The sequence below is a fragment of the Pararge aegeria genome, assembly GCF_905163445.1.
Source record: "Pararge aegeria chromosome W unlocalized genomic scaffold, ilParAegt1.1 SUPER_W_unloc_2, whole genome shotgun sequence".
Lineage (NCBI taxonomy): Eukaryota > Metazoa > Arthropoda > Insecta > Lepidoptera > Nymphalidae > Pararge > Pararge aegeria.
This window is the reverse complement of record NW_024396988.1, coordinates 331,532-475,710: the sequence shown is the minus strand read 5'-3', so window position 1 is coordinate 475,710 and position 144,179 is coordinate 331,532. Positions and strand designations below refer to the sequence as shown.

The following is a 144,179-nucleotide window of genomic DNA, read 5'->3' as shown; positions in this document are numbered from 1 at the left end:
AGGTAAATGTTTAGCATTTACGGTTAAAAATTAAAATACGCTTTTAGAGATATACGCTAAAGATTTTATTTTGTACGCTATGCGCCTCGCGCGCGCTGGTTGCGCTGTCGCCTGTCTAGCGACAATTGACCTAGAAGTTTGGCCGCTCATTACTAGATGGCGCTTTCATATATTTTTTACTTTATCTGAAGGCTCTTTAAGACCCTGAGGGTAGGGTATGCACTGCTTATTTGCATATATGCAATGCACGCCACTGTATATACTAATTATTAACTACTTTTAACTTATTCTTCCTAAGTGGCTTCCGCATTACTGGGTAGGGTAGGTTATTTCTTCTTTCATAGTTCTAACCGACTTCAAATAAAGGAAGAGGTTATCAATGCAGTTTTTTTTTTTTTTTTACTTAGATTTAAGAATACACTATAATATCAACCAATGGATTTCAGAAGCTTTCTACTTCTCCTTAAAAACATTTAACATGAGATTGTACTTTCGCTCTATCTACATTTTCTTTAATACCTATACTTATAATTGAAATGTTCTGACCAAAATTAATTTTAATGAATATGTTGGATTTGATTGATTATTAATGTTGGCGTTGGTGCGTAATAGTTACGCGGATTTGCCTGAAACTTATTCTATGACTCGTAATCTGTCTAGATTTAAGAATTAAGGGGTCAAAGTCAAAGTCAAAGTCAAAAATATCTTTATTCAAGTAGGCCCACAGGTGGCACTTTTGATGCGTACATAAGAATTACACGGTAGTGAGATGATGGCGATAACCACATTCGTAAACTTAAAACTAAAGCTACGAGGGTTCCAAACGCGTCCCGGTCTAAGAAGAAGCCCACAACAAACTTAGCCGGGTGTTTTTTTTTTTTTTTTTGTTATCGCCATCTCACAATGTAATTTTAAATTATTAGAAGAGCAACCTGGTTAGAGCAATAATTTACACCCAAGCTTTTTTATCGTTTACGTAGTCCTTTATACTATAATAGGACTTTTCTATAAGCTTACGTTTAATACAAACTTTGAACTTTTTAAGAGACATCTCCAAGATGTCAATTGGTAGTTTATTGTAGAATTGTATGCAATTTCCTTTAAACGAATTATGAATTTTATGTAACCTAGTATATTGCACTGTAAGTTTATTCTTACTTCTAATGTTTAAATTATTGCAGTCACATTTTTTCTTAAATTTAGAAATGTTTTTATGGACGTACATTAAATTTTCAAATATGTACTGACTATACACTGTCATTATTTTAAAATCTTTAAATTTATCTCTCAATGACTCTCTCGGACCCATTTTGTAGATAGAACGAACAGCCCTCTTCTGCAGCACGAAAATAGTGCTAATATCAGCAGCATTACCCAAAAGTAAAATTATTAACTACTTTTAACTTATTCTTCCTAAGTGGCTTCCGCATTACTGGGTAGGGTAGGTTATTTCTTCTTTCATAGTTCTAACCGACTTCAAATAAAGGAAGAGGTTATCAATGCAGTTTTTTTTTTTTTTTTTTACTTAGATTTAAGAATACACTATAATATCAACCAATGGATTTCAGAAGCTTTCTACTTCTCCTTAAAAACATTTAACATGAGATTGTACTTTCGCTCTATCTACATTTTCTTTAATACCTATACTTATAATTGAAATGTTCTGACCGAAATTAATTTTAATGAATATGTTGGATTTGATTGATTATTAATGTTGGCGTTGGTGCGTAATAGTTACGCGGATTTGCCTTTAACTGAAGAAAAATAAGTGTTTACAAACTCGACGTAGATATTCTAAGACTCGTAATCTGTCTAGATTTAAGAATTAAGGGGGATGGGAGAGATGGGGGTAATAGGTCAGGGTCTAAAGGGGTTACCATCCGTTTGACACGGGAGGACGGGGAGACCAGGCAATTTCAATGTGAACATGCTCGGATGTGGTTTATTACAGTTTAAAAGACTTTTACTTTTAACCAGTTTACTGGGGAGTCTTGAGTACATTATTATGATATTTTTATTTATTTATTTGATGGGGAAAGACTTTTTACCCTTAGCACATTTGCACGCTCGCAGTCGTAGTCGATTTCGCGTATCGAAACAAAACTTTCGGTCTTAGTAAAACTTCTTACTGCAATCGTTTTAGTGTCGCAAATCCTGTATTGATTTTTATCCACTTACAAACGTTCCTTTTAGATCTACTGTCTAGGCTGTTGAAGTGTTTATAGGCTTTAAAACAGGGTTTGGATATACATTCAATTTAACTGAAGTATACTGCTACAATACTCGAAAGCAACTGTACCAGCGACGCTGTACTGTATTGCCAGTGAACAAACTTTTACTAAGGGTAGAAACTGTTACTTCCTAAAGTTGTATAATTTTAAACACTAACTCTTTTGATCACATTGTCCGTGCAGTCCTGGCTAGGAATAAGACTGCTCCAGATCTTTCCGTGGTGATGGATGGAAAAGGATGATCACTTGTGATGATGGAGCGACTAAACTGGAGAGCTCTACAGATATTCATGTAAACAGCATAAATAACTTTGATAAAACCTTAAACAATGTTTTTTACGTTCCGTAGTTGTCTGCAAAATTTGTTTTCTGTTATTAAATTATGTGAAAGAGGCATGGTTGTGATCATGAATGTAGATGGGTGTTTTGTCCATGACAGTTGTAGTATACAACACCAGCCTGTTATATCTGCTAATCTATGTGGGTGTATATAGAATGCAGTAGCGTGCATTGAGGCTATGTACAGGGTATGCAGATGATATAAAATGAAGAATTAATGAAAATGAAAATTAAATAAACATTTGCATATACTTTACATACCCTCTATGCACGTCACTGATAGAATGAATGTTTTGTTTTGCAAAAGAGCAATCGATGACTGTCCTACATCAAGCGCAGGAAGTCAATATTGCAAAGTTAGTTAAGTCTAATAATACTTAACATGAACACTGATTTATGGTATAGACGGTTAGGGTATCATTGTCTTAAAGGTATGTTCATTTCAGGATGACAAAGAAGATTTCAACAAGTTTGCGCCTGCCTGGAAGGAAAGCCTGTGGCCCGGGCTCCGAAAAGATCTACGAAACGTGTTGGCCGACCCTTGGAACTCATCCATAGTGACGTGTGGAGCCCTATGAGAGACTCCAGCTGTGGAAATGCAAGGTACTTACTCGCCCTTACTACTAATAATTTTTCTCTTCAAAACTTTAGATATTTATTCAAGAAAATGTGTGAAGTGTAAGATTGCTTTATCAAATAATTATTACGTAAGTGCGTAACATATAAAATGCCTGCGTTTTGATAACATTGGTTTTGATTTTGAATTACCATAGGGGCAGTGTTAAGTGTTTCCTAGAGAAGAAGGGAACAGCTCACCAGCTTACCTTACCGCATTGTACTCAGCAGATGTATTTGAATACCAGAAGCAACACTGAGGAAGTGTGGTCCCGACACACTATTTGTAAAGGAAACCTTTGTTTTTGGATGCATTGCCTATTCATTAATCCCGCAGTCTAGTCTACATAATAAATTGAACGCTAAGAGAAAGTTGTGCATTTTTGTCGGTTATTCAGCGTTACCGATTTATAGAACAAAATTCAAAATTCAAAATTCAAAATTCATTTATTTCAAGTAGGGCTAATATAAGCACTTTTGAAACGTCAAGTCTGTCTGTTTGTAGTGATTCTACCACCGGTTCGGAAGGCAGATTCTACCGAGAAGAAGCCGGCAAGAAACTCAGCAGTTGCTCTTTTCCAACATCAACAATTTACATTTTGTATTTTAACATTCATTTTTCTATCTTGTGAGAGCTGAAAGCGGAGCCGGATGCTTCCAAGCAACCTTGTCATTAAAAAATTCATCAATTGTATAGTAACCTCGCTCTAATAAATGTGTTTTAACAAATTCTTTAAACTTGTGCATTGGCAGGTCCAAAATCACCTTAGGAATCATATTATAAAAGCGTATACTCAATCCCACAAATGATCCCTGTACCTTACGCAGACGATATGCAGATGACACTAATTTATGACCATTTCTTGTAAGTCGACTGTTTATGTCCACTTTTTGTTTATAAAGACTAATATGTTGTCTTACAAATACTATATTGTTATAAATATATTGTGAAGCTACAGTAAGTATGCCTATTTCTTTAAACTTCTCACGGAGGGATTCGCGTGATTTAAGTTTATATATTGACCGTACAGCTCTTTTCTGCAATATAAATATAGTTTCGATATCAGCTGCTTTACCCCATAACAAGATTCCATAGGACATAACACTATGAAAGTACGCAAAATAAACTAGCCTAGCTATTTCAACGTCAGTAATCTGTCTAATTTTTCTGACTGCGTAGGCAGCCGAGCTTAGTTTACCCGCTAGTGAATCTATATGGGCACCCCACTGTAGCTTATTATCCAAGGTCACGCCCAGAAAAACTGTGGAAGTCTCTATTTTTAGTGATTCACCATTTATCATTATATTTTTATCAATTTTCTTTACATTTGGTAAGATAAATTCGACACACTTTGTTTTTTTTGCATTTAAAAGTAAGTTGTTAACTGTAAACCAGTGCGACACATGCGACATAACACGGTTTACTTCGTCAGAGTTATCTTTACTCCTATCAGTCTTAAAAATTAGAGATGTATCATCTGTAAACAATACAATGTCGCATGTTCCACTGACACGGTACGGTAGATCATTTATATACACTAAAAATAGAAAAGGACCCAAAATCGAGCCTTGTGGGACACCCATTTAAGGTATTTGAACCCTGAGACTTTGCATCATTTATGCAAACTCTTTGGGTTCTATTGCTGAGATAAGAGGCAACCAAATTTAGTGCAACGTTTTGGATACCATAGTGGCTTAGCTTAAGAAGCAAGGTTTTATGATCAACACAATCGAAAGCTTTAGATAGATCACAAAAAACACCCATGGCGTTCTGTGAACATTCCCAGGCATCATAAACATGTTTTATAAGTTTAGCGCCTGCGTCCGTTGTGCTACGACCTTTAGTGAAGCCATACTGCTCAGGGTGTAGTAAGTTATTTACATTAAAATGATATAAGAGTTGATTTAATATAATTTTTTCAAATATCTTACTAAGAGCTGGTAAGATTGAGATAGGTCTGTAATTGTTTATATCATTTTTATTACCAGATTTAAATAGAGGAATGAGTTTACTATGTTTCATTAGGTTCGGGAAAGTACCTAAATCAACACATTCATTGAAAATTATGGCTAAAAGAGGAGCAATGACGTCTATAATTTGAGATATTACCTTTACCGACATTCCCCATATATCACCTGTTTTCTTTAATTTTAACAACTTGAAGTTTTTACTGATATCCGATGCATCTATATGTTTGAAATGAAATAAAACTTTGCACTCATTAATGTTGCCTCTTAATAAATTCTGAGCTGCAGTAGGTGAGGAATTTAGTGAATCTGTTAACAAAATAGGAACATTCTGAAAAAAGTTTTCAAAAGTACTAGCAACTTCTGTATCAGTAGTTACCATATTATTATTAATAATTAATTCAAAATTTCCGTCTCGAGATTTAGTTTTCCCAGATTCATTATTAACAATTTTCCAGGTTGTTTGTATTTTGTTTTCAGATTTTACTATCCGATCTTTAATGTATAGCGACTTAGCTTGTCTACAAACATTTTTAAATGTTTTGGAGTAACTTTTTACATATTCAAGGAAGGTTGGAGTCTGATTGTATTGTTTTTCATCATATAGCTCATACAACTTATCCCTGCTTTTGTAAATGCCTATTGTCGCCCAATCACTAAACCTCATTTTTTTATTAGAATCTATGTATTTAAAAGTAAATACTTTATTAAATGCACTTTCTATTTCATTGAAAAGCGTACGATAAAGATTGTCGGGATGACAGTTTTCAAAAAAGAGAGCAGGAATTTTGGCTGATATTTCACCTTCAAATCGCGTCAGTTTACTCTGAGTTATCGGCCTGTACTTAACAATATGTTTATTTCTATTTGTACCAACAACAGTAATTTGTTGGCCACAATGATCTGACCTTAAATTGTTTAATATCGATTTACCTAAGATATCACAGTTAAAAAAAATATTATCTAAACAAGATGCTGAAGTTGCTGTGATTCTAGTAGGTTCATCGAAAGCATTATTCAAATTAAAGCATTTAAATAAGTTTAACAACCTAGTCGTAGTAGTATTATGTAATAAGATATCAACATTGAAATCCCCGCATACTATTACATTTTTAGTAGACATACACAATCGCTTAAGGACATCTTCCATTACATCCTCGAATTGGTTGAAATCACCTGAGGGGGGATGGTACACACACACTATTATAAAACGCTCCAGCTCCACACAAGACAGTTCAATTATGCGCTCCACAGAAAGACTAACTATATCTTTTCGCTCCTTACATGTTATATTATTGCGTACAAAAATTAAGGATCCACCATGAATAGCAGTCTTTCTAAAGAACACACTTGACATTTTGAAGTTATTGATGTTAACTGCTATTTGTGCTCCAGTGAGCCAATGCTCAGTTATACACAATATGTGTATATTGAATTTTTCAACAAACAGTTCTATTTCTAATTCTTTGCCGGTGAAGCTCTGTATGTTTTGATGTACAATGTTCATATTACAGAGCTTCCCCGTTGTCTCACTGTCTAGTTTAAATAACTATTTATTATAGTACTAGAACAAGTACTAGGGTCAATATTAGAAATATTGGTGGTACTTGAAGTACAATATGTAGAGGTGTCAATAGACTTAGTTACAATACTTGTAACAGTATCATTTAAGTTGTAAGCTAGTAAAGATGCCAAGTGATGCTTACTTTTCTTAGATAAAATTAAACTATCTCTAGACAATAGGGATGACATGGATTTATTGATGTCAAAATAAAAAACTGCGTCACTATGACGGCATGTCAGGTTATAAATTAATAAATTTAAATTATAAATATGTTCATTCTGCTTTGAACTAAATGTGCCACAGTAAGGAAAGGCACACATAACGAATTTACATTGAGTTTTACTATGTAAAGCTAGTAATTTATCAATGCATCTTATAATTTGATGCTTTTTGACATTCAAACTGTCTCCTATCAAGAGAACAACATTTTTATTTACATCTAAATAGTCACTATTCAAACTATTAATAAGATAATCGAAACTAGCCCCCGGTGAACATCTATTAGTCACTGAGTGATCAAGGTAATGGTTCATAATAGGTCCAAAACCTTTACCTAACATGTCGGAAAATATAATTGTCTGTTTTTCAGGCATACTTTTTAATAAAGGTGAAGGGTCTGGTATGACAGTTGTGCACTGCTCCAGGCATGTTTCTAATTGGTTGGAAGATACTGTATCACATAATTTTAGGTTAGTCATAGGTATCTCATGAGTACAGTTACATTTATTTGCTAAAGACTCAAAGCGAGCCATGTTGAAGGTACCTAGGGCTAACAACTCATCAGCTGCCAGAATTTGTTCATCAATCTGCCTTTGTGATAGCTCATATTTAATGGTTACAGTTTTAAGTGAGTCCTCCAATTGTTTAATTACATCATTGAGGCTTTGAATTTCACTTTCATAGTTTTCTCTACTTCTCTGAGAGGATAATGAAAGGGTGTTTAATTTATTTACTACTATGCATTGTTCAAATGAGCTGACTGCCTTCTGGAGTTGGTCGCGCTCCTCTATGACCAGATTGTGTGCACTGTTTAACTCTGCTAGTTCACCTTTCAGTTGGGAGTTCTTGGCTATAATTGCTCTCAGTTCAACTTCACTGTCATCTTGTTCCCTCACCAAGTCAGCATTTACTTGTTTGAGTGACTTGAGTTCACGGAGGGCATTCTTTAGTTTCAATTGCTCTTCCAATGCAGCCGCTCTTCTGGTTAACATTGGAGGAGCCATTTTATAGAACTTGTCTCTGAAATACACCAAACAGTGTATGTAAGTGAAGGAAAATAGATGACCTACAGAAGAGAGAGACCAAAGGAATAAAAGTAGGATTCAAATTAGTATTAAACAGAGTAATATTAAAGATCTGATTAGAAATATAAAAACATACTAGTTTGGCATATCCAACAGTTACAAATACTATTTTTTGCGCTGACTATTGAAGTTATTTCTAAAATGTATTAATTACTAAAGTAGATTACTAGAACAGTGACCTATATCATAAGGTGTGCATGAGTAGATGCTGTAAATGTTGTCTGAGACAGTTTCAATAATTCTTTTTCTTCACTTCCACAAATCCGTCAAGTAAAGCAAGAATGATTTTGTCAGAGTGTATATAGGGACGTGTCTCGTGATCAACGAGAATGTACTGTGTAGGGAGTAATGTATTTAATAGCTAGCGGGATAATATAACGTGATAACAGAGAACGATAAAGAAAATAAAAGCAATACTCCCCAGTAAAATCCTTTGAACGTAAATCATACGTCGTTACAGACGTTGGATTTTGAATTCTCGCCGAACGAACCTCCTGTCACATGGATAGTTCGCTTTTTGTGCTCGCTGAGTTGATTACACTTTTTATGACTATTTATCTAATGAACAAACACTTATTTACAAATAATTTACACAGTTTTACGAATATTAAGACTAAAATTAAAACTAAAATTATAAATAAAATACGAGCAGCTTTCTAGATTATACGACATGTCAGCTTGACAGCGACCACAGATTTTTTTTGGAAGAACCAGAAGAACTAGAACCATTAAATAAATCCAAGGAAGGTTATTCTGTATAGTAAAAAGCACATTCCTAATGTACTTTTTATTGAAAATAAATGTGCTGACATTGATGAATATCGTAATTCTCGTCTTATATAATATAAATAAATCACATGATTTTTATATGAATTAACAGATGGTGAGTCTGGCGATGACTGCTGCAACAACAGTGAGGTAGAGCAGGCCTCTACTGATGCCGAGTCTTCTGCTGAGGAAAGGCGGAAGAGAGAAAAAACGACGCGAGACGTCGGCGGCGCTATAGTTGGAGGGGAAGTGGCGACTAGTACAGAGGAGTCTGTCAGCTGCCGATCCATGCGCAGTACACGTGGTACACCGCCGACGAAATATGGCGATTATAAAATAGGTATGTAGACCAGAATTTTTGAGAAGCCACAAACATATGTGTAGGCAATAAAGTTATCAAACTCCTCTGGTGGCAAAAAGCTATGAATGTAGAGTATCTGTCACTTTTGGAGAAAAAAGTTTGGAATTCAGTTGATCCACCTGCTGATAGTAATGTTATAAAGTTAGTTTAAGTGGACATACAAATTGAAATGTGATATAGGGAGAAATTTGCGGAAAAGTAGGTTGCGGGAATAATAGTCTTTTCGCAAACTAGTATCTATGTAGAACGTTGTAATAAAATCTAAATACTACCTCTTTTTCTAGAAGTACTATCAGCATTAAAAAGTTTTTGGAATTTATTTTCTTCCTTTGCATAAATTAGGCATAGGTAGGTAGGGACATAATCCCATTGCTATAGAAATTTTGGGGTTTCTGAAATCAAAAAACCGCGACAAGTAGTTTTGGCAGTCCTCTCGTGATGTTAACCTGACACTGCCTAAAGAATTCTGAAGAGACCGAAACAGGTGGAAATCTGAAGGTGTAAGGTCAGGACTATACAGCGGATGCATTACCACCTCCCAGCCAAACTATCTTAATTTTAGCTGAGTGGCTAAAGATGTGTTAGGTCTAGCGTTATCATGATGAAAAACCACACCTCTTCTGTTGATTAATTCCGGCCGCTTTCTCTAAACTTCTTGCTTTAATCTCATCAGTTGTTCGCAGTAGAATTCAGAATTGATGATCCTGCCTGGTGGTAACAGCTTATAATGAATAATGCCCTTCCAATCCTACTACTACACACACAGCGTCACCTTGTTGCGAGTTAACCCGGGTTTCGCCACAGTCTGTGAAGCCTGATCGGCCTTTGACCGTGACCTTTTTCGCACTTTCTTGTCGTACATGATCCACTTCTCATCACCAGTTCAAAAATGGTTCGGTCATGATCCACTTCTTATCAGCTCCGTCAAAAATGGTTTTGTGGTCAATTCCCAGTTCTTCAGCTACATTGTACCTACTGATTTGCCCATCTTGGTCCACTTTTTCAAAAATGGCATCCATTATATCCGTCATAGGGCTCCTCCTAACCAGAGCGAGGTGCATCTTTGACATCAAAATTTCCGGATTGAAAACGCTAAACCCAAATTTTTTTCGCGGCTTGCGTTGCATTTTTACCTTTTTTGTAGTAAAATTTTAAAAGGTAAAAAGGAATTTCTTCATTAGATTCACTCATCTTCACACATTTTCCTAATTTGATACCAAAACCAGCCAGATACAAATAGTATAGCCAAAGAGATTTTATTACATGTTCATACATACTATAATGCGAAAAGACTTTTTCCCCAACCTATTAGATTTATTAGCTATAAATTTCATAAATAGTTCATAAATAATCGCTTAAATAAGCTTAAGTTATAAAATAAACACTGAAACAAGTATGTACATTGAACAATTTTTAATATTATTTTCTCTTCGTTACAGATTTGACTCTGTGTTTGTGAACGCGTGTGCTGAGTGGACTAATGAAGAGTTCGGTGGTTTAAACATACCCGCCGGTCGGGTCGCGTACGTGCACGGTTCGGTCGATCCGTGGCATGCGCTATGTATGACTACTACGCAGGACAACTACACGCCCGCTATCTTCTTTGAAGGTATATACTCAGTGGCGTGCATAGCCCTTGGACCCAGGGTATGCACAAGGTGTTCAACACAAACATAAAGTAAAATTAAAATTTAGATTTTAGATAGGTATGTCGGTTTATAATCAAATTACTTTACGAAAGTTATATTTTTGATTGATTTAATACTATCGTCTATCTACTGCTAATTGAATAAAAGTACATACCCTGATTTACGTCACAAAATTATGACACACCATTCGGCAGCATTTTCTAAGCACACTGATGATGATAATATTTTTCCAACATATCATGTTTTTAGCGTTTTTATGATAATTATTAAGATCACAATATCCTTTATCATTCCACATTTTACGTATATTGGACAATAAAACAAAAGGAAAGCAAATTAATCGATTGGTGTGTACAAAGCCGCTTAGCCAAGAATAGTTTTCGTAATATTTATTATTAAATATACGCGTTACTTTATCACCTTTTTTTGGGATATTTGTAACATTGGTACACTCCTTCCTTTGCGAATGATTTCTAATTTTACGATATAAGTAGGGATAGAAATTAAAGTTTTCTCTAAGTACTTTTTCCAGGCACACTGAACCCAAACAAAGACCGCACGAATATGCTTTCATTATAAAATGAATGAATAAACTATAAATTAACCTTAACACATTAAACTATCACTGCTCAAACTTTTATAAGTTACTGAATTTATGCACTTGAACCGTTTATTTATCACCAACGCCATACAGCATTGTTCGAAGGTAAACAATAATGGCGATCGAATATGCTAATGATAATATTGCAATCGAAATTAGTCAAAATATGTCTTTAATTTTTTGTAAGTATGGGTACGAACTCTATTTTATTTTGATATGTAAACAATTAATAGAAACCATATTTATTGTTAACTCTCTCACTCTCCAATGATTCCTGGAAAACCTAAATTATTCATTTTTCAAAATTGAGACAGCGTTTGGTTTCATAGATTATTTTCAAAACGAAAGACTAATTCGATAATATTAGATCCTTAATTTTCTTAAAAGACACTAAAAGGTATTTACATTTGTGAATAATGTTTTTAATTCTAAAAAAAGAAAAGAAATAATGACCTTTAACAACAATAACAAACCAAGCAAATCATTTTATTCATAGAAAAAATGAAACACGTAATTGATTATCCACTTCCGTAAGCAGTGCTTATAGACAGCCACACTTAGAGAATTTATGAATGAAACTGTTCACACAAAACCGATGCTAATCTTGTAAGTACAAGCGCACGATTATAACATTACACGACACACACTACTAACTTGCACGCACACATCTAGCAGAACGATTCTTTCTTTGGGCGTGCTTATTTTATTGATATTTCTATGCAACAGTAGAGGGCGTCATATGTCGAGTGATTCATAATAATTGATTTACCCTGCAATAGATAACATGAGATTTTTACGTGTTTTAAAAGGTAAATGTTTAGCATGTACGGTTAAAAATTAAAATACGAAGTAGTAAAGTTACGAATCAGATAGACAGATGAACGTGAAAAGGCTTCAACCCAACACGTATTTTCAATCTTGAAGATAGATTAACGTTTACATTTTAATCAATATTTGTATTATTACAAATATTGATTAAAATGTCTGTATATCAATAGCATCTACAAACGCAAGAACAGACAGCAGCGTCTGATGTGACGTTCAAATTCGCGTCCTGCGTGCGACCAATGATAAGTCGTGCCCTCATCAGCAAGATTTTTGTTATTGGTCGTCAACTTAACTCGATCATCATCGGTAAGAAAGAAAGAAAGATGGCTTGCGGTGGCCTTCTTTTTGGTACCAAATTTCACGCAAAAATTTGTTCGTTGTATAATAATATTAGGTCCTTAATTATGAAATTCGCGTTATGTCGTACTGGCCTCGTTGATCTTCTCTTTGGATATGAATTCCAATTTCAAATTTATATAACTATTTACTCATGCTTTTGTATTTTGAAAACCCTAATTTATTTGTTTTATCCTCTTTTGGTGTTTTATGTCTGTCTGTCTGTCTGTAGCATCATATTTCCCGAATCGATTTTGATATTGTGTTTTTGTTTGATATATATATTAGTCGAGAGTGTTCGGGTCGCCGTCAGATGGCGGATGACATGTTTTTACACATCTCCCTGTGTTTTTTTTTTGTTTTCACAACTCTCTTAATATGGCTATCAATTGATAGTCGGGGTATTTTCACTGGTCAGTTATTTTTTTTTTTATTTATAATTTACTGTCAAGATCTACAAAGTTCATATTCATCATCATCATCATATCAACCCATTACCGACCCAGTACAGGGCAAGGGCCTCCTCTCACAGTGTTTTTATTTGCTTAAAATGCACTTAGCATTCTAAGCAAATATATAATATATACTCACACACTATGCCGGTACTTTTGGCAATTAAGTCCAAAATGTCCTTGCATAAACCAAAATCACCTATACCTAGTGTGTTAGCTATCTTCATGAAACTGATAAAATATTGCAACAATCACTTCTCGTAGGCGTGTTTTCTGTCTTTCAAACGGAAAAACATTCTTGAGGCCATTTATGTCTGACCAAGTTCCAATCTGAAAGAAAGAAGAAACTTTGACTATAAAGATACATTTTAAGGATTAATTCCTTTTCCCTACGTGATTAAATCAGAAGTGGGATCAGAGGAAGGATCAGACCGAAATATGAAGCTGAGCGAGTTGCAAAGCGTAAATGGCAATCGTAGGGTTATATAGTTCAGGGCAGCTCTATAATATATAGCTCTATATACAGGGCAATATACTATTCGTAGACTCCCCTTTTACATGTTTATTTTAATTATTTATTGCATACTGTTGAATAAGGTACATTTTCTTCCAGTTTACTTGGTGTTTGTGGAAAATGTATTGTGTGTGCGTAGTATGGCTTTAGGTGGACATAGAACAAAAAAAACAAGTGGTGCAGTTCTGTTTTGCACGCTTTATTAAGCGAAGCGTTGAGGTGATGCTCCCGCTATATGAAAGTCAAGGTCTTTTCAAAACTAAAAATGACTGTATTTTTCTGACATTGCACTTATAGGATAATATAATCATATCGAGGGGTGAAAGGCTATTTGGTTTAAGCGACATTTTTGCAACTTTACAGGAGAGCCATTTAAAGTTTAAAATTTCCGAAAAAAAATCATAACAAAAAAACTTCTTCAGCTATTGGAATGGAGTAAACTTAATTTAAATTAATTTGAAAACGTCAAGGTGTTGATGCTTATACCATATAAAACGGACCTTTAATTAAGAAGATAAATGTCGCTTAATACGAATTGCCTTAAGCCACTATTTTTCAGGGAACGGAAAAAAGATTTAAGTGACTTCATAACTACAATTGGCTACAGGAAAAAAATACTAAGCGACTCTGCAGTATATTTTCAGAATAAGCCAAACAGCATGAAGTGACGCAGCCCAAGAAATTAACTGTAGCAAGCTATTTATCTCACCTGCCAATTGAGATTAAATTGACTGACTGGCTAATTCACATAAGTAACATATAAAAGTAGTAAAGTATTGAAAATGTGACGTTGGATGTAACATTTTAAGCGTCTAAATCAGTCAATGGCTGTTGAAACAACCTGAATATACCGCTATCACCAAAAATTTCGGGTGCTGATATTGAATAAATAAAGAAATACACAGAATCAGTTCAAGTATTTATTAAGTCACGTAATAATAATAAAGTAGAACTCTTGTACGAAACGTCTCAATGTAGGAACATCAATATTTTTATTTATTATCTTTCAGTCTTAATCAACCACATCAGTTAAAATAAGTATTACTCGCTTATTCATATTTAACAATATTAGGCGTAAATCTGCATATTTTAACACCATCCTATCCATCACATTTGTCACCCTTATGACGATGAGATAACAATCACAAGTTTGTTTGTAGCTATATTTTACTTAGTCACTTTCACACATTTCAATGACAAAGTGACAAAGAAGAAAATAGCTATAGAATAAATATTTTTATGAATTACACCACACACATTACACACTGTGGTGTATAATGTGTGTGGTGTAATTTACCTTAGTATAATAATCATGTAAAATCAGTCTCAATGTAGGAACATCAACTATAATTATAATTAACTTTTAGTACAAACAACAAAACTTCTAGAAATTATATAAAATACAATCAATGCTTGATAATAAAATGCAATAAAAAATAACGAAAAAGTATTTAGTTATCATTTTATTTGACTGTATCCTCTACATCAGTATCGAGTAGAACGTCTTTGGAATTGCAGTATTGCAAATTTAAATATTCTTTATGAAATATCTTGGGTACAACCCCTGTGTCACATAATTTCTTTAGATCCATGTATTTGGCTTTGGTAATCGGCAAACTTGAATTATATCTACGATTGATAGCTCTAGGTTTCGCAATAATTTGTATAGTATCTTCCGGTGCACTATCTTTCATTGAAAATTTTACTTTCATCTGATTTGTATGAGATTTCTTAAATGTTGCTGTACGGATTTTACTTATCTTACCTACAAGGTTTCCCTTAAAATATTTATCAGACATATCATCAAAATTTAAGAAATCCTCATGTGTCAGATTTTCAACATTATAAGGTGCCGGTTCTTTTCTTGCTAGCTGGCATATTGTTGCCCATTGCGATGGAGCCCATACAGTAATATTTCGAATGGATTGTTCTATTGTAGAATGTATGCTATCTACTGACATTTCCGTGTGACCAGGTAAAAGGTAATTTATTTGAATTGCTTCTAAATTGGTCGATTGCAATAAAGCATTGTGTATTGCTGCAAGAACTATTTTATTTTTGTTTTGTCCAGGACAAGAATCTGAATACGAGATCAAAAATTTAATGTTGCCCCGAGAATCAACATTCTGTATGTACTTCTCTATAATAGTGGCAATTTCATTTGCACCCCTCTTTGCTTCAGATTCTCCCCAGATAAAACAAAAACCGTTCCTTGTGATGCTTTCGTAGAAACATAAATTAAAAACAGCATACTTTCTAGAATAAAACAGTAACATATTATTGCCATGAGGCGTATTGAGAACCTTTTGGAAGTCAAAAGAAGTGCACAGAATGGAAGGGTTTTCTTAACCTAATTGTCGATGACAATCCAACCGCTTCTTCGATGCCTCCTTTTCGTCAAAATGAGCTTGCAATTCGGCACAATCCTCTGGCTTCTGGCCTTCAAAACGCAGGCACTTTATGCATTTGTCCTTTTTAGGTACGTGAAACCCAATATTAAAATCAGTAGTGAATATTAGACGGAATACTTTTTCACTTACAACATCCACTCCTTTACTAATTAGGTCTTCTTTATAACATCGGTATAAATTTTTAATATTTTTGACTTCAACAGGCAGATATAGTTTTGTGCTATCCTTTCGGCAGTAGTGCGATGGTATAGCAGGTAACCTTTTGATAAAGGATTTTACTGATTCTTTGATTGCGTTAGATGTTTTGTTGGTGGGAATGCATTTTCCTCTTCCTTCTTCTTTCGCCATACCAAGTTCCTGTGCCGTCAATGTATAATAAATGTATCTTTGACTGATATCAAGAGTGTTCATGAGGAACTTTAAACAAACTTGTCGCCGACCTTCTCCATCATTTATGAAATAAAAGAATGTATTATTATTAATTAATTATTCCTGTAATTAGAGTCTTTGGATCTCTTCCTTTTTATGGTTTGTTTAGAAGACATAGATATGATCCACTGTTTTTTTCTTTCTGTAGATAATTCCCAAAAATGTTTAAATATGGCCATTTCTTTTCTGAGGGTATTTCTTTACAGTTATAGGGACAGTTTTTTTCCAAGCAAGGATTCGGTTTCATATTTATTTCTTTCACAATTGAACCATCTCCCTTAACATATTGAACGCCCTTTGATCTAGCATCTTTTCGTACCTTTTTCTTATTTGTTCTTTTCTTTTTTAATCCTGCATCTCCTACTTTTCCATCTTTTATGCTTATTTTCTTTTTCTTCGCTATTCTTTGATCATCTTGATCACTTGAAGACTCATCTGTTTCTTTCCACGACGTTGAGTCCCAAGCAAAATCTTCATCATCACTTAAAAAATCAACATAGCTTTTTTTTAGAACTCGTTTGTTTTTCTTCGGTATTGGATGATCACCTTCTGTTTGTATTTCTACATTGTCATCAGTATTTACTTCTAAAGATTTCCTTAATATATCCATGTCGGTTTCAGGTATAATTTCAGTAATAGTTGGTTGAAGACTGTCGTTACTAATTGTTCTTTCTATTTCTGTTACTTCAGGTTTGTCCTTTTCTTCTTGATTCTAAAAGGCAATTGAAATATTATTCACCATCAAATTTGCAAAAAAACTCCGCACTAGATTTTACAGTAAACGCGAAAGTTTATGAGGGAAGATGGATAATACGATGTTTGTTGCTCATTTATGTTGAAAATATTAATTAGGTTTTTATAAAACTTAACAGTAACATAGATCATAAATCAAAATAACACGTAGACTACTTTTCACAAAGTTACGAAACTAGTGACTATATAAAAAAATCACCGCTCTTTCCACTTCAATCGTTACTTCGTTAATAATTAAATCCTCGTCTTTCAAATCATCAGGTATATATTGTGTCGTTTTTGTCTGAAATAAGTAAAATTTAACGTGTGAATAACAAATGGCTACTATTACAAGTATTACAAATATGAAACATATACCTACTTCTATATCCACAGAATGTGCATAAAAGTTCGATTCATCATTTAAATCAATTGGATCATCAATCAAGGATTCCGGTTGTTGACCTATGCTGTTCGAATTAAAAATACTTAAATCGTTGACTTGTTCATGATAGGAGGCACTTCCTAAGATTGTTACTGTAGATTTGGTGGTGTCGCTTTTATCAGTTACGGAAGACGTATTGTCCTCTTTTGACACACTGATTCGTTTGATTTTGTGTTTGTAGAATTTCTGTCTTTCTCTCTCCATATTTATCTGAAATAGTAATTATAAGGGAAGTACATAAGATGATCCTTTTACAACCACAAGTATGTACCTATATCATATTCATAGTTGGCGCTAAATGTTAGTACTTAACATAGTTTACAAATAAACGACAAATCAATTACATAATAGATCACTGAAAAAGTAATTTGCATGTCGCTTATCGGTAATTTTATTGTAATAAACAAACTAGGTGTACCTAAAATGTATCTAAAGATACGAGTATTAAATAATTATAAGTACAACTATATTAAACAGTGTGTATATCAATAATAACAATCATGTATTGTTATACAATTATACCGAACTTAAATGAAGACAGTTAGCCTAAGATTGCAATAATTCTCTTAAAATAATGAATTAACTACATACTTAATAGTATTAGTAACATAATTAAACTAATAAATAATAATAACAAATAAGTAAACGTATTACATTTCATCTCAATTTGAAATCTTACATAAACAACACTTACGATTTGTTTTGGAGAGCGCTGTTTTATAAACACTGGCGGCAACTGTGAGTCACGTCACACCTTGATACACTCTGGAGTTCGACTGAAGCGCCTGAGCACTACAGTGTCGTTGAATGATCACGATTTTTAACTCCCGGGTGATAGAATAAATAATGGTATTATATGACATGAATGAAATGTATCATATTAGAATTGAATGATTTAAAGGTCGACTATTCTTTTTATTAAAATTGAACAATGATTCAAAATCCATCAGTTCATTTTACCGTCTGTTTTAAGAGTCATTCATTTAAAAAAAAAATAGGACCAAAATGTTTTAACGAACATGCAAAATAGCTAAAACAAAACGGCTATTTAGTTTAAGAAACACCCTAGGTAGAAAATAAATGCAGCTGAAAGAGCTTAAGCGACACTCCATGTCGTATTTTGTTGACGGACAAATGATTTAAGCGACATCACGACATGTAAATCGTGGATATCAAAATGATTTAAGTCACATGTTAATAAAAAATAGAAACAAGAAAAACGCTTTAACCGATATTGAATCTTTTTTCTGAGAAAGGCCTACTGATTTATGTCTCGGTTCTTTAAATCATTGTATAGTTCAAGTACACTAGTAATAAATTAATGCAAAAACGACGTCAGATAATACACTGCCATTATGGAAACAACCCAAAATAGAGTTGTTTGAAGCGCCAAAAAAATTTAAATGAATCCGGCATCATCCGACGGAGAAAAAATTGCTGATTCCGAATATGTATATAACTCAATATCGCCCAAGATGTCGCTTAAACCAAATAGCCTTTCACCCCTCGATATGTATATCAATAAAAAACATTCGTTTAAACAACAATTATTTTGTTTAAAGTAAAAAAAATAATTAAATTATAAAAATATTTGAGGACGTCCGGATACGAACAGACCCGTATGGATCTGGCATTCTCAACATATCCTTTGCCATTTAAAATCTCTGGGTAGTTCGTTAATAAAAGTTGGATAATAATCGTTTAATTACAATTAATAAAAACTAAAACATATTGGATTAGTCTTTAGTGTGTCTCTTATGATAATTGGGTTCGATGCTTGCGAGCTATTGTGTTGCTTTACGTCGAGAATGACGCAAAATGTTAAAAGTATTTTTTTGAAGTTACACTGCTGTAGGCGCGTTATGAAAAAATTATGAGAGTGAAATTTTAAGATGCGCGCGCATCTGTGACACAAAATTAACAGTATGAAGCTGTCTGCTTAAACGCTCATTAAGTCTCGAAAAAAAAGCTACCAACAAAATAGAAATTGAACCTCGATATTAGTCGCGCATGTTGGTACGCTCGTCACCTCTGATCACTGTTTTCATATTTATAATATTTATCAACATGTTTCTAGTTTATACATTCACAACACGTGTTTTAGTGTCATACAAGTGCGAATTATATATGTGCTAATAAATTATATTCAGTAGTGATTTAAATTGAATATTTTCATTGATATTACTTACTATTTGTGAATATTAGTGAAAAAAATTGTGCTTATATACTTTTTCAAGTGCTCCAATATAATTAAGGTTAACTATCCGTATGTATTATTTATTTATATTTATGTATAAATAAGATGAAATAAATAAATAATTTATAAATTATATCAATAATTTAAACCGCTTTTTCTTAGAAAATGCCATACGACTAAATAAATAATGACTTAACAAATATACATTGTAAAGTCAACATCTCCTGAGGATGCTCCGGTGTCAGAACGAATGGGTCGCTATATTGTGGTGGCGGCCATCTTGCATTCGAAATTTGTCATAGCGGATAATGTTTGTCGTAGGTTGCGATAAAGCCGCCAAATTGTACCTTCTTACTATGTTATGTCTGTGACTTCTTTTTTCTTGGTGTACAATAAAAGTGTACCTATACATTCTTACATTCAGTATAATATTCTCTTTGTCCAGTGCTTTATTTGATATAGAGACAGTTGTGAAAACAATGTAAGTCGCAGTTTCGTATTGGCGGCCATCTTGGATTAAAAATTTGTCATCGTGTATCGTGGTCTAATAGTTAAGTCGTTTTATTCGATACCCATATTGTGGGAGTAGTGAAAATATATGTGATACGCCACTTTGTGTCTTCGGCCATCTTGGAACTGAATATATTGACCAAATTACTATTTATACTTAGCCCAACGGCTAAGTCTAGCATTCAAAGGGGCAGTAGCGCCAACATTTTGGGTGCCATGCCCGTAAGTGAACAGTTAGACGGCTTATATTTTTTGTAAATATTAATTTTAGTGTGTGATTATTATTATTGAAGTTATAATTCTTTTGGCGCGTTAGGGAAAATGATGAGAGTAAATTTTACGATGCGCGCACACTGTCACAAAAAACCGACAACCTGAAGTTAGCTGTAAGGTTTGACAGTGTACACTTTGAATTGTCAAAGTCTGCGGGCTCATTCCGGTGATTTAATTGTACAAAAATCTTAAATTTTAATGTTGAGTGAAACTTGGTTGTCCGATAACTACGAGTCCATTAGTGCCCAAATTAAATTTTGTTCATTATGTCCATTCCTTTAAATATGCATAAATATTTTTTTTGTGATACTTAAATAAACTTTATTTAACTAGATAGTGAGTTATTATAAACTTTCAAGGAATGAAATGTATTTTTTTCTATTGTTAGAGAAGTTTTTTCTACAAACGTAGAATAAGGCGAAATGTAAAATTTTTGAAAAGATTACGATCTTGTTACGCCATAGTGTAACTTCTTACGCGTGTACATAAGTACACACACGTTTTTTTTTTATTCCACCTACGTCATTGACTGATAGTAAATGATAATAATCATTTAAAAATAATATAACAGATGACTCACTCGGGCTGACGCGTCCGCATGCGGTGAAAAGTTTAAGGTACTTTTTTTAGTGAATTCCTCTACAAGTTGGCTGACTTGACCTTGACTGCAATCTCACCTAGCGGTAAGTGGTGATGCAGTATAATGTGGTAGCGGGTTAACCTGTTAGGAAGTACGGCAGTTATATTAAACCCATTCCCCTAATCAGTACCTACGCGACAAAGTCCATCAATATAGCGAATATTTCAGTTAAACTCTAGCGACTCGGTTGCTATCTAATCTCACACGAAATTTCATGACTTCTTCATTTTTAATCATACATGCTTACCACGAGTACAACGTAATTTAATGTAATTGTTGGACTTACCTTCTTTAGAGTTCCGGATACGTTGAGCTGATGTACGTGCATGGTAAAGTTCTTTCGGATACAGGTATCATGAAAGTGGATCGGTCCTGTTATGCCTTCGATCACCGTCTGCGGCAAATAAAATAATCTTCCTACTTTAAACGTCATCTGGAATCTCATATGACCTCAAACAGTTTATTTAGTACGTAAGCATATGAAACTATGATATTTAAATGCCGGTGGAAAAGACGTTAATTGCAAGGTCGGTTGATAATGTTTTATTACTAATAACTATTGTGCTTAACGGCGATGATACCAGCAGGATATTCGATTTCTCAATTGCTTGAAGCAGTTTCCAACTGAGATTATTTATGAATGTTTCTCGACGAAAACAGCTAATGGTTTGACAGTCATTTGATGATAAAATTCCAGTGTTTTCTTCAGTAATTTCATATTCAAAAAGATATAGAATAGGTCTGCGCAAATGTTTTGGCGACATATTTACTAGTATTCAAACGTTGCTTTAATCGACGAATAAACACAAAATAAAGTCCTACGAATCTGTTGAAAGTCCGTGTATCTTTTGCGGGGCACTGGACAATTAACGTGTTAAATCGACTCAGTCTTAATAAAAGTTGACTATTTAATATTTGGATAGTAATTTTTAAACCGAGTAAAACATATATATTTTAAATATATATTTCTTGTGTGCGTGTGTATGTCACTGAACTCCTCCTAGATGACTGGACCGATTTAAATGAATTTTTTGGTATACGTTTGGGTGGCACCCTGCATGGTTTAGATAGACAAATTAGCCGGACTGATGGTGCTGAGGTCCGCTAGTATTTTATATAAATCAAGTTTGAATACCCAACTATTACTGGGTGGAGCGGGACATAAGCGTTAAACATAATTTACGTCTTGTTCCTGTTCATACGGAAGCCCACCTATTAAGAAACTCCGCTGAGGTCAATAAGCATCGCATTAAGGTCTCCCAGAATATTTGCCATTATGACTCGGATCGGCCTCGTATGTAAGGACTGGCATTGTGGCGTTTTCGTACAAAAACTTCAAGACTTGGATGTACCTATAGTGAATTCGGCATCTCTGAAGGGACCTTAACACAGCCCAGGTTTCCACCGAATGAAAGGCTTTTTCATAGTCCACAAACGCTAAGCTAAGTGGCCGGCTTCGGTCTTCTATACAACCTTCTGCAGCGTATGTATATGGTCTATTACTAAAGCCCTTTCGTACCATTCAACGCATGCGTTATGATGTTCCATGAAGATGCAAAATAAAAGCTCATAAGTATGGAGACACCATTTGATATCGAACAATAATATAACTACTAAAGTTATAGACTTTCATCAGAAAACGTAAAACGTGTGGCATTTAGAAAATTTGAGTATAGCGCTGAGCATTTTAAATTTTATAATGTACGAACAAGCGTACAGCTGCGAGACGCATATCTGTGCTGTGATTTGTTTCCTTGGCAACACTGATTTCAGCATTGCGCGTGATAATGGAACGCAAATATCTGTGTACTATATGGTATCATAGTATACGCTCGTTGACATAGACAATCCTAGAGTAGCACTGGTGTAACTTTTTTGATTTATTTTTAAGTCTGTAATATCAGAAGCTCAGACACTGCGGAAAAAACATCACTCGTTGCTGTCATTTTTTTGCGTGGCGTCTTAAGTCTTTCTTCTTTTATATGGCCTTATGGCCACATCGACCGAAAACTAGCGACCGGAAAAATTTCAGTTTGCTGCCGAAAACCGACTCGGCTGAAATTTAAGCATTAGATTGTAAGGTCATCGGTCATCGGTCACGTTATCGGATATAAGGCAAACTTTCATATATTTTATAAGCCTATAAATTCATTTTATGATTTTTTGATAGGTTTTCACCTGTTTTCCACGCCACTTCAAGTAACACTTTAATGTCAAAGAATATAAAGCTTACATTTTAATGCAAATTTCAGTCGAGTTGGTGTTGCGACGATGACGATGTGCGCGAAGACAACAAAGTTATTTTTTCAAATATGTTAATTTAGCAAATTTTGGGGTCAACAAGTTTCACACACATTTTAATGTGCCTTTAAATGTTCTTGTGCAGATTCATCACGCTGAGCGTAACGGGAATTAAGATTATTTCGAAAAAAAATCTAAGTTCATCAAATTGTAGCGCGTGCTAGCTCTTATGGTCAACTGCCGTGTCTCGCCACTTCTGTTCGTGTTACCAGACCCTTTGATCAATGGTAGTTCTTTGAGTATATTCGGTAGTAGAATTGAAAATTCTAAGACGAAAACACGATGCTACCACACGAATCAATCAATCGTCACTTGATTTCATCGATCGATGGATCGATTATTGTAGTTTTGTATTATGGAATCTTCCGCTCTAAGAACGGCGTTTCTTAATCCAGATAATTCTGTTTTTTTAACAAGTTTCATACTGACCAATATTGATCGATGTTACATCGACGATTTATCGTCCAGTATCGTAGTTTATATCTGTCCATTAGCCAAACTTATCGTACCAATTCAGGTTAAAGACCAAAATTCGATCGATTTGTGTGGAAGTACCCAACTAAGATGTTCTGCTATGCCTTAGGTAAAGGTTTGACTTGCTAAAATAATATGAGCAGAAACTATGTCTGGGTTACGCGTAGCTTTTAGTTCGCTCTGAGCCTAGAGTTGATGCTTTTTAATTTGTCAGCCCAATTTCAATACTTAACGTTACACAGAATATAAGCGTTTACATATGAGAACGCATACTTACTCACCCACACAAAGGGTGAATGTATACAGTTTAGATAGAATATATTATGGGTGTAAATATATTCTAAATCTGACACCAGTCGGCACTGAGTTCAGAGCGAACTACGCTTGGCAGGGTAAGTGACTTTTACCGCACCAACTAGAAAAACTTAGATCTAATAATAGGAGTTTAATCCATTATACATGTATTTTTGCTGTATGGCACAATAAATAGAGTTGTATAAAAGCGGTTATCATATTTCATGCTAATTGGACGGTTCATATTACTAATTTTTAAAACTATAAATACAAACCCCTTTAATTAAATTTGATATTGCCTCGCCGTATTCTGATTTGTATGCCTTTTGATTGGATAGGCAAATGATGGGGTCGTTGTAATCCACTGTTTCATTTTGGTAAGTGCGTAGGAACTCGGAATATGGATTCGTGATGGCGCCGATCGCATTCTGTGAAAAAAATAATGTTAAATTCATTACATAATATTATTAGCTGTTGATATCAGTTATTACATAATGTTAGTGCCAGTTGATATTAGTCCATCTGCCAAAGTCATCACTGAAAGTATCCTATTAAGCGGTTCTGCTATTCCTTAGGTTAAGGTTTTACTTGCTAATATAATATGAGCACGAATAAAAAAAAAAGAAAATGTAACAGAAACTGTTTCTATATGAATACTTGCAGTAAATAAAGCACTATGAACCACGAAGATTAAAGTTAGGAAAATAACAAAACTCTTTTAAATTATTAACTTTTTTATTCATATTAAAAATAAGCATTAGACACAATAAATGAAGTTAAGTTTTATAGGAAAATTGAAAAAAAAGTAACACAAAATTATTATTTCACACTTAAAATGAATAAACAAAATTAAATTAACAGAAAGTCATATGTGCCTAGTGTGTTTCCCTATAAAAGGAACTAAGTCCAACTGATAATGAAATTTGAAAGGCACTTATGTCGCGGAGCGACGTTTTATATAAAAATCAGTAGTGATGGGACACATCGATTAAATTTTAAACAATATTGATTTTTTTATTTCATTCATTAAGAAATAAAAAAATGTTTTTATACAAATTATTATTTATGTGAGCAGATTTGTATAAAAATTTTTGTCCTCTTCTTTTTTTAGGTACGGCACCATAGCCAATAAATCTTTTTTTTTTGCTTCATTGATTTTTGACGTACATTTTAACTGTGGAAGGATTATAGAATTTAAATCGTTTATTGTTTTATTCCTTTTTAAAATATTGACTACCCGCCAAGATTCCATCTCATTCAAGGTTGTACGGACTCTTATTTTATTTATTTGCTTATTCGATATTTTTATCCAGTTGGCTTTAGAAAAACACATTTTATCCGTAGTAATAATGGAATCTGCAGCTTTTTGGAAATCGAAAAAATTCTCTTTATCCATTGGAATTACCTTAAATGGCTTATATCTCGCTTCTTCGATCATCTTTATCAAATCATTGGGTACCATTGGGCTACATAGCTTTTTGCGCTTTTCAATAAGCGCAAAGTCTCTGTCGCAATTAAGATATGAATGTCCAGTTATTAGAAATTTGTGCTCAATTTCATCAAAAATTCCCAATTTTATCAAATAGATCCACAATAGTATAATCATTCGGTTTTTGTTCTGTCCTGCGCAATTATCGCTCCACATTATTAATTTTTTTTTATTTGTAGCACCACTACTGAAGACTTTTAAAACACAGGATGCGATTTCGTTTCCACCTCGTCCAGTAATACCTTCGTGCCATAAGCACATGTATGCATCATTGGTGTCACCAATATGGATTCCCAAGTTAAAGTTTGAAAGTTGGCGACTGTAATACATCTGACTGTGAGTAAGGGCAGGGGTAGATTATACTTGTTGAAGATCCATAGTTGCAGTGCATATAAGGCTTCCAGGCATCTGAGACCTCACCACATCTCTCTTCAAAGTATCCATAGCTCTATTTGCCTTGCATTGATGAAGACGTAGCTTGGTAGCGTTTGTTTCTCTATCCGGACCATTAGTTTTAGCTAGAGCATTTAACAGATCACAAGTTGCGCAAGTATCTGTTCGCTTCCGACCAAATTTTAAATTTTTGAAATTAGCTTTGAAGGTGTCACTGTAAAATTTATATGTAATTGTGATGTCAGGATGCAATACTTTAAATGCATTGTAAAGTCTATTTATGTTTAAATCGGGGCTTAAATATTCTTTTTGGGATCGTGCTCTTCCATAGTGGGATTCTTCTCGAGGAAATGTTGCTACATGCTCCTTAATTAGTTTTACGATGTCCTCAGAGTATTTTCGATGTTTTATCTTATTTCCTCTTTTCTCTTCATATGTAAGCTCTCCATTTTTTATTCTATTAACAAGAACGTGTATTTTTTTCTGCTTGAGGCCAAAAACAGATGAAAATGTTTTCCTACAAACTTGGATTATGTTACCTTTACCATCAGGCAAAGTATAGGAAACCGTACATTGGCGTTTACTATCTTTTGGATCAAGGTATTTTCCATTTCGTCGCCTCTTTATTGGTAAGATATTAATTAAGCCCATTAAGTAACTGCCTTGCTTTTCATGGGAATCTAAATCATAGTATTCCTTAAATATCTTTAATTTTTGTTCATGTGAAACATCTTTGCAGCTCTTAGAACATTTGCATAGTATCTGCAATAAAAATAAAAATAAAGTGAAACCCGACTGTTAAAAAATTCAAAAAAAAATAATGACGCCATATTTTCTAACTGACCTACGAGTATATCACGATCGTTTAAAATCGGTTAGGTAGTTCAAGCGCTATGAGGGAACACACGACATGCACAAATTATACGTTCGCATATTATACGCTGCTAAAGTCATAACCTTCCTTTTATTTTGTCGGGTGTAGAAAAAAAATCATTTCTTCGTTTTCTAAGCTTCTTCGAATTCAGCCTTGAATATTTCAGCTTAATCTATTTATAAATTTTAGATCGAATCGATAACGCGGATAAAACGATAGGATCGTTTTTGTTATAAAATAAAAATCTTAATTTTTTTCTAGGTAGGTACATCTACCTAAATCAATATAATATTTTACGTAGTCTTAAAAATGATAATTACAAAAAAGTTGAAAGATACACTATTAAAATTCAAAATACGATGAGTCGTCGGAACACATTCAGCACGTCACTATCAATAATCCTTTGAATTCGACTAAACAAGCATAACAAAACAGTTGTTTGTTTTACCTCGGCACCGGGAGCAGAAACCGCAGGAATGACTTTTTCTGATGTCGAAACATACTCTTTGCCATGAGTTTTAAGTAGTTTTCTTCGAAAACTAGCACTGGAACACTGTTTTTTTCTTTTATTTGCATCACTTGAACACCCAGGCGCGGCGTCACAGTCCGCCATTTTGATACAAAATGAATCAGACGACAATGGTCCTTAGTGCCTTCTGAGAACAGCGAACCCGTGGCTCTTAGTACCCGCGCGAACTTCATACCATTATTTTGTTAGAAAAATATTAAGCTGGGTCCTTAGTGCTTTATTTGTGTTGTTGGGCATGGCATTTAGAACCGAACTGCATACTTAGTTTGAATTTTAACTTTTTGGTACTTAGTGCCTTATTTACTGTAAGTATTCATATACTTTAAATCTAATTTAAAGCAACGAGTTGTGCGTTGCGGTGTGGTTACGGCAGAGAATATAGGATGACATAACCCGTTCTCTCCCCGATGGAGTGAAATTACTACTAACTTCTGCGATCACAAACCCGGCATTGTGATTATGGCCTTACCGCCGGGGTGGTGGGCCTTTAGTCCAGCAGTGGACTGTTACAGACTATTGATGGAAGCAGCGTGGGGGTCTAGACTCATAATCTCTCTGTCCTATCCGTTGTGTAAGAAGTCAGTTCACTCCATCATTTCAAACTAGGTGAGATTGCCGTCAAGAGTTAACTTGTAGTGAAAAAAATAAGTCTCATAAGTAAAATACCATGAAGATTTGTGGATAATTATGTTGATTGTAGACAATGCTGGAAGACAAGGAGCTGATGGATTACCACACTATTCAAAGTTTTTGGAGAATTAACTGTACAGTGATGTCATGAAAAATAAGCAGTGACATCTAAAATATTAGCCGTGCTCACATTTAAGTTCAAATGGGGTCACGGAATAGTGCAAAATGTTATTATCATCCTAGATAATACGAAAACAATAACACACACGTTTATACGCAGACACGTACGTGCATATGCGTTTTATAGTTATAACGATAAGGGTTGTCAAATTTTATTTAAGATAGTTTTTCTATAAACTAAATAATTATAATTATAATAAAATCATTTATTCACACGATTATTAAATAGTGACATAAATCATAGTTTAATATTAAGTTTGGTTGAATCACTGATACCTAAACTGAGTAAAAACTCGTACTACAGATGTTAGTGAAATGTAAACAATTTGAAATCATAATAATATAATTTCTTTGAATGGAGTGTTAGTGATGTTTTTTATGGATGCTGTACTTCTGACGCAGGGTAGTCATGGAGTAAAAAATATTGTTTCTCATTCATTTAACAATCAATTTTGGCGCGAAAACGTAAACAAAATAAGTTTCAATGATAAACATCCGGCGATTAAACAACGCCAAATTTAAGTAACATAGTCCATTCAGTCACGTACTTTATTTTTTAATTAATATTTTGTCTGTGTGATTGGTTGATTGATATTTTTTACACGGTTGAATTAATGTGGGGGGCCTACCAACAGAGCGTATTTTGGTGCGGCGTTGGCAGTTTAGCAGCCCGTGATCTCAATTTGTCTAAGTTGTATAGTTAACTAGTTATTCCTATGATACTATAACATATTGTAATTTGTAATATTGCTAAACCGGAATGCTTAGCATGACATCATTAAACGGAATCTATTTACAAAGATCGCCAGCTGAATGTACAATTATTTCATAATGTTTCGGGTACGTGCCTCTAAGGAATTGTTCCCATTTTGTATTGCCATCACGTAAATATGTAATTGTAACCTACACCCCTGTTTTAGTGACCCTTGCCTTCGAGTGAATCTTAATGAAGCCTTCTACGCGAATCATTAATGGTATCTCCCATTTTGTATATAAATTATATTACCAATCAATATCTGGCCCCGATCTTTATTTATATTGGTAACAGGTAACCGCGACTTCTTGCGCGTACTTTTTCTAAGAAAAATATAACCATACAAACTGTCATCCAATATTGAACACACCTGAAGGTTGTTCTTTATTAAGAAATAATTTTATAAAAAAAACTGTAACAGTAAATATTGAAATTCTTAGTCTTATAACATCAAAAAAAATATTAGACCAAAGAAGATTATTTTATTTTCGTAACGCACGCAACAGAAATCAGTATACTTTAAATTGCAAATTAATTATTGTGGCACTGCGAAGAATCTATTTTATGAATTTTAATGTACCTAAATTTGAAAATACGAGAAGTTAAATCTTTCATTCTATTAGAGGTAGATTTCCAAAAAAAGAAATTCTGTATCCTACCCGCTGTATCTGTGCACTTGCTGTGAAATTCACTGTACTCTTTACACAAAAGACAGAGCGGTAAAGAAATTATGAGTCTACACTCTCAAGCTGCTTAGCCGGTGGATCGTGTAAGACATTTGAGGACTAATAGGGTCACGGAATACTATGGCAACACCGCGAAGGGTTTGGTCCTAGATAATGCAAAATCAATATTTCACGCACGTTCATTTGCTCATACATACGCGCATTTTTTTTTACAAATGCCTTATATGTTCATTACATTAGCAACGGGGTGTCAACGTAAATAATTTCTTAAAATTTCACTAGCAGAAAAGTTTATGGTCAATTTATAAAATAGCAGAAGGCTTACGCTTATGTACTTGTGGGGCCAAGCCTTCATGAAGTTTCTTACAAAATCTCGTGTGTGGTCTACAATTGTGAAACCGTAAACATGTAGGGTCATTTCGCCTGTTTGCGTCCACTTAGTGGAGTTGTTAGGTTTGAACGTGAAAAAAAAAATGTCCGTGCGGTAGTTTTTAATCAAATATGGTTGTAATGTAGTCCCTATATAGTCTTGTCAAGTTTAATGCACTGTTTTGGACAACGCATCTGATGTTTTATTCTACACAGGTACAAATAGCTGAAACAGGCGATTTTCCCATTTTGCGTCCACAAAATCCAGATTGCGTCCGCCTGTGGACCAATTGGCGTCCACCTGTTTAGAAATAATTAGGAAGGGAAATAGGAAATCAAAAGGGAAGCTTGTGATTTTAATCAAAACATTTATTTAATAATTGCTGATATCATAAAAGTAAACATAAATTGCACTTCAGGATATTTTTTTTTCTCCTCCAACTAACTCCATTAATAGATTCACTATTATTTCGAATATCATGTCGATGGCTTTATACGATTCTATTTTACCATTTCGGTACAAAGCCTTTAAAATTGGCCAAGTGCGAATCGGACTCGCGCGTTCCGTGTTTTATTCTATTTTTTAATATTTATTGTTATAGCGGCAATAGAAATACATCATCCATGAAAATTTCAACTGTCTTACTATCACGATTAATGAGCTACAGCCTGGTGACAGACGAACAGCGAAGTCTTAGTACTAGGTTCCTGTTTTTACCCTTTGGGTAAGGAACCCTAAAAATGGAACAAAATTCAAATATTGGCAAATACATAAAATAATTTTCGTATAATAATTGTATATTTTTAGGTTAGGTAGGTTATAAAGAGTATATTTAAATAAAATTATATAAATTTTACTCTATTATTTTCGTGTGATAAAAAGATGGACGCAAAATGTTATAGGGTTTCTAATGTAGGAAAACTGTGCGTCCAAGTCTGATTTTTGACATTAATTATCTTTTTTTATATTTCTAATAATATGGACGCAAATCGGCCATCATATTATGCATGTTAATGTTGTTAAAATTGATAGGAAGTTTATATTGTTTTTCCCATGTTATCGTATTTAATTAAACATCTGACTGAGAAATAGTTAGAGTAATCTGCGTCCACAGCGGACGCAAAGTGGTTTTTTTATAAATTGTATGTACCAGTTCGCATCCACCTTATATAAAAGTGTCAGTAGAAAAATATAAGCACAAACATCGTTATTCCTATAGTGTGGTTCACAATTAAGGTCTAGGGATAACAAAGTATTCTAAATTTCACATAAAAACCTTAAATACTTATCGTGAAAAGTACAGCTGCTCACTATTTTTTTTACAACTCATTCGTGCGTCAGCACTTGTTGGTTGCACACGCAAGATTAGTTTATTTTTCATTAAATTTGGGTTGCACGCACAGATCTTTTGTTTGTGTGTGAGTACCTGTCATAGGTCCGAACATCAATAGAAGCGCTCTTGTTTAGATTGGTGTGTCGGTATTGTTATTTTTCACTGTTGCAAAACAGTGTACCGTCGTTTGGACGCGAAAAGACCCTATGAGGCCGATCTCGTCCTCCTTTTTATTTATTTTATTTTATTGTACAGGAAAACTTACAGCTAATAACAGAAAATAAAAAAAATGGAAGTAAAGTAATCAAGTATAGCCAATTACAAGTTTTCACAGATAGAATTTACATACTAAGAAAGGAAATTGCTCACACGGGAAGTATAGTTAAAAGATTTATGAATAGTGTAGTCAAAAAATAGGAGTGACCAACACTGAAAAGTTATAGCTACTTAAAATATTGTGAGAGTACTTAAAATTATTGATTAGTTCTGAACAGCAGATTTACTAATTTAAGTTAAAAGATCTAAAAAATCCATTAGCCATAATTTTACGCGCAGAGGTTGCATTTGTACAAAAAAGATCCATTTTATTACTTAGTTTTTTGAATGATACGCAAGATCTAAGCATATAAGAATTACTCCGGAATTTCGTGTGCGAAAAAGGTGTCCACAAAATTGAATGGGATCGAGCGGATCGAGGATGGTTATTCACGGGGACTTTGAAGAACAGCTTATCAAGGAGCGGTGTACAGTCTACTTTATTATTAGCAATATTGATTAAAAAGGTAATATAATTTATATTTCTTCTTAGGGCAAGTGGTAATAAGTGCAATTGAGCACATATAGCTTCATAGGTCAAACTAGGATTGAGTTAAAATCTAAACTTAAGAAACCGTATAAACTTTTTCTGGATTCTTTCAATACGTTGAATGTACACCTCATACTAGGGATTCCATATTTGAGATGTGTATTCAAGATTACTCCTTACAAAGGCACAATATAGTATTTTGATTGTTTTTAATTTGGTAAAATCTTTAGATGATCGAGACAGGTATCTGAGCATTCTAGAAGCTTTACTGACAAATTGGTCACGTGTTTATCGTAGAGTAGTTTAGTTTCAAGCACGACTTCTAGATCTCGTATTTCAGACACCCGGTTAAGATTTTGATTTTTTATTTTGTAGGTGGATTTGAATATATTGCGTTTACGTGTCAATGAAATTGCAAAGTATTTAGAAACATTTAGATCTAATCTGTTGATGGTACAGTAATTATCTAGTCTATCTAGGTCGTCCTGAAGAAGCATCTCATCATTGGGATTGTTAACTACTCTAAAGATTTTCATATCGTCTGCAAATAGTAAAAATTTCGTATTTAGAAAACAATGGTCAATATCATGTATGAAAATGTTAAATAGTAAAGGCCCAAGTAGTGAGCCTTGCGGAACACCTAAAGGTATATTACGCCAAGGTGAAGTGAAACTGTTTAGTACTACTGCCTGTGATCTTTTTTTAACATAAGATGAGAACCAACGATACAAATATCTCCCCTTATTCCAGCTTTTGATAATTTGAGTAATAATATGCTGTGATCAATCCGATCGAAAGTTGTGCTGTAATCAGTGTATACAGCATCCACCTAGTCTTGATTATCCATTTTATCAGATATGAAGTCCGAAGATAGGACCAGGTTAGATACTGCAGAACTTCCCTTAACAAAACCGTGTTGAAATTGATCGAAACGAGACTTAACAACTGTGTATAATTGAGTGCAACGTTTTTGATGCCATAGTGGCTTAGTTTAAATAACAACGTTTTGTGTTCAACGCAATCGAATGCTTTGGACAGATCACAGAAAACACCAATGGCATTCTGCGAACGTTCCCAGGCATCGTAAATATGCTTTATAAGTCTTGCGCCTGCATCCGTTGTACTACGACCTTTAGTGAAGCCGTACTGCTCCGGATGAAGTATGTTATTTACATTAAAATGATTTAAAAGTTGATAAAGTATAATTTTTTCAAAGACCTTACTAAGAGTTGGCAAGATTGAAATAGGCCTGTAATTTTTAAGGTCATTTTTATGACCGGATTTAAAAGGGGTATTAATTTACTACATTTCATTATGTTCGGAAAAATACCCATATCAACACATTCATTAAAAATTACGGCTAGATAAGGGACAATAACGTCAATAATGTTAGAAATGACCATCACCGATATACCCCACAGATCACCGGTTTTTTTCAACTTTAATAACCTAAAATTCTTTACAATATCTATTGCAGATATATGTTTAAAATTAAATAAAACATTGCACTCTTTAACATTATCTCTCAATATACGCTGAGCTGCTATTGGTGAAGAGCTTAGAGAATCTGAAAAACATTCTGAAAAAAGTTTTCGAAAGTATTAGCAACCTCATACGTCACTTTATTGTTATCAACAATAAGTTCAAAATCCACATCACGAGATTTAGTTTTACCTGATTCGTAAGTTACATATGCCCTCGCCTGAGTCGCTAGCTTGGTTGGAGTAGGTCATAGACGCTGGAATGCAGTTATTTTTGGTTTTGTTGTTCATAATTGACCAAAACAATTTAAAATTGAAAATAATAGAATTTTCAGTTTTTCAGATAGTTTCTGTAACATAGGTTCTCGATTTCGATAGCCTTGACACGCAAACGCTCGAATTGAATTTTATCATCAAGATTACCATATACTTTAAATTTGGAATGATACTTGTATTTTTCATTAAGAATTTTTATAAGTTCCCCAGAGAACCAAACAGGATACGTCTTTTTATTATCGAGCCTGCGTTTAGGAATAAACGAGTCACGAAAGCCGTAAACTATATCATAGAAACGCTGAACCGCAATGTCAACACTGGTTGATGAAAACAAGTCCTGCCAGATAATATTATCGAGCTCATCACTAATTTTTCCATAGTCACCACGTCTGTAGTAATAGACTACTCTTTTGCAGGGAGTAAGATGTTTTTCAACTGGAAAATTCAATTCAAAATTCAAAATTCATTTATTTCAAGTAGGCCTAATAATATAAGCACTTTTGAAACGTCAAGTCTGTCTGTTTGTAGTGATTCTACCACCGGTTCGGAAGGCAGATTCTACCGAGAAGAAGCTGGCAAGAAACTCAGCAGTTGCTCTTTTCCAACATCAACAATTTACATTTTGTATTTTAACATTCATTTTTCTATCTTGTGAGAGCTGAAAGCGGAGCCGGATGCTTCCAAGCAACCTTGTCATTAAAAAATTCATCAATTGTATAGTAACCTCGCTCTAATAAATGTGTTTTAACAAATTCTTTAAACTTGTGCATTGGCAGGTCCAAAATCACCTTAGGAATCATATTATAAAAGCGTATACTCAATCCCACAAATGATCCCTGTACCTTACGCAGACGATATGCAGATGACACTAATTTATGACCATTTCTTGTAAGTCTACTGTTTATGTCCACTTTTTGTTTATAAAGACTAATATGTTGTCTTACAAATACTATATTGTTATAAATATATTGTGAAGCTACAGTAAGTATGCCTATTTCTTTAAACTTCTCACGGAGGGATTCGCGTGATTTAAGTTTATATATTGACCGTACAGCTCTTTTCTGCAATATAAATATAGTTTCGATATCAGCTGCTTTACCCCATAACAAGATTCCATAGGACATAACACTATGAAAGTACGCAAAATAAACTAGCCTAGCTATTTCAACGTCAGTAATCTGTCTAATTTTTCTGACTGCGTAGGCAGCCGAGCTTAGTTTACCCGCTAGTGAATCTATATGGGCACCCCACTGTAGCTTATTATCCAAGGTCACGCCCAGAAAAACTGTGGAAGTCTCTATTTTTAGTGATTCACCATTTATCATTATATTTTTATCAATTTTCTTTACATTTGGTAAGATAAATTCGACACACTTTGTTTTTTTTGCATTTAAAAGTAAGTTGTTAACTGTAAACCAGTGCCAAGGTTTTATGATCAACACAATCGAAAGCTTTAGATAGATCACAAAAAACACCCATGGCGTTCTGTGAACATTCCCAGGCATCATAAACATGTTTTATAAGTTTAGCGCCTGCGTCCGTTGTGCTACGACCTTTAGTGAAGCCATACTGCTCAGGGTGTAGTAAGTTATTTACATTAAAATGATATAAGAGTTGATTTAATATAATTTTTTCAAATATCTTACTAAGAGCTGGTAAGATTGAGATAGGTCTGTAATTGTTTATATCATTTTTATTACCAGATTTAAATAGAGGAATGAGTTTACTATGTTTCATTAGGTTCGGGAAAGTACCTAAATCAACACATTCATTGAAAATTATGGCTAAAAGAGGAGCAATGACGTCAATAATTTGAGATATTACCTTTACCGACATTCCCCATATATCACCTGTTTTCTTTAATTTTAACAACTTGAAGTTTTTACTGATATCCGATGCATCTATATGTTTGAAATGAAATAAAACTTTGCCCTCATTAATGTTGCCTCTTAATAAATTCTGAGCTGCAGTAGGTGAGGAATTTAGTGAATCTGTTAACAAAATAGGAACATTCTGAAAAAAGTTTTCAAAAGTACTAGCAACTTCTGTATCAGTAGTTACCATATTATTATTAATAATTAATTCAAAATTTCCGTCTCGAGATTTAGTTTTCCCAGATTCATTATTAACAATTTTCCAGGTTGTTTGTATTTTGTTTTCAGATTTTACTATCCGATCTTTAATGTATAGCGACTTAGCTTGTCTACAAACATTTTTAAATGTTTTGGAGTAACTTTTTACATATTCAAGGAAGGTTGGAGTCTGATTGTATTGTTTTTCATCATATAGCTCATACAACTTATCCCTGCTTTTGTAAATGCCTATTGTCGCCCAATCACTAAACCTCATTTTTTTATTAGAATCTATGTATTTAAAAGTAAATACTTTATTAAATGCACTTTCTATTTCATTGAAAAGCGTACGATAAAGATTGTCGGGATGACAGTTTTCAAAAAAGAGAGCTGGAATTTTGGCTGATATTTCACCTTCAAATCGCGTCAGTTTACTCTTGAGTTATCGACCTGTACTTAACAATATGTTTATTTCTATTTGTACCAACAACAGTAATTTGTTGGCCACAATGATCTGACCTTAAATTGTTTAATATCGATTTACCTAAGATATCACAGTTAAAAAAAATATTATCTAAACAAGATGCTGAAGTTGCTGTGATTCTAGTAGGTTCATCGAAAGCATTATTCAAATTAAAGCATTTAAATAAGTTTAACAACCTAGTCGTAGTAGTATTATGTAATAAGATATCAACATTGAAATCCCCGCATACTATTACATTTTTAGTAGACATACACAATCGCTTAAGGACATCTTCCATTACATCCTCGAATTGGTTGAAATCACCTGAGGGGGGATGGTACACACACACTATTATAAAACGCTCCAGCTCCACACAAGACAGTTCAATTATGCGCTCCACAGAAAGACTAACTATATCTTTTCGCTCCTTACATGTTATATTATTGCGTACAAAAATTAAGGATCCACCATGAATAGCAGTCTTTCTAAAGAACACACTTGACATTTTGAAGTTATTGATGTTAACTGCTATTTGTGCTCCAGTGAGCCAATGCTCAGTTATACACAATATGTGTATATTGAATTTTTCAACAAACAGTTCTATTTCTAATTCTTTGCCGGTGAAGCTCTGTATGTTTTGATGTACAATGTTCATATTACAGAGCTTCCCCGTTGTCTCACTGTCTAGTTTAAATAACTATTTATTATAGTACTAGAACAAGTACTAGGGTCAATATTAGAAATATTGGTGGTACTTGAAGTACAATATGTAGAGGTGTCAATAGACTTAGTTACAATACTTGTAACAGTATCATTTAAGTTGTAAGCTAGTAAAGATGCCAAGTGATGCTTACTTTTCTTAGATAAAATTAAACTATCTCTAGACAATAGGGATGACATGGATTTATTGATGTCAAAATAAAAAACTGCGTCACTATGACGGCATGTCAGGTTATAAATTAATAAATTTAAATTATAAATATGTTCATTCTGCTTTGAACTAAATGTGCCACAGTAAGGAAAGGCACACATAACGAATTTACATTGAGTTTTACTATGTAAAGCTAGTAATTTATCAATGCATCTTATAATTTGATGCTTTTTGACATTCAAACTGTCTCCTATCAAGAGAACAACATTTTTATTTACATCTAAATAGTCACTATTCAAACTATTAATAAGATAATCGAAACTAGCCCCCGGTGAACATCTATTAGTCACTGAGTGATCAAGGTAATGGTTCATAATAGGTCCAAAACCTTTACCTAACATGTCGGAAAATATAATTGTCTGTTTTTCAGGCATACTTTTTAATAAAGGTGAAGGGTCTGGTATGACAGTTGTGCACTGCTCCAGGCATGTTTCTAATTGGTTGGAAGATACTGTATCACATAATTTTAGGTTAGTCATAGGTATCTCATGAGTACAGTTACATTTATTTGCTAAAGACTCAAAGCGAGCCATGTTGAAGGTACCTAGGGCTAACAACTCATCAGCTGCCAGAATTTGTTCATCAATCTGCCTTTGTGATAGCTCATATTTAATGGTTACAGTTTTAAGTGAGTCCTCCAATTGTTTAATTACATCATTGAGGCTTTGAATTTCACTTTCATAGTTTTCTCTACTTCTCTGAGAGGATAATGAAAGGGTGTTTAATTTATTTACCACTATGCATTGTTCAAATGAGCTGACTGCCTTCTGGAGTTGGTCGCGCTCCTCTATGACCAGATTGTGTGCACTGTTTAACTCTGCTAGTTCACCTTTCAGTTGGGAGTTCTTGGCTATAATTGCTCTCAGTTCAACTTCACTGTCATCTTGTTCCCTCACCAAGTCAGCATTTACTTGTTTGAGTGACTTGAGTTCACGGAGGGCATTCTTTAGTTTCAATTGCTCTTCCAATGCAGCCGCTCTTCTGGTTAACATTGGAGGAGCCATTTTATAGAACTTGTCTCTGAAACACACCAAACAGTGTATGTAAGTGAAGGAAAATAGATGACCTACAGAAGAGAGAGACCAAAGGAATAAAAGTAGGATTCAAATTAGTATTAAACAGAGTAATATTAAAGATCTGATTAGAAATATAAAAACATACTAGTTTGGCATATCCAACAGTTACAAATACTATTTTTTGCGCTGACTATTGAAGTTATTTCTAAAATGTATTAATTACTAAAGTAGATTACTAGAACAGTGACCTATATCATAAGGTGTGCATGAGTAGATGCTGTAAATGTTGTCTGAGACAGTTTCAATAATTCTTTTTCTTCACTTCCACAAATCCGTCAAGTAAAGCAAGAATGATTTTGTCAGAGTGTATATAGGGACGTGTCTCGTGATCAACGAGAATGTACTGTGTAGGGAGTAATGTATTTAATAGCTAGCGGGATAATATAACGTGATAACAGAGAACGATAAAGAAAATAAAAGCAATACTCCCCAGTAAAATCCTTTGAACGTAAATCATACGTCGTTACAGACGTTGGATTTTGAATTCTCGCCGAACGAACCTCCTGTCACATGGATAGTTCGCTTTTTGTGCTCGCTGAGTTGATTACACTTTTTATGACTATTTATCTAATGAACAAACACTTATTTACAAATAATTTACACAGTTTTACGAATATTAAGACTAAAATTAAAACTTAAATTATAAATAAAATACGAGCAGCTGATTATACGACATGTCAGCTTGACAGCGACCACAATGCTATATGTAGTGATGGATGATACGAGTCTTCAGGTATCAAAGGATCTAGACAGCCAGAGACAAATATATTGCTGTCGTTAGACCGCACTAGATCCAATATGCGACCATAGCGATTTTTTATTAAATTAAACTGACGTAAGTTACAAACACTGAGCATGTCAACAAAATTAATTAAATAATTGTTCGCCAAATTGTGTGCTCGTAGGTAATAATCCAAACCTAAAACCCATTCGATGGTACTCATATTAAAGACACCTAGCACCAAAAATTTATCGTGTAGGAAATTGGCCATAATCATTTCAAGATTGTCCGAAAAATTAATAATTTGAGAAATAAATGAATTACCTGATGCATCTTCACATAGATATATCGTGCATAGGTGAAGGTTGACGCTCGGTGTTCGTTTCAGACGCACAGTCACCCATACATCCTCAGCAGAAGAGTGTTGGCTGGTCACAGGCTCCGCGAGGAGGTCCCTGTGGACAGCGACAGCTACGCCTCCGCCACGCGATTGACCCGTTTGAGCATAATTACGATCACGGCGCCAAACGCAGTAACGTTCATCAAACAGCTCATAACTACCGATTTGATCGTTCAACCAAGTTTCGGATAAGCAAATTAAATCATAATTAGACAAGGCCAGGGACTTTTTAAATTCATTGGTTTTAGTACGGAGTCCTTTGACATTTTGGTAGTAGATCAATAACGAAAATAACGAATATAAAGTCACTATTAATATAAAATAATGTCAGTATTGTATTTTGGTATAAAAATATAAATGGTTAATTTGAAGTAATACGTTTTGAAGTAATGGCTAAATTGACAGTAATACGTAATACGTGATACCCACAGGTTCGCCACATCAAACTCCGGAGATGGATATACCCGAATGTAAAAGTTATAAGGATCAGACGCGTATATAATACCAATAAACAGATCAGTTATCGTACCAAAGCCATCCCTCTTGCGTTCGAACTTATAGAAAAAAAATCTTGAATCTAAGGATTTACTATGCTTACAAGTCATTCTGATTGAATGCGGATAATAAACTATAACTATAACTAAGGCAATATAAAAGAGACATACAAAGACAGTGTAATCTTAATACACTGCAATAAGAAGTTGTAGTGAAAAAACAGTTTATTGCCTGCCTAAAGTTTGTACAGGTTAAATATTTGAAATAAAGTATAAATGTACATAATATTGAAAATCTAAAGTAATTAAAGTTAACAAGCACCAATAGCCAAAGTATACAATATTTGTAAGGTTGTTTAATGTAAGATCGCTTCACTTTAGTAATATATGGACACATTATTTGCGGGCTTAAAAATAATAGTCAACGAACAGATAACTGCGAGGCAATATAAGTAATACCGCTTGAGGATATGATATAGAAATATGTGCTGTAATGGTTGAGCAGTAAGGTTCATAATACTACGAAGTTTTAACATACTTACGGTTGAGTTACGCGCACTAATGACTAGTCAATGCAAGCTAATAATTAGACTACAGGGGACATAAACCGATGGCCCGCTATGTTTGAAAATATAATGCAACACCATACAGAGACAGAAGATAATGTAATTTAGGACTAATGTAGCACTAAAGGGAATACACCAACTTAACAGATTTTTGCAGGTCTGAGACCGAGTTTATAGTGAAAACTTTTGATGTCAGTGATTTCCTCGCCCATATTTTGGAGTGCTTTACCCATATGTACTAAAAATTTCCAGCACTCTTCTGCATAGACTTCGCCTTCGTTAACAACTGATTATATACGGCGTTAGGTGGTCGTTGACATATATATTTCCCGCACCAGTCAAACCCAATGTGCTAGGTGTGAGCTGTTTACGTTTTCTCATAGCAGCTACGAAGTCCTCTTTTGCGTAGCGGTTGATGAATGACATAATTGGGAGCGTCTTTTTGGTAAGTAGGTACACTGGTTATCATGTTGATGTCTTCTTTTCGGAGAGGACAATGTAAGACACTCCCAATCCGGATAGCAATGTCAAAAAGGTTTTCATCCTTTTTACTTGGAACACCCTTTATTTCGACATTGTTCATTCTCATCTACTGCTCTCTTTCGTGACTTTCCGAACTCAGCTTCGATAAACTGGCTTCTAACCTTGGCACATCATCCGCCAGCTTCTGAAGCCGAGTAACGCTGGACTCCAGGGTATCTATCCGACCTCCCGGAGAATCCCATAATAGTGTCCTGTGCGAATTGAAGTGATTCCTTCATATCCTTTATTTCACTTCTAATTATTCCCAGGTCATCTTTTAGACTCTGAAGAGGTGCCCGTTTGTAAGGTTATGTTATGCAACTGCTCATGAAGTCTGTCCAGTGTTACGGCGGTCGGTGAGATGCTTTCCACTTCCTGACACGTTGAAACGGATATTCCAACTTTGCAACGTAGACACTTCCAAGATGATTTGTTTTTGCCCAGCTTACGATATCCAGCTTTTGTATTTACGCGCCACCATTAAATTCAGAATTACAACGCCCACACGAAAACATATATATTTTTTGTGGTTTTGTTTAGAGCCTTAACCCTCTCACTTAAATTGGTGTTATTTTTAGACTCTCCGCCCCAGTCCTTCTTTTTTTTCTGCTCCTCAACCAAAGATGATGGCCCATTTTTCTTATCACTCCAGTGAGAACTCTTGCGCGTACGACTTATTAGCGTAAAGGCCAGTAGGGCTGATAACAATTAGTCTGTAAATCAATACTTTCAATCGCCGGACGGTATACGGACGCGGATAAAAAGGCAAAAACGATGGATTTATACTTGCCGCATGTTTGAAGCACCGTAATTTCCTCAATTAAATACTTCCTTCCTAATCCATGACTGCCTACGATATTGCACATCCGATTACATAGTATTTGCATTGCTTCTAAACTGAAGCTTTCAGTATTTTTTACTATGCGAGGGAACGTGTAGGAGACACGTTCCCTCGCATAGTAAAAAATATAGTTTTAAAAGAAATTAATACCTTGCGTTCAGTTTTGGTAGTAAAATAGCGTTTAGAATATATAGCATAGAATTTTAAATACATCAGAAAAAAAATTGTCATATTAGGTACGACTGACGGGAGAAGGAGAGCGGTTCATGTTGTTCGCAGAAGAGAAAGTACCTACACGCTCAACGTCGATTACTATTATATAGAATAAGAGACTTATATGCGAGTATAACTTTAGAACATTAAGCAAAAATACCTGTTCGCCGTGTTGTATCAGGGGAAGCTTGTTCTACAAACTACTCACCACCATTTTAGTATTATAACAAGTAGCCAGCCACAAAATCAATCTTGAAGGACTAATAATTCTGTTTTTCCCTTACCATACGAAGAAACACATTCTTCATAAATAAATATTTCCACGCCACTATATAGAACAGGGATCACCAATTAGTTTCGCTAGGGGTCCGTTTTAAGAAATGAAATGACCATCGCGGTCCGCACAACATTTTATAGAAAAAATAATTATTAAACAAATGTAATTACAGAAATAACAAAGGTAGTTTATTACACATCAATGAGAAAAATGTAGTTTTTTGTTGCGGACTCCTGAAAACTCCTGAAAACAATTGCAGCTTCGTTGCTCGATTCACCATCAGGATGCAGAGAAAAATGCTGCTGAGGATTTCTACAACATTCTCAATTTTCTTAAAATCTGCGAATCTGTTTTTAAATTCCGATTTAAGATCCGTTATGAACGTTTTGTATTGGTCGGCGTCAATCTCGTTGTCACTGCTGATTATTTTATTTAAATTGGGAAAGTGGAAGCATTCATTACCAAGACCAAGATCATTAATAAAGAGATCGAGTTTTCGCGAAAAACTTTTTACTTCTGACATGAGCTCCCATACAAGTTTTCCCTTGCCTTGAAGTTTAAGGTTCAGGTCATTGATATGTTTAAAAATATCCGTCAAGAAAGCAATGGCAGCTACATTTTCTTTTTCGTTTAAGAAACTTAAGTAGGCGTTTGCTGAAATCTAATTCTGATCACTGTTAAAAAGAAATGTCTTCAAGTGTTCTAAAACGCAGCCTTTGCTTAACCATCTTATATTGTTATGCAACAGTAGATCGTCATATTGTGCATCAACTTCTTCAAGAAATGATTTCAATTCACGATGTTTCAGTGATGATTTCGCACGAAGAAAATTTACTATTTTTATCACTTCTTCCATAATACGCTCAAAATGATGATTAAGTTTGCAGCAAAGCACAGTTTGGTGAATAATACAGTGATATGAAATCAGATTTTCATTACATCTGGCATTGCTACTCAACAGCTGAACTAGTCCTTTTTTACTCCCAACCATTGCTGGCGCACCGTCAGTAGTTACCGATAAAAGCTTTTTCAAGTCTTAACTCATCTTTATCAAAATAATCCATCACTGCTTTGATCATGTCTTCTCCTCGGGTTCTTCCTAATAGCGGCAAAAGAGCCAATATCTCCTCAACAAAAGTTTCTCTCGTTTGGTCCAGGTAGCGTACAAAAATATTTAACTGTGCCGTAACAAAGACATCGCATAATTCATCCATAGCCAAGTCGTAATAGTTTGCATTATTTAACTGCTGCTTCACATCACAGTGATTTTCTTCTGCCAAAACGTGTGTATTTCTGGTGCTAGTAGAAGCAGATAACGGAATACGTCGTATCGTCTCAACAACATCCTTTTTGTTCTCAAATAAAGCATTACCCGCTTCGAGAAAGCATTCTTTAACTACTTCAGCATCAGTAAATGGTTTCATATGCTTAGCAAGAGTCCAAGAAATACGTAAAGAAGCCTCACCACATTTTTCCTGCTCAGTCATTGAGCGACTTATGATCTGCGTCGAAGATGAGTAACTTGATAGTAAACTTGCAATTTTAGACTTACGCAGATCACTAGCAAGTGGAAAGTTTTCGGCAAATGATTTGTGTTTGGTATCATAATGTCGTTTTATATTCGAGATTTTTATTAACGCCACTGTTTGGTTACAAATCAAGCACATTGGTACTGCTCCAGCACGATTTGGCAGCGTAAAATAATATAAATCGGTCCATTCTGGCAAAAACTGTATATTTTCATCTTCAACTTTTCTTTTTTTCGGTTCCATAGTAATAAAACTCGCTAATGTAAACAAGTAGGTACTTAAACTCGTAAAGTAAGCAAGCAAACGTAATATTTCAAGCACGTGGGTCGTCGCAGCGTCCGTCGCTCAAACTTAAAACAAAACCCTGACTCCCCGGGGCGCCGGCAGCCAGAGCGATCGCGTGATTACCCCCCGCGTCCTCGCGACGCCCGCTCGCTTCCCCACCGCGACGATCAACGCTTTTGCAATCCGCGAACTCTTTCTCCCTTGCTCGTGACTTCGCCCGGCAGTTTTTGATTTGACGTCAACAAAGATAATGCGGGGGATACATTTTTATAAATTACGTACCTACTCTGTAGTGCAAAAGTTGCAGTGTTCTCGCGGTCCGCACAAAATGGGTCGGCGGTCCGGACGCGGACCGCGGTCCGCCATTTGGCAACCCCTGATATAGAACATTAAAAAGGAGCACGCGGCTCTGAAAACCTTCGGGCCAAACGTAGAGATATGCAATTGTTACTCTCACTGTATGAATAGTTGCGCTCGATGTTAGAGCACGCGGCTTTCAGTGGTGGTGTAGGGTTGTATTCGTCTACGCGTAACCCCGATGCACGGCCGACCGCACAACAGCGCCGCTTGGCAAAGCGCAAGAGTAAGTGCCATGCCACCGACCGTGCGACAGGAGGGCCGAAGCCCATAAGAACCCATCTTCCACGAAAATACACTCATAGCGCCTTTCCGGATAGCACACAACACTGACGCGGGCCCTCAAGCCAATAAATGTGATTATATATCGATAAATATTACGAATATTAAATGGATTATATCTATACGTGCTTTTATCCTTCTCTCATATTCCAATCCCTACACGAATGTCGCAAATAATAGAACATCATTTCCGATATTCTATTATTACTTATTGGAGGAACTAAAGGCAATAAACACAAAATATGTACTTCAAATGAACCTAAATCAACAATATTAAAATTTGATAAAATAACAAGGTTCTTAGTAATAAACACAAAGTTACATAAAGTTAATCAAAATTAAAGGAAATATTAAATGGATGGAACCGCCTACTCAAGAAGTAGGAAAATAGGTTGTTGGATCAGCTTATAAAATGATAATCAAATCGCAATTTTTGTTTATTTCGCTCTAAAATTATTATAATCGATTTTATGATCTCCCAGCTATTTGGTTTATTGTAATTTAATTTTCTTATTCCAGTTTATCATTCACTTCTCAAAAGATAGTGACCATAATTAGTTAGAAAACTTTGTTGATCCACCGATATTTTGTAATTACTCAATCATAATACAGTGCAACCTCGATATAACAAATCTGAGGGGAACAAGAAAATATTCGTAATATCAAGTAATTCGTTGAACTGAGGTTTGTTATGTTGAGGTTAGATTGGTCTAAAATTCGTTATAAAGTGGTAAAAGAATAGTTTTATTCACACATATAAATTTTTTTTCTTACATTAATAATCAAAAACAATTAACAATGTGGTTATATAGTAGCTTAATCTCAATTTTGTTCATTGATTAGAAAAAAAGTCATTGATAGTTGTCTGTTTACCACCGGTATGAGTTATGACATCCAAAGCGCAATCTAATTTCGTGATGGATTTCACTACATCGTCACTCAAACCTCCCTTTTTGAGAAACACAGATTTTATTGTATTCAAAGCATTATAAGCATCTTTTATTGTGAAGTTATGCTCATCAATTTCACCCTCTTCTTCCTCGTCTTCATCCGCTTCTGCATTAGTAACTGGCCACACAGATGTGACGATATCAGCATCAGATAATTCATATTTGCCAGTGCAAAAAAATATATATTCCCTAATTTTGTTCTCACTGCTTAATCGGTAGAAAATATTGGTGGTAAAAATAGCCCCTCTGCCCTATAAAGGGTTAACACAACGCGGTGGCATATTACAGTTTTTCGAAGAATGTCCAAAGCCCTAACAACTTAAGCACTGTCTACCTGAAGAGAGGTTAGGTTTAAATTTTTCAATCGTTATAACACAGTTAAATAAGTATTTTATTTGTCGAAATTTGACAACATCAGAGCCTTCGGCGAGTTGAACTTAATATGGAGGACAAGGTGCCTCATTGTTTAATTTTAATTTAGTCACAGTAGCTCCCACAAAGCCAAGCTTTTTGAGCTCATCAGGAAGATCCTTTTCAGTATAGGCAGGTAGACCTTTGATAACTACCTTGGGTGTTTTTTCATCCTTGCGGGTGTATGTGTAATACACCATCAGCAGATCACCTTTTAACAGCTTGATGAGCTTCAGGTGAATAACAGATGACAGTTACTTTATTCCCGTTTCTGTATTGGAGATGAAACTGCTTTTTATATTTACTTACAGTGTCTTTGATGTTTTCATAGGTCATATTTTTGATATACCACGAGTGGTCTCCAGCGATGGCAAAAGGTCGTTTCTTATTGCAAACCCGACACCATGCTCACGTTTGGCAGATTCCTCTTTCCCTCTCCAAAAAAAAGTGTAGTGAGATTCTCTAATGGAGCCTTCGTCGGGAATTCGTGTTTCTTGTAAAGCTGTTACTGCTATGTTGAGCCTCTTTAACTCAAGATCAATTACAGCGGTTTTACGTAGGTCTTGTACGTTACCTAAGCCTCCACAGGTGTTTGGGAGACCTGTCCTCAATGTACGGACGTTCCGCGTCGCAAGACGCATAGATAGTCGGGTAATAGTAGGTTTTATTTTCGTGAATGCAGGTGTAACAGATAACGGCGCTAGTTATCTGGCTATAAGCCAGTGTTCTCCACACCTCAAAAGAACAGACTCGCACCGAGACGGATCAGTACCCAATTGGCCGGGGGCTGCCTAGCTTGAGCTGGTAACTGATCGATGAGTCTACAATGGACTCTCTCACTGTCGAGAATGACCCCTAGCGTCCACACTTACGCCTATTCATGCGGACTTATAACTGGTAACTGCCACTCTCCGTGTTGTTTCCGCGAAAGCTAGCTCTCACGTGTGAAGTGTCCTCTTCACAGACAGTGCATCGCCTGGGACGATATTGAGGAGATGTAGGGTTGCCCAAGACCTACACCACCCTCTCGGCCTAGCTGGTCTGACCCACAGGAACGATAAGTCGATATATGTGGAACCAGGTCGGCTGCAGGTGACTGCCGCTTAGACAGGTTGGACCCATGCGCGCCTAACAGAGTAACCATTCCGGGTTTGATTTTTGAGTTTTCCTTCTCCTAGACGGGTTGCAGACCAATGCTGACGAAGCCCATCCCTCCGAAACTTCTATATATGCAAGTGGAATAAACCCCTTAATTTCTGTTGATGTGTATAAGTAGAAAGAAATATCATAACAATTCATATTTTTCTAGCTTTTAAATCAAGATTCTATTTGAATTATGTTTTCCATATACCAACCAATCGGTCTGAAGTAGCCGCAGCTATAAATGCACCACTCTTAGAATAAGTAACAGCATTCTTTGCAGCATTAGATCTAAAGAATATAAAGCTTTTCCCATGGTTAAATCCACGACCTTCAAAGTGCCATCTTTACTTGCAGTCACTAAACATTTATTTTTAGGATGAAAAGCTAATTGTTTTATAAGCTGTATGTAAACTGAAATATTGCGCTGTTTTATGAGTTCTTGTATCAAATAGTTTTAATTTTCCCAATGATGTACCCACACCTAGAAATTTAGTTCCTGGTAACCAAGCTAAATTATTTCCATGACCGCTCAGATACTCGTATCTACGAGGGGGCGTTTTTAAGTTCGCGGCATCGGGGGTAAGACGTGGAAATAAAAATACAAGTTTATTTTTCCTTTTCAATATATTCTCCTGCAACCCTAATACATTTTTCAGATCTTTCAATTAGCTTATGTATACCCTCGAAAAAAAAATGTTTTTTCTTTGTCTGAAAAATAAGCTGAAACTGCTTCCTTCACTTCTTCATCGCTTGAGAACTTCTTCCACCGAAGTTCTTTTTTCATTTTTGGAAAGAGTTAATAATCACTGGGAGCCAGGTCAGGACTGTAGGGTGGATGAACCAAATGAAGATATCTTTTTGTTGATCTGGAACCTCCAAAGCCTCCAATCGTGTCTATAGAGATTATTTGAAAGGGTTTCGTGGCTGGGCCAAGCTGAGACATAAATCCAAATTTATCTTGTCCTCTTGATTTATTTTTAATACAAATTTCACAACTACTACAAACTTTTTTGATGTTCTTCATCAAATTTTTAGCTGCATAGTGTGGACTAATTGTCTTCTGCATTTGTCAAATTCCAATATGGCAAAATTTATCATGCACGTTTTTCAACAATTAGCTAAATTGTTCAGAAAGAATTATTTTTTTTCGTTTTTTACCCATTTTGAAGAAGACGTTGCATCGTTCAATTAATTTGCTTTTTTTGTTTTGTATTTCTTCGTAATTTTTTTGATCTTTTATGATATCTTCAAGTTTAATTAAGTTCACAACTTTTAATTGTTCATCTGTATTTTCATTGGACTCCAATACCGGATTTCTGCTCAGGCAATCCGCTTCCAAATTCTGTTTTCCTGGTGCATATTTTATTTTAAAATTATATTGTGAAAGATAATATGTTAAATCACCAAGCTCTTCATCAGCCCTACATTTCAGATTCATGTTTCCAAGTGGTTTGTGGTCTGAATAAACTGTAAAAGTTTTACCTATCAACCAGTGTTGCCAGTATCTCACCGCTTCCTTGATAGCTAAGCATTCTAAGTATATTGCTTTCTTTTTCTTTTGTGCTTCATTTAATTTTTTTGAAAAATATGCAACCGGATTTTCTTTACCATCCGGTTGTGTTTGTTTTAAAATAGCCCCAATACCTTCTAAAGAAGCATCAGTATAGATGTTTATTGGTAAGTCCTGATCATATATTTCTAGAACTGGTTGTGAGCATAGCAAGTTTTTTATCATTTCAAATGCTGTTTGGCATTTATCTGACCAAACACATTTTTGATTCTTCCTTAGTAAATTATGCAATGGTTCTAGTATTATTGCTCTTTTTTCTATATACTCGTGGTAAAAGTTTATTTCTCCAAGAAATTGTCTCAAATTTTTTTGTGTTTTTGGAACTGGGAAATCTTTTATTGAAATCAGGTTATCTTTAAGTGGTTTTACAGAATTATTCTGAATTATGTGACCCAGGTATTTGACAGAGTCTGATGCAAAGGTGCATTTGGTAAAATTTTAGCCTGAAGCCTTCTGTTTTGATTGCATCTAATAACTGTGTTAGATGACCAATGTGTTCATCGAAAGTTTCGGAATAAATGAGTATATCATCAATGAAATTAACTGTGAAATCTATTAGTTTATACTTTCTCAATATATTACTTAATATTCTCTGAAAAATTGCTGGTGAGGTCTTTAACCCAAATGGAAGGCATGTCCATTGAAAATGTCCATCCTGTGTAACGAATCCCGTCTTTTTTCGATCTTCGATTCGTAAAGGGATAGACCAAAATGCTGAATTTATGTCTAATGTTGAAAAAAATTTGCATTCTCGTTTTCATCATTAAATCTTCAATTAAGGGAAATGGTTGAGCTTGAGGCACTACTATTTTATTTAAATCCCTGAAGTCTATGCATAGCCTGGACTTTCTGTTCTCCTCTTTTTTAAATGCCAATGTTACAGGCGCAGCAAATGGACTATAGGACTCTTCTATAAGTTTAGTATCCAGTAATTTTGCTATTTGTTTTTCTATTTCTTTTTTATCTTCTATAGTGCATCTATAAGGCCTCTTACTACAATATTTATCGACTAATAAGTCTATCCTCGCTTCATATCCATCAACCGAACCAACATCATATTTGTCCTTTGCAAAAACGGATTTATATTTGCTTATTAGTCTATCTATTTTATTTTTTTGATACTGATTTAAGTGCTCTATCATTAATTTGAAATCTTGTTTGTTAACATGCTCATTCAAATTTAATTTTGTAATTCGACCAAATGCTATTATTTTTTTGTATTTCTTGTAATACTGTATTTGTTCTAATATTGGTAAAAAAAAATTCAGTTTTTTCATTTTCCGTATTAACACAGTGTTTTTGTGTTATTGATAAGTCTTCATTTTGAATAAGCTTAAAACTTTTAATTATGTATAATCCAATCAAAAATTCATATTTAAAGTTTATTTCATCAATTATGTATACATCAACATCTTTTTCCAATTCAAAGATTTTTATTTTTAAAGTTGTCAAACCACTTGTCTTTTTAATACCATTAATTGTTACTAAATTAGCTTAATTTGAACTGTTTCTTTTTCCTTTTAGTTTAAGTAACTTTGAGTTAATCAGAGAAACATTTGAGCCGGAATCATAACTTCCATTTATTTGTACTTTATCATTTAATAATAATTTTACATTAATTAGTGGTGTTGCTATTCGTTTTTTTGGTCGGTTTCATTTAACTCAGCTTCAATCACCGAATTGTTAACATGTTTGATAGCATTTTTTTCCATTTGTCCTCTTTTGTTCGAAACCAACATGAACTCCCAGAGTGGTACCGATTTCCTTTATTTAATTTTTCACAAATTTTGCAAGGAATTTTATCTTCATTTTTAGTCTGTGCTCTAGGGTTTCCATATTTTCCCTTAGCCACAAAATTTCTCTTATTTACCATGTGTTCAAATTTACTCACTTCATTGAATAAATCCACTGTATCAAGTAATGCTTCTCTATCAATTCTATTAAGAATAAACTCTGGTAAACCAGCTGCGATAAGATCCAACAATGTGCCTATGTCAATTGTTCTTCTCATTTCCAACAAAAGTTTTTCCTTTCTCATGGCATAATCTAACAATGAACCTTCTTTGTATTTAAATAATAGTGCATATGTGACTGGGTTCCATCCCTTGTTCGCAAATGATTCACAGAATTTGTTTCTCTACATTGACCATTCAGAGTTGACGGTTAATTTTATGATCATTGAGCTATACCAATCAGCACAACTTTTATCCATAAACAATCTGAGTATTTCAATTTTTTGTTCATCTGTTTTCACATCAAAGCGTATGCATTCTTTTTCAAAAATGTCAATCCAATGGTTTGCATTGGAATTTTTACTTGTAAATTTTTCTATCACAAACTTCTTAGCAACATGTTTCAAGCTCTGAGTTTTACTCACCTGCGTATTTTCTACTAATTTTTCAAATAACTTCTCCAATGTACCAGTGTCTGATGTAAGAGCGGCAACTTTTTCCTGGCAAATTTCTTCTAGAAATTGGTCCCCAAATTGTAAATTACCGTCCTCATCCACATAAACTTTTTCAAGCTCTTTTGTCAAAGTTATCCAGACTCTTCTTACCTGGTGCCTTTTTTTATGCTATTTTTTACTTTCACATACGCAGATGTTTTCAATATTTCTTTATGAAGATTAACTGGTTGTAACTCTCCGGGTATTGCGTACACTTTGTTATCACTTGTGGCTATTGAGGTTATAGCAAAAACGTTCGATTTTCCATCATTCCCAGGCGTCAGTGTAAATTCAAAACGAAGTTTCTCCATTTCCAATTGACGTTAATAAACAAAAATGTCGTTTTATAATAGGTTTTTAGTTTACTTCGTATGATTTCGTCAACTGAAACAACTTAAATGTGTTGCTCTGTAAAAACAAAGATTTATTTCGTTATTTTTATTACATTACGCTACAATTCAATTTTGAGACAAATATGTAAATCACTCCTACCTGTAAAAACAAAGAAACGACATTTAAAGTTTATTTCTTAAGTAAGTTCACAAATGGTTTTTTGATTTATTCCGTTATCCGTTATAAGTCACGCACAATGACACATCAAAATTGTCTTTTTCTGACTGCCATATTTGTTACTGTTTTATCATAACTTTTGAACTGCTTTGCCGACGGCTTGGAGCGCGGGAGAATTTAAATTATACAATATTGAAACTCTAAAGAAATATACTTTCTTTACATATATATACTACAGCAATACACACATCTCTTAAATGGAGTATTGTAAGCTATTTTGAGTGCTTTGTTTTGGATAATTTGTAATAATTTATAATTAGTTGAACAAGTATTACTCCAAATGGGGCAAGCATAAGTTATTGTTGGCCTGACAAGTAAAATATAAATTTTTAGCTTGGTAGACGCGCTAAGTTTCCTTTTTTCGTTTTAAGATTAGGCTGAGGGCACCAAGTGTTTGTGCACCTCTTACTCGTAAATCTGCAATGTGCTTCGACCAATTTAGTTTTACGTCCATGTTTAACCCAAGATAGCGGACGGACCGTCTCCATTTGACGCTATATAACCAGCAAGTTCTAATGTTCTTAAGGGAGGTTCACGATGCCGAGTAAATAGAATGGCTTCAGTCTTGCTTTCGTTAAGCCTAAGCTTCCATTTAGTAAAAAAGGTGTGAAGCCGATCGATGGATAATTGTAAGCGACAAATTATCAATATCATCAGAAGATGTATAAGATGCCGTGTCATCCGCAAAACAGGCTAAATTTGTTCTAGGTTGTCTTGGGATGTCATTTAAATATAACAGAAACAAATATGGACCTAAAATAGATCCCTGAGGGACGCCAGCTGGCATTGTCCGACACAATGATTCGCTCTCACCAATATAAACCCTAAACTTACGATCCCGTAGATAGGACTTGACAAGTTTTATCAATGGTGAGGGTACGAGTATGTTAAGAACCACCAGTTTGTGAAGAAAGCCCTCGTGCCAGACGCTGTCAAAAGCTTTTTCAATGTCAAGTAAGACCATACCAGTAGATTGGTGAAGATTGAGGTTATGAGTTATATGTTCACAAACCCGAGCCAGCTGATGAGCAGTTGAATGCGATTGGCGAAAACCAAATTGCTCATTAATTAGTAAGTGCTCAGAAACTGCGCGTAGGCGATTGTACACAATTTTTTCAAATAATTTGCCTAAAGACGGAAGTAAGCTAATGGGTCTGTAGTTAGTTGGTACTGAGTCATCTTTGCCCGGTTTTTTTTAGTGCGATTATTTTAGCAGTTTTCCAGGCGCTCTGAAAGTAACCTATATACAGGCAACCATTGAAAATTTTTGTAACGAGAACAACATCCTTCTGTGAAAAATTCTTTAAAAGAGTGTTCACGATATCATCGTGCCCAGGTGATTTACGGGTTTTAAGCGTTTTTAAAATAGTACGCACTTCCGCTGGTCGAACAGGATGTGACAGATTAGAAATACTGTAACTTTAAATATAATGAAGGGAATTGCATTGGATGTCAAGGTTCCATCCGGATACTTAAGGGGGGGTATTGTAATTCGCTTGGGTTTCAGAGATCTAGATACGCGCCACTCCTCGACTCTTGGGTTTTCAATCTTTGAAAATGTTTTATTCCATTTGTTATCAGAAATGTTCTTAGTTACCACTTCATTCAAGCTACAAAAACGATTTATTAGACGGCGAACAAATTTTTTTAGAGCTCCTTTAGTAAGACAATTATCAACGCGACGCGAATTTTTGTAACTTATCAGTTGTCTAACATGTCGGGGCAACTTAGTAACGTTATTGGTCTTATATGTACCCATAGGGACTGTGCAGTCTCTCGCACGAATAATGGTTCTTTGCAAATGGTCTATGGCAAGATCAATTTCATTTACAGAGGAAAAGGTTCTTGAATGACATGTTAGGTATGTAGTTTTAAAAAAAACCTGCACAAAAATAACCTTAATCTATAGTTATATAATTTTAAATAAAATATGACTCATTCAAACCAGTTGAATACTAACATATTTTAAAAATATAACATTTATATAAAATATGAAAATTATCTTTAAAAAAATGACTCTTTCAAACCAGTTGAATACTAGCATATTTTTAAAATATTATAAAATATGAAAATTATCTTAAAATTAAAAGACGTCGAACTAACATCTGGATTACCGAGAATATGTGTATTATTTATTTTCTAACATTTGATGGACGACTGCGACTAGGAGTTCATTTCGTGGTTTTCTCTTTCATCAGTAAGTTGATCCAAATTATGCGATTCATCCGACGCGGCTTGGGGGGATGCATATTCCATATTGGCGTACATCGTATGACGGGTCGTTGAGTATGTCCAGGGTTCGAAATTTCTATGCGTGGCGATATTCCGAAACGGAGGGCAGTCCCTTGCAGCAAGCATTGGCGATTCCGGAGCGGATCGAACATCGCCTCGATCTCTCTGGATCTTCAATTCTTTCACCTCTTTTATTAAGCGTTTCAACTGTATTTTTAGCATTCGATTTTCTCTCAACAACCTTCCTTCACGGCAAATAAATGTAACTGGCTGCAACCGTTCGAATTTGATCCTTTTTCTCGGTCGCATTCTTTCATCATCAATAGAGCCGGATCTTCGCCGTTTGCCGGGCAGCGCGTAGTTTGACATAGCGTGGTTGATGAAAGCCGCGAATAACCACGAGAAACCAAAGAAAGAACGTTTAGAATTATTGAATGAAATTAAAATGTATAGTTCACAGTTAGAAAGTAATAGATTAAGTTATGAATCTGACACACAAATCCTAGAAGCACAAATAGCCAGATTACAGACTTCTTTACGTACACTGGCAGTAAAGTTTGACATGTATCAAAGGTAAATGATATCTGAGTACACACAGACTTCAGATGAATGGCATAAGACAGAACAACCCAGTGGTAAATTAACTTCACTATCTACCCATAGTTTTGATAGTATAGGCAGTCATCCCCAGTTTGTGTCATCAGTGTCATCACCCTCTAATGTGAGAAAGGTGTGTGTCAGGTTAAGTAACTCAAAATCACAAAACATAAATATTAATAATAATTCCTTTATTGAAGCAAATGCTCATAGTAGCGGTTCAATAAAAACAATTATGTACAGCGATGAAATTGGATGTAACATGGGCTTATATCTTAACTCTCAGTTGAATGGACACACAGTTTTGAACTACTGTTTACCCAACTCAAATTTAAAAGCTATTGTAGCTGCAATTTGTAGAAATAGGAATATGTTTGACTGTAAAACTAATTTAATTATCATAATGGGAAATAGAGGGAATGTTAACAAACCTGAGCTGATTAAACTTATTGATTCTTTAAATACATTAAATGTAAATAGTATTGTATTATACACATTTCCTTATTTTCATAACTTGCCACACCAAGAAAATACTATTAGGTATAATTTAAATATGACTTTGTACAATTTATGTACATATAATAAGAAATTTCATGTTATAGACTTTAGCAAATGTGCTAATCCTACTTATAATTTGTACCGAGATAGATATTACCTATTACACTATTTTAAACAACAGATAGCTGTTTCGCTATCATATTTTTTTACCATAACAGCCAAGAACTTGGCTAAACCAGCTGCTTTTATTGAGCAGTGTAATAGTTTTGACATGAAAACCTTGGAAATTATTCCAAGTCATTTTAGTTTAAACTAGTTAAGGAGACAACAGAGGTTTTCTCTTGCTTAGAAAAGCAGACAACTGAGTCTCCCTCAGGCATATATGAAATAAATTATAGTAAGGGGTCGCACAATGTACTATTAAACCAAAAATATAATAAAAAATCTAATTCTAATTATATCAACTTGGTTCACCAAAATATTCAATGTATTAGAGGAAAAGACTTAGAGATTGAATTATTTTTAAATGATTTTAACATTAGCATTTTATGTATAACTGAGCACTGGTTGAAAACCCATGAATATTTGTTTAATTTTGGTAACCACCAGGTTGGTAGTTCGTTCACCAGGGTTACAGCGATTCATGGAGGCTCTTTAATTTTATTAAATAAAAATTTAAAATTTAAAAACAGAAACGATATTGTTAGCCTTTCTGTTGAACGGACAATAGAGCTAGCCTCGGTTGAACTAGAGCAATTTATAATTGTTACTGTTTATAGGCCACCCTTGTCAAACTTTGAACTTTTTGAAAAGGTAATGGATGAAGTGTTATTTAAAATATCAAAGTGTAATAAAAAGTTAATAATATGCGGAGATTTTAATGTAAACATTTTAGAAAATAACTCTTTAAGTATCAAGTTATTGAATTTATTTAAAACTTACAATCTATCAAATATGTTCATGGAGCCCACAAGAATAACTGCTACTAGCGCCACCTGTTTGGATAACATCTTTACAAATATAATTCCTATAAGCAAAAATATTATTAGTAAATTAGACTCTGATCATTGTGGTCAAATTATTCAATTTGAAAATGTGAAGAAAAATGTTTCTAAACGTAAAATAACATTTGTTCCTGTAACATTCAACCGCATAGAGAAAATGAGAATTAGCCTAGTAAATGCTCCCATTCCTACCCTCAGGGGCGACTCCAAATGCAATGTACAGCTCCTTTTTCAATACCTTTAATAGACTATTTCATTCTATATTTACTAGTAAGTCGGTTGTGATTACTGATACATTAAATTTTAGTGAGTGGGCGACAGTTGAACTTCATAAAAATAGGCAAAAGCTGTACGAATTGTATGCTGAACGTCAATTTAACACTGGTGATAAGTTTGGGGATTATGTTAAATTGTTTTCCAAGAATTTTAAACGCGCTTGCCACTTAGAAAAGACGCGATACATCAAAAATAAAATTAAAAATAGCAGCAATGCAATCAAAACTACTTGGAACATAATTAATGAGGAGACGGGAAGAGTAACACCACGAAATATTAACTTTAAACTTAATGTAGATAATAAAGCCTTAACAACAGATTTCGAGGTGGCTACTGCTTTTGAAACCTTCTTTACCAACATTCCCGTCTCCACAACAGAATCATTAAACTCTTCACCAGATATGGCTCTCTCTCTATTAAAGGAAAATGTGCCTGAGTGTAACCATTCTTTTAAATTCACGCATGTTAGTGGCTCTGACGTTATTAAAGCCTTTAAATTATTAATTAATAAAAAAACAAATGATCTGTGGGGCATTTCCGTAAACGTTGTCAAATCATTAATTGATATTGTTGCACCCGATTTAGCCTTAATATTTAATAATTGTATAGATTGTGGTGTGTTTCCTGACTTAATGAAACTTAGTAAAATAGTTCCATTGTTTAAATCGGGTAGTACTTCTGACCCCACTAACTTTAGACCAGTATCCGTACTACCCACTTTCAGTAAAATCTTTGAAAAACTCATTTTAAATCAATTACTTTACAATTTTCATAAGTATAATTTACTTCATATTAAGCAATTTGGTTTCACAAGGGGTCGCTCAACAATCGACGCAGGTGTTGAGCTAATACAAAACATATTTGAAGCCTGGGAGGAGTCACGTGATGCACTTGGTGTGTTCTGTGACTTATCTAAGGCGTTTGATTGTGTTCAACACGAAACGTTAGTTAGGAAACTACACCACTATGGAATTCAGGGTGTAGCTCTAGACTTAATGAGTAACTATCTACGCGATAGAATTCAGAAAGTCGACGTGAATGGAAAACGGTCTTATGGATCAGTTATGAAAATAGGTGTCCCACAGGGGTCTATATTAGGACCATTTCTGTTCCTTATTTACATTAATGACCTTCCTTACCTTGCCAAGGATAAACACGGGATAGTTCTGTTTGCCGATGATACATCACTGACTTTTAAAATAAATCGACTTGAACTAGCTTTTGACGACGTAAACAACTCTCTCGCTAAAGTGGTACAGTGGTTTGAAGCTAATAATTTGGTTCTTAACGGAAAAAAAACCAAGTGTATAAAATTCACTTTACCTAATGTTAAACACGTGAAAACCACTGTACTACTTAATAATGAGGAACTGAAACTGGAGGATACGACAGTTTTTCTAGGAATAACGTTAGATTCTAAACTTCAATGGGGCCCTCATGTAAATAATTTATCGAACAGGCTTAGTTCTGCTGCCTATGCGGTAAAGAAGATAGTCGTATCTTCTTTACCGCATATGACCGACGTAGAAACTGCGAGACTGGTATATTTTAGTTACTTTCACAGCATTATGTCATATGGAATTTTACTTTGGGGTAATGCTGCTGATATTAGCACTATTTTCGTGCTGCAGAAGAGGGCTGTTCGTTCTATCTACAAAATGGGTCCGAGAGAGTCATTGAGAGATAAATTTAAAGATTTTAAAATAATGACAGTGTATAGTCAGCACATATTTGAAAATTTAATGTACGTTCATAAAAACATTTCTAAATTTAAGAAAAAATGTGACTGCAATAATTTAAACATTAGAAGTAAGAATAAACTTACAGTGCAATATACTAGGTTACATAAAATTCATAATTCGTTTAAAGGAAATTGCATACAATTCTACAATAAACTACCAATTGTCATCTTGGAGATGTCTCTTAAAAAGTTCAAAGTTTGTATTAAACGTAAGCTTATAGAAAAGTCCTATTATAGTATAAAGGACTACGTAAACGATAAAAAAGCTTGGGTGTAAATTATTGCTCTAACCAGGTTGCTCTTCTAATAATTTAAAATGACATTGTGAGATGGTGATAACAAAAAAAAAAAAAAACACCCGGCTAAGTTTGTTGTGGGCTTCTTCTTAGACCAGGACGCGTTTGGAACCCTCGTAGCTTTAGTTTTAAGTTTACGAATGTGGTTATCTCCATCATCTCACTACCGTGTGGTTCTTATGTACGCATCAAAAGTGCCACCTGTGGGCCTACTTGAATAAAGATATTTTTGACTTTGACTTTGACTTTGACTTTGTAAGTTTATGTAGTAAAATACTGAGTTGGGTACGACGTTGTAAAAATCAAAATTCAAAATTAGTGTGTAGAGTGTTGAGTAGCTTTTTCTAATGTATAGAAATATACCAAGCATGCCACAGATAGAGTCGATCGGTTTCGCGGCTTGCTATATGGTTACCCATACCTGTCGCGTGACGCGATTTGTCCCGTAGCCAGCGCGTTAGAAAGAAACAACGAAAAAAATTCGAAACAATTCTTGTAAACACTTCGAAGAAATGAAATGCAACAAATTTATTGCATACCGTTTCTTGATATTATCTTGCATTTTCCTCTTTCATTTACCAATTTCTTTTTGTATTTTATTTGTCAAAAAGCGTCACATTTTCAATTCTCGCTTCTTCTTTCATAAAATACTTAAATTATGTTTCATACATGAAAATTTCTTCTTTGTGAACATTTTTGCCGTTAGCTCATAATAATTTATAAAAAATAAAATATTTCATAGTCACTTTGGCTATTTTATAGCGAATGAGACGGGCTTCATTGTAAATTCTACAAAATTGTATGTAGGTACTTGTATAATAATGTATGTATAAAATTAAACGAAAGAATCTTCCTCGCGCTTGACCGCTTCGCACAAAAGATATTTTATTATCACAGTGCTGTAAATATTTTGCTCAAGACTACAATGGAAAATGTACATTCTAAGCTCACGTAAAGTTATTCTCGAGACAAAATTCCTGTATTATTATGTGACAATGCTGCTCAATAGATCGCGAAAAACAACATTGACAAATTTAATTTTATGCAAATAAATGCCCTCACACCGTGAAAATTTACCTTGAGTTGAGTTTTATATGACACGCGCATAAACAGCTAAAATTTTATAATAAGAGTAATAAAGATTATGCTTCACAAGCTTCATTCTAGCGATTTGGGGTTTTACTTATTGTAGCAACACTCTCTAGCTATCAGCCTTCACGTTATTCATAGTAGAGAAAAAACAATTTTTCGTATGGTATCACTATATTTTTCCCACCCTCACTTAGACATCCCTACCATCAATCATTAACATTTTCGTGCTCAGGGCCTCCGCACGTTTTTTTTTTTTATTTTATTTGTTACATTTTAGTATTAAAATAAAAGTGAAACTATATAATACACGATGGGCAAAAGGAAAACAAAGGCGAGGGAAGCGAAGATTCTTAGAAAGATAAGGAAACTGGAAGAAAAATTGTCGAACACACCGGCGAGGAAACGTATAATGCGTCTACCTTCTAGTAGTTCGAGTGACGAGAATAATAGTAAGTTTATATTTTATATGATGTGAGTCTCCGTTTTTGGGATTCTTCCTTCATATTTACGCTATGAAAGTGAAAATAATCCAAACATATGATGTGAGTCTCCGCTTTTTGGGATTCTTCCTTCATATTTACGCAACCAGAGTACCTATATAAGAACTGTATACATGATGTGAGTCTCCGCTTTTGGGATTCTTCCTTCATAATTATCTTATTGAGGAATATTAGGTAGATGTTATCATGATGTGAGACTCCGCTAATTGGTTTACTCCTTCATAATAATTATGCTATGCTATACTATGCACAGTATGGGTTTTATTTTTTTTTATTTTTTTCCTACCTACCTACTTTTACAGTAGAAGTGATCTTGTAACCTATGTTAAAGTCTAAACGTGGGGACGTTTACAGATGTCAGCCAGACGAAGAATGACATATTATACCAGGCTTTACCGGATTTGTTCGACACTCTTGATGATGTCACCGAGCGACGTCCAGACATCGTGTTATCATTGGAGGACATAACACGGCCTGAGGCGGCTGTTGAGATACCAGCAGTTTCGCAGATCGGCGGTGCCGATTCAGCAGTCTCTGAAATCGAGGGGAATAATGACCTCGAGTTGGATGGGTCAGTACTTTCATTGTTAGGTGATGTTCCCGAACTTGTTACTGAACTCGGACCTCCTATCCATAAGGATATTACCACAAGATGGCAAGACATTTTGAAAAGAGGGCTTAAAAAGGATATCAAAAGAGACTTGGTAAAGTTATATCCTATACCTAATAATTTAGAAACACTGGTACCACCAATTCTCAATCCTGAAGTAAAAGTAGCACTAGCAGAAAGTTTAGTAAAACAAGACTTTTCTATTTTTCATAAACAAAAACAGATCGGGTTTGCATTGTCAGCACTTAGTAAATCTGTCGACTCTATAATAAGTGACCCAGCCAAAAAGTTACATATCGACACAAAATCGATATTATTAAGACATTTAAGTGATGCTTGTCGCATTTTATGTGATGTATACCAGCTCGAAACGAAAAGACGAAGAATGCTTATTTTAAGTTCGATAAACCAGAAGATGAAAGACATCGTTATGGATACATTACCTGAAAAATATCTCTTTGGTGACAACATGTCGGAGAAGTTAAAGACAGCTCAAGGTATTAATTTTAAACAAATTTTAAAAGTCGTACCGAAGACAAGTTTTTTGAGTAAAAATGCTACGTCAACTACATCAGTCCCAAAGTCTTTAAACCAACGGACCCCATATCGGAAAATAGCAGCACGTTCTTATATGGGGAAACAACGACTGCAGGACCGTGCAGCGCCAGCACCAACTCCAGCGCCAGCTCAGGGCCGCCAGCGGCACTACCGCCGCAGCCCTCCACCTCCTCCGCGGCGTCAGAGACAGCAGCGGTTTTGAGCATTGACCACGAGGTACGTTATGCGGGGCGACTGTCATATTTCTTTCAACAATGGGGGAATATAACTAGTGACCCGCTTATATTAGACTGGTTAAAGGGCTATAAGATTCCTTTTGTTTCACAACCCATTCGCAATGATTGGGCTTGTACTATTGTAAGATCTAAAAAGGAATTATTTGCATTTAATAAATGTATACAGAAATTATTAGATATCGACGCCATTTCAGAATCGAATCACGAGGACAAGGAATTTATTTCTACGGTTTTTCTGGTGCCTAAACCAAACGGAGAGAATAGATTTATTTTAAATTTAAAATGTTTAAATAAGTTTATAAAGATTGAACATTTTAAATTAGAGGATTACCGTACTGCCACCAAATTAATGTTTCCCAATTGTTTTATGGCTTCTATGGATCTGAAGGATGCATACTATTTACTACCAATTCATAGATTGCACAGAAAATATTTAAAGTTTAAATTTAATGAGACTCTTTATGCATATAATTGCCTACCGTTTGGCTTAACGACAGCACCGTACGTTTTTACAAAACTATTAAAACCAGTAATGGAGTACTGCAGGTCAAATAATATATTAACAGTTATATATTTAGATGATATAATAATATTTGGCAGTTCATATGTGGAGTGCAATAAAAACATTATATTTATCAAGAACCTTCTCGAAGGTCTGGGATTTCTAATAAATTATGATAAGAGTTGTTTAACACCTTCAAAGGAGTGCAAATATTTAGGTTATATATTTAATTCAGAAGACATGATATTGGAGCTACCCTTTGAAAAGAGAACTAAAATTCAACAATTAATTTTAAAGTTCTTAAATACAAAGACTTGTAGTTTACGGGATTATTCTAGTTTTCTTGGTAATTTAATATCAGCTTGCCCTGCTATAGATTACTCTTGGTTATATACTAAGCGTTTTGAAAGATTTAAATTTTTATGTTTATTATCTAATTCGTCGTACGATCAAATTATACAAATTCCAGCAAGATTGAATGAAGATATACCACCATAACGGTGGTTGAGACATATTAAAGCCGATTATGCTAAGCTACGCAGTCATAATTTTACCTTTGAGATTTTCTCAGACACTTCTCTTACGGGTTGGGGAGCATATTGTAACGGAAACGGATCGCATGGTTTTTGGACCAACGCAGAAAGGACGAAACACATAAATTCATTAGAGCTTAAAGCAGCTTTTTTTGCTTTAAAAGTTTATGCTAAACATATTACTTATACAGAGATTCTTTTGAGAATCGATAACACTACTGCTATAGCATGTATTAATAAAATGGGTAGTATACAATATCCACACCTTGAAGAAATTACACGACAAATTTGGCAATGGTGTGAAAATAGGGAAATTTTTATATTTGCATCTTATATCAGATCCAAGGATAATGTGGAAGCTGATACCATGTCTAGAATTAAATTTCAGGAGACAGAATGGGAACTTGCAGACTATGCCTTTCAAGCAATCATTCTGTTGCTAGGACAACCTACAGTAGACTTGTTCGCATCTAGAAATAATAAGAAATGTTCTACTTATGTATCTTGGAAACAAGATCCTGATGCTTGGACAATTGATGCTTTCACATTATCTTGGACTCATCTTAATTTTTATGCTTTTCCTCCATTTGCATTAATACTAAAGATGATTCGTACAATTATAGATGATAGGGCGGAGGGCATTGTTGTAATACCAAATTGGCCTACCCAACCGTGGTATCCATTATACCAAAAGATTAAAATTTCTAAGGTATTTTTTCATCCAGATAAACGATTGCTCGTATCTCCTTTCAGACTTCATCACAATCTGCACAGCTCGCTAGAATTGATTGCCGTGCGATTGTCAGGAAAACGCTAATAGAACGACATCTTTCCTCAAGATCTGTGGATATCATCTTATCGTCTTTAGCTGACAGTACCTATAAGCAATATGATGGATGTATTAGGTCTTGGATAACATATTGCGAGAATAAAGAACTAAACTATTGCTCTGCATCGATTCCAGAAATTATACATTATTTAAGTCAGCTTTTTGACCAGGGAGCAAAGTATGGGACTATTAACTCTCATAAATCAGCAATAAGTTTATTAATGGGAAATTCTATTGATGATACCAGAGTTAAGAGATTTATGAAGGGAGTGTATAGGTTACGGCCTCCCGCGCCTAAATATGATATAACTTGGGAACCTAATTTAGTTTTGAATTATTTAAGCAAGTTATGGCCCAACCATACGTTGAGCTTAGAGGACCTTTCAAAGAAAGCTGTTACACTTATTGCCTTGGTGACGGCTCATCGTGTCCAGACGATATCTCTCATAAAGACTAGAAACGTGTTTGTAAATCAGGGTAGTGAAGTGATTATCAAAATACCCGACTTTATAGAGACTTCTAGGTTAGATGCACATCAACCTTTGTTAAAACTCCCCTTCTTCACTCCCCGGCCTGAAATCTGCCCAGCATTATGCGTCTTAGCTTATTTAAATAGAACTGAGAATTTGCCGGTAAATAATCAAGACAGATTATTTTTAAGTTACAAGAAACCTTATAAAGAGATATCGACGCAGACAATAAGTCGCTGGATAAAGACTATTTTGGCTAACAGTGGCTTGGATACTACAATATTTAGTGCCCATAGCACTCGCCATGCATCAACTTCGTCGGCTTATAGGCTGGAAGTCAATCTTGACATTATAAGGAGAACGGCTGGTTGGAGTGAAGCATCTGGAGTTTTTGCTAAATTTTATAATAAGGAAGTTATTGTTAACGATAAAAGCTCATTTGCTCAATCCATTCTCAGCAACCATTGTAATTAAGATAATTAGATTAATAAGAGTTTATTACATTCTATTAAAGAAAATATACTTCTTAAATGTTAAACGAAAGAATTTTAAATTTAATATGATTGTTATTTTTTTTTTTTTTTTGTTTTATCTACCTGTGAATTAAAAGTAGGTAACTTAATGTTTTTTGTTAACTTTATTAGAATAAAGAATTCAATTTAAAAAGTTTTTGATGTGTTATTTTAAGAAGAATACCTGTTTTATGTATTATTTTTACAAATACAGCTATAAACACATACAGCTATATACAATAAGTAAAACCCCAAATCGCTAGAATGAAGCTTGTGAAGCATAATTTATGATCAAACGAACTTACCTTTAAGTGAAGTTCGATCCAAATTATGCGAGCAAGCTTCATTCGACGCGATTTGGGGGGGACCCACCCTAAGGTAATAACTATTTTTAAGTGTAAAAAAAAACCCTCCCAGTTTTTATCTATCAGATGTATTATTTTTATCACTTTGATAAAGATAGATAAAAAAAAAGTTTAATTTAGAATAGATTGCTTTAAACTAATGATTGATGGTAGGGATGTCTACGTGAGGGTGGGAAAAATATAGTGATACCATACGAAAAATTGTTTTTTCCCTACTATGAATAACGTGAAGGCTGATAGCTAGAGAGTGTTACTACAATAAGTAAAACCCCAAATCGCGTCGAATGAAGCTTGCTCGCATAATTTGGATCGAACTTCACTTACAGGTAAGTTCGTTTGATCATAAATAATATTTTCTAAGTTTTTAAGTTAACAAAGTTTATTATATTACCTATAGTTAATAGCGTTTTCATTTATTTAGAAAACTTTACTGCACATACAAGTCGATTATTTGGACCATGTCCTGAGACATGAGCGATACTAAGTACTCCAGCTCATAATGATGGGCAAAGTAAAGGTCATCCCTACATCGCTACATCCGTGAATGGACAAATATCGTTAGCATGAACTTATTGTTCAAGAAGCCACGAGAAGTTCGCTGAGCTGACGGCCAACCTCCAGTAGTGAGGTAGAAAAAGAAGAAGTTCGCTCATATATTGAAACAATACAAGAAACACAAGAAAGTATTTATATACAGTTGTATGCAAAGGTGGTCTTATTGCAAAAGCAATCTCTGACAGAAAACCCTTGGTAAAGGTTATCGCTTTAGTAACGTATGACTTGTTAGACGGGGGCTACTGTTTATTACAGTACCTATTCATATTAAAGGCTACTGGGTTCTACGCAAGTAGTATAGAATGCCGTATTTGCCTCACTTCTGAAACCGGGCGAAGCCCGGTTTCCCTCATCCTGAAATTTTTTGAGGATTCTAATAAGATTCTTATTGGATTTTGATGAAAATCTAACTAATTCCAATTGGGTTATATAGGTCAAAATACTATCTCATAGCACTCATATATGCGCCGACTCTACCTCACTACCTCAGGTTTTTACCTAAGTCTGTGGATTCTAATTCATATTGGAATATAGTTCCTGGATGAGTGTAATGCGTATTGGGATAAGTTCCAATACGCATTACACTATAGCAGATATAACTTTTTTTATTAACTTTACTATTCGATATAGGTATATTCGAATTCTAACAAGTTTCTAAAACCAAAGCTATTATTCTAATTATTATTAGATTTTCTCGTACTTTAAATTAGTAATTCAAATTATCGTAATTTCAATTAGTAAATTCATACTTTGATAAGATGAAACCAAAATATATAAACTTAACATATTTCAGCGTTATCAAAATAATTACGTTTTGATTAAGTTTATTAAGGTCTCAATATGTGATATTGATTAAGTATATGCACATAATATTTGGAAAATAAGAATATTTACAACTTATTAAAATAGGTTTATGAAAACATTACGTACGATAGGTTTAACATATTACAGAATTATTAAAATGATTTTGGTTTCATTAAGTTTATTAAGGACTTTATATTACGATAGGTTTAACAACAGCATTATCAAATGGATTTTCGTTTGATTAAGTTTATTAAGAACTCTATATTTGATATTACGATAGGTTTAACATATTACAGAATTATTAAAATGATTTTGGTTTCATTAAGTTTATTAAGGACTTTATATTACGATAGGTTTAACATATTACAGCATTATCAAATGGATTTTCGTTTGATTAAGTTTATTAAGAACTCTATATTTGATATTACGATAGGTTTAACATATTACAGCATTATCAAAATGATTTTGGTTTGATTAAGTGTATTAAAGACTCGATAATTGTTATTGACAAAGGATATGCACATCATGTTTGAAACATTAGAATATTTATAACAAAAAAAGAGAAATTCTTAGTAGAGCATCGTTTAAAATAAGACAATGTATTGTTAATAAATTATTTTCGTCTCGAAAAGATTCCAAAGTTTTTTTAATTCTATTTTATGGAGCACTGAAATAAATAACACGCAAGTAACCTTTCCCAAAGTATTTTTTGTTGCACATTCCTCGTTACAAACAATAAACCTACCTGATTGCAGACAAGAACTTACTTGTTCAACTCAAAAAAAAATATATTGTTCGTTGGAACATTATCTAAAGAATTTTTTTTATTTAACTATACGAAACACCGTAATAAATAACCCAACCTTTCCTTTGTCAAAGTATTTTTTATTGTCCATTCCTAGTTACAAGCAATAAACAGCCACGGTAGTTTCAATGATTAATTAAAGACAAGAACAAACTTGTATTATAAAAATGTGCGTATAAAACGTTTCACTCAACCATACAAGCCATAAGTTTATTCAGTGTCCGACTGTTAGTATCTAACCCAGTATTTTAAAAGTCTTTAAGGCATAAGTTTATTCAGTGTCAGACTGTTAGTATCCAACCCAGTGTTTTAAAAGTCTACTTATATCACTAAGATACACTTACTAAGATCGACCAGTGGTGTGAAACAACATTTATTCATCATGGAGGTAAGAATCACATACGTTTGTCTTTTTTTATCTATTCGTAACTTATAATTGAATCTTTACGATGTGGAACTGTTATGAATCTAATTAATATTTTGTTTTAATCGTGATCTCATATTTATTCTAGAATTCACCGAATGATGAATATACTTTAAAGCACTTCTATTATCCACTCAATATATCAGATGATCAAGATATGAGTGACAATAAAAAGACCGCAATGAGAAGGAGCAACAGTATAGATGCTTTTTTTGAAAAGCAAAAGAAAAAGAAGAGACAGTCAAAGTCTTCATGTGTAGCGCAAGCAAGTGACGGGGGCCTATCATATATCTCATCCAACGACGATGACAGTATCAGTGCAACACATCTAATCAAAATAGACATCTATGACATGAAGAGTCTTAAAGATGTTTCGCCTCTTGAATACTGGAAATATGCAGATTTGCGATTAAAGTACTACGTTGAATCTGCTGGTGATAAGCACTATCAAAGCATGCGAGATATTATATACAACATTACAAAGCAAATCGCTGGGAAGCATGACTGTAAAAAATACTTTATTGACAGAGATAACCAGAAACAATAAGTATTCTCTGAACCAGCGGTCGGTAAACATCACAAAGTAAAAAGACCCTCTATATAAACGTAGTTGTATTTTATTTTGTATTTTGCTTTAAAATTTATTTGAAAACAATAATGGGACTATTAAAAAGTACTTTACAAACAGTAAAAAAAATAACAATATGAAATCCCACTCCAACCATTCGGATAGACAAATAATGAGGTGGTTCATTTCGTCAGATCCGTCATTCCATATTCAAACGTTCTACGAAACTACACGATGACAACTGAGTTCAGGAACATTTCTTTCGAGGAAGAAATGGTTACGTTGTGTGAAAAAGTGGAGACGAAAATAAACTCCTTTGTTGAAAAAATAGTTGAAGATATGGATATCGATCAGCAGTTGCACGATTTATGTGAGAACATGGAACGCGAGCATAAGGGGTATTCCAGTCCAATATTACCCTTAAACATAGGACTGATGATGACAGCTCTTCGTGAGGACTATGTTATTTATTATGAAGAAGAAACTGATCAAGATCCGTCTCATTCTTTCTGGTCACAGTGTACACAAAAGTTATAGTTAATACTTTAAGATATATTTTTCATTGTATAATATAATGTTAGATTTGTACCTTGTTAAAATAAAAAACTATAATTTTTCGATTTTTTTTTTATTTCATCTCTTTATAAATAAAGTCTTAAACATAGATTGAACAAGTTGATCATTATATAAAGTATTATCAGAAAATAAATTTATAAATTTTGACATTGAGATATTATTAAATTTAAAATAAATATAAACTAAACAATATATTCCGCAAAATGAGCTAAAATAGTTCTGAAGTACTTTATCGTTGTGAATCCACTTTTTACAGTTAGTTTTTAGGAACATTTAATGGTAATCCATTGGTTTGCGACCAAACGAGTCAAAATATTCACCGACACCATTAGTATCAACATATATTGCTACCCAATGAGATCCAGGTTTTGTATCAGGATCTAAATTGGATATTAAATATGCTGGTGATGTTAAATATATCGGTATCTTATTAGCAGCAAAAACATTTAAGTGAATACTTGGATCGATAATTTTTAAATAGTTCTCAATCTCTGTGGTGTCCATTGAAAGTTTATAAAAAAATTAAAAGCAAATAAAGAATCTTCTCTATATAATGGTTGTTTATGAAATGACTTGAAAATTAAATATTATCTTTATTTATATTATCTTAACTGTTATAGTCTAAACTTACATCTCGATTTTTATTTATTTCAATTACATTATCAAACTCTGCGTAAACTATGCAATTCACAGTTGTCGTTAAAGCTCTTTCAAATCGAACCTCAAATCTTACACTGCCCCGTTTAATGAGGTTCCAGTGAGAGTTTGAATTAGCAGACAAATCGGGGGTTAAATCAAAAGCAAAAAGACAATACCCATTATTATAATCCTCTTTAGAGACATCATTTCCATCATTCAAAAAATGAATTCCTGTTCCAGAGAATAAAGTATGATATGCACTTGTGAACACATTATCATCAAATGATGGTGTTAATGTTTTAGATGGTATGGATTGACCATCAACATATAAACCGAACAAGTTAAGTCCATGATTTCCAAAATTAAAAGGATTAGTATTTAGAGTTCCATTAAAAGCAGAGTTTCCTACGAATCCAATAATACATCTTTTGGGTATTTGTCCTAAAAACACATTATCTAGCATTTTACCCTGGATTCCAGATGGAATGGTTAACACTTTAACTTCAGCACGAGTGACAGGATATTTTGCAGTTGTAGTAGCTAACACTTTTTCATGTGCAATTAATACACTAGGATTGATCCGAACTTTACGCATTATAAGGCTAGCACTAGATAAATGCACTTTGAATTTACTATCTATAGATGAACACATAAGATTAAAACTATCTTTAGAACGTACGAGTTTTAGACGCATTTCAACACCATTGATTAAAAACTTGTCTTGATTAAAAATATCAGCATGTATATGACCAATCATTTCAATAGTTTGACTTTCCTTTGCTAATTCTTCTCTTTTTGCGTATCCCTGGTTTGAAGCATCACATGAATCCATTTTTGAAGCCGTATCTTTATACCAAAGACCACAAGTAAGGTGAGATTTTTTAGCAGCTGTACCATAATTAAGCAAAGTCTCGATGTAAGCTCGATATCTATAAGTGTTGTTTGGAGGTGTTACGAGCTTTTGATTTAAATATATGTCAACCTGACTAAAAAGTGAGTGAAGCCAATTGTTAACAGGAGCAACATTAGAAGCACTTGAAATGTTACTTGAATCGGTATTCTGAACTTTGGCTTTTATGTGCAGTAGGGTATGAGATAAATCAATGTAATCATCACCATTTCCTGGTACTAAAAATTCAATTGGTCCATCATCGGTCAATGATGAAATGGGGTTGTAATGAATCCATTGACCTCCCTCAATACTAGTCTGAGTCGATGGTAGAGCAAATAAATCCAACTCTGATTTTACGCATTCACAAGAATTATGATGTAAAAATGACATTTTTAAATTTTAACTTTTAAAAAAAATATCCTGAATATTACTATGTTTAATTTTCTTAGAACCTTTCTGTTTGAGAGTGTTTTTGGAAGTGACACGTTTTCTTTTTTGCCGTCTAATTTTATATCCTGATCCGTTCATGATGGAATCAATTTTTTTATCAGCTTTTTGTTTTAGATTCGAAGTTGCTGTTTTAAAACGTGATCTGATAGATTCATCTATTGGTTGTACATTCAACATGTCGGATAATAAACCCACACCAGCATTCAGAGCTTCTTTACCGACAACTTTTGCACCATTTTTCAAAAGTGGAAGAACAGATCTAAATAATCCACCCAAAAAACTACCTATACCATGACCTCGCTGATACGGTGCACCCTTGTAAATTGCACCTATACCTGTACCAGCTTGATGAGAATAATAATGTAAGTATGGGCAAGGCATTTTGAATGGAAGTTTTTTCACTTGATTCTCTTAAAATGTACTTTAATACACGTCGTCCCAAACTGGAATGGTACTTTTTGACCTGTACTCGTTCTTATATCTATTTCTATTACATCAAACTCTCTTCGCATGAGAGGTAGGTAATGAGGTGGTGAAAAAATATGCATTTTGTTTGCCCCGTATACATAGACTGCAGGATCAAGTGGAACGATTCTAAGAAGAGGGGCCATGACATCTCCAACAATTTGTGGTTCGATAATATCACAATAAATAAACAATTGAGAGGGTAATCCTAATTTTAAATTATAAGGATATGTTCCCGTTTTATTTTGAATTAGATTTGTATTTGGTTCAAACCCTAGCTGTAAACATAACTTGGTTGACAACTTAAGTACATCAATTGCATTATCCATACATAATACTGATACTTGACTTTTTATTTCATCATAATTAAACATAAGTTGAGTATCAGTATGTTTGTTTAATTCAGCTACAAGATGTTGAATGCTATCATAATTCATAGCAGGAATATGGCTTCTATAGTGTACTAATGAAGTTATATCTTCATCAGGTATCATAATCCATTTTGATGTATAAATAACGTTTTCTGATTCCCGAACTGTATACATAGTACAAGGATATTGAATTTCAACAACTCCAATATACCATTCTCCTTCCAAAATAAGTGATTTTGGTAATTTGGTTGAGAACTTGGTCGTCGTGTTTTCTGGGAAGTACTCCATTGAACTATTACTAAGTAAAGTTAAATAAAAATTTTCTTCCATCATAACTTTTTAAGGCTGGATTCTAAAATCCAACTGTTAAACTTATCAGGATAACCTTTCCACTTGACAAGCAATTGTTTTCTGTTACCTGAATAGCGAGAGCATAGTATTTTATCAATATTATATTGAGTGGTGGGGTCATATGTTACTTTTTGCAATTCATCCTCATAGAAAGTACCTACAATAGGCTCATCTTGAAGATCTGTGATGGTATAGACCACCTTACGCATACTATTTTTTATACCCGTTATTATAAATATTTCATCACTCCAAGTAGTTTCATATCCTTTTTGGAAAATGTGTTTATATTTCGTTATCCTCACGTGATCACCGATTGAAAACTTAGTCTGCTTTGTAACACTAACTTTATTGTTGAGGCTTCCATATAAATTGTTCCATACTTTCATGATATTATCTACATTAACTTCAAATGGACACATTTTTATACTGGAATGAAAGCTATGGTTATAAGCATAGAGTAAATCTTGTAAAACATTAATATAAGTATAGGTATTTTTGTGAGTGAAATAACGCCACATTCTGGTTTTTAGTGTCCTTTGAAATCTCTCAACTATACTAGCTTTAATATCTGGGTTATTGGTTGTATAGTAATTAATATTTTTACTTTTAAAGTATTGTCTAACATCTTTTGACACAAATTCAGTACCTTTATCAGATTGTAAGTGGGTGGGAGTTGCTTTAGCTTCGGTAAATATGCTTTCAAATGCTTGTTTTATATTTTTAGAATTTTTCTTTTTAAGTGCTCTTGCAAAAGCATATTTACTAAAAACATCAATAACACACAGAATATAGTTAAAACCTTCATTATATTGAGAATAAGTACGCATATCGCTTAAATCAGCCTGCCAAAGTTCATTAAAATTAGATAATATGTATTTGTTTCTGGGGAATTTCCGATGCACAGGCTTATGTAACGTATAAGTTTCTTGAGCTTGCAACCACTCTTTTACTTGTTTCCTATTCATTTTACCCTTTAATGCTCTTACCAAGTGATCTATGCTACTGTAACCAGCTGGGTTCGAAATGTCGTAATAGATATCATTTATGTCTAGTATGGATTCCATCTTTCCCAAATGTCGTGTTTTTTTCTTAACGATTTTTGAGTTTCAAGACTCTCACCATCATTTGAGGTACTACGTCTTCTGAATTTTGGTGATTTATTACTAATATTTTCAAAAGCTTGCGGATTACCAATACAAGTCGAAGGAACTTCTATATTTTTTAGAGCAACAATAAATTTTTCCCATCCGATAGGTTTAGGTCGTTTTAATGATCTTAACGTATAATTCACTAGATCAACAATATTACTATCATCTATAACTTCATTATCTAACACTAATACCCCATCATTTTTCCATCTAATTTTGTCTTTATGGTTTAGGAGAGTATTTAACAATATATCACCCTTTTTTTTGTACGTTTTTGGTATAAGTTTGTTTATATAAGTGGTTGTGTAAGAAATATCAATTGAAGAACCACATGCGTGCTTTTCATCTTCAGAGTCCTCACAAACTGCAGAATAATTGTCTTTGCTCTCCTTTTTAAGCAATTCAGTATCGTGCTTTTGCTCATTCTCTATAGTCACGGGTAGTTTTAATGGTCTCCTCTCTTCTCTGGTAAGGTGAAGATATCTTTGTAAAATTTGCATATACAATGACCATTTTTCACGGTCGTCCATTTTACTTTTTAGTATATTTTTCATTTCTTTGTCTAATCTTGATAATGAGTCTTCATGTATCGTATTTTCTGATTTTAAGCGTTCAATTACCTCTGGTTCAATAAGAATCATTTTCTTAGTGTACTCCATTTTTATACTAAATTAAACAATCCATTCAAAACAGCCCCCAATATAATCGGAAGAAATGCTCCTCCTTGCTGAATAATAATACGCTTTCTTACTTTACCTTTTCCTTTTTTAATTAATTTTCTTAGAATTGTTTTGTGTTTTTTCAGTTTACCCTTCTCACTATCCTTCAAAGGTACTTTACCATTCAATATATTAAAAATACATTCACTAATGCAATCAATTTCTTCGTCTTTGCAAACTTTTAATAACGCTGTACGATATTTAGGTTTAAGCGTAAGTAAAGCCCTTAATAAATCTTTATGAGTTTTTACACGTCCAAACATTATTATGTTCGTATTTTAATATTTAAATCACATTTGTAGAAAAAAAGCAATTCAGTTTTACTATGCTTAAGATGAGTTCTCTTGCTTCTTTATATTTCGGGGTATCGTCTTTAAAAATTTCTTTGATATATTCACATACACAATTTATTTCCTCTTTTTTAAGAGAACGAAGTAAAATTTTACGATATTTTGGTTTAAATGTTTGCAATGCAAATCTTAACTTTTTTATGTGTAACGTCGTGTTGCCTTCAACCATTATTTGTTACTGACATTAATCGAGTGCTGCACACCATATTTAAACCCCTTCTTAGGGACATATACTACACAGTCATTAGTAGAGGGGTCAATTTTAGTTTTAAAACGACATGCGTCATTTGTATTTTGTTTCAAATCAACCATTAAGTAACCATGAGGTTCCACAGTTGCATCTTTATAGGCCTCTTCGACAAATTTTGAATTATCTGGAAACACCTGGCGTGCTAAATGACGTATTTGCGTCCGGTCTCTGGGATTTTTGAAGTAAATAATATAGCTTGTATTCAGAGAAATATCTCGTTGTCCTCTACCTTGATGAAATAAATTTTGTGTAATGTAAAACACGCTTAAATTTCTGTGATGACTACCTTTAGTAAAAATATCAACGATGCGGCCATCAGACTCTCGCATGAGATCATCAATTATTACTAAACGCGGTTGCTGACCATCAAACATACTCATTTCAGGAATTCCTTATACATACGTTACATTTTCTAAATTATAAAGAGGTTGCATTTCATCATAACACCATAAAACTTGAGAAAAATGTGTGCTGCATACATTAGTACAGTTTTTTAAAAAAGTTGTTACAAAGTTTGATTTACCACAACCACTTGGACCTGCTACTATAGCAGTAAATGGATGTAAAAAATGATACATTTGTGAAGTGGTACGTGCTGTCTTGGTTATGGTAGAACAGGGAATGGGTTAAAAAAATAATATAACAGTATTTTAAAGTCACAAATATAATATGCTTAATAAAATGTTAATATTACAATGGAATCGATTTTATACACCTTTAATACATAATACAATTATTTGTAGTCTACATTATTTACAGTTTTAATACATCTTTGTATGTCAGCTAAATTATTCATCAATATTAATGATTTAAAAAAAAAATTATAACAAATAAGTTTATTGATGTGCCTCCGGAAAACATACAGCATTGATGTGAAGAAGCAGTTAGTACTTTACCGATTGTCTGCGGTCTATCTATAAACAAAGCAGTTCATCTTACCGATATAGATGGCGCTAGTGTCTCACCCAGCAAGGTAGCGGGTACCCGCTGTCACTTTGAACGTCATAGCGTTGTGTACTTTCGCCGCATGCGCGTCGAATCTAACATTATTTCGTTAATCCGTCTTCATTTTCAAAAGTTATTATCAAAATATTTTAAGAAATATAGTTATCCAGTGATAATAGTTCATATTTTTGATCGTGGGGGAATTTTGGCTACATTGCGTAATGGACCCCACGTGCACGAACGATGGCGATGAGGCTGCGGAAACAAATCAATCCGTAGCTTCGGATTCACTGGCGCCGCTGAGTTAAACCCTGATAGACTATTTAGTAAATTTACCGAAGCTTTCGGCAAATCGTCTTCGTCTTACAAATTATCAGAACAAACTTTACAAATCGTTTGCGGCAAAAGGGCCGAATGTATAGAACTTAGGCGTAGGAGATTAATAGCAGAAATCTCGGACAAAAGTATTCAAGCGGCTCTTAATAATATACCTCCTAGTGAGGAATTCTTATTTGATAAAACAACTCTTAATACATTAATTCAATCCCTTGGGGGCCCCCATTTTTGGATACAGCCACAAGCACCTAAAATAAGAGAACACTTAAAAAGAAAATACAAAGAACCAACTCCTTCTACGTCAAGAGCACAAACACAAAATAAAAATAATTTTCGCGATAATTACAAAAAACAACAGACACAACATACATACAAGGGTAAAAATGAGAGTTACAAACAAAATAAAAACACTACATTTCGAAACAAGGATACAAAAAAGTGACTATCCGACACATTTCAGGGGAGGGTATTTAAAGATGTTCAAAAAACGGTGGCAAGCGATGGGAGCAAACAAGTTTATAATGTCAATAATAACGGGCTTTCGAATACCTTTATACAAGAAACCTCCTCTGGTAATGCCCACCAAAAGCATAATGCGTCAATATGCAACCAGACCATCATCTGCCATGACTCTAATGATACAAGATCTATTGGACCAACGTGTACTACAAATTGCTCACAAAAAATCGCCCAGTTTTATCTCCAAGCTCTTCCTGCGAAAGAAAAACGATGGATCGATGCGTCCGATCTTCGACCTTCGCGAATTAAACAAATTTGTGAAACCAAAACAATTTCGTCTGATCTCTCATGCATCAGTTCCGAGTTTTCTACAACCAGGAGATTGGATGATAAAACTAGATATTTCTCAGGCTTACTTTCACATTCCGGCTGCAAAATCTCATCGACCTTTTTTGAGAATAAGCTACAAAAACCAATTGTATCAGATGACATGTCTACCTTTTGGTCTGGCTTCAGCACCTCACCTTTTCTCTTCTGTAACATGTTGGGTTGCGGAAACCCTCCGTGCGAAGGGATGTCGAGTGCTAGTGTACCTAGACGACTTCCTTCTGGTCCACCAAGACCAATCCAAGTTATGTCTTCAGGCTGCGGAAGCCGTGAGGCACTTGGAACATTTGGGCTGGCAAATAAATTATCAGAAATCGATTTTGACACCCACGCAAGACCTAGAATACCTGGGTATTCGATGGCAGACCATAGCAAATTCAATGTCCTTGCCTACGAGAAGGATAAATATTCTCAACGAGGCCTTAAAAGACTCATTACTGAAGAGTCGGATCAGTCTCCGCGAGTTGCAACGGTTGCTGGGGCAATTAAATTTCGCCAACTTTGTGATTCCCAGGGGCCGACTTCATTGCCGCAACATCCAAATATTCCTGCGACATTTCGACAGGAACCGCCCTCGACTAAAACTGTTCATTCCACAAGTCGTGGAACAGGAAATGATATGGTGGTGCAGAGCCACAAATCTCTGGTCTCCTATACATCTAAAACCTGCCACCCATTTCCTAGCCACGGATGCCTCAGATTGGGGTTGGGGTGCCCAATTAGACGGGAAATTAATGTCAGGAGCCTGGTCAGCTCAGCAAAAAGCATGGCACAGCAACAAAAAGGAGCTCTTTGCAGTTATAATGGCAATCACAAGCAACACAAGGAGCCTGCGAAGATCCCACGTCTTAGTTCAATCAGACAACCGAACGCTCATAGCATACATTCGGAAGGAGGGGGGAACGAGATCACTCTCTTTACTGACTCTAACATTCGATCTCCTAAACATAACAGACAAGTTTCAGATTACACTATCTGCTCATTACCTTCCAGGACGATACAACATAATCGCGGACAAGCTGTCTCGAGGAAAACCGCCCGCAGAGTGGCACCTTCTTCCTCAGGCTACACGGGAGGTCTTTATAAGATGGGGGCGACCCGAGATCGACCTGTTCGCGACAAAACAGACTGCCGTAGTAAAGAACTACGTCTCAATAGACTGCAAAGATCGATCAGCAAACTATATAGATGCCTTCAGCAGACCATGGGGACACCAATTAGCGTGGGTGTTTCCTCCTCCAAATCTATTGCCAAAAGTACTAACACATTTGAACAGTGCGACTGGGGTATACCTGATAGTAGCGCCCGAATGGCCTCGAGCTTTTTGGCTTCAAGACCTGAAATCCAGGGCACTAGATCACCCACACGAATTACAGAACCTGAACGAGACCCTGATAGATGCCACGACGTCACAGGTTCCGCCTCAAGTGCAGACATTGACCCTGAAAGTCTGGAAAATTGGGGGTGGGGTAGCCAAATAAAAGATTGGTCTACTCGGGAAAAAGACCTATTAAAAAACAGTTGGAGGCAATCTACCTTAAGTACCTACTTACCAGCCATCAAAAGATGGCTCAGTTGGTGCAAGAGCGTCCAAATAAATCCTAAATTTCCTCAGCCTGCAGAAGTAGCAAAATTTTTGATAAATCTTTTTTTACATGAAAATCTATCTTATAGCACCATTCTCGTACACAAATCAGCTGTCTTAACCTTCTGCGGTCCCCATGCAGAACAACAATCATTTTCAAATTTTATAGTAAAACACGCCCTTAAGGCAATCAGCGTTGCTAAACCTAAAGCTCCCAGACTAACGCTCATATGGGACCCAAATGTCGTGCTTGAGTGGCTTTCATCTAACCCACCCAAAGATACTCTTTTCGAAATATCTAGACGAACCGCTACTATACTTTTGTTAGCCTCGGGACGTAGGGTTCACGACCTAACTTTGCTAAAAATTTCTAGCGATTTTTTTTGTGACTCCGGGGATAATATATACTTAATACCAGCATTTGGCTCAAAGACTGACACACACTCTTATCGACAATCTGCGTGGAAGCTTTCAAAACATAATGATAAAAACTTATGTCCAGTAACATTGGTCAGGTTTTTTGATAGAGAAAAATAGGTCAAGGAGATTGGAAGTTGAGGGCTTAGATAATCTCTTTATTACTGTCTGCAATAAAACTAAAGCTGCATCACGCACAGTAATAGGCAACTGGGTTCGTACGGTTCTTAAGCAAAGTGGCATTAATGCACCCCCAGGGAGCTGCAGATCAGCAGTAGCTTCCTTAGGATGGTCGGATAACCAACCAATTGACGCTATATTGTCTCGGGGTAACTGGAGATCATCAGAAACATTTTTTAATCATTACTGTCGTGAGATTGACCTACCTATAAATAACAGAAACTTATTTTTTGGTACCTTTAATCCAGTTTGAATTTTAATAATATGTGCGCTGATTCTTACAACACTTAAATTATTTTTGTCATAATGTGTATAAATTATTTGTATTTAATTATTGCAATATGATTAAATAATAGAAAGAAATAAGAATAATTAACTATTATTCTCACTTAATTTCTTAATCCTGATTAAATATTAATTCATCATAGCGTTGTGTTTACATTTCACCAGCAGATAACAAACACGTCTTCACATCAATGCTGTATGTTTTCCGGAGGCACATCAATATGACGGTTTTACAAAACAATAAAACCGATATTATGTGCCGAGAGGGAAAACATACAGCATTGCAGGAAGTTCTTCCTGGTGGAGACTATGACGTTCAAAGTGACAGCGGGTACCCGCTACCTTGCTGGGTGAGACACTAGCGCCATCTATATCGGTAAGATGAACTGCTTTGTTTATAGATAGACCGCAGACAATCGGTAAAGTACTAACTGCTTCTTCACATCAATGCTGTATGTTTTCCCTCTCGGCACATAATATCGGTTTTATTGTTTTGTAAAACCGTCATATTAAGTATAGAGAAAACTTATTCTACAAACAAATACCATCGATAAAACTCATGATTCAGTATTGAGCAAATTAATTTTGTAGTGACCCCAAGCTAATGTTTCACTAGAGTTATTGATAAAAAATCGTTTTGTATCAGAATGTGAAAGTGATATTTTATTATTTTTTTGGGTAAATATAACATGTTTTATTGATCGAAATCTATACATTTCACATATCTCATTTTTCTTTTTGAATAGAACTGTTTTATAATTTTCCATTTGGAATGTTTTAGTAACTGATTTGTTAACTCCTTTTGCTTTTGCAACGAATTTATCTAATGAATTTATGGCATACATTTTTGATCTTAAACCAACAAATTCTGTGACAATTGTCCCGTTATTTTCATCTTTGAAATAGCCAATTTTTTTTTTATTTAATAAAGGAAAACCATATGTGTTATTAGAACAGTAGTCTGAAGTATCAAAATATTTGTTTAAATCAGGTTTAATATCAGCATAAAAATTGTCAGTAAAAATTTGATATATGAAGCTGTCAGTGTCAGTATACAACATTTTACAATTGGATCCATATTTTTTTTTCATGTAGTTATAGTGGAAATCATACATGAGGGTTTTAGAAATATCTAAAATACAAAGTCCTAAATATATGGGTTTATTGTAAAATAGTTTCGTTTTTTTAAGTTGAATAGCGACAAAATTTTCTGAGAATATTGAAAGGCTATGAAACTCAGGTCTCACAATAAGTTTTTGAGCACCTCTGACTTTACCCCTATCTTCCCAATGCATACATAATTTAACATCCACTCGTTTTTCAATGTTTTCCATAGTTTTCCCAAATATTGAATTATTCATTAGTTTATAAAAGTCTTTTTCAAAATCGGAATGAGCAGATGTACGTAGTTTTGTATTTAAATCAATATATTTTTGTAACCAAGGACTCTGTTGAAATTTTAAAATTCTATGGACTTTTTTTAGTTTTAACCCCATTTCAAGAGATTGTTTAAGGTTTCTGTAATGAATTACATATTTATTTTTATCATATAAATTTGGAACTAATTTTAAATGCTTGCTCCCTCCAGCTAAAATATTCTCTGGGCATAGTGGAAAATCGGAATGCAGATCATGCAAATCTTGTGGATATTCTAAATCGACTTCAAGAATATATCCTACATCAGAATCAATTGGAATATTAAAATCAGTATTACAATCCACCCATTCAAAACCACCCGTAGGAAGATACTGAGACATAGCCCAACCATATAAATTGTTAGCATCTAAGTACGTAATATAAGATGATTGAACTTGCTCATCAAAGTTTGGCATAAATTTATTATTAGCTTGTGCATAACGGTTGCTGCATTGGGAGACACCACCACGTATACCGGATTTTACAAAAGCTATTTTATCAAAATCTGTTAGTAGCTCTAATGTCACTTGTGTATACTTCAACATTGCATCCCAACTAAGTCCCGGTGCTGTATAATATTGAACGGGATCTAAATCATATGTTTTAATACATACGTTTCTAAAATTTTTAAATATATCAGTTAAAAGAAGTACATCTGTTTTTAGGTATAAGTCAGAATAGTCACCCATATCACGACATTTAAAATGAACCCAAACTTCCGTAGCATGTCTATAATCCTCATTTGATACTGCACTGTTAGTTAGTGTATTAAAAAACTGTTCTTGTGTGGGAAGTGACGTTAACTTTAAAGATTCAAATGAAGTCATAAAATCATAGGGATATATACCTTTACGTTTTAAATAACGAAGATCATCAATATTTTGAAAATTCCTACTCAGTTCAGTAAAGTTTTCATCATTTAAATTTTTCGATAACGAATCTATGCTACATGACAAAAATTTCAAAGAATCAATGAACCTTAATTCAATCTTATTAACACCTATTTGTATAATTTTTGAAAAAGAAATATATCGCTCTTTATTTTGGGGTATGACATTTACTTCACCCTCCGAAAAATTTAATGCATGCACAATGAAATGAGCATCATAGTTACTTAGGTTGTGTAAAATTATGGGAATAAATTTGGGGGTTTCAAACTTTTCTGCACAACTTGTATGACAGACACCTACAAAGGTACCAGTATATTTATTAAAATCTATTTTATGTTCCGAATCGAGATCTTTATCACATATATAACATGTAGTAGTGACAGATATTTTATTCTTCATATCCACCGTGAGGGAAATAGGGTTAATCACAGTTAAGTTTTGATTAACAATCCGTTTAACGTCTTCGCTTAACCTCTCCATAAATACTTTGGAACAATTATTACCCGTATATGTTTCATACTTAGACAAACTATCATTAAATGCACATTTTATATAGTACCCAAAACTGTATTCATCGTGTCTCTGAATATTTTCAGTATACGAGGTAGATGGATTATTACCACAGCCTTGTATAGGATTTAAAAATGATTCAAAATCTGCATAAATAACAAAAGGTACTTTTAACTTCCTCTCATATTTATCAAACGTCAATTTAGCTCTCGCAGCGTTCGGTAAATCGGTTCGGATGTGATTACAATCATGTTGTTGATGAATTTTCAATTTAGAATTAGTTTCAAAGTAAAGCAGACAACCATCACAAATATGTGTAGCATGTTCATGTGAATTTATTTGTCGGCTGACTAATCGAGAAAGATTTTTAATATAACAATAATGACCATTGGATCCATTGTTAATGAATAATAAATTAACATGATTTTGTTTACGACATTTTGTGAAATATAGTGGACCAATTATTTTCGTAGATTTATTTGTTATATCACGATCAAGACCAAAAATATTTATACTTATATTATTAAAGCACTCAAATTTATTAATATCTTTTAATTTAACCGGGAATGGGATATTTGTGAAATTTAAAGAGTTTTGTTTAGATAAATATGAAGATACTCTATCTGAATTTTTATTAACTGGATGCAAAGCAGAAAGTATTGCCCATTTAAAACATTGATGATCTTTGTTTTTTTCATTAATTATAGCCCGCTTATGTTTAATGTCTAAAGGTAAATCTATATAAGAAGATCCTTTTAATGGGTTAAATTTATTAATGTTTATATCAATATACTTTATTTTTTTAAGACTCCATCCACTGTCTTTCTTTTCAAAATTACTTATTTTATTTGAAATTTCTGTACTGCTACTAGAATAAATAACACTAATGTCATCACCTAAACAAAACATATAATTAAATGTTTGAAAATCAAAAGTATTTTCTATATTTTTTGTTGGTTGTACAAAATCTCCTTGTAAAATAAAATTTACTTTTAATGTAGTATGCTCTTTTAAAGCATTATCAAGCAAATTATATACAGTATTTTTAATTATGTTAAGAAAGTGCTCAGGAGTTTCGAATATAGAATTAGTGTTAGTGGAATTGGGGATTCTGTACGTTACTATCCGCCGTCCGAAAGCAGTTTCTATTAATTGAACATTATTTAAGTTGGGATTTAAACTTAGAACATTTTTGCTATGAGTCTTGCTTTTAAGATGATTGGTATAATATTTTCTGTTAACATATACTTTGCAGTTAAGGCATTCGATAGTATTATTGTTTGTAGAACTTACAGATGTAGTTGTTTCTTCCTGTATTGGGTTCGTTGTTACCACCGCAGCAGATGTTGAAGGCTCTTGAGAAAATGGACGCTTACTCGAAGAATATTTTGTGACAGCAATTTTTCTTTTTACACCTCCTCCACTTTGTCTTGATCTGAAAATAATTAAAATGATAAAATCAAATAACATATCTTAAAACGTAATAGCATTACTAATACACTAGTAATAATTTACCATTTTTTATACACATTACGCAGTACGCCATCATAGGAAACACGCCATCAATTTCATCGCTTGAAATGGAACACGTGGAAGTAAAGTGATCCGTACAAGGGGTATAAAAAGGTTTTATGTCTGGATCTTCTAACAACCAACTCGGAAGTTTATTACTTATGTACCACAATCGTATATACCTATGCATCTTATTAACCACAAATGGTTTAGTGAATACACTAATGTCATCGTTGGTTAAAGATTCCATAGTGATTATTTTGCTTTCACAGTTTACCACTCAATGAGTAAAACTAAGAATCATCCGAACATTTATATATGGCACGCCCCACTCTCAGAACAGACAAGATGCAAGTATTCTTATGTAACTTAAACAATAGTGAAAATATACTCACAAAGCAGCTTGATCGGTTTCTACTTGTATACACAGGTTCACTAAGTCAAATTCAACTTCCGCTGCTTGACATAGCTCAACCATTTCTTCTTCGTAAACAAAGTCGTTGAGTTCGACAGTCATTGTGCAGTTTTGTGTGGTAACTTAGAATATGAAGTACATTTCCTAATCTTCTTCCTCGGAGTCCCAAATGGGGCTCGGGGTAACCGCTCAGGGCGATGGCCCTTTTCGGTGGTAGCAACGCCGTCTGCAACTACAGACGGGTCACTTGGTGGGACCGTTGGGTCCGTGGTGTCGAGTCCGGGGAAGAAGTCGCGGCAGCGCGATCAAGCCTGCGTTATGACGCGGCGATCAGCGGTGCTGCGGCGACTTGGTTTGTCCTGGATGGGGCTTACGCCCGCCGCTCAGCGAGGTCGAGCTTGCCAATGTGCATTGGCAAGCGCCCGTCAGCCAGCGGCGAGGAAGCGTTTGGAAGTCCGGTGGTTACGTGGTCCTCGTGGGGCGCTCCGTAGACAGCGCGTCTTCATCCGCCACTTGAAGACGCCTGTCTTGCAAAGAGGTGCCCACAGTCTTGACTATTCGACGGGGAATAGCCGACGTGGGCATCTCATGCATGGGGCCGGTATACCAAATGGATAGTAGGTCCTTGTGAGGATGGGGTTTGTTCTTCAAAAGGCCCATCGGCATTCCGGGGGGCAATATGGAGCTCATCCAGTGCAGAGCCCCATTATGCATGCCAGGATGAGCGGGACTGGGTCGCGCTGCTCCTGGATCGCCATCAGGACCTGATTCAGGGCACCGATGACGCGGGTCGTCCTTGTGTCCAATGGGCCGCGGGCCGGCTGAACTGCCGACTGCGGTACTCCCACTCGCTTCGCCTTCGTCCCCCTTTCGGGGGCAGCGACCACGGTGGGCTTGGACGGTCCGGCGGGCTGCGCTAGAGGCTGCATCGTGATGAGGGGCGTCGCTGTGGATGGTGCGCTCGGCTTGCGCGCTTTGGCGCGCTTACCGCCACGCTTGCGGCGTCGCTTGCGGCCTTGCTGCTGCCCTGGCTGGTTGGCAGCGGCCGTCAGTGAACCGGGTGCATCTGCTTCTCTTTGCAGAGTAGCAGCAGTTGTGGCGCGCGCAGCTGTGGTAGTGCGCGCAGTGGTACCCGCTCGGCGGTTGCGGGCCTCCTTGCGGAAGACCGCGCAGGCTGCGTTGTTCGCCGTGTGTGCCTCCCCACAGTTGGCGCACGTCGGCGGCTCCTCCCGGGGACGAGGGCAGTCCCGGGCTGGGTGACTTCCCCCACATCTCACACAGGCAATGGGCCTGTGGCAGTTGTGGGAGGAGTGCCGGAACTGCTGGCATCGATGGCATTGCGCGGGCCCCTTCCTGCCGCGCCATGCCTCAATAATGACGCCGGGCATACAGAGGAGCTCGCGCACCTCATATATGCCCGGGGTGAGGTCCGACGTACGCTGCAGTTGCGCGTACATCAAACAGCCCGGTCTGCCCGGGCGGGCGGGGATCGCTCGCACGTGCTCCGGCGTGTAGCCAAGCTCGCGCAGCTCCTGCTCCACTAGTGCCGGATCCGTGTCGGCCGGCAGGCCGCGGATCGCCACCTTGAGGCTCCTCTCTGCTGGCAGCGAGTAGCAGAACCAGGAGATTCCGCTAGCACCCTCCAGCTGGGTCAGGTACCGCTGGATGAGGCGGAACTCCTGGTCCGACTTGGGTATAAAACGGACGCCCTTGCCATAGGGGCGTCCGTTTGGTGTGTGTCCCAGGAGCTTCTTCAGCTCCCGGAAGTGGTGCGGCCAATCCGGCAACGCCTCCACTATCAGTGGAGGGTATTTGGCTGCTGTCTTCGGCGCTCCTCCGATGTCGATGGTAGCGGCTGGGGCAGCAGCGGCGGCTGTGGCGTCGTTTGGGGCGACGTTGGTGGCGCGGGTGGGGGCCGCGCCGGCGGCCTGTCGTGTCCGGGCGGCGTATGTCGGGCTCGGGGACGCTGAAGCGTCCATCGGCGAGCTCGGCGATAGTGCGGGCATGCTTGATGGCATAAAAGCTGCCGGAGTCTTGGGTCCCCGTTTAGGCGGGGACGGGAATCTTCCCACGGCGATGTCCGCCTGTGCGGCGGTAAATCGCGGCGATCGCGGGGAAGGTATTGGTGCTGCAGTCCTGGTCCCTGGGTTGGGAGGTGCAGCAACGGTGGGCGTGGTCCGGGTCGGGGTCGGTGTCGCCTGTCGAGACAGCGCTGGCGACAGAGAGAGCGGGCTTGCAGCAAAAGCCACTTCTCCTGCTCCGGTGGAGGGCCCAGCACCGTGGGCCAAGGTGGTGCGGGTGGCGAGGCCGGTCGCGACGATCGCGTCCAGGCCGACTTCAAGCGCGGCGGTAGTGTTCCGCACGAACACTCTTCGCCTTATTGCGCGCGGATGGGTGGCACGCCGCTGCGGTAGCGGCGGCGGGTTAGGCGCCGGTGGCGGCATGGCCGAAGGCGCTAGGGTCGCGGGTAGCGGAGCCGAGGCTCAACGCTAAACACGGCGGTGCGGAGCGCAAGGCGCTCGACGCGGGAACGCGGGGGGTGCGGAGCACGGGGGGCTCGACGCGGGACGCGAGGGGGTGCGGAGCGCGGGGCGCTCGACGCGGTACGCGGGGCGCTTCGGCGCGGGGCGGAGCTGCCTGACGTGGCCCGAGCAGCGGTGTCGGCACGCCAACCCCAACGACCCGGCCCCCGGGGCTTGCCGCTGGTGGCAGACCGGGGAACCAGAATCGGGGAGGAATGACGCGTAAATCCGAGCGCCGCCGCTGGACGCAGTTGGTTCGGTAGGCAGTCGCAGTGACCGAACACTAGGACGGGCCCGAACGCCGGTGCACAGGTGTGCACGCGATGGCAGCTCGAGCAACTCCTCATTTAACTCAACAACAACTCCTCCTCAGAAGTACATTTAAGAAAAAGGATAGCTTTTATATTAGTTTCGCTTGCATGAAGCAGTGGGGATAGCAAATAGATAAAGAAAAATATTTTTAAAATACAGGTAATAAGCACTTAAGTTTTCATGGGTTCGTATAGAGGGTCTTTTTACTTTGTGATGTTTACCGACCGCAGGTTCAGAGAATACTTATTGTTTCTGGTTATCTCTGTCAATAAAGTATTTTTTACAGTCATGCTTCCCAGCGATTTGCTTTGTAATGTTGTATCTCGCATGCTTTGATAGTGCTTATCACCAGCAGATTCAACGTAGTACTTTAATCGCAAATCTGCATATTTCCAGTATTCAAGAGGCGAAACATCTTTAAGACTCTTCATGTCATAGATGTCTATTTTGATTAGATGTGTTGCACTGATACTGTCATCGTCGTTGGATGAGATATATGATAGGCCCCCGTCACTTGCTTGCGCTACACATGAAGACTTTGACTGTCTCTTCTTTTTCTTTTGCTTTTCAAAAAAAGCATCTATACTGTTGCTCCTTCTCATTGCGGTCTTTTTATTGTCACTCATATCTTGATCATCTGATATATTGAGTGGATAATATAAGTGCTTTAAAGTATATTCATCATTCGGTGAATTCTAGAATAAATATGAGATCACGATTAAAACAAAATATTAATTAGATTCATAACAGTTCCACATCGTAAAGATTCAATTATAAGTTACGAATAGATAAAAAAAGACAAACGTATGTGATTCTTACCTCCATGATGAATAAATGTTGTTTCACACCACTGGTCGATCTTAGTAAGTGTATCTTAGTGATATAAGTAGACTTTTAAAACACTGGGTTGGATACTAACAGTCTGACACTGAATAAACTTATGCCTTAAAGACTTTTAAAATACTGGGTTAGATACTAACAGTCGGACACTGAATAAACTTATGGCTTGTATGGTTGAGTGAAACGTTTTATACGCACATTTTTATAATACAAGTTTGTTCTTGTCTTTAATTAATCATTGAAACTACCGTGGCTGTTTATTGCTTGTAACTAGGAATGGACAATAAAAAATACTTTGACAAAGGAAAGGTTGGGTTATTTATTACGGTGTTTCGTATAGTTAAATAAAAAAAATTCTTTAGATAATGTTCCAACGAACAATATATTTTTTTTTGAGTTGAACAAGTAAGTTCTTGTCTGCAATCAGGTAGGTTTATTGTTTGTAACGAGGAATGTGCAACAAAAAATACTTTGGGAAAGGTTACTTGCGTGTTATTTATTTCAGTGCTCCATAAAATAGAATTAAAAAAACTTTGGAATCTTTTCGAGACGAAAATAATTTATTAACAATACATTGTCTTATTTTAAACGATGCTCTACTAAGAATTTCTCTTTTTTTGTTATAAATATTCTAATGTTTCAAACATGATGTGCATATCCTTTGTCAATAACAATTATCGAGTCTTTAATACACTTAATCAAACCAAAATCATTTTGATAATGCTGTAATATGTTAAACCTATCGTAATATCAAATATAGAGTTCTTAATAAACTTAATCAAACGAAAATCCATTTGATAATGCTGTAATATGTTAAACCTATCGTAATATAAAGTCCTTAATAAACTTAATGAAACCAAAATCATTTTAATAATTCTGTAATATGTTAAACCTATCGTAATATCAAATATAGAGTTCTTAATAAACTTAATCAAACGAAAATCCATTTGATAATGCTGTTGTTAAACCTATCGTAATATAAAGTCCTTAATAAACTTAATGAAACCAAAATCATTTTAATAATTCTGTAATATGTTAAACCTATCGTACGTAATGTTTTCATAAACCTATTTTAATAAGTTGTAAATATTCTTATTTTCCAAATATTATGTGCATATACTTAATCAATATCACATATTGAGACCTTAATAAACTTAATCAAAACGTAATTATTTTGATAACGCTGAAATATGTTAAGTTTATATATTTTGGTTTCATCTTATCAAAGTATGAATTTACTAATTGAAATTACGATAATTTGAATTACTAATTTAAAGTACGAGAAAATCTAATAATAATTAGAATAATAGCTTTGGTTTTAGAAACTTGTTAGAATTCGAATATACCTATATCGAATAGTAAAGTTAATAAAAAAAGTTATATCTGCTATAGTGTAATGCGTATTGGAACTTATCCCAATACGCATTACACTCATCCAGGAACTATATTCCAATATGAATTAGAATCCACAGACTTAGGTAAAAACCTGAGGTAGTGAGGTAGAGTCGGCGCATATATGAGTGCTATGAGATAGTATTTTGACCTATATAACGCAATTGGAATTAGTTAGATTTTCATCAAAATCCAATAAGAATCTTATTAGAATCCTCAAAAAAATTTTCGGATGGGGAAAAACGGGGTTTGCCCGGTTTCAGAAGTGAGGCAAATACGGCATTCTATACTACTTACGCATAATGATAAAAAAGTCATTCTATCAGGTTTTCCTGAGGTTTATACTTCAAGAGAATAAATTTTAATAATTTGTCATACAATACTACAGTGACAGCCATAATATCATCTGTTTTCACATTTATGGTCAAATGGGGTCACAGATAACTATGGCAAGGGCAAAGAGGTTTAGCCTTTTTATATATAATCTTTTTGCTTTTTGTTCCATAGTAAACTGTCACCCCATATGAGCATAAATGTGAACACGGCTATAGTATAAGTTGTGTTCAAATTGCGTAATGTGTAATTTGTATAACATCTTATTAAAAAAAAATATCAAAATCATTTTACAGTTAACAATCTTCAGAATTTTCTATCTTGTGAGAGATGAGAGTGAAGCCTGCTTCTAAGCAGACTTGTCGTTAAGAAATTCATCAATCGTATAGTTTTATCCAATTTGTTATAACATATTGCTTATACTTATGCATTGGTACATACATATAAAACATTTAATTATCTTAATGTATTATTCCAGATATTACTTGCAGGATTCATACACGCATAAATAGTAATGGTAAGATACTTAGTTATCTATGCAAAATTTCACCAAAATCCGTTTTGGGTCAAAATGAGGGTTTAAAAACCTATATTTTAAATCCCCCACAAACGTTAAGGAGGTGTTCCACGAAAAAAACTATGACAGTCTCCGGGATACAAGGTATATATATATATCTATCTATATCAGAGCAATGATTAACTCGAACATCTATATATATATCTATATAAAAGAAAGTTGTGTTAGTTACACCATTTATAACTGAAGAACGGCTGGACCAATTTTTATCATATTTGCTTTTTTGGATTCCTCTTAGACCGAAACAGGATAATAAGTATCAAAATATAACATTCATAGAATAAAATATATCCGCGGTACGAAGTTCGCCGGGACAGCTAGTAGATAATAAAGTAATAATGTGAAGAAACATATTAGGTTGGGGAAAAAGTTTCTTCGCATTTTTTAAGAAAATTCAAAACATTTTTTAATATAGTTTATGTACATTTATTTAGTGGAAATCTGAAGGTGCAAGGTCTGGACTATACGGTGGATGCATTAACACCTCCCAGCCAAACTCTCTTAACTTTTGCTGAGTGGCTAAAGATGTGTGAGGTCTAGCGTTATCAGGATGAAAAACCACACCCGTTCTGTTGATTCATTCCGGCCGCTTTCTCTCAACTTCTTGCTTTAATCTAATCTCGTCATATGTAATTAGGTGTATACATAAATATTTTCAACAAGCATATTTGAATATGAAATTTAATTGAATACGTTGAAGTTGTGCATCAATGCAGGCCATTTAGTAGATTAACTGAACTCCAATGTCACATTTATTAACTTGCAACTCACTAGAGGCACTGAACTTTAGTGTAACTTTTGCCAAGCTAATATACTTACTACCTCCAAGTTTGTGAGGGCTTTCCGAGTAATTATCACTTCATCTGATGAAAATACTTCGTCGTAGTCTACATCTCATTCGATATGATGGCATTCCGGAGAAATCTGGAGAAAACTTAATAGGTATTTTGGAAGTCATAACAAAACATGCAAAATTTCCTTTGAAGCCATGCGACATAGACTTTATTACCCGGGTGGCCCCTATGAACAAGGTGAATAAGAAGCCTAAGCTAATTATTATACGGTTTTTATCACGCTATAATAAGGATGAGTTTTTGAGCAGAGTGAGACAACTTGGAAGTTGAAAGGCGTATGACTTAGGCTTTACGGGTGTGCAATCTTCAATTTTCTTTAACGATCATTTGACAAGTGCAAATAAGGGGTTATTACACCAGGCTAAAAATAAGTGTAAGGAATGCAATTATCGCTTTGTTTGGGTTAAAAACTGTAGTGTTATGGTGCGTAAATCCGAATCTAGTCCCGTTCTTCACATTAACACTGAGGCAGATTTATTCAAAATAAAATTAGTGCCATCTTTGTTTATAATGTTATAATATATGATCAAACGAACTTGCAAAGTGAAGTTCGATCGATATTATATGAGTACGCTTCATTCGAAGATATAATAAACAACATGTAGTCCTTTTACCCTGCAGGCAACATTTCGCACATTTAGTAATAAGTAGGTAGTATTACTTTTTTTTTTTTTTTTTTTGTTTTCTTGTGGGTAGGCTCTGCGACTAGTCGTCATTCTTTAGAGTAAGATATAACACAAGGAACAAAATTTTCTTTATAAGGGTACGTGTGGGAGGGAGTCTATATCTTCGAATGAAGCGTACCTACTCATATAATATCGATCGAACTTCACTTTGCAAGTTCGTTTGATCATATATTATATTTCGTCGCTTCATTCTTCAGATATAATAAACAACATGTAGATGTTTAGAGAGGAAAATTTTGTAAAAGTGAAAAAATAAACTAGTTCTATGTTTAGCCAAACCAATCACATTTTAATAGTTATATAAAAAATAAACCTTACACTTATTCCATAAGGACAAAAGAAAATATGTTATTAATCAGTTAGTGTTTAACAATTTTAATAAATCAACCTATTAATTCATTACCTAATAGGTATACATTGTAATTAATACCTGCCACTAGAATAATTACGTTTCTCTAGGTAACAAGACAGACCTGGCAAAGATATTATGGTAATCTAATATTTTGCGGTGGTAAAACTTTGCGAAGGACTGTGACCCACTCGTCCAATCAGCAGTTTTCCTAATGGTATCTAATGAAATACCGGCAGCGCGCGCCGCGGATGTGGCAGCGTGGCGTGTGCTGTGCGCGCCGAACATTGACACATCCACACCGCTTTCGCTCATAACTTGTTTAATCCACCTGCTGATGGTTTGGGAGGTCGCAGGCCTGAATGGTTGTTTGAATGTCAATATTAGACTATTCGAAGTTACTGGTCTAACATTCTTTGTGAGGAATATATAGTCCTCAATGACGGTAGCGGGACAAATTGATCTATTCTCATTAAAATATGGTAAAAATAATACCGGCTGTTCACGTCCAGCTGCAGATGTTTTGATCGCATCTGATATCCCTATATTAACGCCCGTGGGACCTATCATTATATTATCTAATTTTATCAGCGAAAAAGTTTGCACTCGATGTGCTGTGCACAGAGCAAGAAGCATCACCAATTTTTTGGTGATTTTTTCTATCGAAAGATTTCTATTGGGTGTCCAATTCGCGATAAAATTTAATACTACCTGTGGGTCCCAAGTGAACGAATACTTCGGTGTAGCTGGTCTTAATTTAAAGGCACCTTTGAGTAACCGTTTTACTTGATCGTTGGTAGTTAAATCACTACCTAACAGTAAAGACAGCGCGGAACGGTGGCTGTTCAGGGAGCCGTATGCGGCTCCTTTATTAAATTGTTCGGTTAAAAATACCATTATTGATGAAAGTGCACACTTGTAGGGGCTAAGTTTATTAGTGAGACAGAACTGCCACCATAATTTATAGGTCCCGCTGTATTGGTCTAATGTATTTTTAGACAAGGATGCCATGATTAAATCTAGCGCCTGGCTTGGTGTTCCTCTTGCCATGAACGCTGACCTGAGCACACTGCTGCCCCCAGGGTAATCTGTTTCAAGTGGCGATGTTGAGTCGTGTAAGAGGACGAGGGAAGATTAAAATTTGGTGTAAAGTATATAATATCAGATTGGACCATGCTTAATAATATTGGGAACCATGGCTGTGACGGCCAGTAGGGAAAGATTAAAATACCCTCTGCGTCGTCATTTATGATTTTTTGTAAGCATTTCAAAATCATTGTGAATGGTGGGAATGCATAGAAAAATAATGATTTCCAACTTATAGTAAATGCATCTACAGCTAAGGAATCCGGGTCTTGTTTCCAGGAGACGTAAGTATTACATTTGGCGTTGGTTCGAGAAGCGAAAAGATCAATTACTGGTTCGCCGAATGCTGTTGTCACTCTCTGATATTCCGAATCCGATAATTGCCATTCAATATCAGGATTTTCCCTTCGAGATTCTCGGTCTGCATCTACATTATCTTTCGTGTTGATATATGATGCAAAAATCCAAATATTTCGCTCCTCACACCATCGCCAAATGGACCTGGTCAAATCACTAAGATGAGGAAACTGGATCCCTCCCATCCGATTTATATTGCTGATAGCGGTCGTGTTATCAACGCGTAACAGTATATTAATATTAGTTTTCTCGCGAGCAAAACATTTTAGACCGAGAAAAACGGCAGTAATTCTAAATAATTTATGTGGAAATTACGTTCGCTATCTGTCCACCCACCGTTTGCGCTATTGTTCTCGCAGTAAGCTCCCCAGCCTGTCCCGGATGCGTCTGTAAAAATTTCCAAGTTAAAGTTAGGAATTATAAGCGTGTTTGATGTGGTATGAATGTTATTCGACCACCACATTAAATCTGGTAAGATATCAACCTTAGGTTTGAATCTTACACCGTAACTTTTATACTTCTTGAGAGCCAGGTATTTCTGTCTCTCTAGCTTCTTTGTATAAAGCCAACCATATCTTGCAGCCGGGCAGGCTGAGGTAAGAACACCTATTAGGTGAGCGAAATCTCTAGTAGTACAAATCGGTAGATTAGAAAATTTTTGTACTAAATTAAAAATATTATTTCTTTTATCTGAGGGGAGCGATATTGTCATATTTACCGAATTATACATAAACCCTAAAAACTTGCAACACTGTTGTGGGTTTAACTTACTTTTATCGTAATTAATTACGAAACCTAAGCAATTAAGTAACCTTACGGTCTCGTTTACATTCCTAAGGCATTCATCGAAGTTATCCCCAATGCACAATATGTCATCCAAATATAAGACTGATTTAAACCCACGATACCTTAAATACCTAACTACTTCCTTCATTAACTTAGTGAAAGTTCGCGGAGCGGAACACAGACCATAAGGCATCGCATTGAATTCGTAGGTTAATATTTGTGCATTTTCATTTTTGAACTGAAATCGTAAATATTTACGTTGGAAAGACGATATCGGGACAAGTAAATAGGATTCTTTAAGATCTATGGACGCCATAAAACCCTTTCGTGGTATCATTTTTGATGCCGTTCTATGATCCTCCATCTTAAAATGAGAATTAGAAACGAATTTATTTAATTGTTTTAGATTGAGAATAAATCTATGACCACCATTAGATTTTTGTGCTAAAAAGATGTTAGAAATAAACTGATCTCTTCGAGGTTTACACTCATTAATAGCACCTAATTCTAATAAATTCCTTATGGCTAGTGCCATTTCTTGTTTTTCTCCGATTGAGAAGGAATTATGAGGGGTGTTATTTTGCACTACTTCACGAGTGAATGGTATACAATAACCATTGTGCACCCAATCTAAAACAATGGGATTTTTAGTAACCCTAAGCCAACAAGGATAGTAATGCCGCAGCCTGCCAGCGTGTACCTGTGTTAGTGCCGTGTTGGGGCACGCTTGTTGACAGGGTTCATTGTGCTCGAAGTTGAATTCCGCGTTGACGGCGGTGGCATGGACGCCGGCGCGCGGCGATATTGAGTTCGGTACGATCCTGCCCGCCCCCCCCTGCTGAACGACTGGTAGCGAGAGGGGCCGGACCAGTTTCCCTGAGGACGAGGGCGAGCGGCTGCAAAGGAAGAACTCGGTGTCGACGCTTTCGGATTGGGGACTTTTTTAATTTGAAGGCCTTGCCTTTCAATTGCCTTTGAAGCTTTGATTTTGTCCGGTAATGTATTTCCGAAAAGGGTTTCATCCCGCTCATGGTTTTGAATTACGGCCAAAAAGGATTTATCCAGTCCCGGAGTAATGAGCTTCGATCTTACTTGCGTCTCAGTAAAGTGAAGATCAGTAAGTATTCGACAGCTATCCGATAAAATTTTTACTGCTTGTACCTTGTCATCGCCGGTCAATAACAAAGTCATCGCTTTGTTTATAGCTGTTATACCTAGGCCCAGCTGATCCTGCCTTGTCTGGAGCTTTCTGTCCCGGGCCCTTACAATATTCGCGACAGCGGCAGATATTTCTGGATTTAAGGTTGGGGCTTTTAACAGTTTACAATTATCTGGAGCCACATACTCCTTTAAAAGCTTTTCTTTTATCTCCGCTTGAAGGCCCTTTTTTAAGATTGGGAGCCATCGCTGCGCCAATTTGCCATGGATGTCAGGGCCATAAATCGGAATATCGTCCACTGCGTCCCCCAGTGCATGCAATAACTCTGGTTCGAGTTCCGGCATCGCCTCTGTGCATACGTCTTGCGACGATGGGACAATCTCATCTACATGTTCGCAAGTCGATGGAGGCAGAGCTCCCGAACGCTGTGCCGACTGAGACGATGGTGTCGGCGAATGAGGTAACAAGGGTGGTGCGTCATTATGCTCATTTGACTCTTGTGTTCCATTTTCTAAGAAAAGAAAACGATAAAGTTAAAACTTTTTTTTTTTTTTTTTTATAGGTACTGCTATATATTAGCAATGTTACAGATTTAAATATTTGGAACAAACAAGAGTTTAGGTTTTTGGCATCCGCTTAACCATCGTGTTAACCCGCAGTTAACCGCCAGGAAAGCTTACAGATACCTTTATATTTTAGGTCAAGTCGACCCGGCTCAACCATTGGGATCACTTTTGGCGTCATGCTTGTCCTTCGTGTTAACCCGCAGTTAACCGCCAGGAAAGCCTACTAGACGCTTTACGCACATCAAAGAATCACACACTGTAAAGTATTGTTAAAGCACTTACCCATATTGTCTTCGGAATCCGACGATGAGTACATGATTACACGTCGATGTTTTTTCTCATTTTTTTTCTCAAGCTTTTTAATTTTTTCACTGTAATATTTTTATTTTCCTCAGCACTTCGTTTACGCATTTTAGAAGCGTGTGCTTGTTGCCTCGCACGGAAATAGAATGACGACTAGTCGCAGAGCCTACCCACAAGAAAACAAAAAAAAAAAAAAAAAAAAAAAAGGAATACTACCTACTTATTACTAAATGTGCGAAATGTTGCCTGCAGGGTAAAAGGACTACATGTTGTTTATTATATCTGAAGAATGAAGCGACGAAATATAATATTTAGTTTAGTCACTTTTATTAAAACCAGAGATAATTGTCACATTTTTGCCCATTTAGGTATTATCAAGTTAACATACTCAATCATATTTATGTGTTTGAGTCATTGCATTAGTAGAATAGTTACTTTCTTCTACCAATTCTCCCTAATTAGTGTTATGGATCATATACATTTCATGATTTTGTTGTTTTTAAAAGAAATTATTAGAGAGTATATTTATATAAGTTGTTTGCTGTTTCTAAAGAGTTACAAAGCTACTCTAAATATTTTTTCCAGACTTAGTACAAGAAATTACAAAGATTTGAGTCTTTTCTTAGGCTTAAAGAATATTTTTAGGTTTTTGTTCTCATTAGTGCTTGAAGGGTGTTTTATTTATTTCCATGGAGTTTATTTAATGTTTTTAGTTTTTATAAGATATTTCTATATGTTTTGGAATGTCAAGTCCATTTTGTTACTTTTGGTATTTGAAATTATAAAAATTGTATGTCATGAAGAACGTGTACTTTATTACTATATAAGTTTGAGACTTACTATGAAAAATGTCCGAAGATCTTTAATTATTCGGTTGTTACGGTGTTTTTCCGAATGTTTTTGTTGTTCGCTGATTACCTTGAAAGTTCTATACATCCACTGTCTATTAACGTTAAAGAGTTGGGCGCAGGCCTGGTTCAAGGGTGCTAGGGTGATGGGTTGTGAGCCCGCCATTCTGCGTCAAGTCAGTTTTGTGGTAAATTATAGTTTAAGTATAAAGTTTTATCTCATTATGTGTAGGTTAGTTCATTTATTCACAATTTACTTATCATGTGAATTCTTTATTAAAATTAATCATAATTTGTGTATTCTGCGACACAATTATATTCATACGTCAGTTTCATCTAACGACAACTTGGCGCATGTCATAATAGTTATTTGCGAGTTATTTTGTATGTATTATACTTATACCATTAAAATACGCGTCTGATTTGAAAATTTACTATCAAAACGTTCGCGGGCTACGTACGAAGACAAATATAATCTTTTTAGAAGTGTATTAAATTGTGATTATGATATTATATGTCTGACGGAAACCTGGCTGCTCCCGAGTATTTTTGATCTCGAATTATTTGACAACAGATACAGTGTCTATCGTTGTGACCGTAACTATGTACTGAGGGGGGACAAAATGGGTGGCGGTGTTTTAATAGCAGTTAATCGTGAACTCAAAGTTAAGTACTCAACTACCATCCCATCGCCCGACTCAGTGGCTGACATTATTTGTGTTTCAGTTACCATTAAAAGCCGACATATACAAACTTGGAACTTTTATTGTTGCTATTTTCCTCCATGTCGTGCTCACAGGGACTTGTTGTTAAATTTTTATGAACGAATGACGGATTTGACTTTGGCTAGTCCTGAGGCAGTCTATTGAGGCCTACAGCACACTGGTCAGAAAAAATTTAAAATCCGTTAGTTTTATTGAGTTACTGTGTGATTGTTTTTTTTCTGTTGTTTTCCATTATTTATTTTACAGCTGGCGGATTGGGAAAATTAGTTCGTGTATAGTTTTAAAAGACACTTTGTCGTTATTATTATAATATACATATATTTTTTTTTTTATTAAATTTTAATTTATTTTATTATGTTTATATTTATTATATTAATATTTATTATTTTATTATGTCGTCAGATAGTCTAAATAGTGATCTTTTTCTGTCTATGTCTTCTAGTTCCAATAGTTTATGTTTCTGAAAACTGGCTTAAAACTTCTTTACCTTCATCAGCCTTCTCTTTACCAGGTTTTCGACTAATTCGGAATGACCGTGTTGGCAGGGGAGGGGGTGGAGTTGCGATCTATTTGCGATCCTATATTCCTTTCTCTGTTGTTAGTTCGTCGTCTCAACCCCCTCTTCCTGATGCGGCTGAGCACTTACTGGTGGAAGTTCTCCTATCTCATACTAAAATCCTTCTTGGTGTATTCTATTGCCCACCATCTATTTCCAATTACTTTCACTCTTTTGAAACCCTGTTAGAAAAAGTAATCCCCTCGTACAGCCATTGAATTATTATGGGAGACTTTAATACATGCTTACTTAAAGATGATCATCGTACCAGGAATCTTCTGGCTACGATAGAATCCTGTAGTCTTTCGCTACTGCCTCTTGCCGCTACACATTATTCTCCCGGCTGTACTCCCTCTCTTCTTGACTTAATTATAGTTTCTTCTCCAGACTTCGTCAATAAGCATGGTCAATGTCTTGCTGATGCATTTTCCTATCACGATTTGATTTATCTCTCCTATAATATACGTCCTCCTAAATCGAAAGCGAGAATTCTTCTGCGGCGTAACTTTGGAGGGATTCATAAGAGTCTTCTATGTGATGATGCCAGACATTTAGATTGGGCGGCTATCATGGATGTAGATTCCGTTGATCGCAAGGTCGAAATATTCAACACGCTGATTACACAGCTCTATGATAAGCATGCTCCGGTAAGACCAATTAAAATTAAGCACTTGCCAGCTCCGTGGTTATCAGAGGAGATTAAAATTCTAATGCATAAGAAGAACACGGCAAAATTTAATTATAAAATTAATGATTCTGATGCTAACCGTATAAAGTATCATAAAGCACGAAATCGCTGTAATACATTGTGTAGAGATGCCCAACGTCGCCACATCCATTAATCAGTCGAGAACGGTGATACCGCTAAGACTTGGAAATTTCTTGAGTCACTTGAAGTTGGTAAATCATCCCCTAAGACTTCTATCAACATTGATATTGAACTCCTTAGTAAACATTTCTCTACTTCTGATACAATTGATAGTGTCAATAAGGAGCGTACTCTTAGTATTCTTTCTTCGCCATCAACTCCAGACTTTTTACCTTTTACCTTCGAGACTTTCACTGAATGTGATGTTAAGAAGAGCATATTGTCCATCGCCTCGAATGCAATCGGTACTGATAGCGTCAGCCGTAATATGATCGTTCCCATTCTTGATGTTGTTTCCCCTTTTCTTACCCATATTCTGAACTATTCTACCATCTTGACTAGCAAATTTCCTGAAGCTTGGAAGAATGCACAAGTCACCCCTCTGCCTAAAAAGGCCAATCCTGCTTCTTTCTCTGATTTCCGTCCCATTTCTATTTTACCGTTCCTTTCTAAAGTTCTTGAGAAGCTAGTTTACGAACAATTCAATCTTTTCCTTAATAAAAACTTACTTCTCAGTCCCTTGCAGTGGCTTTCGTGCTGGTCATAGTACAGTTACAGCGCTAGTTAAAGTAACTGATGATTTTCGGTGGGCGATGGATGATAAGGAACTCACAGTACTGATACTGCTAGACTTCAGTAATGCTTTTAACTCAGTTGATTATGATATCTTGTTGAGTATCCTGCGCTCCATTAACATATCTCCATCGGTGATAGATTGGTTTCGGAGTTACCTGTTTGGTCGTCGGCAACGCATTCGGATTGAGGAGACCTCTTCATCCTGGTGTGATGTTGCGGCCGGGGTACCTCAGGGCGGCGTGTTATCTCCCTTACTCTTTGCTATTTTTATTAATTCAATTTCCCAATGTATCTCTTCTCTCCATCACATGTATGCAGATGATCTCCAAATCTATCGCCATTCAACCCTTGATAACCTTGGTTCTACTGTTGCTGCTATTAATACAGATCTTAAGGAAATTTTTGAGTGGAGCAGGCAGTATGGAGTTAAGGTTAATCCAGCTAAATCTCAGGCTATTATTATTGGAAGCCCTGGTATGCGTTCAAGGGTTGATTGGGAAAATCTACCTAGTGTTGATTTTAATGGTGTCACAATTCCGTTTTGTGCCTCTTGATAAAGAGACCTTGGCTTGCATCTTGATAAAGAGTTATCGTGGTCTGTGCAAGTCAGGGATTTGAGTAGAAGGACTTTTGGCACTTTTAGGTCGCTGTGCCGTCTGCGATCCATTCTTCCAATCCCGACTAAAGTTATGTTAGCACATTCTCTTTTTCTCTCTTTTCTCGACTATGCGGACGCAAGCTATCTTAATTTGACCGAGGACTATCTTAACAAACTTCTATTCGGTTCTATTCGGGTCATAACATCAGCAACTTCGTTTACTCTAAAGCCAGGGTCTGTTGACCAATACAAATCTATTTGGGGCAGAATGTGATATCCCATTATAATAAAAATGCCCAAAAAAGCACGAATTTCTGCTTTGTCGACAGGACTCCAATTCTTTATCCGTTCCTGTTCCGCATACAAGTTCGTCTGAGTGATAATCAAATCAAAGCCATCATCGTTGAAAAATTTTTCAAAGTGGGCTACTGGACGGGCTTTTCTATTCATAAGATACTTAGGTTGTACTGTTACCTCATCAAATTCAGGATCTGGCCGGGAATCCCACATATTTTTTCCCCATGACTCATCTTCACATTCTGATTCATCACTAGGTTCTTCCTCCAGTAATTCTGGGATCTGTTGGGTAGATTCAATACTCAAAGACTCGTCCTGATGTGAGTAATCTGATCTTCCAGCAGAAGTTGAATGTGATGAGGAAGGCTCTGGCTCTGGTCTATTTCTAAGTGTGTATTCTGATTGCTCCGGCGCAGGAGAACTTGTGGAAGAACTATTATCTTCCAGAACTCTTTGAATATTGTTCACATTGAATTCTTCTGCCTCATCAGACTCATTTCCGTCTTCTGAACCATCATCTGGAATCCCAAAGATCTCCTCCAAGGCCTTTTCTATTTCATCGTCACGCAAATAATGCTCCATTGTACGAGAAAATCTGAAAAAAATATGAACTAGTTGAACGACATACCCGGGCAGCGGGAATAATATTCCCACCAATAAAAAAAATCTTAGAAAAAAGAAAAAAGATGGTGAATTCAAAAATACAGGCAAAAATCATAGGAGTAATTATAATACCACAAAACGAAACTAAGTAATTACCTCTTTCCAAGTAAAATTAAGAAGATTCACGGAGATTAAAACTGATCATGAAAAATACGCCAATTTTACAACAGCTGCATCGGCCATCACAAAAATTCCAAAGACAAATCTTTTTTTTTTTTAATTATTGACAAGACAGATAATTCATATTTGCCAGTGCAAAAAAATATATATTCCCTAATTTTGTTCTCACTGCTTAATCGGTAGAAAATATTGGTGGTAAAAATAGCCCCTCTGCCCTATAAAGGGTTAACACAACGCGGTGGCATATTACAGTTTTTCGAAGAATGTCCAAAGCCCTAACAACTTAAGCACTGTCTACCTGAAGAGAGGTTAGGTTTAAATTTTTCAATCGTTATAACACAGTTAAATAAGTATTTTATTTGTCGAAATTTGACAACATCAGAGCCTTCGGCGAGTTGAACTAAATATGGAGGACAAGGTGCCTCATTGTTTAATTTTCATTTAGTCACAGTAGCTCCCACAAAGCCAAGCTTTTTGAGCTCATCAGGAAGATCCTTTTCAGTATAGGCAGGTAGACCTTGGGTGTTTTTTCATCCTTGCGGGTGTATGTGTAATACACCATCAGCAGATCACCTTTTAACAGCTTGATGAGCTTCAGGTGAATAACAGATGACAGCTACTTTATTCCCGTTTCTGTATTGGAGATGAAACTGCTTTTTATATTTACTTACAGTGTCTTTGATGTTTTCATAGGTCATATTTTTGATATACCACGAGTGGTCTCCAGCGATGGCAAAAGGTCGTTTCTTATTGCAAACCCGACACCATGCTCACGTTTGGCAGATTCCTCTTTCCCTCTCCAAAAAAAAGTGTAGTGAGATTCTCTAATGGAGCCTTCGTCGGGAATTCGTGTTTCTTGTAAAGCTGTTACTGCTATGTTGAGCCTCTTTAACTCAAGATCAATTACAGCGGTTTTACGTAGGTCTTGTACGTTACCTAAGCCTCCACAGGTGTTTGGGAGACCTGTCCTCAATGTACGGACGTTCCGCGTCGCAAGACGCATAGATAGTCGGGTAATAGTAGGTTTTATTTTCGTGAATGCAGGTGTAACAGATAACGGCGCTAGTTATCTGGCTATAAGCCAGTGTTCTCCACACCTCAAAAGAACAGACTCGCACCGAGACGGATCAGTACCCAATTGGCCGGGGGCTGCCTAGCTTGAGCTGGTAACTGATCGATGAGTCTACAATGGACTCTCTCACTGTCGAGAATGACCCCTAGCGTCCACACTTACGCCTATTCATGCGGACTTATAACTGGTAACTGCCACTCTCCGTGTTGTTTCCGCGAAAGCTAGCTCTCACGTGTGAAGTGTCCTCTTCACAGACAGTGCATCGCCTGGGACGATATTGAGGAGATGTAGGGTTGCCCAAGACCTACACCACCCTCTCGGCCTAGCTGGTCTGACCCACAGGAACGATAAGTCGATATATGTGGAACCAGGTCGGCTGCAGGTGACTGCCGCTTAGACAGGTTGGACCCATGCGCGCCTAACAGAGTAACCATTCCGGGTTTGATTTTTGAGTTTTCCTTCTCCTAGACGGGTTGCAGACCAATGCTGACGAAGCCCATCCCTCCGAAACTTCTATATATGCAAGTGGAATAAACCCCTTAATTTCTGTTGATGTGTATAAGTAGAAAGAAATATCATAACAATTCATATTTTTCTAGCTTTTAAATCAAGATTCTATTTGAATTATGTTTTCCATATACCAACCAATCGGTCTGAAGTAGCCGCAGCTATAAATGCACCACTCTTAGAATAAGTAACAGCATTCTTTGCAGCATTAGATCTAAAGAATATAAAGCTTTTCCCATGGTTAAATCCACGACCTTCAAAGTGCCATCTTTACTTGCAGTCACTAAACATTTATTTTTAGGATGAAAAGCTAATTGTGTTATAAGCTGTATGTAAACTGAAATATTGCGCTGTTTTATGAGTTCTTGTATCAAATAGTTTTAATTTTCCCAATGATGTACCCACACCTAGAAATTTAGTTCCTGGTAACCAAGCTAAATTATTTCCATGACCGCTCAGATACTCGTATCTACGAGGGGGCGTTTTTAAGTTCGCGGCATCGGGGGTAAGACGTGGAAATAAAAATACAAGTTTATTTTTCCTTTTCAATATATTCTCCTGCAACCCTAATACATTTTTCAGATCTTTCAATTAGCTTATGTATACCCTCGAAAAAAAAATGTTTTTTCTTTGTCTGAAAAATAAGCTGAAACTGCTTCCTTCACTTCTTCATCGCTTGAGAACTTCTTCCACCGAAGTTCTTTTTTCATTTTTGGAAAGAGTTAATAATCACTGGGAGCCAGGTCAGGACTGTAGGGTGGATGAACCAAATGAAGATATCTTTTTGTTGATCTGGAACCTCCAAAGCCTCCAATCGTGTCTATAGAGATTATTTGAAAGGGTTTCGTGGCTGGGCCAAGCTGAGACATAAATCCAAATTTATCTTGTCCTCTTGATTTATTTTTAATACAAATTTCACAACTACTACAAACTTTTTTGATGTTCTTCATCAAATTTTTAGCTGCATAGTGTGGACTAATTGTCTTCTGCATTTGTCAAATTCCAATATGGCAAAATTTATCATGCACGTTTTTCAACAATTAGCTAAATTGTTCAGAAAGAATTATTTTTTTTCGTTTTTTACCCATTTTGAAGAAGACGTTGCATCGTTCAATTAATTTGCTTTTTTTGTTTTGTATTTCTTCGTAATTTTTTTGATCTTTTATGATATCTTCAAGTTTAATTAAGTTCACAACTTTTAATTGTTCATCTGTATTTTCATTGGACTCCAATACCGGATTTCTGCTCAGGCAATCCGCTTCCAAATTCTGTTTTCCTGGTGCATATTTTATTTTAAAATTATATTGTGAAAGATAATATGTTAAATCACCAAGCTCTTCATCAGCCCTACATTTCAGATTCATGTTTCCAAGTGGTTTGTGGTCTGAATAAACTGTAAAAGTTTTACCTATCAACCAGTGTTGCCAGTATCTCACCGCTTCCTTGATAGCTAAGCATTCTAAGTATATTGCTTTCTTTTTCTTTTGTGCTTCATTTAATTTTTTTGAAAAATATGCAACCGGATTTTCTTTACCATCCGGTTGTGTTTGTTTTAAAATAGCCCCAATACCTTCTAAAGAAGCATCAGTATAGATGTTTATTGGTAAGTCCTGATCATATATTTCTAGAACTGGTTGTGAGCATAGCAAGTTTTTTATCATTTCAAATGCTGTTTGGCATTTATCTGACCAAACACATTTTTGATTCTTCCTTAGTAAATTATGCAATGGTTCTAGTATTATTGCTCTTTTTTCTATATACTCGTAATTTTTTTGTGTTTTTGGAACTGGGAAATCTTTTATTGAAATCAGGTTATCTTTAAGTGGTTTTACAGAATTATTCTGAATTATGTGACCCAGGTATTTGACAGAGTCTGATGCAAAGGTGCATTTGGTAAAATTTTAGCCTGAAGCCTTCTGTTTTGATTGCATCTAATAACTGTGTTAGATGACCAATGTGTTCATCGAAAGTTTCGGAATAAATGAGTATATCATCAATGAAATTAACTGTGAAATCTATTAGTTTATACTTTCTCAATATATTACTTAATATTCTCTGAAAAATTGCTGGTGAGGTCTTTAACCCAAATGGAAGGCATGTCCATTGAAAATGTCCATCCTGTGTAACGAATCCCGTCTTTTTTCGATCTTCGATTCGTAAAGGGATAGACCAAAATGCTGAATTTATGTCTAATGTTGAAAAAAATTTGCATTCTCGTTTTCATCATTAAATCTTCAATTAAGGGAAATGGTTGAGCTTGAGGCACTACTATTTTATTTAAATCCCTGAAGTCTATGCATAGCCTGGACTTTCTGTTCTCCTCTTTTTTAAATGCCAATGTTACAGGCGCAGCAAATGGACTATAGGACTCTTCTATAAGTTTAGTATCCAGTAATTTTGCTATTTGTTTTTCTATTTCTTTTTTATCTTCTATAGTGCATCTATAAGGCCTCTTACTACAATATTTATCGACTAATAAGTCTATCCTCGCTTCATATCCATCAACCGAACCAACATCATATTTCATCATCATCATCATCATCACATCAACCGATAGACGTCCACTGCTGGACATAGGTCTTTTGTAGGGAGTTCCAAGTTCCACGATTCTGAGCCGCTTGGATCCAACGGCTACCTGCGACGCGCTTAATGTCGTCTGTCCACCTCGTTGGGGGTCGACCAACGCTGCGCTTACCAGTACGGGGCTGCCATTCCAGCACCTTGGGACCCCAACGTCCATCCTTTCTCCGAACTATGTGCCCGGCCCATTGCCACTTAAGCTTCGCGACTCGTTGAGCTATGTCGGTAACTTTGGTTCTTCTACGAATCTCCACATTTCTGATTCGATCGCGTAGAGATACTCCGAGCATAGCTCTCTCCATCGCCCGCTGAGTGACTCTAAGCCTTCTTATGAGGCCCATAGTTAACGACCATGTTTCAGAGCCATAGGTCATCACTGGCAACACGCACTGTTCGAAGACTTTCGTCTTCAGGCACTGAGGGATTTCTGACGAAAAGATGGCACGGAGTTTCCCGAACGCTGCCCATCCGAGTTGGATTCGGCGGTTCACCTCCTTCTCGAAATTGGACCTACCTAACTGGATCGTGTGTCCTAGGTATACGTATTCGTCAACAATTTCGAGTGCAGTGTTCTCAACGATTACTGGTTGAAGCGGAACATGAGCATTAAACATAATCTTCGTCTTGCTCATGTTCATTCGCAGGCCAACCTGTTGAGAAGCTCTGCTGAGGCCATCGAGCATCGTATTTAGGTCTCCCAGAGTCTCTGCCATTATGACTACATCGTCGGCAAACCGAAGTTGAGTGATGTACTCGCCGTTAATGTTGATGCCAAGTCCGTTCCATTCCAGAAGCTTAAAGACGTCCTCCAACGCAGCGGTAAATAGTTTCGGGGAGATAACATCTCCCTGTCGCACGCCTCGCTGCAATTGGATTGGTCTCGTAGTCTGATCCTGTATACGAACTGACATAGTGGCGTTTTTGTACAAACACTGCAACACTTGGATATACCGGTAGTCAATTCGGCATCTCTGCAGTGACCTAAACACAGCCCAAGTTTCCACCGAATCAAAGGCTTTTTCATAGTCCACAAACGCTAAGCAAAGTGGCCGGTTATACTCTTCAGTCTTCTGTATAACCTGCCGCAGCGTATGAATGTGGTCTATGGTACTAAAGCCCTTACGGAAACCGGCTTGTTCGGGAGGCTGGAAGTCATCAAACCTACGAGCGAGACGATTCGTAATGACTCTCGAAAACAGCTTGTAGATATGACTCAGCAGCGAGATGGGTCTGTAATTCTTCAACAAGGTATTATCACCTTTTTTGAAGAACAGAACCACCACACTCCTGTGCCATGCCTCTGGCGTTGTGCCTTGGTGAATAACGGAATCAAACAATCGCTGAAGGACTCTCAGTATCGGTTTTCCACCTGCCTTCAGGAGTTCTGCCGTTATTCCGTCATCACCCGGCGCCTTGCCATTTTTAAGCTGCTTGAGAGCCACACTAATCTCGTATAGGCTGACGTCTGGGATATCTTCGGTATAGTGTCGAGTTAATTTGGCTCTAGGATCCTTAGCCAAATCTTCAACAGGCGTCTGTACTGTGGTGTACAACTGTCCATAAAAGTTCTCAACCTCACCCAAGATCTCAGGTTTGGAAGAGACAAGACTACCATTATTGGTCTTCAGTCGCATCAACTGGCTCTGACCGATAGACAGATCTCTAGCGAACACTTTAGAGCCTCTGTTTTGCTCGATGGCATTTTTAATACGCTCTGTATTGAAGTGCCGCATATCACGAGTCTGTGATTTAGAGATCTGCCTATTAATCCGCCGGTAAGCGGACGCGTCTGCTATAGACTGTAGTCTCATCTCTTGCCTCTCCGTCATAAGCTTGAGTGTATTGGTTGAGAACCTATTGGCCTTGTTTCTACGGTGGGCCTTGTAGAATTTGGACCCGACTGTTTGGACAGTTTCCACCAGCCTGTTGTTCAAATCGTCCACAGTGTCGCAATCTGCTAGGCAACCGAACCGGTTCTGTAGTTCTAGTTGAAAGCTCTCGGGGTTTTGAATATGGGCACGAGTAGGCCGGAGTGTAGACTTCACCAGTCTGACTCTTTCAAGTTGAACGTTTATACTCAATGTGCCTCTTACCATACGGTGATCACTTCCGGTTTTAACCCTGTTGATCACAGAGACATCATTGAATACATGCCGTTTGGTCGACATGATGAAGTCGATCTCGTTTCTCGTGGAACCATCGGGGCTTATCCAGGTCCATTTCCTGTGTGGCCGCTTCTTGAAGAAGGAGTTCATCATATAAAGGCCCTCCTTCTCCATGAAGTCAGCCAACATTTGACCCCTGTGGTTCCGTTGCCCATACCCAAATTGCCCCACCCTCAACTCTGAACCAGTTCGCTCGCCAAGCTTCGCGTTGAAATCCCCCATCACAATATTGTAGTAGGTGTTCGAGGCATGTATGGCTTTTGAAATGTCCTCATACTCTACATCCTCGTCTGGGTGTGCCGAAGTCGGCGCGTATACCTGTATGACCTTCAACGAATACCGTTTGGTAATTCTGAGTATAAGGTATGCTACCCTGCTCGACACACTTTCGACTTTTACAACATTGTTGACGAGAGACTTGTGGACGATAAACCCGACACCACCCTGTGACTGTTGGTCACCCTCCCGGTAGTAAAACAAGTTGCCGGATTCCAAGATTATCGAGTCCTCCCCCTCTCGCCGGACTTCAGACAATCCTATAATATCCCAGCGCAACTTGCTCACCACTTCTTCCAGCTCAATCACCTTTCCATCGGTCCTCAACGTGCGTGCGTTGTATGTTGCCAGGTCAAGTCGTCGGGGTTGGCAGCGGAATCTCTGCCGGAGATTCTTAACACCCCTTGCCCCGCCGTTACCATAACCGCTGCCAGAGCCAGGAATAGCGGGGCCGCCGGGAACTAGGGGCTGTGGTTTTTTTCTCCTTCCCATTAAAGATATGCCCGATAATGACCACGCTGGGCAGGCGGGTTGGTCATCGCAGGGCTAGACTGATCGCCCCGGCGTCGCTGCTGCCCGACACCGGTCTGTGCCATTTGTTCAGCCTAGCCAATTCGAAGTGGTTATACCGCCACTTGTCGGTCGCCAGAGCCTCGTCGGTTAAACGGCAGGGTGCACCACGTGCAGGTGAGGTTGGCAATTTGGGAGGCTGACTGGTACTAGCCACACCCACTTACACCCCACACATCATATTTGTCCTTTGCAAAAACGGATTTATATTTGCTTATTAGTCTATCTATTTTATTTTTTTGATACTGATTTAAGTGCTCTATCATTAATTTGAAATCTTGTTTGTTAACATGCTCATTCAAATTTATTTTGTAATTCGACCAAATGCTATTATTTTTTTGTATTACTTGTAATACTGTATTTGTTCTAATATTGGTAAAAAAAAATTCAGTTTTTTCATTTTCCGTATTAACACAGTGTTTTTGTGTTATTGATAAGTCTTCATTTTGAATAAGCTTAAAACTTTTAATTATGTCTAATCCAATCAAAAATTCATATTTAAAGTTTTTTTCATCAATTATGTATACATCAACATCTTTTTCCAATTCAAAGATTTTTATTTTTAAAGTTGTCAAACCACTTGTCTTTTTAACACCATTAATTGTTACTAAATTAGCTTCATTTGAACTGTTTCTTTTTCCTTTTAGTTTAAGTAACTTTGAGTTAATCAGAGAAACATTTGAGCCGGAATCATAAATTCCATTTATTTGTACTTTATCATTTAATAATAATTTTACATTAATTAGTGGTGTTGCTATTCGTTTTTTTGGTCGGTTTCATTTAACTCAGCTTCAATCACCGAATTGTTAACATGTTTGATAGCATTTTTTTCCATTTGTCGTCCTCTTTTGTTCGAAACCAACATGAACTCCCAGAGTGGTACCGATTTCCTTTATTTAATTTTTCACAAATTTTGCAAGGAATTTTATCTTCATTTTTAGTCTGTGCTCTAGGGTTTCCATATTTTCCCTTAGCCACAAAATTTCTCTTATTTACCATGTGTTCAAATTTACTCACTTCATTGAATAAATCCACTGTATCAAGTAATGCTTCTCTATCAATTCTATTAAGAATAAACTCTGGTAAACCAGCTGCGATAAGATCCAACAATGTGCCTATGTCAATTGTTCTTCTCATTTCCAACAAAAGTTTTTCCTTTCTCATGGCATAATCTAACAATGAACCTTCTTTGTATTTAAATAATAGTGCATATGTGACTGGGTTCCATCCCTTGTTCGCAAATGATTCACAGAATTTGTTTCTCTACATTGACCATTCAGAGTTGACGGTTAATTTTATGATCATTGAGCTATACCAATCAGCACAACTTTTATCCATAAACAATCTGAGTATTTCAATTTTTTGTTCATCTGTTTTCACATCAAAGCGTATGCATTCTTTTTCAAAAATGTCAATCCACTGGTTTGCATTGGAATTTTTACTTGTAAATTTTTCTATCACAAACTTCTCAGCAACATGTTTCAAGCTCTGAGTTTTACTCACCTGCGTATTTTCTACTAATTTTTCAAATAACTTCTCCAATGTACCAGTGTCTGATGTAAGAGCGGCAACTTTTTCCTGGCAAATTTCTTCTAGAAATTGGTCCCCAAATTGTAAATTACCGTCCTCATCCACATAAACTTTTTCAAGCTCTTTTGTCAAAGTTATCCAGACTCTTCTTACCTGGTGCCTTTTTTTATGCTATTTTTTACTTTCACATACGCAGATGTTTTCAATATTTCTTTATGAAGATTAACTGGTTGTAACTCTCCGGGTATTGCGTACACTTTGTTATCACTTGTGGCTATTGAGGTTATAGCAAAAACGTTCGATTTTCCATCATTCCCAGGCGTCAGTGTAAATTCAAAACGAAGTTTCTCCATTTCCAATTGACGTTAATAAACAAAAATGTCGTTTTATAATAGGTTTTTAGTTTACTTCGTATGATTTCGTCAACTGAAACAACTTAAATGTGTTGCTCTGTAAAAACAAAGATTTATTTCGTTATTTTTATTACATTACGCTACAATTCAATTTTGAGACAAATATGTAAATCACTCCTACCTGTAAAAACAAAGAAACGACATTTAAAGTTTATTTCTTAAGTAAGTTCACAAATGGTTTTTTGATTTATTCCGTTATCCGTTATAAGTCACGCACAATGACACATCAAAATTGTCTTTTTCTGACTGCCATATTTGTTACTGTTTTATCATAACTTTTGAACTGCTTTGCCGACGGCTTGGAGCGCGGGAGAATTTAAATTATACAATATTGAAACTCTAAAGAAATATACTTTCTTTACATATATATACTACAGCAATACACACATCTCTTAAATGGAGTATTGTAAGCTATTTTGAGTGCTTTGTTTTGGATAATTTGTAATAATTTATAATTAGTTGAACAAGTATTACTCCAAATGGGGCAAGCATAAGTTATTGTTGGCCTGACAAGTACAATATAAATTTTTAGCTTGGTAGACGCGCTAAGTTTCCTTTTTTCGATTTAAGATTAGGCTGAGGGCACCAAGTGTTTGTGCACCTCTTACTCGTAAATCTGCAATGTGCTTCGACCAATTTAGTTTTACGTCCATGTTTAACCCAAGATAGCACACTTACCGCCGCTCCTGGTCGAGACTTTTTACGAGTCTACTGTCGGGGTGTTATTTCTGGCCTTCTGCGCCACCCTGCAAAAAGAAAAATAATTAATTTCATTGGAAAATTTTTGGACTTTTCCCGAAAATTTTCCGAGTTTCTAAATTTTTTAACTAAATTTTCACATAAGCGTGTGCTCCTCACTGGACTGCACGACACCCGCACGCGCGAGAGCGGCGCGCACGCGAATTTCGCACATTTTAGACGGTCTAAAAAGACATAAATCTTGAACCGAGGCTTCATAGGCCCTACAAAACTGCCATACTTTGAGTGATTTCATTCAACAATTTGACTGCTAAACACACTTACCCCCGCTCCTGGTCGAGACTTTTTACGAGTCCACTGTCGGGGTGTTATTTCTGGCCTTCTGCGCCACCCTGCAAAAAGAAAAATAATTAATTTCATTGGAAAATTTTTGGACTTTTTCCGAAAATTTTCCGAGTTTCTAAATTTTTTAACTAAATTTTCACATAAGCGTGTGCTCCTCACTGGACTGCACGACACCCGCACGCGCGAGAGCGGCGCGCACGCGAATTTCGCACATTTTAGACGGTCTAAAAAGACATAAATCTTGAACCGAGGCTTCATAGGCCCTACAAAACTGCCATACTTTTTTTTTTTTTTTTTTTTTTTCTTAAGAATACTTTATTTGTTGGTCAGAAAAATATGAATACAATTGTTTTTCTACAGAAAGTAATTATTTATAGTAAATCAATAGACAATGAATAAAAAGCAGTAGACAATGAATCAGTATTTAGTGACAGAGAATATTTATTCAAACATTATATTATTAAGTAAGGTAACAGAATCTAATTTTAATTGAAAAAATGGGGTTTTTGTTGGTCTAGTACTATACCTAGCTGGTACTATAGTTATTAAAAAATCAGGAAGGAAGCAAATAATATACTATTCCTTATTGAGTATCAAAGTAACATTAAAATTAAATTAAATTCTTAACTTAAGTATGCTAATAATAAATTTAATAACAAAGTATTTATATCAAATGTAAATTTTCAAATTAAATGACTTTTACAATGCAAATACACAATTTAAAAAAAAAATAGCTAGTTTTCGAGTATCGTATGTCCTACATGTTTGAGACAATGCAAATTATGTATTTTTTGGAAGTTTATACAACTTGGTAAAAAAATGTCTTCATAAAAATTATTTTTTACAGATGAATGATATTAACCTTTATTACTTAGGGTTTTAACCTTTCAAACATACTATCTATACCACCACAATACACCATAATATAGCTACAGCATTTTTGCGGCGCATCAAAAGACTCAATCTTATACAGGTACTAAACATATTTAATTGATTTTAATATTTCTGTAATTATTCTCTGAAATTATAATTTTTATTTTAGGGACGCAAATGTCAAAGTCAATGTAATAAAAAAACTTTTATTCAAAATAATGTTGCTTGAAGTGATGGCAATATTAGTTATTAAATTTATGTTTTTATTAGAATGCACAAACAAATTTAGGACCGACAGTATTAGAAACGGGAACTCTCTCGCATTGGCGGTATGACGACCATGTATGGTGAAGGCCGCGATTGCAGTCGCCAGTTCGCAGAACTACTGATGCCTGGGGTAGTAGGGCGGCGGGTACCGTTCCATCGCGTAGTGGCTGGGCTGATGTACGGGCGGCGGCGCGGGCGCAGCGGTCGGCGCGAACGAGACGGGCGGCGGGGGCGCGGGCGGCATCGCAAGTGGAACGTGTGCTCGCATTGCCTGGCTGTCTTGAGCCATTTGCATACCTGCTGTGTGGGCGCCTGCGAAGGGTGAAGGGTAGTAAAGCCCTGCTGGCGGCATTGGCTGATAGTGCTGGTAAGGCGGCGGCGCGGGCGCAACTTGAGGTTGCAAGAACGCCGGAGATGTCGCAACTCCGTGCGCAGTCGGCGGTGGGAACCTACTCGAACTCACTGATGACACGGGTATATCTTGCCTATTCGAGTATTGTTGGGAGTCACTTATGTTACTATTATTTGAGCTTGCGTTGTTGCTTGTATCTAGGTTCACTTCTGCAGGCGCTGTTTCGTCAGTTGAATTAATTTGTTGTAAAATGTCCAAAAACGTTTGCAATATCTCAGGAGATGCGTTATTTTTATTATTGTGTTTTATTTTGACAGGATTACTTTCTCCAGCCAAAGAAGATAAAGCTTGAATAAGTGATTCATCAAAGCTCTTTTGTTGTGCCGTGACTGACGCTAACGCTGCTTGACTGAACATAGTATTATTGGATTGATTTTTATGGGCTCCGGACGCTAACGCTCCATGATTGTACATAGTATTATTGGATTGATTTTGAGAGGTTCCTGACGCTAACGCAGCTGGATTGTACATAGTATTATTGGATTGATTTTTATGTGCTCCTGACGCTAACGCAGCTGGATTGTACATAGTATTATTGGATTGATTTTTATGTGCTCCTGACGCCAACGCTGCTTGATTGTACAAAGCATTATTGGATTGATTTTGAGAGGTTCCTGACGCTAACGCAGCTGGATTGAACATAGTATTATTGGATTGATTTTTATGTGCTCCTGACGCTAACGCAGCTGGATTGAACATAGTATTATTGGATTGATTTTTATGTGCTCCCAAATCGCCGCCCTTGGCGTCGCCTATCATGTATTCCATGAGTTGTAATAAAAATTGATTAGGCACGGTTGAAACACCTGCATTTGACGGTTCTTCATCAAATATAGTATTATTGGATTGATTTTGAGGGATTCCTGCATTGAACGGTTCTTGATCAAATATAGTATTATTATTGGATTGATTTTGAGAGATTCCCTCTACATTTTCTTCAACGAACTTTTGAAACAAATCAGTGCTGATTAGTGACTTCAATATTTCTTTCAAGTTCTGGTACTCCTCAATCATTTTTTTATAATCGAGAGTCCCATATTCCTCCTCTTCATTAATAGCTTCTAATTGTTTTTTTATCGCATCGATCCTTAGTTCCCTTTGCACACAATTTTCACACAGCTGGTCTGCAATTGTTTCATCCTCTCCCTTTTTCATTTTGATTCGCACATGAATCGTCATTCGAGGCTTTCCTTTTCGTAGGTTCGCTACTTTTTATTTGAGCGTGCGCTGGCATTATTGGCGGTGGTGGTTTACTGGAATCATATACCGGTATAGGTGGAGGTGGATGGGCCATTGTAAAAGGTGCCGTTGGAGGGGGTGCTGTAAATACAGGCGCCTGCTGCCGAACTGAAGTAGTTGGAACCGTCGTTGGCGGCGGCGGCGGCGGCGGCGGCAGCGGTGGTTGTCCAATAGGCATCACGGGACGCGGGGCGATTGGCGCAACCGACACGACGGGCGGTCGCGGGAACGCTGCAGCGGGGGCAACACTAGCCGGCGCAGACACAGCCGGCAAAGGTGGTGGCGGTGGCGGCGGAGGTGGGCCCGCGTAACTCTCTTTTATGTATAATGCAATCTGGGGGATAGTCTCAGCTGCGGCTGCAGACATGTTGGCGTGACGCTCCGCTAAAACCCGCGGCAGTTGCCCGGTAGATTTGAACAAACTCTGCTCCTCCTTAGTGGCGTGCAGATATGTACACAGTTCGCGAGAACATCCAGCCGAATTTTGAAAGTCGTGACAGAACTTCAAAGTCTTTTTCATAACCTCGAACACAAGCTCGTGGCGGTACTTGCACCGTGCACCCTTGTTACACTGCCCCCATATAAAGTCCCGGCAGAAACTTTATTTGACATAAAGAACTTAAAGAGACCGGCAAAAAGTTTATTTGACATATCTCGGTATTGCTCCCAGGCAATTTACTAGTGACAGTTTGGGTTGCTCTATACACAGCCCAAACATAACAATTACCAATTGTTACATGACTTGGGGCACTTTACACCCCCAAAAATAACAACATTAGAGGAACTTCAGTCCGCTTATTATCTTACTGACTGAAGCTCTTGACAAATTTTAATCAATAAAAATTACAAAATTATCGACCATTGGCAGGAAATTTACACCTCCCAATAATTCTAATTAGGTTAGAATAGTGTAGGACCACATTAAATACTGTGATATAGCCAATTTGTAATTCCCTGTTATTTATTAATTTGTATGTTTGTATCGTTGTATTGTTAGTTGTGTGACTTTTAAACTCTAAACTTACTTACGAATTATTATAATGGCATTCAGAGCGTCAAATGCAACTAAATCTTCTAACGTGGCCAGTGTCAACGTTAAGCACGTTGACCCAGAAAACCGCAAGCGCCCTCCTGTCAAGGCACCCTCTAAAGACCTGCCCTTCTTGGCGAAGTCGGCCGCGGAAGGCCCCCTTGAGGAGCTGGCTACCACGGCAAACCAGCTCTTCCAGGAAGCCAAGACTCAGTTGGAGCAGTCTGGAAATATAAAAGCGACTATAAAAGAGACACTGATCGAGTGCCTTAGCGGCCTGTACACAATTGCGCTGAGACTCAACGACAAAGCACCGTGTCCAGTCGTTCAAACTGCTCCCGTCGCTGACTTTGCCAAGGAGGTCTTGGAAGAAATGAGAAAACAGAGTGATCTTGTAGTTGCGGCCAGAACTGATATGGGTGCCGTCAGAGAAACGGTCGAAAAACTCAACGACGACATTAACAAAAACACTTTAGGCGGCATCTCATATGCGGCAATGGCCGCAACCACCAAATCGGAGAAGACCTCTTTCTCCCAGCCTGAGCGGGTCCACTCGCTGATCGTATCTTCAGTTGACGCTCATGATACCAGTGACGATGTGATAGTGAAAATCAGAACTGCAGTGAGCGCAAAGATATCGGGCCTGCGGGTGGACCGGCTCAGGAAAGTGAGAGATCAAAAAGTGGTGTTGGGATGTCAGACCCAGGAAGAGCTGGCCAAGGTAGCAGATAAGCTCAGGTCTGGCAATCCAACACTACTAATAGAAGAGAAAGCAAATAAAGACCCGTTGATTATAATAAAAAATGTTCTTAGCTATAATACAGACGAAGACATAACGGGCGCTCTGAAAAACCAGAATGCACACCTGCTGGCGGGGATACCTGAAGGGAACTACAGGGCCGTGGTGCGGTATCGACGGAAAGCGAGAAACCCACTCGAATGCCACGCGGTCCTGCAGGTGTCCCCATCAGTGTGGCAAAACCTTACCCAGGCTGGCAAGGTGCACGTGGATTTGCAGAGGGTGCAGGTCGAAGACCAGTCTCCGTTAATCCAGTGCACACGATGTCTGTCTTACGGGCACGGTAGGAAACTCTGCACGGAAGCGGCAGACCAGTGCAGTCATTGTACTGGGCCGCACCTGAGGAGGGACTGCCCACACTGGATGGCAGGAGAAAAGGCTACGTGTCGCAATTGTCAGGCGGCCAAACTGGATAAACTGGACCACGACACCTTTGACAAAGAATGCCCAATCCGCAAAAAATGGGATAGGCTGGCAAGACTTAGTGTCGCCTACTGTTAAAGGCATCACTAGAGCAATAGCGCATGATATTAGCGACGGCAGAGCGGCGAGCTTTAACCAAGTTGCAACAAACCTCGAAATCAGTAAAATAGAACTAAAGAATAACAAACAAAATGTGAAAAGGAAAAAATTGAGCGGGTTTCATGAGAAACTCGAACAAATTTTAATTGAGCATAGAAAAGGAATAAACTTATATTTCATCAAAATAGCCTATATAGAACCAAAAATTAACATTAATAAATTTAGGAAACATCACTTACCAATCTCAAACGTCAAGCTCGTCACGCCGAAACCGAAAGTCGCCACCGATGCGCTATATACACCTAAAATAAAAAGAAAAAAGATATGAATATTAATATAGGGTTACTAAGATAAGGGGTGTAAGTGGGTGTGGCTAGTACCAGTCAGCCTCCCAAATTGCCAACCTCACCTGCACGTGGTGCACCCTGCCGTTTAACCGACGAGGCTCTGGCGACCGACAAGTGGCGGTATAACCACTTCGAATGGCCTAGGCTGAACGCAGGCGCCCACACAGCAGGTATGCAAATGGCTCAAGACAGTCAGGCAATGCGAGCACACGTTCCACTTGCGATGCCGCCCGCGCCCCCGCCGCCCGTCTCGTTCGCGCCGACCGCTGCGCCCGCGCCGTCGCCCGTACATCAGCCCAGCCACTACGCGATGGAACGGTACCCGCCGCCCTACTACCCCAGGCATCAGTAGTTCTGCGAACTGGCGACTGCAATCGCGGCCTTCACCATACATGGTTGTCATACCGCCAATGCGAGAGAGTTCCCGTTTCTAATCCTGTCGGTCCTAAATTTGTTTGTGCATTCTAATAAAAACATAAATTTAATAACTAATATTGCCATCACTTCAAGCAACATTATTTTGAATAAAAGTTTTTTTATTACATTGACTTTGACATTTGCGTCCCTAAAATAAAAATTATAATTTCAGAGAATAATTACAGAAATATTAAAATCAATTAAATATGTTTAGTACCTGTATAAGATTGAGTCTTTTGATGCGCCGCAAAAATGCTGTAGCTATATTATGGTGTATTGTGGTGGTATAGATAGTATGTTTGAAAGGTTAAAACCCTAAGTAATAAAGGTTAATATCATCCATCTGTAAAAAATAATTTTTATGAAGACATTTTTTTACCAAGTTGTATAAACTTCCAAAAAATACATAATTTGCATTGTCTCAAACATGTAGGACATACGATACTCGAAAACTAGCTATTTTTTTTGAAAATTGTGTATTTGCATTGTAAAAGTCATTTAATTTGAAAATTTACATTTGATATAAATACTTTGTTATTAAATTTATTATTAGCATACTTAAGTTAAGAATTTAATTTAATTTTAATGTTACTTTGATACTCAATAAGGAATAGTATATTATTTGCTTCCTTCCTGATTTTTTAATAACTATAGTACCAGCTAGGTATAGTACTAGACCAACAAAAACCCCATTTTTTCAATTAAAATTAGATTCTGTTACCTTACTTAATAATATAATGTTTGAATAAATATTCTCTGTCACTAAATACTGATTCATTGTCTACTGCTTTTTATTCATTGTCTATTGATTTACTATAAATAATTACTTTCTGTAGAAAAACAATTGTATTCATATTTTTCTGACCAACAAATAAAGTATTCTTAAGAAAAAAAAAAAAAAAAGTATGGCAGTTTTGTAGGGCCTATGAAGCCTCGGTTCAAGATTTATGTCTTTTTAGACCGTCTAAAATGTGCGAAATTCGCGTGCGCGCCGCTCTCGCGCGTGCGGGTGTCGTGCAGTCCAGTGAGGAGCACACGCTTATGTAAAAATTTAGTTAAAAAATTTAGAAACTCGGAAAATTTTCGGAAAAAGTCCAAAAATTTTCCAATGACATTAATTATTTTCTTTTTGCAGGGTGGCGCAGAAGGCCAGAAATAACACCCCGACAGTGGACTCGTAAAAAGTCTCGACCAGGAGCGGCGGTAAGTGTGTTTAGCAGTCAAATTGTTGAATGAAATCACTCAAAGTATGGCAGTTTTGTAGGGCCTATGAAGGCTCGGTTCAAGATTTATGTCTTTTTAGACCGTCTAAAATGTGCGAAATTCGCGTGCGCGCCGCTCTCGCGCGTGCGGGTGTCGTGCAGTCCAGTGAGGAGCACACGCTTATGTGAAAATTTAGTTAAAAAATTTAGAAACTCGGAAAATTTTCGGAAAAAGTACAAAAATTTTCCAATGAAATTAATTATTTTTCTTTTTGCAGGGTGGCGCAGAAGGCCAGAAATAACACCCCGACAGTGGACTCGTAAAAAGTCTCGACCAGGAGCGGCGGTAAGTGTGTTTAGCAGTCAAATTGTTGAATGAAATCACTCAAAGTATGGCAGTTTTGTAGGGCCTATGAAGCCTCGGTTCAAGATTAATGTCTTTTTAGACCGTCTAAAATGTGCGAAATTCGCGTGCGCGCCGCTCTCGCGCGTGCGGGTGTCGTGCAGTCCAGTGAGGAGCACACGCTTATGTGAAAATTTAGTTAAAAAATTTAGAAACTCGGAAAATTTTCGGAAAAAGTCCAAAAATTTTCCAATGAAATTAATTATTTTTCTTTTTGCAGGGTGGCGCAGAAGGCCAGAAATAACACCCCGACAGTGGACTCGTAAAAAGTCTCGACCAGGAGCGGGGGTAAGTGTGTTTAGCAGTCAAATTGTTGAATGAAATCACTCAAAGTATGGCAGTTTTGTAGGGCCTATGAAGCCTCGGTTCAAGATTTATGTCTTTTTAGACCGTCTAAAATGTGCGAAATTCGCGTGCGCGCCGCTCTCGCGCGTGCGGGTGTCGTGCAGTCCAGTGAGGAGCACACGCTTATGTGAAAATTTAGTTAAAAAATTTAGAAACTCGGAAAATTTTCGGGAAAAGTCCAAAATTTTTCCAATGAAATTAATTATTTTTCTTTTTGCAGGGTGGCGCAGAAGGCCAGAAATAACACCCCGACAGTGGACTCGTAAAAAGTCTCGACCAGGAGCGGCGGTAAGTGTGCTATCTTGGGTTAAACATGGACGTAAAACTAAATTGGTCGAAGCACATTGCAGATTTACGAGTAAGAGGTGCACAAACACTTGGTGCCCTCAGCCTAATCTTAAATCGAAAAAAGGAAACTTAGCGCGTCTACCAAGCTAAAAATTTATATTGTACTTGTCAGGCCAACAATAACTTATGCTTGCCCCATTTGGAGTAATACTTGTTCAACTAATTATAAATTATTACAAATTATCCAAAACAAAGCACTCAAAATAGCTTACAATACTCCATTTAAGAGATGTGTGTATTGCTGTAGTATATATATGTAAAGAAAGTATATTTCTTTAGAGTTTCAATATTGTATAATTTAAATTCTCCCGCGCTCCAAGCCGTCGGCAAAGCAGTTCAAAAGTTATGATAAAACAGTAACAAATATGGCAGTCAGAAAAAGACAATTTTGATGTGTCATTGTGCGTGACTTATAACGGATAACGGAATAAATCAAAAAACCATTTGTGAACTTACTTAAGAAATAAACTTTAAATGTCGTTTCTTTGTTTTTACAGGTAGGAGTGATTTACATATTTGTCTCAAAATTGAATTGTAGCGTAATGTAATAAAAATAACGAAATAAATCTTTGTTTTTACAGAGCAACACATTTAAGTTGTTTCAGTTGACGAAATCATACGAAGTAAACTAAAAACCTATTATAAAACGACATTTTTGTTTATTAACGTCAATTGGAAATGGAGAAACTTCGTTTTGAATTTACACTGACGCCTGGGAATGATGGAAAATCGAACGTTTTTGCTATAACCTCAATAGCCACAAGTGATAACAAAGTGTACGCAATACCCGGAGAGTTACAACCAGTTAATCTTCATAAAGAAATATTGAAAACATCTGCGTATGTGAAAGTAAAAAATAGCATAAAAAAAGGCACCAGGTAAGAAGAGTCTGGATAACTTTGACAAAAGAGCTTGAAAAAGTTTATGTGGATGAGGACGGTAATTTACAATTTGGGGACCAATTTCTAGAAGAAATTTGCCAGGAAAAAGTTGCCGCTCTTACATCAGACACTGGTACATTGGAGAAGTTATTTGAAAAATTAGTAGAAAATACGCAGGTGAGTAAAACTCAAGAGCTTGAAACATGTTGCTGAGAAGTTTGTGATAGAAAAATTTACAAGTAAAAATTCCAATGCAAACCAGTGGATTAATAATAATAATAATATCTTTATTTTATCAAAATAAACGTATACATTTCATGAGTGTGAAGCCCTGTCTCTTGCGGTAGTTAAAACTGTGTTACAGGAGACAGTGTCTTCCCTATATCTATGGTCTTATTAACAAACGTTTGACAATTTACAGGGAAAATTATATAAAGGAAAGAAAAGAAATAAATAAATGAAAAAAAAAATAAAATAAAAGAGAATTATGTAAATTTTTGAGGCGGGTGCTTAGGTAGGTACATTTGATTTGTTTGTGGGTGTGCGCGTGTTTGTATGCGTGTGTGTGAGCGTGTTTGTATGCGTGTGTGTGTGCGTGTTTATATGCGTGTGTGTGCGTGTGTGTTTGTGTTTAATTTGTAATTTGATTTATTTAAATTAGATATTCTTATGAAATATTTTCTCTGTACCCTCATAGTCGTAATCTTTTAGCCAAGATTTAATGTATGTCTTAATTTCTCTATTGGTCATGTCTTTTAAGGTACCTTTTTTTAAAAGGTTGTATAGGCAGGGTGCAAGGAAGTTATAGTGCTTACGTGCAAAACTACTTTTTATAATAGGAATTGGGCATCTATCAATTCTCTTTGAACAGGTGGGTAGGAAGGGAACCGTTTTGCTATGGTATCTTCGCAATGTTTGAAATATATACAATTTCCTTACTGACAGCACATCACATTTTTCATATAAGCGAGTCGTGGGAAAGGTAAATGGATAGCACATAATAACTTTAAGTAAAGCGCGTTGAGCCCGCTCAACCTCCAGCATTAAAGTTTTAGAGGCACAACCCCATGCGCAGATACAGTAACTAAGAATACATTCACCGAGGGTTTTATAAAGTTTAATTAGCATATCAGTATTGCAAACGGTACGTAAGGTTTTAAATATGTATATGAGTCTCCTAATACGCATACTGGTGTTAGATATATGTGAAGCCCAAGTCATGTTGTCGTCAATTGTTACGCCAAGGTATTTAACTGTGTTCGCTTGCATTAATGAACTGCAATCACAAGGAACGTTCAGAGTCTGATTACATGGGTAGCAATGTGCTCGTATTCCAAAGTCAGTTGGGGGTCTTCCACTTTTTGTTTTGCTGAAGCATAGATATTTAGTTTTACCAGTGTTGAGTGCAAGGAGACTATGTTCTAACCATGAAATAATAATTCTAAGACCCGCATCAGCATGTCTATTAACCTCTTCCCACGTAGAGCCATGAAACAAGAGAACTGTATCATCAGCGAACATTATAATATCACAATTACTAATTTGTTTATTACACAGTTCGTTAATGTAAATTAGAAACAGTGTAGGTCCTAAGGTGCTACCCTGTGGGACTCCATAGGAGCAATAATATGTATCGCTTATGGATCCTTCAACTCTCACTTGTTGAGTTCTATTGGTCAAGTAGTCTGAAAACCAATTATGTGACAAACCTCTTATTCCACAGTTCTCCAAACGAGACAGCAAAATTGAAATAGAAACAGTATCAAAGGCTTTCTGTATATCCAGGAATACGCCTACTACCTTTTTGTTTCGATCTAAATGTTGCGTGATGGAAGAAGTTAATTTTAACACAGCATCTTCGGTTGATTTATTTGTTCGAAATCCGTATTGATTTATTGAAAGCAGTTGGTTCTTTTCGAGATACAGCATTAACCTTTTGTTTACTAATTTTTCTAGAATCTTTGCCACAACTGGTAGAAGGGAGATAGGTCTATAATTAGATGGTACATTTTTATCACCTGTTTTAAAAATTGGAGTTACGATTGCCTTTTTAAATGGTTTGGGAAAGATGCCGGTACTAAGACTTTGGTTGCATAAATAAGCAATGGGATGCGCTAGTGAGTTGCCACATAGCTTGATGATGTCAGCAGTGATACTATCCCAACCTGGTGCACTATTACTCTTAAGACCAGATATTATGTTTTTAATTTCTAAATAATCTGTTAAGTATAGTGAGAATGAGTAACATGGGGAGACTGAAAGGTTAGCAGCCCTGTTTGCTAGATCAGATTCTGACATTTTTAGATTATTAATTATATTTCCAGCTACCTCACCTCCTACAGATGTAAAGTAGTTATTCACTTCGTTAAGCGACTCTGCACATGTCGGTTTAGTTTTAAGTAGAGGATCGGAGGAAATTCTATTATTACTATAACACAGTTCTTTAATAATGTTCCAAGTTTTTAACATGTTGCCGTTACTACATGATAATTTCGATTTATAATAATTTATTTTTAGTGATTTTATAATTCTATTACATATGTTTCTGTACTTTAAGTACTTCGTTTTAAGCTCGAAATTGTTGGGTAAAGACTTATGTTGCCTATGCATCTTGTTTCGTTTCCGTATGCACCGCACAACACTGACTGTTATCCAAGGTTTGAGGGGCAGCTTATTACTAGGGATTTTCCTAGTGACTTTATTATTCTGGATCAGTTCTTGCAAAGTACCAATAAATGTTTCCGTTGTGGAATTGACGTCAGTTATTGTATATAGCTCATCCCAAGATATATCAATCAAGCACTTTATAATAGCATTTTTATTTGTAATCGATTTGTGGAGTTGTGTACTTTTTTTATGAATTTTGGTATTTACAATATAAAGTAATATTGGCGAGTGATCAGTAAGCTGCTCAAATACCAAAGTCTGCCATTTTCCTATTGTTTTGACCATGAAGTGGTCTATGGAAGTGTTTATTCTAGTCGGTATATTTATACCTTGTTCTAGGCCATAGGATGCCATCAAATTTAGGTATTCGGACGGGTATCCTTTCACATTACAAGGCAAAATATCGATATTAACATCACCAGTAAGAATAATATTTTGTTTGAATTTTAAATTATGTATAATATTGTCCAAAGAATTTATGTAGTTAGTCGGGTTTGTAAAACAGGGAGGGCGGTATGTACATATAATTGAATAAAATTCACTAACTTCGAGTACTAAACAATTACCGTCTAATATAAATGGTTCGAATGCGTTTACCGCAAGATTATTCTTCACATAGGCAACAATCCCATCATTTTGATTAATACTATTTTTGGTGTAATATGAAGTATAATTATTAATTGTTGACGGATTAAAATATTTGTTAGTCCAACATTCGGTCAAAACAAGAATGTCTAGGGTCAGATTTAAACTACTGACAAAAGCTAAGAGTAAGTCTAGATTACTGTTTATGCTTCTGATATTTATAGTAAGTATAGCTAAAGTATTTGCGTCGTTTTGTTTGTAGTTTTTTAGAAACCGGGTGCAATACGATGGATCATCACAATATGAACAGAACGTCGTTAAGCTATGGTCAAGATCGAGTAGAATATGCTTTGAATCTATACTATAGTCGTAAAAATATAATAGGCCCGTTTTGACATTTGTGCAAGACCATAGAATGTAACTTGGAACGAAACTGAAAGAAACAATAAAATAAAAATCAATTACATACAGTGTTTTAAAAAATACGTAAATTTTTTTGGGACGTTAAATAATATGAAGGAATATATCGCGAGTATTCTTTTTGCGCTTACTTTATCGTAGCATGCAATTTATAATTGTTGCGAAACGTTCCGAAAACAGTTACGTTCTTAGTCTTTTTTTTTTTATACTAGAGCTGTAACCATTTTTTTACTGAATATCGAAATTAAATATTGTGTAGTAATCTTTACTACAAAGAATGAGCTTGGTTCTCAAAATGGGTTCTAAATAATGAGTCTGGGTTGATGTATCTGACCAAACGGCACATGACTGAAGCGTCCCCGCGCGCACTGCGCAGTTTTTCGTTCCTCGTCTTGTACAGTTGACTGTGCGCTCGTTTAAGTTTGATATATATTGTTTACTATTACGTTAACTATGGCTCTTCTATTTTGGAAATTAATTTAAACATAGTGATTTGACTCGATTTTTGTGTTTGTTGTTTTATAGTACTAACTCTGTTTCAACATGTTGAAAAATGGACGTATAATCAACAGCCAGTCACGCGTATTGGTTGTGAAGTTAAAGGAATACTTTGAACGAACGAACACTTTACAATACATAATAATATCAATCAAGTACTGATAAAAACTTGAATTGATTTATCGTGAGTATCGAGTCCCGAGTCTTATGGTTCCATAACTAGTTACGTCGCGATGACAAATGTCAAAACGGGCCTATTACATTTTTACGACTATAGTCACTGTGAATTTAAAAAAAGTAGATTTGATCCAGAAATGTGAATCTGAGGGTAGTCAGATAATGTATCGCAAATAAAAACAGAGTACTCTTCCCAGTTAAACGACCTGTGGCTGGGTTGAACATTGCTTTGTACGTTTATGTAATCGATAAAGAACCTGTCGTAGAATTTGCGTAGGAACATTAACATGATTTTTTTTAGTAGGGTTATAATATTTTGAGGCGATATCTTGTATGGATAGTATAAAGTAGACGGATTTGTGTAGAGTGTATATGTGTATAAAAATTTTGTTAATGTAATCAAGAAATAGGTTCTATACATTAACAGCAAAAAAATATAGAAAACATGCAAAAACTTAATTAAAGTTAGATTAAAAATCCTTTTTTTACTTGAACATGGAGGACGACTAAATTTGAATTTATGTAGTCATTGACTGAGTAATATTTTCTCGAAATCATGTTCACTGTTTACAAGTATTTGTGGTGATCCTTCAGATCTTCTTAAATATACTTTACCGAAGGATGTCCAACAAAAAGTAAAGGCATTATTACGGCCAAATTCGCGGGCTTGGAAAAATAACTTCCGTGTCTTTTCTGTTAGGTTTTCCGAGATGTAGATGCGTTTCGGGGGCCCTTCGATTTTTAGTTTTGTTGTGTTAAATTTTTCTTTTGTGTTTTGTTGGTTATACTTTTTAAAACAGCTGATAAATTTATCTTTCATTGCAACAGTGGTAAAATCAGCTATTATCGGTTTTGTAGTGGATTTTGTATTAATTCTAAAAATATTCTTAATATCTGATGTTTGTACCGGTATATTCAAAGTACTACCAATTTTCAAGGTAATTTCAGTTAAAGCCACCTTAGATTCCTTCGGTTTCTGAGGAATATTTCTAATTTCCACACTTGTAATGCGGGTGTTTCGTTCAAGAGCCTCTATTTTATTTTCCAAGCCATTTATATTTTTTCTATAATCTTTTCTTTCCGCTTCTAAAAATGAAAGTCTTTCCAACATCTCATCGTATTTAAGAGACATAAATTCGACTGACTGTTTAATTTCTAAGTTTTGTTCCTTAAGTTCGTTTAAAGACTCTAGTAATGCCGAGAATTTTGTGTCTTGTTCGACTTGCCACCTTGTGATGAGAGCTTTAAACTCTTTGTTTGTCAAAATTACATCTTCTGTGTCTCGCAACCTGCGTCTGGAGCGCAACCCGGCGTTATTGGATGCAACAGACATATTTGTTTCATTATCCTGTGCTGCAGCTTTGACCGACTCCGAAGAGCCGTGCAGCGGATCTGAAGATGTGCTCAGACTGCGCTGCAGCGACATGATCTCGGCTGTTTAGAGCTGCAATGTTACCTGAATGCCAACTAAGCCGCCACAGTTTCGCCGCACGGGTACCAGGGTCTTATCACTCTACGCCTGCCGCAGTTGATGCCGTAGTGTGTTCAAGCGGTCTGTAGCCTTGGGAGGCGTGGTTTGCGTACTACGAGAATAGGCGGATAACTAGATGACGTCCGCGAACATCGTAGTTTATGACTCCTCAAGTATTCTGCACTCCTAGTACTCGACGCAAATTTATGAAACTATAATTTTTGTATTTTAATTTATTTAAAGCAATTAAATACGATCTTTAAACACGACTGCTCGACAACGAGATCCGGGGGGAAGGGTGACAAGGGTGATTGACATTTTTGAAAAAGAATGCATACGCTTTGATGTGAAAACAGATGAACAAAAAATTGAAATACTCAGATTGTTTATGGATAAAAGTTGTGCTGATTGGTATAGCTCAATGATCATAAAATTAACCGTCAACTCTGAATGGTCAATGTAGAGAAACAAATTCTGTGAATCATTTGCGAACAAGGGATGGAACCCAGTCACATATGCACTATTATTTAAATAGAAGAAGGTTCATTGTTAGATTATGCCATGAGAAAGGAAAAACTTTTGTTGGAAATGAGAAGAACAATTGACATAGGCACATTGTTGGATCTTATCGCAGCTGGTTTACCAGAGTTTATTCTTAATAGAATTGATAGAGAAGCATTACTTGATACAGTGGATTTATTCAATGAAGTGAGTAAATTTGAACACATGGTAAATAAGAGAAATTTTGTGGCTAAGGGAAAATATGGAAACCCTAGAGCACAGACTAAAAATGAAGATAAAATTCCTTGCAAAATTTGTGAAAAATTAAATAAAGGAAATCGGTACCACTCTGGGAGTTCATGTTGGTTTCGAACAAAAGAGGACGACAAATGGAAAAAAATGCTATCAAACATGTTAACAATTCGGTGATTGAAGCTGAGTTAAATGAAACCGACCAAAAAAAACGAATAGCAACACCACTAATTAATGTAAAATTATTATTAAATAATAAAGTACAAATAAATGGAATTTATGATTCCGGCTCAAATGTTTCTCTGATTAACTCAAAGTTACTTAAACTAAAAGGAAAAAGAAACAGTTCAAATGAAGCTAATTTAGTAACAATTAATGGTATTAAAAAGACAAGTGGTTTGACAACTTTAAAAATAAAAATCTTTGAATTGGAAAAAGATGTTGATGTATACATAATTGATGAAAAAAACTTTAAATATGAATTTTTGATTGGATTAGACATAATTAAAAGTTTTAAGCTTATTCAAAATGAAGACTTATCAATAACACAAAAACACTGTGTTAATACGGAAAATGAAAAAACTGAATTTTTTTTTACCAATATTAGAACAAATACAGTATTACAAGAAGTACAAAAAAATAATAGCATTTGGTCGAATTACAAAATAAATTTGAATGAGCATGTTAACAAACAAGATTTCAAATTAATGATAGAGCACTTAAATCAGTATCAAAAAAATAAAATAGATAGACTAATAAGCAAATATAAATCCGTTTTTGCAAAGGACAAATATGATGTTGGTTCGGTTGATGGATATGAAGCGAGGATAGACTTATTAGTCGATAAATATTGTAGTAAGAGGCCTTATAGATGCACTATAGAAGATAAAAAAGAAATAGAAAAACAAATAGCAAAATTACTGGATACTAAACTTATAGAAGAGTCCTATAGTCCATTTGCTGCGCCTGTAACATTGGCATTTAAAAAAGAGGAGAACAGAAAGTCCAGGCTATGCATAGACTTCAGGGATTTAAATAAAATAGTAGTGCCTCAAGCTCAACCATTTCCCTTAATTGAAGATTTAATGATGAAAACGAGAATGCAAATTTTTTTCAACATTAGACATAAATTCAGCATTTTGGTCTATCCCTTTACGAATCGAAGATCGAAAAAAGACGGGATTCGTTACACAGGATGGACATTTTCAATGGACATGCCTTCCATTTGGGTTAAAGACCTCACCAGCAATTTTTCAGAGAATATTAAGTAATATATTGAGAAAGTATAAACTAATAGATTTCACAGTTAATTTCATTGATGATATACTCATTTATTCCGAAACTTTCGATGAACACATTGGTCATCTAACACAGTTATTAGATGCAATCAAAACAGAAGGCTTCAGGCTAAAATTTTACCAAATGCACCTTTGCATCAGACTCTGTCAAATACCTGGGTCACATAATTCAGAATAATTCTGTAAAACCACTTAAAGATAACCTGATTTCAATAAAAGATTTCCCAGTTCCAAAAACACAAAAAAATTACGAGTATATAGAAAAAAGAGCAATAATACTAGAACCATTGCATAATTTACTAAGGAAGAATCAAAAATGTGTTTGGTCAGATAAATGCCAAACAGCATTTGAAATGATAAAAAACTTGCTATGCTCACAACCAGTTCTAGAAATATATGATCAGGACTTACCAATAAACATCTATACTGATGCTTCTTTAGAAGGTATTGGGGCTATTTTAAAACAAACACATCCGGATGGTAAAGAAAATCCGGTTGCATATTTTTCAAAAAAATTAAATGAAGCACAAAAGAAAAAGAAAGCAATATACTTAGAATGCTTAGCTATCAAGGAAGCGGTGAGATACTGGCAACACTGGTTGATAGGTAAAACTTTTACAGTTTATTCAGACCACAAACCACTTGGAAACATGAATCTGAAATGTAGGGCTGATGAAGAGCTTGGTGATTTAACATATTATCTTTCACAATATGATTTTAAAATAAAATATGCACCAGGAAAACAGAATTTGGAAGCGGATTGCCTGAGCAGAAATCCGGTATTGGAGTCCAATGAAAATACAGATGAACAATTAAAAGTTGTGAACTTAATTAAACTTGAAGATATCATAAAAGATCAAAAAAATTACGAAGAAATACAAAACAAAAAAAGCAAATTAATTGAACGATGCAACGTCTTCTTCAAAATGGGTAAAAAACGAAAAAAAATTCTTTCTGAACAATTTAGCTAATTGTTGAAAAACGTGCATGATAAATTGCCATATTGGAATTGGACAAATGCAGAAGACAATTAGTCCACACTATGCAGCTAAAAATTTGATGAAGAACATCAAAAAAGTTTGTAGTAGTTGTGAAATTTGTATTAAAAATAAATCAAGAGGACAAGATAAATTTGGATTTATGTCTCAGCTTGGCCCAGCCACGAAACCCTTTCAAATAATCTCTATAGACACGATTGGAGGCTTTGGAGGTTCCAGATCAACAAAAAGATATCTTCATTTGGTTCATCCACCCTACAGTCCTGACCTGGCTCCCAGTGATTATTATCTCTTTCCAAAAATGAAAAAAGAACTTCGGGGGAAGAAGTTCTCAAGCGATGAAGAAGTGAAGGAAGCAGTTTCAGCTTATTTTTCAGACAAAGAAAAAACATTTTTTTTTCGAGGGTATACATAAGCTAATTGAAAGATCTGAAAAATGTATTAGGGTTGCAGGAGAATATATTGAAAAGGAAAAATAAACTTGTATTTTTATTTCCACGTCTTACCCCCGATGCCGCGAACTTAAAAACGCCCCCTCGTAGATACGAGTATCTGAGCGGTCATGGAAATAATTTAGCTTGGTTACCAGGAACTAAATTTCTAGGTGTGGGTACATCATTGGGAAAATTAAAACTATTTGATACAAGAACTCATAAAACAGCGCAATATTTCAGTTTACATACAGCTTATAACACAATTAGCTTTTCATCCTAAAAATAAATGTTTAGTGACTGCAAGTAAAGATGGCACTTTGAAGGTCGTGGATTTAACCATGGGAAAAGCTTTATATTCTTTAGATCTAATGCTGCAAAGAATGCTGTTACTTATTCTAAGAGTGGTGCATTTATAGCTGCGGCTACTTCAGACCGATTGGTTGGTATATGGAAAACATAATTCAAATAGAATCTTGATTTAAAAGCTAGAAAAATATGAATTGTTATGATATTTCTTTCTACTTATACCCATCAACAGAAATTAAGGGGTTTATTCCACTTGCATATATAGAAGTTTCGGAGGGATGGGCTTCGTCAGCATTGGTCTGCAACCCGTCTAGGAGAAGGAAAACTCAAAAATCAAACCCGGAATGGTTACTCTGTTAGGCGCGCATGGGTCCAACCTGTCTAAGCGGCAGTCACCTGCAGCCGACCTGGTTCCACATATATCGACTTATCGTTCCTGTGGGTCAGACCAGCTAGGCCGAGAGGGTGGTGTAGGTCTTGGGCAACCCTACATCTCCTCAATATCGTCCCAGGCGATGCACTGTCTGTGAAGAGGACACTTCACACGTGAGAGCTAGCTTTCGCGGAAACAACACGGAGAGTGGCAGTTACCAGTTATAAGTCCGCATGAATAGGCGTAAGTGTGGACGCTAGGGGTCATTCTCGACAGTGAGAGAGTCCATTGTAGACTCATCGATCAGTTACCAGCTCAAGCTAGGCAGCCCCCGGCCAATTGGGTACTGATCCGTCTCGGTGCGAGTCTGTTCTTTTGAGGTGTGGAGAACACTGGCTTATAGCCAGATAACTAGCGCCGTTATCTGTTACACCTGCATTCACGAAAATAAAACCTACTATTACCCGACTATCTATGCGTCTTGCGACGCGGAACGTCCGTACATTGAGGACAGGTCTCCCAAACACCTGTGGAGGCTTAGGTAACGTACAAGACCTACGTAAAACCGCTGTAATTGATCTTGAGTTAAAGAGGCTCAACATAGCAGTAACAGCTTTACAAGAAACACGAATTCCCGACGAAGGCTCCATTAGAGAATCTCACTACACTTTTTTTTGGAGAGGGAAAGAGGAATCTGCCAAACGTGAGCATGGTGTCGGGTTTGCAATAAGAAACGACCTTTTGCCAACGCTGGAGACCACTCGTGGTATATCAAAAATATGACCTATGAAAACATCAAAGACACTGTAAGTAAATATAAAAAGCAGTTTCATCTCCAATACAGAAACGGGAATAAAGTAGCTGTCATCTGTTATTCACCTGAAGCTCATCAAGCTGTTAAAAGGTGATCTGCTGATGGTGTATTACACATACACCCGCAAGGATGAAAAAACACCCGAGGTCTACCTGCCTATACTGAAAAGGATCTTCCTGATGAGCTCAAAAAGCTTGGCTTTGTGGGAGCTACTGTGACTAAATTAAAATTAAACAATGAGGCACCTTGTCCTCCATATTTAGTTCAACTCGCCGAAGGCTCTGATGTTGTCAAATTTCGACAAATAAAATACTTATTTAACTGTGTTATAACGATTGAAAAATTTAAACCTAACCTCTCTTCAGGTAGACAGTGCTTAAGTTGTTAGGGCTTTGGACATTCTTCGAAAAACTGTAATATGCCACCGCGTTGTGTTAACCCTTTATAGGGCAGAGGGGCTATTTTTACCACCAATATTTTCTACCGATTAAGCAGTGAGAACAAAATTAGGGAATATATATTTTTTTGCACTGGCAAATATGAATTATCTGTCTTGTCAATAATTAAAAAAAAAAAAGATTTGTCTTTGGAATTTTTGTGATGGCCGATGCAGCTGTTGTAAAATTGGCGTATTTTTCATGATCAGTTTTAATCTCCGTGAATCTTCTTAATTTTACTTGGAAAGAGGTAATTACTTAGTTTCGTTTTGTGGTATTATAATTACTCCTATGATTTTTGCCTGTATTTTTGAATTCACCATCTTTTTTCTTTTTTCTAAGATTTTTTTTATTGGTGGGAATATTATTCCCGCTGCCCGGGTATGTCGTTCAACTAGTTCATATTTTTTTCAGATTTTCTCGTACAATGGAGCATTATTTGCGTGACGATGAAATAGAAAAGGCCTTGGAGGAGATCTTTGGGATTCCAGATGATGGTTCAGAAGACGGAAATGAGTCTGATGAGGCAGAAGAATTCAATGTGAACAATATTCAAAGAGTTCTGGAAGATAATAGTTCTTCCACAAGTTCTCCTGCGCCGGAGCAATCAGAATACACACTTAGAAATAGACCAGAGCCAGAGCCTTCCTCATCACATTCAACTTCTGCTGGAAGATCAGATTACTCACATCAGGACGAGTCTTTGAGTATTGAATCTACCCAACAGATCCCAGAATTACTGGAGGAAGAACCTAGTGATGAATCAGAATGTGAAGATGAGTCATGGGGAAAAAATATGTGGGATTCCCGGCCAGATCCTGAATTTGATGAGGTAACAGTACAACCTAAGTATCTTATGAATAGAAAAGCCCGTCCAGTAGCCCACTTTGAAAAGTTTTTCAACGATGATGGCTTTGATTTGATTATCACTCAGACGAACTTGTATGCGGAACAGGAACGGATAAAGAATTGGAGTCCTGTCGACAAAGCAGAAATTCGTGCTTTTTTGGGCATTTTTATTATAATGGGATATCACATTCTGCCCCAAATAGATTTGTATTGGTCAACAGACCCTGGCTTTAGAGTAAACGAAGTTGCTGATGTTATGACGGTAAAACGTTTCAAGAAAATATTACAGGCACTTCATTTGAATAATAACAGAGAACAACCCGAAAGAGACCCGATTTTGACAAATTGTATAAACTTAGACCTCTCATATCATTACTCAATGATGCATTTCAAAATAATGCCACCAACTCATCATCATAGAGCATCGATGAGAGCATGATCCTCTTCAAAGGTAGATCCAGCTTGAAGCAGTATATGCCGTTGAAACCTATAAAAAGGGGATATAAAGTGTGGTGTTGCTGCGACAGCAGCACAGGGTATCTATATAATTTCGAAATTTATACAGGTAAAACGGGACAAGGAACAGAATAGCGCTTAGGTGCTAATGTTGTAAAAAGATTGTCAATCAAATTGTCAGAGAAAGGTTTCAAGAAACACATCACCTTCGATAATTTTTTTTGCGACTGGTCACTCATGCAGTATTTATATGAAAAAAATATATTTGCAAGTGGAATGGAAATAGAGCAGTTTTACCTAGTATAATAAAAAGAACTGGCAGGAACAAGAGTTTGAAGTTGAAAAAAGGCGAGTTCAAGTGGAGAACTAAACAAGACGTAGCTTTTACTGTATGGCAGGATACCAAAGAGGTTTTGTTACTAACCAATGCTTTTCATCCCAAAGAAGGAATGACTACAGTTCAAAGAACTCAACAAGTTGGCACTAAGCTGACAGTGAAATGCCCAAGGGTAGTGAAAGAATACACAATAAGAATGGGAGGTGTCGACCTATTTGATAAAATCAAGAACACATATTCTATCGGACGAAGAAGCAAACGCTGGTGGCTGCGGATATTCTACTTTTTGGTTGATGCAAGCTTGACAAATGCTTTCATTTTATATTCCAAAACACCAAGGGTACACAAGCTTACCAATTTAGAATTTCGGGTGGCTCTTGCAAGAGGACTTATTGGTGGTTATAGTAGCAGAAAAAGAAAGTCGAGCGTGGGCACCTACGTTTCCAAGAAATTACGATGTGATACAGACAATTACCAAAAAAGTATCAAATTCAAATTCAAATTCAAATTCAAAATTTCTTTATTCATGTAGGCCTATCACAGGCACTTATGAAGCGTTCATACATAATTGTTTACATAATTGTAACGGGATGGTGATAACTTCGTTCGCCAACTTAAATCTAAAGCTACGAGGGTTCCAAACGCGCCCTGGTCTAAGAAGAGCCCACAACAAGCTTAGCCGGGTAAATTTATTTTTTTGTTATCACCATCTTCCAGTAAATTTAAATTAAACTATGAAGCTAGAGCAATTCACACCCAAGCTTTTTTATCGTTTAAATAATCCTTAATGTTACAATAGGATTTTTCTGTAAGCTTACGTTTTATATAAACTTTGAACTTATTGAGAGACAACTCAAAGATTTCATTTGGTAATTTGTTATAAAATAATATACAATTGCCCTTGAATGAATTTGCAATTTTGTGTAGCCTAGTAAACTGCACAACGAGTTTATTTTTGCTTCTAATATTTATATTGTTACAGTGCATTTTCTTTTTAAATTTTGATATATTTTTATGGACATAAATTAAATTTTCATATATGTACTGACTATGCACCGTCATTATTTTAACTTCTTTAAATTTATCCCTTAATGACTCTCTTGGGCCCATTTTATATATCGCACGAACAGCCCTTTTCTGCGGGACGAAAATAGAATCTATATCAGCAGCATTACCCCATAATAAAATGCCATAGGACATAATGCTGTGAAAATAACTAAAATAAACAAGCCTAGCAGTTTCTATGTTTGTCATATGACGAATCTTTTTTTACCGCGTATGCTGCAGAACTAAGTCTGTTCGCTAAATTATTTATATGTGGGCCCCATTGAAGCTTAGCATCTAAAGTTATTCCTAAAAAGATTGTCGTATCCACCAAATCCAACTCCTCATTATTAAGTTGTACAATGGTTTTTACTTGTTTAACATTCGGTAGTGTGAATTTAATACTCTTCGTTTTTTTTCCGTTAAGAGCTAAGTTATTAGCCTCAAACCATTGTACTACTTTAGCGAGACATATTTATTTATTTTTTTTTATTTATACTCTTTATTTGTACACCACTCAAGCAAAGAAACAAGACAAAAAAAGAACAAACACATGAAGAATGAAGCAGGATACAAAAGGCGGCCTTATCGCTAAGTAGCGATCTCTGCCAGGCAACCTTAGGATTAGGAAAACTAAAAAGAAAACAAATAGGTGGGGTACACTATTTAGTACATACATACAAATATCTACATACTAATACATAAACCAGACTACACAAATAAAAAAAAATTAAAAATACTATTGATAAATATAAAAAAATAAATATACTAATACATATCCTAATATACCATAAATACTTCAATACGAGTTTGAGTAGATAAATAAATAATAATAAATAATAATAGTCGTCTTTACTGAGCGAGATAATGAGCCTTAACAGCATTTTTAAATATGCCCAATGACTTCGACTGTCTTATGATCAATGGGAGTGCATTCCACAATTCAGTAGCTTTGACAGTGAACGAATGCTTATAAAACTTCGTTTTGTGGAACGGCATGCTCAAAGTCAGCGCACGACTCGATCTAAGTTCCGACTGCACTCCAAGAAATTTAAACTTCTCCTTAAGATAAGAAGGAGTCTTAGGATTAAATAACACACAGTACAGAAGTGAAAGTACATGAAGATCCCGGCGACGGCGGATAGGGAGCCACTTAAGCTTCTGACGAAATTCAGATACATGGTCATATTTGCGTAATCCAAATATGAACCGAATAGCTAGATTTTGAAGACGCTCAAGTTTGTTAAGATAGTCCTCGGTCAAATTAAGATAGCTTGCGTCCGCATAGTCGAGAATAGAGAGAAAAAGAGAATGTGCTAACATAACTTTAGTCGGGATTGGAAGAATGGATCGCAGACGGCACAGCGACCTAAAAGTGCCAAAAGTCCTTCTACTCAAATCCCTGACTTGCACAGACCACGATAACTCTTTATCAAGATGCAAGCCAAGGTCCTTTACAGAGGCACAAAACGGAATTGTGACACCATTAAAATCAACACTAGGTAGATTTCCCCAATCAACCCTTGACCGCATACCAGGGCTTCCAATAATAATAGCCTGAGATTTTGCTGGATTAACCTTAAGTCCATACTGCCTGCTCCACTCAAAAATTTCATTAAGATCGGTGTTAATAGCAGCAACAGTAGAACCAAGGTTATCAAGGGTTGAATGGCGATAGATTTGGATATCATCTGCATACATGTGATAGAGAGAAGAGATACGTTTGGAAATTGAATTAATAAAAATAGCAAAGAGTAAGGGAGATAACACGCCGCCCTGAGGTACCCCGGCCGCAACATCACACCAGGATGAAGAGGTCTCCTCAATCCGAATGCGTTGCCGACGACCAAACAGGTAACTCCGAAACCAATCTATCACCGATGGAGATATGTTAATGGAGCGCAGGATACTCAACAAGATATCATAATCAACTGAGTTAAAGGCATTACTGAAGTCTAGCAGTATCAGTACTGTGAGTTCCTTATTATCCATCGCCCACCGAATATCATCAGTTACTTTTACTAGCGCTGTGACTGTACTATGACCAGCACGAAAGCCGGATTGCAAGGGACTGAGAAGTAAGTTTTTATTAAGGAAAAGATGGAATTGTTCGTAAACTAGCTTCTCAAGAACTTTAGAAAGGAACGGTAAAATAGAAATGGGACGGAAATCAGAGAAAGAAACAGGATTGGCCTTTTTAGGCAGAGGGGTGACTTGTGCATTCTTCCAAGCTTCAGGAAATTTGCTAGTCAAGATGGAATAGTTGAGAATATGGGTAAGAAAAGGGGAAACAACATCAAGAATGGGAACGATCATATTACGGCTGACGCTATCAGTACCGACTGCATTCGAGGCGATGGACAATATGCTCTTCTTAACATCACATTCAGTGAAAGTCTTGAAGGTAAAAGATAAAAAGTCTGGAGTTGATGGCGAAGAAAGAATACTAAGAGTACGCTCCTTATTGACACTGTCAATTGTATCAGAAGTAGAGAAATGTTTATTAAGGAGTTCAATATCAATGTTGATAGAAGTCTTAGGGGATGATTTACCAACTCCAAGTGACTCAAGAAATTTCCAAGTCTTAGCGGTATCACCGTTCTCGACTGACTTATGGATGTGGCGACGTTGGGCATCTCTACACAATGTATTACAGCGATTTCGTGCTTTATGATACTTTATACGGTTAGCATCGGAATCATTAATTTTATAATTAAATTTTGCCGTGTTCTTCTTATGCATTAGAATTTTAATCTCCTCTGATAACCACGGAGCTGGCAAGTGCTTAAATTTAATTGGTCTTACCGGAGCATGCTTATCATAGAGCTGTGTAATCAGCGTGTTGAATATTTCGACCTTGCGATCAACGGAATCCACATCCATGATAGCCGCCCAATCTAAATGTCTGGCATCATCACATAGAAGACTCTTATCAATCCCTCCAAAGTTACGCCGCAGAAGAATTCTCGCTTTCGATTTAGGAGGACGTATATTATAGGAGAGATAAATCAAATCGTGATAGGAAAATGCATCAGCAGGACATTGACCATGCTTATTGACGAAATCTGGAGAAGAAACTATAATTAAGTCAAGAAGAGAGGGAGTACAGCCGGGAGAATAATGTGTAGCAGCAAGGGGGAGTAGCGAAAGACTACAGGATTCTATCGTAGCCAGAAGATTTCTGGAACGATAATCATCTTTAAGTAAGCATGTATTAAAGTCTCCCATAATAATTGAATGGCTGTACGAGGGGATTACTTTTTCTAACAGGGTTTCAAAAGAGTGAAAGTAATTGGAAATAGATGGAGGGCAATAGAATACACCAAGAAGGATTTTAGTATGAGATAGGAGAACTTCCACCAGTAAGTGCTCAGCCGCATCAGGAAGAGGGGGTTGAGAAGACGAACTAACAACAGAGAAAGGAATATAGGATCGCAAGTAGATCGCAACTCCACCCCCTCCCCTGCCAACACGGTCATTCCGAATTAGTCGAAAACCTGGTAAAGAGAAGGCTGATGAAGGTAAAGAAGTTTTAAGCCAAGATTCAGACACCAAGATAGCATGCAAATTACGGGAATCAAAAGACGCAAGCATATCAGGAAAATGAGCCGGGATGCTTTGTGCATTAATGTGAACAACATTAAATGTTTTCAGACAATCTGAGAAATAAGAATCAAGGGAGACATTAAGAGGAAGGAAAGATGTACTGTGGAAACTATTGGAACTAGAAGACATAGACAGAAAAAGATCACTATTTAGACTATCAGACGACATAATCAAATAATAAATATTAATATAATAAATATAAACCTAATAAAATAAATTAAAATTTAATAATAAAAAAAAAAAAAAAAAAATATATGTATATTATAATAACAACGACAACGTGTCTTTTAAAACTATATACGAACTAATTTTCCCAATCCGCCAGCTGTAAAATAAATAATGGAAAACAGCAGAAAAAAAACAATTACACAGAAAGTAACAAAAAAAAAAAGAACAAAACAATAGTAACTCAATAAAACTAACGGATATAAAATATTTTCTGACCAGAGTGCTGTAGGCCTCAATAGACTGTGCTCTAGTAATAAAAGATCTATAGAGTTTCCGAACGAACTGTCGAATGTCAAATTCCATAATCCGAGTTGTATATAAAACAAACACTGAAGACCCGGCTGTATGGTGATATACCTTTGCCGTTCCCTAAGAGAAAGAATAAAGAAAAAAAATATATAAAATAAAACGCCTGTCGGTGTCAGTCAGTTGTCAACAAAACAAAATTCACAATAACAATTTTAAAGCATAAATCTGCAGTGAAATGAAAAGACTAAAAATAGTTACCGTAAAATATACATTCTCGGTCAAACAGCACACTGGAGAGAGAGAAAAAAAAAAAAATGCTTAAGAAGCCCTATTTGCGGACTACTCGTTTAATCCTCGGGTTAGCCACCTTGGAATCCTTCGGAGCTGCTTGATGTGCAGAAGTAGCAGCACTGGCCGACACAGAAACACCCTGAACGGAGGTTGGGATAGCGTTCAGTTCAGACATGGATACGATGCGATGCCGCTTACCGTCAGGGGCGAGCACCATGATAATGCCATCCCTAGTCCAGCACTTCGCCACGCCAAATCGCTGTCGAGCCGCCAGGAAGATGCTGTGACGGCTTTTAATTAGGAACTCCGAAACTGTTACCCCAGAGCCCTTCAAGTTGGTCTTGGCAGACCAAACTGTGTTCCTGAGTGCCCAATCTTTAAATTTCAAGAGCACAGCACGGGGTTTATCACCACCAGCACGTCCCAAGCGATGACAACGGCTCAGAGATTCTGGGGTCAGATGGGGTAATTTGAGGTGCCCAGATAAAATATTACACACAGAAGTTCCAGGATCTTCCTTGTCAGCCTCCGCGACACCGTGCACCAGAAGAATCTTCTTTCTAGAACGCATTTCCAGCTCATCCTGCTGCCTTGCCAAGAGCTCCATCTGCAGCTGAAGATTTTCCAAGGCAGTCAAGACAAATGACCGAAAGGCTCCAAACTGCGAGTTAACATTAGAAGTAGGGCTTGTGGCCGGGACAGATCCCTTTAGATCCCTCTGGAACTCTGCCATTCTGGCATTGAAGTGATCCTTAATCTCATCCAAGCTTTGTTTTAGAGACTCCATTGTTAGAGTTGTAAATATACAATGAGTCAGTGAAAAGTGAGGTTAAGTTGGGATACTGAGTAAGCTGTTGAATAATTCTGTGCAAATAATTGTATGTAAGCTGGCAGGATTAGGCTATTTAAAGGTACATAATTTGTAAACAATAATCACTTATTTTAATTTATATCAATAATTAAAATCAGAGCAGAAAACTTATGACTTGTTTATTTTGTGCCTACCCACCAAAAAAGTTATCATATGTTTACATCGTCAAGATTTTTTTCACGACGTTTAATTTTAAACATCAATGATGTATCATCAGCAAACAATACTATCCCGTGATTGTCCTCAGCTAGGTAAGGAAGGTCATTCATGTAAATGAGGAATAGGAAGGGTCCTAATATAGATCCCTGGGGGACACCAATTTGCACAAATGACCCGTTAGACCGCTTTCCGTTCACGTCAACTTTTTGAATTCTATCATTAAGATAGGAAATCATTAAATCTAGAGCTATGCCCCGAATTCCATAGTGGTGTAGTTTCCTGATTAATGTTTCATGTTGTACACAATCGAAAGCCTTGGACAAGTCACAGAAGACGCCAAGTGCGTCCCGTGACTTCTCCCAGGCTTCAAATATATTTTTTACTAACTCAACACCAGCATCGGTTGTTGAGCGACCCCGTGTAAAACCAAATTGCTGCCCGTGCAATAAATCGTTCTTATTAAAAAAGTGAAGTAATTGATTTAATATAAGTTTTTCAAAGATTTTACTGAGAGTAGGTAGTACAGATATTGGTCTAAAGTTAGAGGGGTCGGTAGTACTACCCGATTTGAACAACGGAACTAGTTTGCTATGTTTCATTAAATCAGGAAACACACCACAGTCTATACAATTATTAAATATGAATGATAGGTCAGGTGCAATTATATCAATCAAAGACTTTACAACGTTAACGGAAATGCCCCACAAGTCATTTGTTTTCTTATTATTTAATAATTTAAATGCCTTAATAACGTCTGAGCTGCTAACGTGTCTGAACTTAAAAGTATCGTTACATTCAGGCACATTAAACTTCAACAAAGAGAGAGCGGTGTCCGGTGATGATTTCAACGATTTTGTTGTGGAGACAGGAATGTTGGTGAAGAACGTTTCAAAAGCAGTTGCAACCTCGAAAGCTGACGTTATTGACTTGTTATCTACATCAAGTTTGATGTCATTAGTTCGAGGTGTTACTCTTCCTGTCTCCTGATTAATTATATTCCAAGTTGTTTTTATAACATTACTGCTATTTTTTTTTTTTTTTTATCAACGCTGTGCCTTAAGAAGTGCGATTCCAAAATGTAGGTGTACATATGCCAGCAGCCATGGAGACCTACCGGCGCTGGAAGCTCTGCAGCACAAAGACGAGCGACAAACGAAGCAAAATAAAATGCGATAAATGTAATGTCCCGCTTTGCATTACACCGTGTTTTGCACAATACCATACTGTAAGCACATGAGTAGTTGACGGGCAGTGGAGATATTTTTCCCACCAAATTTCCACAATTTTCCTAATTAGTTTTCCAATTTTTTTTAATGCCATTTTTTTTAAATAAATAAAAATATGCCAAAACTATAAACAAAAGTTGTTTTATTCTTCTGGATAGTTCTGCCTTATAAAGGGTTAAATGTACAGAGATGCTCCCATCTTCTAAATGTTTGAAGAAAAGTCGGAATGAACTTGCTTACTGTTGCAACTGCAATGAGGATCATCCGGCAAACTACAGTAAATGCAAAGTCAGACTAGCTTACTTGGAACGTATTCAGCAGAATAATTATGTACGGAAGCCACCTCAACTAATACATATGTCTAAACCTTTATAGAAAGCTAGAACCTGGGCCAATGTTGCCGCATCTACTACAACTGATGGAGGAGCAACGGAAGCAGAAATAACACACTTCAAAAACCCGATATTACCCAAAATGTCTCAACCCATCCAAGATGATGTGACAACCAAGGAAATGTTCGATATATTATCAATATTAAGAATACTTAAAACACAATTTACTTGTTGCAAATCTCCATTAGAGAAGGTTATGCTAGTATTAACTCACCTCAGTCAGTATATATAGTAAGAAGGAAGTTCGCATACTTTCATGGAACGCCGACGGTCTACGTGGTAAAATACATGAACTACTCGATTTGGCAGTGCATGTTGTATCTGTTGATATATTATTTATATGCGTTTACTTGCTATCGACAAGATAAGCATCCCAGTGGCCGTGGTCAGGGTGTTGCTATCTTAATTAAAAGCAATATAAATCAATCCCTGATTACCGTTCCTATCACTAAAAATATTGAAGCAATTGGCATTAGCATTAAGTTATAAGGTGTTGAACATATTTTAGTGTCTGCTTACCAGTCCCCTAACTTACCGCTTCTTCAGTATGATCTTGATATTTTATTAAATCTTGGCCCCCATGTACTCATCTCCGGTGACTTCAATGTTAATAATGACTATTGTCAAAGCAGCTACACAAATACCCGAGGCAGAGTCTTGTTTCATCATATGCTGCATAACTACTACAATATTCTAGCTCCTGATAGTCCCACACAGGTGAATTATTCATCCGATTATAAAACTACTAAACCCGATTTGGTCCTGTCACATAATATTGTAAACATTAGTGAAGTCCAGGGCCCCAAGTCTGCTATTTTACAAGATTTGTCATTATGACACCATTCCATTGCAATCCAATTATCATTGTGCCCAAAGTCGGTAGTCTACTAAATTCACAATGGTCTTACAATTGGATTGTAATTGGATGATAATTGCATTGTGGTAGAAAGAGAATCAGTGTTGCCATTTGGTCAAACTGTGTTTGAGAAGTAAAATTAAAAAAACTACCATTAATTAATAATGTCCAATTAAGCGAATTTTTGATTAGAAATATTTTTAAATGTTATTGATTTGTGTTCTAAAGACGAACTTTGTATCACATTTGGTAAAACAATCGAAGGAACCCAAAAAACAAATATTTTGTGTGCCAAATTTTGTCAAAAATAATTATATTTAATCTGTAACTGTCGAATTGACATTAAATTTCATTGACGTTATTTTGTGCTAGTGAAAATATATAAATTATAATCAAAACAAACAAAATGCTCCTCATCGAGCAAACTTCGTCGCTGCTTTTGGAGAGTTAGACAGATCAGCCTGGACACTGCAGCTGTACCAATAACGGACGTTGCCAGGCGAAGCGACATTGGGTTGCGTACCTACGCTCAAATTTTATAAATAAATTCCCACTGAAGAGCGAAAGTAAGTAATGCAATCTTGTACTGTTTAAGCATGATATGAAGTCTAAGTAGGTATCAAATTGGTGTGTTTCCAACAGTATCTCTGGTAATTTAATTAAAAAAAACACAAATATGGGGAGTAATCAAAAATTTAATAAAATTCTTAAATTCTTTATTCATGTACGCTTATCACAGGTGCTAATGAACTTGTACTTATCATGGTGGTGCTAACTACATTTTTTAACTTAAAACTAAAGCTAGGAGGTTTTCATTCCATTCTATTTTCTTTTAAAATTTTTATCTTTTATTAACTTGTGGACCCATTTAAGGTATTGCACAAATTGTGACCAGCATCCCTGTAACAGAGTAAAAAATTGTTGTAGAATAATTAAAAACAATAGATTAATAGGACAAAACACTATGTTTAACCCTTGGAACACATATACTCATAATATATGCCTTTGTCCACAGTCTTTTGACAAGAGCCTGCTGCAGTGCCCAACCTTCAAGCAGACCCTGGTTTACTCGTTGAAGTCTCTGTGAACCAAGTCCTTATGTGATAGAGCTTTCCAACTCGGCTCTAATCGTGAACAAAGTGATTTGCTGTTATCAGTTGAAGAATTCTGTCCTCTATCTATAAGGAACTTCATCAGATAAAATAAATAATTCTTGGAATGAATATAAAAAGGGTAACAATAAAGGTTTGGATTTCAAAATGAAATTATATCCTCCTGCTTTTATTGGAAGCCAGCTGAAGTGTCTTCATTTTTTACATGTATTCATTTGTAAACTAAATTACTGTAAATAAAAATCATTGTTCAGTGTCTTATCTTTATTAACTTGTATTATTTGTCTCCTCATAGATTTATAAAAATAATTTTAATAACACACAAAAGTTAAATGCCTCTTGCAGAAGAATTGCTTTAATTGTGTTGTGGCTTTTATATTGTGCCAAACACAACATGCATTTGCAATCTTGCCAGCAGTGCAATTGTTTAGAGCAAGTATGCATTATAATGCATACTTGCTCTAAACAATTACCAGAAAAAGATATTTGGAAATAAAACACTTGACCATCAAACTATGTACATGATTTACTACAGTTTTCAATCTAGGAGACCCTAACATGCTATCTAAAGCATTTTATTTACTTTACCTGAAACATTCTTCCAATATACTTTTACAGCGCTCTACTGTATTGCATACAGTCACAAGTTTCATGCATAGAGTAGTGTGGTATATCTCCCCTCTATAGTATTTAAGTTGTGGTCATCATAGTTTTCCACAGAGGAAAAACTCACCTGAAAATCCAACCAATATTAACCTTGACGATTAAAAATCTATATTGGAATGAATTAAAAAAACCTAAAATAAGTAATACCTAAAAAAAACCTCATGCCCCATTATTATTTAATGGAGTTAAGTGTTGGCTGAGTGGGTGACTCTGCCACACATTGGAGTTAAGAGCAGAGCCTGGGTTGCAGGCACAATATATTTAAATCTGCGTCACAGATT

General features: G+C 36.1%; 7 protein-coding genes and 1 pseudogene across 7 annotated transcripts; 3 read left to right on the top strand and 5 right to left on the bottom strand.

The window, feature by feature from the left end:
• Positions 1 to 43,616: 43,616 nt before the first annotated feature.
• LOC120636804 lies at positions 43,617 to 44,099 on the bottom strand. Its single transcript, XM_039908368.1, has one exon. It carries the CDS (start codon positions 44,097 to 44,099, stop codon positions 43,617 to 43,619), a length of 483 nt encoding a protein of 160 aa, XP_039764302.1.
• Positions 44,100 to 60,185: 16,086 nt separating this feature from the next.
• Positions 60,186 to 64,345, top strand: LOC120636812. The gene is made up of 3 exons (XM_039908375.1): positions 60,186 to 60,340; positions 60,746 to 61,775; positions 63,584 to 64,345. The coding sequence occupies exons 1-2, from the start codon at positions 60,202 to 60,204 to the stop codon at positions 61,759 to 61,761; spliced, it is 1,155 nt and encodes a 384-aa protein (XP_039764309.1). The 5' UTR covers positions 60,186 to 60,201; the 3' UTR covers positions 61,762 to 61,775; positions 63,584 to 64,345.
• Positions 64,346 to 67,514: 3,169 nt separating this feature from the next.
• LOC120636807 lies at positions 67,515 to 68,321 on the top strand. The gene is made up of 2 exons (XM_039908371.1): positions 67,515 to 67,558; positions 67,683 to 68,321. Exons 1-2 carry the CDS (start codon positions 67,553 to 67,555, stop codon positions 68,139 to 68,141), a joined length of 465 nt encoding a protein of 154 aa, XP_039764305.1. The 5' UTR covers positions 67,515 to 67,552; the 3' UTR covers positions 68,142 to 68,321.
• A 7,926-nt stretch (positions 68,322 to 76,247) lies between these two features.
• On the top strand, positions 76,248 to 77,981 carry LOC120636803. The gene has a single exon (XM_039908367.1). The coding sequence runs from the start codon at positions 76,248 to 76,250 to the stop codon at positions 77,979 to 77,981; it is 1,734 nt and encodes a 577-aa protein (XP_039764301.1).
• A 120-nt stretch (positions 77,982 to 78,101) lies between these two features.
• Positions 78,102 to 84,051, bottom strand: LOC120636802. The gene is made up of 4 exons (XM_039908366.1): positions 83,691 to 84,051; positions 82,822 to 83,218; positions 78,668 to 78,835; positions 78,102 to 78,116 (listed from the first exon to the last, which is right to left on the bottom strand). Exons 1-4 carry the CDS (start codon positions 83,810 to 83,812, stop codon positions 78,102 to 78,104), a joined length of 702 nt encoding a protein of 233 aa, XP_039764300.1. The 5' UTR covers positions 83,813 to 84,051.
• Positions 84,052 to 84,396: 345 nt separating this feature from the next.
• Positions 84,397 to 86,154, bottom strand: LOC120636801. Its single transcript, XM_039908364.1, has one exon. It carries the CDS (start codon positions 86,152 to 86,154, stop codon positions 84,397 to 84,399), a length of 1,758 nt encoding a protein of 585 aa, XP_039764298.1.
• An 8,355-nt stretch (positions 86,155 to 94,509) lies between these two features.
• Positions 94,510 to 96,846, bottom strand: LOC120636800. Its single transcript, XM_039908363.1, has 2 exons — positions 96,714 to 96,846; positions 94,510 to 95,474 (listed from the first exon to the last, which is right to left on the bottom strand). Exons 1-2 carry the CDS (start codon positions 96,844 to 96,846, stop codon positions 94,510 to 94,512), a joined length of 1,098 nt encoding a protein of 365 aa, XP_039764297.1.
• A 15,610-nt stretch (positions 96,847 to 112,456) lies between these two features.
• LOC120636799 lies at positions 112,457 to 114,953 on the bottom strand (annotated as a pseudogene).
• Between the last annotated feature and the right edge of the window lie 29,226 nt (positions 114,954 to 144,179).

Coding starts and splice junctions, on each gene's coding strand:
- LOC120636804 (XM_039908368.1), bottom strand. CDS start 44,099: ATGACTGAGCAGGAAAAATGTGGTGAGGCTTCTTTACGTATTTCTTGG.
- LOC120636812 (XM_039908375.1), top strand. CDS start 60,202: ATGGGCAAAAGGAAAACAAAGGCGAGGGAAGCGAAGATTCTTAGAAAG. Junction 60,341..60,745: donor TTCGAGTGACGAGAATAATA/GTAAGTTTATAT, acceptor GGACGTTTACAG/ATGTCAGCCAGACGAAGAAT.
- LOC120636803 (XM_039908367.1), top strand. CDS start 76,248: ATGCGTCAATATGCAACCAGACCATCATCTGCCATGACTCTAATGATA.
- LOC120636802 (XM_039908366.1), bottom strand. CDS start 83,812: ATGACTGTCGAACTCAACGACTTTGTTTACGAAGAAGAAATGGTTGAG. Junction 83,219..83,690: donor GAAACCGATCAAGCTGCTTT/GTGAGTATATTT, acceptor AATTATTTTCAG/ATCAAGACAAAGTGGAGGAG. Junction 78,836..82,821: donor TTAACATAATTAAAAATACT/GTATATAATTTG, acceptor GATGATCTCCAG/TTACCCCGAGACAATATAGC.
- LOC120636801 (XM_039908364.1), bottom strand. CDS start 86,154: ATGCCGCCACCGGCGCCTAACCCGCCGCCGCTACCGCAGCGGCGTGCC.
- LOC120636800 (XM_039908363.1), bottom strand. CDS start 96,846: ATGGCGGGCTCACAACCCATCACCCTAGCACCCTTGAACCAGGCCTGC. Junction 95,475..96,713: donor AAAACATTCGGAAAAACACC/GTAACAACCGAA, acceptor TTCTTTTCTTAG/AAAATGGAACACAAGAGTCA.